This window comes from Limanda limanda, chromosome 5, assembly GCF_963576545.1.
Source record: "Limanda limanda chromosome 5, fLimLim1.1, whole genome shotgun sequence".
In the NCBI taxonomy this organism is placed as follows: Eukaryota; Metazoa; Chordata; class Actinopteri; order Pleuronectiformes; family Pleuronectidae; genus Limanda; species Limanda limanda.
In genome coordinates, this window is record NC_083640.1 from 2957739 (window position 1) to 3077647 (window position 119909).

The 119909-nt window shown below is 42.3% G+C and overlaps 4 protein-coding genes and 1 pseudogene across 4 annotated transcripts; 4 read left to right on the plus strand and 1 right to left on the minus strand.

Moving 5' to 3' along the window:
* Positions 1 to 1057: 1057 nt before the first annotated feature.
* LOC133001440 (tripartite motif-containing protein 16-like) lies at positions 1058 to 2743 on the plus strand (annotated as a pseudogene).
* A 5851-nt stretch (positions 2744 to 8594) lies between these two features.
* On the plus strand, positions 8595 to 9257 carry LOC133001292 (E3 ubiquitin/ISG15 ligase TRIM25-like; the record flags this gene model as incomplete). Its single annotated transcript, XM_061070834.1, has 1 exon — positions 8595 to 9257. A coding segment is annotated over exon 1 (663 nt), but the record flags the coding sequence as incomplete, so codon positions are not given.
* Positions 9258 to 12630: 3373 nt separating this feature from the next.
* LOC133002452 (tripartite motif-containing protein 16-like) lies at positions 12631 to 14595 on the plus strand. The gene has a single exon (XM_061072276.1). The coding sequence runs from the start codon at positions 12631 to 12633 to the stop codon at positions 14311 to 14313; it is 1683 nt and encodes a 560-aa protein (XP_060928259.1). The 3' UTR covers positions 14314 to 14595.
* Positions 14596 to 17224: 2629 nt separating this feature from the next.
* Positions 17225 to 37429, plus strand: cds1 (CDP-diacylglycerol synthase (phosphatidate cytidylyltransferase) 1). The gene is made up of 13 exons (XM_061071815.1): positions 17225 to 17486; positions 26372 to 26529; positions 28161 to 28257; positions 28354 to 28451; positions 29681 to 29820; positions 31400 to 31458; positions 33247 to 33329; positions 33675 to 33762; positions 33889 to 33957; positions 34980 to 35132; positions 35583 to 35702; positions 36415 to 36518; positions 37100 to 37429. Exons 1-13 carry the CDS (start codon positions 17418 to 17420, stop codon positions 37233 to 37235), a joined length of 1374 nt encoding a protein of 457 aa, XP_060927798.1. The 5' UTR covers positions 17225 to 17417; the 3' UTR covers positions 37236 to 37429.
* Positions 37430 to 40650: 3221 nt separating this feature from the next.
* On the minus strand, positions 40651 to 48464 carry tmem175 (transmembrane protein 175). The gene is made up of 10 exons (XM_061071323.1): positions 48405 to 48464; positions 47528 to 47566; positions 47329 to 47426; positions 47168 to 47219; positions 44097 to 44132; positions 43928 to 44011; positions 43678 to 43842; positions 43461 to 43539; positions 43138 to 43273; positions 40651 to 42887 (listed from the first exon to the last, which is right to left on the minus strand). The coding sequence occupies exons 1-10, from the start codon at positions 48405 to 48407 to the stop codon at positions 42215 to 42217; spliced, it is 1365 nt and encodes a 454-aa protein (XP_060927306.1). The 5' UTR covers positions 48408 to 48464; the 3' UTR covers positions 40651 to 42214.
* Positions 48465 to 119909: the final 71445 nt, after the last annotated feature.

Sequence of the window (119909 nt, forward strand, 5' to 3'; positions counted from 1 at the left end):
TCACACTTCCCGCCAAAAACAGCCATGGAAGGCTCAGCTCTGGAAGAAGGAAATACATGATTTCAACCATGATTCAGTTTTGTCCTTGTATATAATAAAAAAATAACACTTGTATACTCGTCTTCATGTTATAATTAAAGATGATTAATTTTTTTTCATATTGTTGATAGTCATTTTGCCCTGATATAATGGTGATTGTTCCTTAAGAGAGAGAGAGACAGAGACAGAGGGAGAGAGAGAGAAAAAAAACAAATACTACAAAGTATCAAATTCCAAAAAACATCAAATCAAACCATATTCAATCAAAAATATGACGAAAAAACAGCTGATCTTTCTTCACAGAACATAAAACTTGTTTGAGGCACCACATCTTGTGTCTCCGTCTCCTGAAAGACACAAGATGTTTAAGGTTTGGAGATCTACAATATATGGGGATCATCTTTATCGGGGACATTAACTGTCCATGTCTTGTCAGCTCTTTCTCTAAGAGCTCATTTTTCAGAAACGGGGGAACATTAGAGATCAGGACCTTTTTGACAGGATCAGCCGGGGACAACACAGGTGTGAAGGATCCTTGAATCACAATTTATTTGACATAGGACTTTTAATGCTTTATTTGTGTATGTATGTATTGTTATGATGAGTATGGGTTGTGTGTGACAACTGTTTACAAACCAACTGGACCCTCTGTGACAGTAAAGACAACCTTAACCTTAACTTAACCTTTATTCTACTTTGTTAGTTTTTCATTCTTCATAGAACACACTCTGCCTCTCATTGAATCTCCTCTGAACACCAGGTGAGAACAGGCCGCTGTGAAATGCAGTAAATCCTGAAACACCAACAACTTCTTCCTCAAACACAACCAGCTCCTCCCAGTCAGGACATGTCTGTGTCTCCTCCCTTCACAGGTGTGTCAGTGTAAGAACCAGTGAACAACAAGCTGTGAACTGTGGGAGATGAGTCACTGCAGGGAGTGAACGAGAGGGTGAGGAGCAGAGATCTGTTTCTGTTCAGAGGAAGTGAAACTGTTCTACAGTCTCTGGCAGCAGCTGAAATGGCGCAGCAAGAAATTCAACTGAACAGAGAAAGATTCTGCTGTCCGATCTGTGTGGATCTACTGAAGGATCCGGTGACTAATGTCTGTGGACACAGCTACTGCAAGAGCTGTATTAACACCCACTGGGACAAAGGGGAGGAGAGAGGAAGCTACAGCTGTCCTCAGTGTAGACAGACCTTCACACCGAGACCTGTCCTGGTGAAAAACACCATGTTAGCTGATTTAGTGGAGGAGCTGAAGAAGACTGGACTCCAAGCTGCTCCTGCTGATCACTGCTATGCTGGACCTGAAGATGTGGCCTGTGATGTCTGCACTGGGAGAAAACTGAAAGCTCTCAAGTCCTGTTTGAATTGTTTGGCCTCTTATTGTGAAAAACACCTCCAGCCTCATCTTCAGTCAGCTGCATTTAAGAAGCACAAGCTGGTGGAGCCCTCGGAGAAGCTCCAGGAGAACATCTGCTCTCGTCACGACGAGGTGATGAAGATGTTCTGCCGCACTGATCAGCAGTGTATCTGTTATCTCTGCTCTGTGGATGAACATAAAGGCCACGACACAGTGTCAGCTGCAGCAGAAAGAACTGAGAGGCAGAGAGAGCTCGGGCTGAGGAGACAAACAATCCAGCAGAGAGTCCAGGACACAGAGAAAGAAGTGAAGCTGCTTCAACAGGAGGAGGAGGCCGTCAATGGCTCTGCTGATAAAGCAGTGGAGGACAGTCAGGAGATCTTCACCGAGATGATCCGTCTGCTGGAGAAAAGAAGCTCTGATGTGAAGCAGCAGATCAGATCCCAGCAGGAAACTGAAGTGAGTCGAGTCAGAGAGCTTCAGGAGAGACTGGAGCAGGAGATCACTGAGCTGAAGAGGAAAGACCATGAACTGAAGCAGCTCTCAGACACAGAGGATCACAACCAGTTTCTACACAACTACCCCTCACTGTCACCACTCAGTGACTCTACACACTCATCCAGCATCAGAATCCGTCCTCTGAGGAACTTTGAGGACGTGACAGCAGCTGTGTCCCAGGTCAGAGGTCGACTACAGGACATTCTGAGTGAGACAGAAACAGAGATTTTACAGATTGTGTCTCAAGTGGATGTTTTACTACCACAACCAGAGCCAGAGACCAGAGCTGACTTCTTAAAATATTCACAGGAAATCACACTGGATCTAAACACAGCATACAGACAGCTGTTATTATCTGAGGGAAACAGAAAAGTAACACGTATGTGAAAAGAACAGTCTTATTCTAATCACCCAGACAGATTCACTGTTTGGCCTCAGGTCCTGAGTAGAGAGAGTCTGACTGGACATTGTTACTGGGAGGTGGAGGTGAAGGTGGAGGTGAAGGTAGGAGGAGCAGTTCGTGTAGCAGTCGCAAACAAGAATATCAGCAGAGCAGGACACTCAACTGAATCTGTATTTGGATACAATGATAAATCTTGGTCATTATATTGTAATAGAAACAGTTATATCTTTCATTACAACAGCATCACGACTCCAGTGTCAGGTCCTGTGTCCTCCAGAGTAGGAGTGTACCTGGATCACAGTGCAGGTGTTCTGTCCTTCTACAGCGTCTCTGACACCATGACTCTCCTCCACAGAGTCCAGACCACATTCACTCAGCCTCTCTATGCTGGAGTTGGGGTTTGGTCTGGATCCACAGCAGAGTTCTGTATACTCAAATAGACTCGAGTCATTAAAAGCAGTGATTTAGATTCTGTGTTTAAATCTTTAACTTCTTTTGTCTCCATGTTTGTTGATCAAAGTTCTTCGTGGTGACGTTTCTGCTCCGCAAAGAGATCAGCTGTCAATCAAACACAGACCTTCCTTTATCACACATATTCAGTTCTCACTTTGTAAAGACAGAAATCTATAATTACACTGACATGAATGTGTTTGAAATAACTAATGTTGCTGTTGTTTTATAAATCAATGTAGAAATCCGGTTTATGATGTTTTAGAACCTGTTTCCTGATTAGTGTTACAAAGGGACGGAACATTTCTGGAAACTTTCCATGGGAAGTTAAATTCAGGAATTTTGGAAATGTTGACTCTTTTTTTGCAGAAGTTAGCCTATAACAGGGAACTTAAAGGAAGTTGAAAACAAGACAAGGCGAGCCGAGTTCAGTTGGAGCCTGGATGCAGCTGGTAGGGAACATTGTCTGCCAGAAAAGTAAACCTATGACTTTGTGTTGTTGTTGAACCTCTTTGTCAATACCTAGCATGTTGAAGCCATGTTCATGTTAATGCCAAGTTCATTTGTATACAGTAGGCTAACTTTTTACAGCCCTGAGAATATGATGTATGTACAGTTGCAATCAGAAATATTCAACCCCCCCAAAGATTTTAAGGATTTATCAAATAAAGTTTTTTCAAAGAGCAAGATTCTGCTTCGGATGACTTCTTTATGAGTTGACTGACACAGAAAATCAACACAGAAAATGCACGATGTATGATGTAGTATTTGTGTGTAACAGTATATTTTGTTAAGATAGCCATGTCACAATTATTCAACCCCAATATAATATTGTTGATTTTAAAGCTGTCTGACAGTTTTTATGGTCTAAAGTGGAGTTGAAACATAATTAAGCCTTTGGGAACTCTATAATGATCCTTCACTGGCTTCAGCTGTGGTGAGTATATAAACCCCCCCCATGAAGGTATTCATGGTGAGTTGAATCCTGGGAAAGACAAAGGAGCTTCCACCAGAGCTGAGAGAGGAGATTATTTCATCACACAGTTTTGAATTTTGAAAATATCTTTATTTGGCACTATTTTTTGACAACACACATTGAAACACCTAATAAATTATATTAAATTACACATTTAGCTATAGATAAATAAATAAGAGAATCCCACAAGATAATCAGCACAAACGAGTTCTCGATTTGTCACAGAACATAAATCATTTTGGAAACACCACAGATCATTAAAAGAGTCCAGGTCACCTGTTGCTTTATAAAAACTATAATCAACCAACAGTCTGGATCTAATCATGTTGACACAGACAGGAACCGACTCAATGTGGACGTCCTGCTCTACCTTCCTCTTCCTGGTTATGTACACGGCCATTCTAGCCTGCCCTAAAACAAAGTTTAAAAGATGGCTTAAGTGTTTTTGTTGGCGAGTGTATTTAAAACCATAAATAAAAACTTGCTTGTTAAAAACCTCTTCAAAACTGGTAAAAACAACTTGTAAAAACAGAAACAAAGACGGGGACACTCATAAAAACAGTGTAAGAGAGTTTCCTTTACACCACAAAATGGGCATTTGTCTTCCACTGTGTTCTTGATTATGGAGACAAAGGTGATCACTGCCATGATGCTGTGGAGCAACCTCCACTGGAGGTCTCCGTGTCTCTTACTCAGTGAAGGTTTATACAACGACCTCCACTGAGGTCCGGTTTCTTGGGCTCCACCAAAATAGCTCCTCCAAGGATTGTCACTACGTTCGTTCAGATTTTGTTGTTAAGGGTTTTTACTAGGGCTGAACGATTTGGGGAAATAATCTAATTGCGATTTTTTTCCCCAATATTCCGATTGCGATTTAATATGCGATTTTTTTATTTGATCAAATTTTTTTCCCCAACAAAACGTAATGAATGATTTAAATATGACCAACACAATATTAGATACATTTAGTGTTAAATAATATTTAAAATTATAGGTGTCTTACTGCTCCCAAGTCAGAAACATTTCACACAACTGAAACATAGAATTTGCCTCTACTATACTTTGAAAATATTTTGTAAAATCAAAGTAAATAAAGTTATAAATAAAAAACAGAGAAATGCACAGGCCACAAAGTCAAACAGTACAACTGCATGTATGAACAGTTTCCTGAAGCTAATGAAATGGTCCCACTCCTCAGACTTTGGTTTTTAACCCTTTCGAACACAAGTCACGTAACAGACAGAGTGTGTGTGGAGCCGCAACACAACAGACATGAGGCGCTGTAAAGACCTGGCGCATCCCGTTCATGTCCGGGTGGTCTTGCAGCAGTACGGAGGCGCCGGGACCTCAGCAGGAAGACCCCCATGCTGAACACCTCCGTCTCGCCGATGTGCGTGTATGTGACCGGGGGGCTCTGGAGCCCCGCCTCCCCGGAGCTCGGCTCGCCGCCCCGGAGCTCGGCTTGCTTTTCCGGGGAGGGATTTTCAGGTCCGCCGCCCGCACCGCGGTCACCAGCGAGATGAGCTCGTTCTATGCTAGCGCCACATAGGTGATGCAGGCCTGCTTCGTTATCTTCTGGATCAGCGGCGTTGTGTTGTCCCGCGGCATTCTGGCTGCGGGTGCGGACGGCAGCCCGGTGCGCTACTCTCGTTCGCACGTGATAATCGCGCACGTTGCGATTAGGAAATCGCGTTTTATCATATCGCGATTAAGTCGCAAATGCAATTAATCGTTCAGCCCTAGTTTTTACCATTAGTCCATAGAGAGTTTTTCCGGAAGCTCTCTCCAGGGAGACCGGTCGAGCCGGCTGCACCAGAGGTCCAGAGCAGCCTTTTTACATTCAGTGCCCGGAAGGTGGCGGGGAAAGGGTCCTCCGCATTGGGGGAAATGGACCCATCTTTAAAAGAGTTTAAAAGCAAGATGTCCTGATCTGCCAGTCTCCTCCTCCAGTGGTCAAGTACCCTCACCATTGTTCTTTCGGATTTTAACCCCAGTTTGTTGGCCAGCCCTGTGACGTCTTCTGGTCGAGGACCGGCTAGCTCCACCACCTGGCCCAGCATGGAGACTCCCGCAGCCTGCAGCACTCTGGACAGGGTGCCTTGTGCCCAGCGGGGGGGATCTAAAACGTTCTTAAGGCCGATTTATACTCGGCTTTTTACGGACGCACGCACGCACGCGAGCGACGCAACACGCCCCTCGCGTACTTGCGGGGGGCGTGTTGCGGCTTGCGTGCATCAGCCAATTTTTCTGACTATACGACAAAGCGACGCGAGCCTCACGCATCACCTTGTGATTGGTCTGCTTACTACATCCCGTCCGGAGTCGCATTTCCGGTTTCAATCCCGGAAACTGCGGAAGCCACGGAAGATTTAGAAGAACGAATATGGACCAAATAGAAGAGCACTTGGCAGAAAAGATCCGAAACTATGACCACTAGTATAACCCGTCACTAACCGGCGGATTTGTCCGCCAGAAAAAGGCTCTGAGGAGCCGCTGTGGCGATGTCAATAAACGTGTGCCACACACGAAGAAGAGCCGACTTCAACAAAAACATTACTCCGGCTAGTGGTCTGGCGGTGAATTGCGTTGCAACACGCGCCACTGTAGGGGAACTATAAACCAAAACGAGTCCGTAGAAGCTGCGTGCGTGCGTGCGTGCGTGCGTGCGTAAAAAACGACTATAAATCGGCCTTTATACAGGACAGGCTCCTACAGCAGCCAGTGCAGGGAGTCCCCCTGTAGCCTTTGCTCTTTTCTTGAAAGGTTCCAGGCTTAAAAAACACTCTTGTAAAACCCAGGAAGAGATGGTGAGACTATCTTGGTATCTTTCATTAAAAACAGAATAAATGTTGCAGGATGCACCGGGATTGAGGTCTCCACAGACTGTCCCTTGCCCGGTCAGCAATCTCTGGTTGAACTTGAGGCGGAAGGCAGCTCCCCTGCTGGCCAGATGGAACAGGCCCTGCCCCCCTTCTCCTTAGAAAGAAATCTATTAAAACCCGTTGTACCTCTGCCGGGAGAGAAGGTGGAGGATCGACACAGGCCAGCCGGTGCCACAGGGTAGATGAGACCAGGTTGTTTGCTATTAGTGTCCGGCCTCTGTACGAAATCTTGGGCAACAGCCACTTCCATTTTATCAATCGACCTTTAACCTTCTGTAGGACATGTCCCAAATTTTTCAGATGTGGGTCTCATCTCCCAGGAAGACTCCAAGGTATTTGAGTCCTCCTTTCTTCCACACCAGACCTCCAGGCAGCCTGAACCGATCCCCCAGCTTCTCTCCAACCATCAGAGCCTCGCTCTTCCCCCAGTTCACCTTTGCAGAAGAGATAAAGTCCGGATTCTGTTGAAGGAGTAAAGATTCTCTTCATCCACCTGCAGGTTCTCCTGTGTGTTCATCAAACTGTCCTTGGATTGAGAGGAAGAACATGGTGGGTTTATCTTTGATCCTTTTTTTGCTTGTTCACTATTTGCTTTGTTTTCTGGGCTTTTTCTTTTAGTTGACAGTTTAAGAAAATCTTCCTCGATCAAAAAATCGTCCTCACTGTTCTTCTCCTGTGAACCTTGTGTGTCGCTGTGTGGCTCCATTGGAACAGAGGCCTTAGCTCGGCTGAGGTGGCCCTCTTTCCCACAGCCAAACACTTCATTTTACCTGATGTAACATGCATCGTGTAATTAAATTCATCAATTTTAAACCTGAAGACCAAGTTTAATTCTTCCTCACTCTTTTTTAGCACCATGAACACGTGTCTCCTAAAAGAGACAACATGTTTAAGGTTTTGAGATTTACATGGGGATCATCTTTATCGGGGACATTAACTGTCCATGTCTTGTCAGCTCTTTCTCTAAGAACTAATTTTTCAGAAACGGGGGCACATTAGAGATCAGGACCTTTTTGACAGCATCAGCCGGGGACAACACAGGTGTGAAGGATCCTTGAATCACAACTCCACTCTCCAGTAGCTGGTTAGCTTTGTCTGTGCTGTCTAGACAAACCACCACAGTGCTGTTCAGTCCTGAGGCAGACTTCACTGTCATACCCAACAACCTCACCTACAGCCAGACTGACCTCCTCCACCGAGCAGTCCACAGCCGGACACAGTTTGATGCCGTGTCAGCGTGTTAAACTGCTGCTCCTGACACTATTACTCACACAGGAACAAAATACCTCTACTATAAGTAAAGATGGAAAGAGCAAAGAAAAGGTAGAGAGAGAGAGAGAGAGAGAGGGAGAGAGAGAGAGAGAGAGAGAGAGAGAGAGAGAGAGAAGAGAGAAACACAGACATACAGACAGTCAGACAGACAGATTATTCTCCCCTCAGCGGTCAGACTTTTAAACCATCTGTAGCTCTGTTTTTTGGCACAAGCACATTTTAATATATTTTATGATTTGACATAGGACTAATGGATTCTTAATGCTTTTTTTGTGTATGTATGTATTGTTATGATGAGTATGGGTTGTGTGTGACAGCTGTTTACAAACCAACTGGCCCCTCTGGGACAGTAAAGACGACCTTAACCTTAACTTAACCTTTATTCTACTTTTTTAGTTTTCCATTCTAAGTAAAACACACTCTGCCTCTCACTGAATCTCCTCTGAACACCAGGTGAGAACAGGCCGCTGGGAAATGCAGTAAATCCTGAAACACCAACAACTTCTTCCTCAAACACAACCAGCTCCTCCCAGTCAGGACATGTCTGTGTCTCCTCCCTTCACAGGCGTGTCAGTGTAAGAACCAGTGAACAACAAGCTGTGAACTGTGGGAGATGAGTCACTGCAGGGAGTGAACGAGAGGGGGAGGAGCAGAGATCTGTTTCTGTTCAGAGGAAGTGAAACTGTTCTTCAGTCACTGGCAGCAGCTGAAATGGCGCAGCAAGAAGTTCAACTCAACAGAGAAAGATTCTGCTGTCCGATCTGTCTGGATCTACTGAAGGATCCGGTGTCTACTGTCTGTGGACACAGCTACTGTAAGAGCTGTATTAACACCCACTGGGACAAAGAGGAGGAGAGAGGAAGCTACAGCTGTCCTCAGTGTAGACAGACCTTCTCACCGAGGCCTGTCCTGGGGAAAAACACCATTTTAGCTGATTTAGTGGAGGAGCTGAAGAAGACTGGACTCCAAGCTGCTCCTGCTGATCTCTGCTATGCTGGACCTGAAGATGTGGCCTGTGATGTCTGCACTGGGAGAAAACTGAAAGCTCTCAAGTCCTGTTTGAATTGTTTGGTCTCTTATTGTGAAAAACACCTCCAGCATCATCTTCAGTCAACTGCATTTAAGAAGCACAAGCTGGTGGAGCCCTCGGAGAAGCTCCAGGAGAATATCTGCTCTCGTCACGACGAGGTGATGAAGATGTTCTGCCGTACTGATCAGCAGTGTATCTGTTATCTCTGCTCTGTGGATGAACATAAAGACCACAACACAGTGTCAGCTGTAGCAGAAAGGACTGAGAGGCAGAGAGAGCTTGGGCTGAGGAGACAAACAATCCAGCAGAGAGTCCAGGACACAGAGAAAGAGGTGAAGCTGCTTCAACAGGAGGAGGAGGCCGTCAATGGTTCTGCTGATAAAGCAGTGGAGGGCAGTGAGGAGATCTTCACTGAGCTGATCCGTCTGCTGGAGAAGAGAAGCTGTGATGTGAAGCAGCAGATCAGATCCCAGCAGGACACTGAAGTGAGTCGAGTCAGAGAGCTTCAGGAGAGACTGGAGCGGGAGATCACTGAGATGAAGAGGAAAGACAATGAACTGAAGCAGCTCTCAGACACAGAGGATCCCAACCAATTTCTACACAACTACCCCTCACTGTCACCACTCAGTGAATCTACACACTCGTCCAGCATCAGGATCCGTCCTCTGAGGTACTTTGAGGACGTGACAGCAGCTGTGTCCCAGTTCAGAGGTCGACTACAGGACATTCTGAGTGAGACAGAGACAGATATTTTACAGATTGTGTCTCAAGTGGATGTTTTACTGCCACAACCAGAGCCAGAGACCAGAGCTGACTTCTTAAAATATTCACAGGAAATCACACTGGATCTAAACACAGCATACAGACATCTGTTATTATCTGAGGGAAACAGAAAAGTAACAAATATGAGTATAGATCAATCTTATTCTAATCACCCAGACAGATTCACTTATTGGCCTCAGGTCCTGAGGAGAGAGAGTCTGACTGGACGTTGTTACTGGGAGGTGGAGATGAAGGTGAAGGTAGGAGGAGAAGTTCGTGTAGCAGTCACATACAAGAATATCAGCAGAGCAGGAAACTCACATGAATGTTTATTTGGATACAATGATAAATCTTGGTCATTATCTCGTAATGGAAACAGTTATAACTTTTATTACAACAGCATCAGGACTCGAGTGTCAGGTCCTGTGTCCTCCAGAGTAGGAGTGTACCTGGATCACAGTGCAGGTGTTCTGTCCTTCTACAGAGTCTCTGACAACATGACTCTCCTCCACAGAGTCCAGACCACATTCACTCAGCCTCTCTATGCTGGAGTGGGGTTTTATGGTTCTGTATCCACAGCTGAGTTCTGTAAACTCAAATAGACTTGAGTCATTAAAAGCAGTGATTTAGATTCTGTGTTTAAATCTTTAACTTCTTTTGATTACATGTTTGTTGATCAAAGTTCGTCGTGGTGACGTTCCTGCTCCGCGCAGAGATCAGCTGTCAATCAAACACTGACCTTCCTTTATCACACATATTTAGTTCTCACTTTGTAAAGACAGAAATCTATAATTACACTGACATGAATGTGTTTGAAATAACCAATGTTGCTGTTTTTTTCTAAATCAATGTAGAAATCATGTTGTGTGATGTTTTTGAACCTGTATTGATCCTGATTAGTGTTGCAAAGGGGCGGAACATTTCTGGAAACTTTCCATGGGAAGTTAAATTCAGGAATTTTGGAAATGTTGACTATTTTTTTGGAAAAGTTAGCCTATAACAGGGAACTTAAAGGAAGTTGGAAACCAGACAGGGCGAGCCGAGCTCAGCTGGAGCCTGGATGCAGCTCGTTGGGAACATTGTCTGCTAGAAAAGTAAACCTATGACTTTGTGTTGTTGTTGAACGTCTTTGTCGTTACCTAGCATGTTGATTACATGTTACACTGAAGCCATGTTCATGTTAATTACAAGTTCATTTGTGTACAGTAGGTTAACCTTTTACAGCAGTGAGAGAACGATGTATGTACAGTTGCAATCAGAAATATTCAACCCCCCCAATGATTTTAAGGATTTTTCAATAAAAGTTTTGTCAAAGATCAAGATTCTGCTTCGGATGACTTCTTTATGAGTTGAGTGATACAGAAAATCAACACAGAAAATGCATGATGTAGTATTTGTGTGTAAGAGTATATTTTGTTAAGATAGCCATGTCACAATTATTCAACCCCGATATAATATTGTTGTTTTTAAAGGTGTCTGACAGTTTTTTTGTCCTAAAGTGGAGTTGAAACATAATTAAGCCTTTGGGAACTCTATAATGATCCTTCACTGGCTTCAGGTGTGATGCGTATATAAACTCCAAACATGAAGGTATTCAAGGTGAGTTGCATCATGGGAAAGACAAAGGAGCTTCCACCAAAGCTGAATGAGGAGATTATTTCATCACACCTGAAGGGCCTTGGGTAGGAGAAGATTTCCAGAAAGAGACATCATTGGGAGCATTATACGGAAGTTAGAAACTTATGGAACAGCTACAAACCTGTTTTTCCCACAGCCAAAACACTTCATTTTACCTGATGTAACATGTAGCGTGTAATTAAATTCCTCAATTTCAAACCTGAAGACCAAGTTTAATTCTTCCGCACTCTGTTTAAGCACCATGAACACGTGTCCCCTAAAAGACAATATATGGGGATCATCTTTATCGGGGACATTAACTGTCCATGTCTTGTCAGCTCTTTCTCTAAGAACTAATTTTTCAGAAACGGGGGCACATTAGAGATCAGGACCTTTTGGACAGCATCAGCCAGGGACAACACAGGTGTGAAGGAGCCCTGAATCACAACTCCACTCTCCAGTAGCTGGTTAGTTTTGTCTGTGCTGTCTAGACAAACCACCACAGTGCTGTTCAGTCCTGAGGCAGACTTCACACTGTCATACCCAACAACCTCACCTACAGCCAGACTGACCTCCTCCACCGAGTAGTCCACAGCCGGACACAGTTTGATGCCGTGTCAGCGTGTTAAACTGCTGCTCCTGACACTATTACTCACACAGGAACAAAATACCTCTACTATAAGTAAAGATGGAAAGAGCAAAGAAAAGGTAGAGAGAGAGAGAGAGAGAGAGAGAGACACAGACATACAGACAGACAGTCAGACAGACAGACAGACAGATTATTCTCCCCTCAGCGGTCAGACTTTTAAACCAGCTGTAGCTCTGGTGTTTGTCACACACACATTTTAATATAATTTAGTATTTTGACAAAGGACTAATGGATTCTTAATGCTCTTTTTGTGTATGTATGTATTGTTATGATGTGTATGGGTTGTGTGTGACAACTGTTTACAAACCAACTGGCCCCTCTGGGACATTAAAGACGACCTTAACCTTAACTTAACCTTTATTCTACTTTGTTAGTTTTCCATTCTTTGTAAAACACACTCTGCCTCTCAGTGAATATCCTCTGAACACCAGGTGAGAACAGGCCGCTGTGCAATGCAGTAAATCCTGAAACACCAACAACTTCTTCCTCAGACACAACCACCTCCTCCCAGTCAGGACATGTCTGTGTCTCCTCCCTTCACAGGTGTGTCAGTGTAAGAACCAGTGAACAACAAGCTGGGATCTGTGGGAGATGAGTCACTGCAGGGAGTGAACGAGAGGGTGAGGAGCAGAGATCTGTTTCTGTTCAGAGGAAGTGATTCTGTTCTTCAGTCACTGGCAGCAGCTGAAATGGCGCAGCAAGAAATTCAACTGGACAGAGAAAGATTCTCCTGTTCGATCTGTCTGGATCTACTGAAGGATCCGGTGACTACTGTCTGTGGACACAGCTACTGTAAGAGCTGTATTAACACCCACTGGGACAATGGGGAGGAGAGAGGAAGCTACAGCTGCCCTCAGTGTAGACAGACCTTCACACCGAGGCCTGTCCTGGAGAAAAACACCATGTTAGCTGATTTAGTGGAGGAGCTGAAGAAGACTGGACTCCAAGCTGCTCCTGCTGATTACTGCTCTGCTGGATCTGAAGATGTGGCCTGTGATGTCTGCACTGGGAGAAAACGGAAAGCTCTCAAGTCCTGTTTGGTTTGTTTGGCCTCTTATTGTGAAAACCACCTCCAGCATCATCTTCAGTCAGCTCCATTGAAGAAGCACAAGCTGGTGGAGCCCTCGGAGAAGCTCCAGGAGAACATCTGCTCTCGTCACGACGAGGTGATGAAGATGTTCTGCCGCACTGATCAGCAGTGTATCTGTTATCTCTGCTCTGTGGATGAACATAAAGACCATGACACAGTTACAGCTGCAGCAGAAAGGACTGAGAGGCAGAGAGAGATCAGGCGGAGGAGACAAACAATCAAGCAGAGAGTCCAGGACACAGAGAAAGACGTGAAGCTGCTTCAACAGGAGGAGGAGGCCGTCAATGGCTCTGCTGATAAAGCAGTGGAGGACAGTGAGGAGATCTTCACTGAGCTGATCCATCTGCTGGAGAAAAGAAGCTCTGATGTGAAGCAGCAGATCAGATCCCAGCAGGAAACTGAAGTGAGTCGAGTCAGAGAGCTTCAGGAGAGACTGGAGCAGGAGATCACTGAGCTGAAGAGGAAAGACCATGAACTGAAGCAGCTCTCAGACACAGAGGACCACAACCAGTTTCTACACAACTACCCCTCCCTGTCACCACTCAGTGAATCTACACACTCATCCAGCATCAGAATCCGTCCTCTGAGGAACTTTGAGGACGTGACAGCAGCTGTGTCCCAGGTCAGAGGTCGACTACAGGACATTCTGAGTGAGACAGAGACAGAGATTTTACAGATTGTGTCTCAAGTGGATGTTTTACTGCCACAACCAGAGCCCAAGACCAGAGCTGACTTATTAAGATATTCACAGGAAATCACACTGGATCCAAACACAGCACACAGACGTATGTTATTATCTGAGGGAAACAGAAAAGTAAGACTTATGAGTGAAGAACAGTCTTATTCTGATCACCCAGACAGATTCACTTATTGGTGTCAGGGCCTGAGTAGTGAGAGTGTGACTGGACGTTGTTACTGGGAGGTGGAGGTGGAGGTGAAGGTGGGAGGAGCAGTTCGTGTAGCAGTCGCATACAAGAATATCAGCAGAGCAGGAAACTCACATGAACGTTTATTTGGATACAATGATAAATCTTGGTCATTATCTTGTTATGGAAACAGTTTTTTCTTTCATTACAACAGCATCAGGACTCCAGTGTCAGGTCCTGAGTCCTCCAGAGTAGGAGTGTACCTGGACCACAGTGCAGGTGTTCTGTCCTTCTACAGCGTCTCTGACACCATGACTCTCCTCCACAAAGTCCAGACCACATTCACTCAGCCTCTCTATGCTGGAGTTGGGATTTATTATCCTGGAGCCACAGCTGAGTTTTGTAAACTCAAATAGACTCGAGTCATTAACAGCAGTGATTCAGATTCTGTGTGTAAATCTTTAACTTCTTTTGTCTCCATTTTTGTTGATCAAAGTTCATCGTGGTGACGTTTCTGCTCCGCACAGAGATCAGCTGTCAATCAAACACGACCTTCCTTTATCACACATATTCAGTTCTCACTTTGTAAAGACAGAAATCTATAATTACACTGACATGAATGTGTTTGAAAGAACTAATGTTGCTGTTGTTTTATAAATCAATGTACAAATCCGGTTTGTGATGTTTTAGAACCTGTATCGATAATTGTTGCAAAGGGGCGGAACATTTCTGCAAACTTTCTGGAAACTTTCCATGGGAAGTTAAATTCAGGAATTTTGGAAATGTTGACTCTTTTTTTGCAGAAGTTAGCCTGTAACAGGGAACCGAGCTCAGCTGGAGCCTGGATGCAACGCGTTGGGAACATTGTCTGCCAGAAAAGTAAACCTATGACTTTGTGTTGTTGTTGAACGTCTTTGTCGTTACCTAGCATGTTGATTACTTGTTACAGTTTAAGCCATGTTCATGTTAATGCCATGTCCATTTGTATACAGTAGGCTAACTTTTTACAGCCGTGACAGTAGGATGTATGAACAGTTGCAATCAGAAATATTCAACGACAAAGATTTTAAGAATTTTTCAAATAAAGTTTTTTCAAAGAGCAAGTTTCTGCTTCGGATGACTTCTTTATGATTCGAGTGAAACAGAAAATCAACACAGAAAATGCATGATGTAGTATTTGTGTGTAAGAGTATATTTTGTTAAGATAGCCATGTCACAATTATTCAACCCCGATATAATATTGTTGTTTTTAAAGGTGTCTGACAGTTTTTTTGTCCTAAAGTGGAGTTGAAACATAATTAAGCCTTTAGGAACTCTATAATGATCCTTCATTTGCTTCAGTTGTGATGCATATATAACCCCCCCCCCCCATGAAGGTATTTAAGGTGAGTTGCATCATGGGAAAGACAAAGGAGCTTCCACCAAAGCTGAGAGAGGAGATTATTTCATCACACCTGAAGGGCCTTGGGTAGAAGAAGATTTCCAAAAAGAGACATCATTTGGAGCATTGTACGGAAGTTTAAAACTTATGGAAGATCTGCAAACCTGCCAGGCCATGGAAGGAAGCCCAACCTTTCATCAAGGGCCCTCAGCAACTTAGTCAGAGCAACTGAGAGAGAGAGGAACTAAAGATCTTAAAGAATGATGTTGATCTGTCTCCTATAATGTTGGTTGGAGACCTTCCCTTCAGAATAAAGCTCTCCTCATCTCTGAATAACAGATTGAATGAAAATATGAGACAAAAGTTTAATTATTCAACTTATGGCAATTTTCCCTTTAAAAGGAACAAGGTAAAAAAGTGTTTACTTCTTCTCACTCCTTTTCGAATATGTAGATGAAATCATTAAGTTTAGATTTTTCCCCACACTGCTGGGTTCTGGCAGCGACTTTTACTACTTTCTAAGATACATAATTAGCAGATGAATTCATAATAAAATACTTTGATAGTGTTGATCATTAACATGTTTGTATTTATTGGAGAAGTTTATTGGGAATTTCCAAAAAGAGACATCATGGGGAGCAATATACAGTAGTTTAAAACTTATGGAACATCTGCAAACCTGCAGAGAGAGAGAGAGACTTTTAAGTTAACTTTTATTTAAATCATTTCATGAAATAAATGTAATAAATAACACTTCGATCATATCATATTTTACACAAAAAAAACATGTCACACACCCACACAGAATTTAAAAAGAGAAAGAAAGAGAGAGAGAGAGAGAGAGAGAGAGAGAGAGAGAGAGAGAGAGAGAGAGAGAGAGAGAGAGAGAGAGAGAGAGAGAGGAGACTTTCCCTTCACAATAAAGCTCTCCTCACCTCATAATAACAGATCGAATGAAAGAATGAGACAAAATGAGACAAAACTTTGTCAATTTTCCCTTTACAAAGCAAAAAAGTTGTTACCTCTTCTCACTCCATAAAGAATATGTAGCTTAATTCATTAAGTTTTGAAATTTTGTCCCCACACTGCTGGGTTGTGGCAGCGACGTTTACTACTTTCTAAGTTACATAATTAGCAGAGGAATTCATAATAAAATACTTAAATAGTGTTGATCATTAACATTTTAATTTATCGGAGAAGGAACGATGAGGGGAAATGAAGCGGATGAAGCGTTTAACTGTGAAAGAGTCGAGCGGAAGTGGTTAGTGTCAGACTGTTTAATAACTCTTGTTTACATTTATAGACGAGTATCAGAATCAGGTTTATTGGCCAAGTAAGTTTGCACAAACAGGGAATTTGACTCGGTAAAGTGGCTCTCAATGTGCAAAACAAAACAATACAATACAAACAGTCACAAAAACAATACAAAATACAAACAGTGCGACGGTCTAAGAAAAGAAGTGCAGGGATAAATATTAAACGCATGTGTATTACGGTTATACAGTGAGGGTGAAATAAATAAACAAAATTAAGGAGACTTTCCCTTCAGAATAAAGCTCTCCTCACCTCATAATAACAGATCGAATGAAAGAATGAGACAAAACGAGACAAAACTTTGTCAATTATCCACTTTTTAATTTTACCTCTTCTCACTCCTTTTCGAATATTTAGCTTAAATCATTAAGTTTTGACATTTTGTTCCCACACTGCTGGGTTGTGGCAGCGACGTTTACTACTTTCTAAGTTACATAATTAGCAGATGAATTTACAATAAAATACTTTGATAGTGTTGATCATTAACATGTTTGTATTTATCGGAGAAGGAACGATGAGGGGAAATGAAGCGAATGAAGCCTTTTACTGTGAAAGAGTCCAGCGGAAGTGGTTAGTGTCTGTTGGCGGAAGCTGTCGCTGGAGGGAGGACCGGAGACTGCGGAGATAAACAAACACACGCAGCGGGCTCTTCACTCACCTGCTGCCGACTCACCAGTCACCTGCCGCCGCTGCCGCAGCTCCACGTCCCACCCGGGTCCACACAGCCAGGAGCAGAGACCCCAGCCCGGGACACCCTCCTCCTCCTCTTCCTCCCTCCCTCCTCTTCGACCCCCGGAGGCGTCCCGGCGGAGAGCCGAGTGAGACATGACGGAGCTGAGGAAGCGAGGCGGCGGCGGAGCGGACACCGACAGCACCGACAACATCAGCGACAAGGTAACCGACGAGAAGCCGGAGACCAGAGGCCGGTTCCCCGCCGGTCGGTCGAGGCCCCGGCCCCGGCCTGGGGAGCGAGCTGGGCCGGGTTGTGGCTGCGGTCGGACCGGCGGGGGCTAGCTGCGGTTACCGGTTAGCTAGCAACGGATGCTAACATGAGCTAATGAGTTAGCCTCCGGTAATCCCGCAGCGAGCTCCCGCAACGAGCCACCGCAACAACACGGTGACGAAATAACGACTTTTATTTTGTGGGACAGTCACATGATCATGGGCTGAATATGTCACCTCATGTTTGTAACCCTGTCATCAATGACACAGTCAACAACAACAGAATAATAATAATAATGTATTACGATAATAGCTCCTTCATTAAACGTAGCACATTTCATAACAAAACATCAGACACCTGACGTCACACTAAGCCGCAGTGCAAGTTACGTAAAATGACCAGACACGTGGATTCAATCCTGACAGTTTTTTAATATTTACTTGAGTTTTCAGTGAGATTCCTCAAATAGAAAATATGAAGTGTAGCAACAACTCTGCTTTAAAATAATGATTTCAGTGCTGAAGCCTTTAAGAATCGATAGCATTGACCGATCTTGACCTGTCAGTCTTGACTTCTTTATCAGCTGTTGACCAAACAATGTCCAGTCAAACAAGGGCGTCCCCTTGTCCCTGCTTCAACTCAAACCAGTAGAGAGGTTTCTGGTTAGAATCCTGATCTGAACAGGTTCTCCCAGTGTCTGTGTGAGTTTGGCTTCCTCCCCCAGTCCCAAGACCGGGGGTTGGTTCATTGGAGACTCTGAATTGTCCTTATGTCTTTTCCTGCCTTGGGTCCTCGTCTGTGGGTTTCTAACACTGTCTCCTGTACTTTAGACCAGGGGTTTTCAACTGGTTTTGTCCCAGGGACCACCATTCTGACTAGAAGGTAATCCGCGGCCTCCGTGTGTGTGTGTGTGCGTGCATGTGGATAGAAGGAAGTTTTAACATTTGGTTTTCCATGTTGGTTTTTAAAAATCTCAAACAAATCTAGAAAAATCTGTGTAAAAAACAACAAAAACGGTTGATTTTCAGTGCTTAAGAATTGAAAACAAAATTAAAATGCAGTTTGTAGTTGTACTGCATCTCAGAACCATATGAACATCAATATATAACGTTCATGACTTAAATGTACAGACATGTAGCTGACATGTTGAGAGAACGTTAAAGTAACGATGATCAATAACAATCAACATAAACTGGGGCTACAACTGAAGAGGGAAGATGACAAAGTAATGCAGAATATGTCACAAATGATAATCATACAATATCACACAAACAATTGAGGCCTACTTAAGTTTAATCTCATGATCACCAGCAAAGTCCCCTCATCACCTTTATATTATTTAAGACATATTTTTCTTATATTAGATATTTTTCACGATATTCAAGAGTAATCTGGAAATGCGTTGAAATATCAGAGCGAATTTCGCGGACCCCCTGCAATGCCGTCGCGGACAACCAGGGGGCCGCGGACCCCCGGTTGAAAACCCCTGCTTTAGACGATCATATAGTTGAAGAGGTTCCTCACTAAATAGTTCTTGCTGTGGGTTCGACCCTCCTGCTCTGAAGGCTCTTACCTCCACTCAGGATGTTTTCACTGCTCTCCATTGGTTTGTTTGTTAATTGTTACTGCAGGAAACTTGGTGGAAGGATGGAACACTTCATGGTTCATCTTGAGCGAATCCCTCATCGTGGCCTTCATGCAGCTTCTGACTCTCGCTGTGTGTGGATTCAAATTCTCTCTGGAGCCTCTGGTGCTAAAAACAGATTCACCACATCAGTAACATGTGCTGTGCATCTAAATGTATTCGTCCCCGGGGGGTTACTGTTGCCTGGCCGTGTGTTTACATTCGGGCACTGTTCATTTTCGGCCCAGGGAACCCCCCCCCCTCTGAACACCAGAGATATGTGAGGGGTATGACTCAGTAGAGTTCAAGCAGGGATACAGACTGTTTGTTAACCCTTGTTTACATTTATAGACGAATAAAACACTCTTTTTTTAAAGGGTGATTTAACTTTCCTAAGAAGTTGTGAAATATTCTCCATCAGGATTTGATCATTTTCATTTCTGTAGCATCGAGTCACCAAACCTCAGCCTGATTTATTAGCTTCCTGTGGGTCCATGTGACTCTGGTGTACACGCCCTGACTGGCTTGTCCTGAAATGCTGTGAAAACACAACACAACACAACAAAGCAGCAAAATGACTTAATCCACTATGATTCAGATCAGAAACTGAAGAGAGTGATCCAACCCTAAGAGTTGAAGAGAGCAGGGTTGGGCAACACGTTTTTCTAGGATGTGGCCCTGTGGTTGTAACTGACAATCCTGTCAGAGTCTTATGAAACAGATCTGGAGAGAGAGGGAAGAGGAAAAACCTGTTGGGCGTTGAAGTCGGCTGCATAATAGACCAAAGCCCCGCCTCCTCCATATTAGCCAATGGGACACAGGCCAAATGAAACAGTCAAATACATCAGACATATTTTTTTCAAGGAAGATTGAGTTCTTATCACGCTGATGTATGTTCAAGTGTTATTTATTTTGGGCCTTTGATAAGTTGCTATAAAAATAGGGGCAACATCATGATTGACAGCTGAGCGTGACTCCCTAATGGTCGAGAGCGTGAAACCGTGGCGTCGTCCCACGATCTCCACGGCGCCGACTCCAAATGACGTCTTCAGTGCAAAATGGCAGCGTTCCTTTCTGCGATACTTTGGATTAATTTCTGGATCGTGAAGAGATTCTTCTTCTGTGATGCGTCCCCTGAATTGCGATGCTGCTTCTGCTCACTTCCATTTATTCGACAGCCGTGTGCAGCGTGTGCTCGACTTACACATATCGAGCTCGCGTCCTTCACGCTGCTTCTCTCCAGTCACGGCTCTAACAGCGTTGTCGGGACAATTAGCGGCTGTTCGAGACCCCAACACGACAGTTGACCTTGGTGGGCAGTCTGCTGGTTGGCTGGGCGTAACGGACGCCTCCAGCAGCAGTGATGGTGGCAGCAGGCGCTTAAACGCTCTGATGGTCACAGCTTCATTCCACACAGACCTAGTTAGAAATGGGACAGCACAGGACTGGTATTCATGTTGTGGCTCTGTGTATAGAGTAAAGTTCAAACACAAATACTGTAGATATAGTTTTTTGTCCAGTTTGTATGGTTCTTGGAATATTAACATGAGTTTTCTAAATCCCTTAGAATAGATAGATTGTTCTTTATGTTGCTTTTTAAACTTCTTGGCTCTTACCCACGCGTGTCACCATTGTTTCTCTGACACTGGAGGATAACGTGCGTCTTCATGTTCTCACTGACAAAGCTCGGATTAGCTCGGATGAGGAACCCCCCCCCCCCCAGCACCAGACTTCTCTAAACAGCTGTTAAAATCAGAGATGTGTCTGAATCTTCAGAGGAAGAAGAGAAGAAACTCAATGTAGTGCAATTTGAGAAAATACATCAAGTCTAAATAAACACACGCACATACAGATGTAAAGATATATTGTATTAACAAATACAAGCGCATTATATTATACAGCATTCATCAAATACACCACTCAGGAACCGATTAGTGATACAACATAATGCTAACATAACATGCTAACATTCGGATGTATTCTATGTTGGCTATCATGGTAGCATTTGTGGAGGGCGTTATTAGCTAACACGCTAAATGTTACACGTGAAACTATACACTTTATAGAAAGATAAATGTTAAACTAGTGTTTTAACAATGAAGTGCTATAATCATGTTGTGCTGAGCTGTTGACTCTGGTAAAGTCATGAATGAAGACATTGCTTTCCCATTACTTATGCATCCAGGTGTATTGATTTCCGGTTGGAGCGCCACCTCGGAGGCGTCCCTCTGCTTGTGTCTCTGGAACATGTCCCTGTTTTCTTCGGGCTGCACCTCAGAGAGTTGGAAGTTGCAGCAGTGCTACTTCAGGGCAATGTGCACTGCTGATTAGCCTAAATCCTTCCTTGCAGCAGGAGTGAACCAATGCAGGCTGTAGCTTACTCATTGATCCTCAGTGAGCCGGGCGCTGCTGCAGGCCTGCACCTCACAGGTGGAAAGACGTGTTTGGTGTGCCGGGTGGGGGGGGGGGGGGGAGCCGCTGCCATGGAAGCAGCTTCTCACTGCGATTCAACCTTCCAGGTTAATCCAGAGTTGTCTGGATGAAAACTGTAGATCACGGCCCCGTGTTCAGTTCTTCTGATTAAAACTAAATGGTCGTAGATTCTTTGCTGCTCAACTCATGACACTACGTTTTTAGGTTGAGTTTGTGATGACTCAGGGTTTCTTCATGAATGTTGGCAGGTTCTGTTGTGTCTGGTGATAGTCAGTCGGTTTAGAGGCTCTGCTGTTTCCTAAAAGGTTATATTGTACTGGAGTTATGATAAGTTTGAGTATTTGGATGCATCCCACATGTAGTCGGGTGAAACAAAGAAGTCAAACAGACTTTGTGACTCACATCCACTTGTCCTGATTGTCCGCTCAGGACAAGTTTGTCAGTGTATGCTTGAAATACAAACTACCATCCGTGTGTACATGTGAGACTCAATGAGCCTGATTCACTGGACCTTTTTAAGTAATAAAAAACATTCACCTCCCCTGTCACTGGAGGAGAACTCGTCACCATAAAAGGTTTGGTTAATCCTGTCAGTGCTGCAGACGGTGGTGTTAACTGTGCCCATTTATATTGTCAGTCATGCTTTGGACATTCTGGGATAACCTTGCACATCCACAGACTCGCAAACACACTTGGACACGCACCCGAGCAGGAGACATCTTTTTATCTGCAGGGCACAGCGGCAAAACCAGTTTAGTCCAAGTTCTCTCAAGGAGCGAACATCATCAGTTGTGCTCTTATGTATCAGACTGTCCCAAAGTCATGGGTTCAGAGAATCGATCTCAGATTTCTTAGAAGTCTGAAATCCATCTCACGGGTGTGAAAGTAAAGAAGCAGAGATTCTCCACTGGTTTGATGATCTGGTTTCAAACCCTCTATTTGCACAATGGCACGTTTGTCCCTGAATTCTTGCAGAAACACATTCTTAGAAAAGATTGTCACAAAAGTAACAATGTGAGCATCAGTCGGTAAAGTTTGTGAATTATAGCTGAGCTTGGAAGGCTAAGGAGACATAATTAATTCAGTAGTTTATATCTTAGTAAAGAATTTAAGGTACGATTGCACTGAGCTAAGTTTTCCTCAATCTATGTCATCAGTATTTCAGAATCTCTTTCCTTTGAGGGTCTGAAATGCAGACACATTATAAAAGTGTAGTGGTTTCTATATGTTGTTGGTCAAAATTAATAATCTCTCAAATTTACCAAAAAATTTAACCGTGATTCTTTTGTTTGCATTAAACTGCGACAACTCTCACGTGGATTTAATTGTTTTCCCTCGTGCGAATTCTACAAAGTCATCATTGTTTCATCTGAAATTAAATGAGCTGCAGAGATTTGATTTCATGGTAAAGTGGAGGCAAAGGATCAGGTGTCAATCAGCAAAACTGTGTATTAGGTATTAGGTCATTTCATACACATCCCAAAGGCTAAAAGAAGATATTTTATCATGATGTCTTCTGTGTCGTCGGGATGTCGTGTCACAACAAACCTAAACTTGTGTAGTTATGACACGATAATAATAATGACGGGGCCGGTATCTGGAGGCAAAACGACTGGAGGCCGTTGGTAACACCGGGGTTGTCACGACTTTATTAGCGACTCATCGCCCTCCTCTCTCTTCTATGACCCAGACTCTCTCCTCCTCCTCCTCCTCCTCCTCCTCCTCCTCCTCCTCCTCCTCCTCCTCCTCCTCCTCCTCCTCCTCCTCCTCCTCCTCCTCCTCCTCCTCCTCCTCCTCCTCCTCCTCCTCCCTCTGGCTCTGCAGAGAAAGCATTAATAGCCAAGAGAGGAGGACAAAGACGACAGGGGAGGTGAGAAGAGCTGCAAGGACAGTCGCAATGCTGCTGCTGCTGCTGCTGCCTCTCAGTCTCTGCAGCTCACAGATTGTAGGAAAACATGGGCGTCTGGTAGAAGGTGAATTCTGTCTGTATCAGCCGGTGTTGATGAGGTGCTCAGGGCGTCACTACTCGTGTCGATATCACACAGATTTGCAGCTTTGTTTGACTGTGGTTACACAGCAGGTACCAAACTTCACTCAATAAACAAAAGATTAACAGTGTGTTGGACAGTTTGATTAAAATGATTACGAACATTCAGGCAGATTAAGCTTTAATAACGTAGCTCTGCATGTAACATATTTGTGTGGTTGAGGTAATGAACTGACCAGAGGCTCGTTTCAGGTCCCAGAATCTTTTATTAAGCTGCTGACTAACGGTATCCACAACACGTGAGTGAGAAAACACCATCACTTGTCATATCCAGGAACATTATCTTCATCATAGATTTCCATCCATCTCTTCATCCATTATCTATAATGTTAACGTTGGTCAGGGGGAGGGGGCTGGAAAATCATGAGAGGTGCCTGTTATAAAGCCTGCTGTGATGTGATCAGATTTCTTACTTTATTTAACAGACACTTGATATTCAAATATTGCAAAGAACTTCAGCCAATCATCACATTTTAATTATTGCTCGATGAAAAAAGTGATTCTCTTGTCAGATATATAGAAGTTGAATAAAGAAAATAAACAATGTAAACATTAAAAAGTAAAATATAAACTGTACACAACTTTTCTAATTATTCTGCTTAGCTGGTTAAATGGCTGCTCTGTTTAAAAAGCTACAGATAAACTTGTTTCTAGTGGTGACCATGACTACAAATGACACTTGCAGCATAGTGCTCTGTCTTTCTTTGACTTCAGTGTGAGTCTTGTGAATTATTATTTTCCTATTTCAGTCAGGACAGTGTGTGTAAGCCTCTCCGCCTGAAAGGCCCCTGTAGCTTTCCACCGTTTCAGTCTGCAGGCCTGAAAATACGTTTCCTCATTAAAACCTGAGTAGAAATCCACACTTCATCTTCTCTCCTGAGCGCTAATGCCACCTGAAGTGACCCCAGGCTAATCACAAAATCTGGACAAGATCACAGACCTTCTATCTAAATGAAAATCTGTCCGAGTTAACCCCGGCGCCCCCCGCTCACCGTATTTAGCCACGTTTGAGTAAAAGCAGCCATGAAAGGGAAGAAATGTCCAGGAGCATCAGCGAGGACGTCAAGTGCAGAGAGAAACTTAATCTCCTACTGTGTGTGTCTGTGTCTGTGTCTGTGTGTGTGTGTTTGGTTTAAAAAGACTCCCTTAGGAAGAAGAAGTGTTTCCTCTCACCACTTTGTTACCTCACAGACCATTTCTGGTTAATTTCAGAACAAATTGCTGGGTTTATGTCACTTTACTTACTTTTCATAGTAGTTACAGTGTCCAAAGGACTTATTGTAACTGCTTCGGTTAAACGGTTAAATATCAAGTTTCAAATAATCCATCTCTCTGTTGTAAAGGGTTTGATAATCACATTTTAGGGATCATTGCCAATTTAAAAAACAAAATACCCACTCACACACACACATGCACACACACTGTGTCTGTTGACTGGGTTTAAATCCAGATTAAAGATTCATTAACACCAATAAAGAGGTTTGCCTCCCGGGCAGCAGCCTGTTAACCTGGCGACACGAGGTTTAGACTTTCAGCTCCGTCATCCTCACGTTTCGTCACCGGCCTCCAATCGAACATTTTCTCCTTGTGTGCAATTTTCATGTTGGAATTATTGTGTTCAGATTAGTTTCAAATATAGAAATTAAATTCACTTCAGGTCAGCACAATATATTAAACATACATTTTTAAAGATCAAGTGTTTATCATTAAATAAACAGCATTGTTCGTGGAATATTAAATTTATTATGATTGAAGAAATAAGTCTTTGCTAAGTTCAGAATTAAAGTAAAGCATAAGTGCGTGAGTGTGTGTAATTGTTTGTGTTTCACGTACAATAAGGACTTAACGATGGTTCTGAGCTCTAATAATCTGCCTCCTGGTTTTAAATACAACAAACACACTCACACCCACTTGAGTCACAGCCAAGTTTAGAAAACACATGAACCACAACTCTAGGAAACGGGAATGTGTGTTGACTTCATACCCCTCCCAATCAGACAATACTAACTTTACTATATTGTACAAATTCCATTTAGAGCCTGTTCTTACTAACTAACAGATGTACACCGGTGAAAACCTAACCTTGTCGTCATCTTTACCATTTAACTGGTTAATCTGACTAAGATGTAGATTGTGTCTCTAATATAAATGGTTGTGAAAGTTGAGGAGTTACTCCACTCTATGATGTCAAGTTCCTTCCATATGATCATAATGATTATTTCAATCTATATAAGCTTCAAGTTGTGTCTGTAGGATGCATTAATACCTCGAAAAATGCATTTTTTAAATCATTTACTGAACAATATTTATTAACTTTTTCTCCGCAGCTCTGTTATTAGCAGCATTAACCTTTAATCGATCATCTGGAGATGAACTCACAAAAAGTAATAAGTGAATTCGGTGAAAACCTGTCCGTGCTTTATTGAGTTGATTTGTACAGACACACACACAGACAGACAGACAGGCACACACACACAAAGACACACACACACGGGTAAAACCAATACCCAATTAAAGCACCATCTGCTGAGTCGTGTGTTTCTCTCCTCGGCTCAGACTCATGACGACCTCAACATTTACTTGTCGTTTGCATCTCAGTGTCTGACCTCCGACGACTTTCATGTTTTCCATCTCTGTTGTCACCGCTCTGCAGTCTGAGCTTTCTACACTAACCTGTGTGTCAGGTGATCTTAGAACACTATTTGAATATCTGTGTGTGTGTGTTCTGACAGGAGGGCGACTGTGATGACCGGCTGGGTCTGCACGGTGACGCAGACGGAGAATGTGACGCTGACTCCAAAGCAGACGCTCCAGATGTTCCTCTCTCCACAGCAGACACAGACAACACTCCACAATGCCTGAACAAAGCTCTGGAGGGCCTGCCGCCCAGGTACACACACACACACATACACACACACACACACACACACACACACACACGCACACGCACACACACACACTCTCAGGAGACAGATGCTAGCAGCTGCTGTTTGTTCCTCACTGCTCGACCCTGCCACAGGCCTATGGGACAAATACCGGCCCATATTCAGAAACTGAAATAATCTGTAGTAAAGTTAGACGAGGAGCAAATGTCTCTGCCACCAGGGATCACTTTCCCATAACTTCTCTGCTGTGATTTCAGCCATAATAAATCTGCTGTAAGAAGCAGATTCTTCTCCATCTTTTCTGGAAAGACCCTGACAGAATGATTGATCACCTCCCCTGCAACATGTAGGTTAATTGGACCAGAAATAGAAAGAAGTCTGCAGAGGTGCATGAAAACGCCCCTTATTAATGTAGTGGAGGAAATACAGTAACTCTGTGTTAATACACTGCAAACATCTCATCGACCCGGAGGTTTACTGCAGGTCTGTGACACATGGGGTCATATATATATATATTGCGGAGGGCGTGACCAATGAGCGACGGCCAGGTTACAGGGCTTAAAGGCTCACGAGGAGGGAAGCACTAATCCCTGCTGGCTTGATCGGCATTGGAGGTGGTGTGCTGCAGAGAGAGAGAGAGAGCTGTGGATGAACAGACTGCAGAGAGAGGGAGAGAGAGAGAGGGAGGGAGGGGGAGAGAAACATATGGAGAAGCTGTAGTAAAAATAAAGAGGGAGAGGCGGAGGGAGGAAGGGTGGTGCTTTGCGTGCAAGTGAGTGAATGATGATGGTGGGAGGGAGTCGGAGAGAGAGAGTCAGCTTTTTTTGATGACGCAGCGGTTTTCCTCCTCCATTCATGCGTCCAGGCAGCTCCTGTGCAGCTTTTAGCTCGTCCCTCTCTTTTGTTTTTGCTCGCAGGCGGCAGGGCATCAGGAGTTTGTCTCACAGCAACACACAAACGGGCTGATGTGTTGTGAAAAACACATTCCACACGTTTGGCACATGTGTCACGGCACAGGTTGTACTGGTGAAAGGTGCCGATGGTGATAATGAGCCCAGTGGCTGCACCAGCTTAAAACAGGCCGCAGCATTTCTTTATATTACACTTATCTAGCACTTCTCTAGTCTTGATGACCCCTCAAAGCCCTTTTACAGTATTAATACAGTTTTTGACATTCCCCTATTCATACTTTCTCTATAATACATCATTAATACAGTGCTGGCACAGCCGCCAGGGGCCATTTGGGGTTCAGTGTCTTGCTCAAGGACACCTCAGCACATGGTCACACTTCTGGTTAGTGGACTAGCAGCTCTACCTCCTGAGTTTAGTCCCAGGAACTTCTTCAAGGAACTGAAAGGGTTCCCTCTTTGACACGGAGGGGACCGAGTTCGAGACCTATACTGCAGCCAGCCACCAGGGGGAAGGGGTGGGTGGATGTATCTGAATGACTTTGCTGACCCCAAAGACGTCACAGTTAAAAAAAGTCATTGATGAATGCGACGGAATTCTAACTGGAGCTTTGGACAGTAAATAATACACTGTATACTTTCCTCTCTCGCCATATGGAGTATACATTATTGAAATTCATTTTCAGGAGGGAAATAAATCTCTAATTCAAAGTTTCCATTCTCCACAGATGGAAGAACTACTGGATACGAGGGGTTCTGTCGCTAGCCATGATTTCCGGCTTCTTCCTCATCATCTACATGGGACCTATCGCTCTTTTATTAATTGTAAGTGGCAGAGATCGATACCATCGCTGGTGTTTGAGTCGTCAGTGCATCTGTTCACGTGTCACGATTCCTCTCTGCTTCTTTCTTCTGATCTAGGTCATGACCGTCCAGATCAAGTGTTTTCAAGAAATCATCGACATCGGATACAGAGTTTACCGTTCCTACGAGCTGCCTTGGTTCAGGACTCTGAGCTGGTGAGTAACAGGATGTTATAATAGCAGCAGATTTGCTCTAGAAACATTATTAACAGAGATTAGTGCAGTTATCTGACCAATCTCTCATTCCGCAGCACAGGATGTGTGTTAACGGACAAACAGGAAGTGGTTTGAGAATCAGTCCAGCATCTGTGTGGTCGGAGATTATTCAGAGAATGGAATATTTGTACTTCAGACTCTAAACATGTCGATTTAAAGTCCACAAGAATGTTCCAGGGAATGTTACAGACTGCAAAGCAGGACTGATTTATTGGTTCACAGATAAAATGTCCGATATGAGCCTTTCACAGACATAGAACACAGATATTTTACAGAATAAGCAATGTGCATTTACTGTTTCTATTTATCTAAATAAGTTAATTTTCTCAATTCAAGTTCTATACCTTTTGTGTTTTCTATTTATTTAGAGTTATTTAAAATAAAGTTTATGGTTGAACTGTAAAATATCAAACCTCCTTCAAACATCTTTGTCCTGAGATCAATCTTATCAAGAAACGTCTTTTTCTTACATATATCAGCTGATCTATTGATTTCAGAATCTTTTTAACTTGCTAATATCAGTAGTTTCAAGAGTTTATTGTCAAATGCACAACAATAACATTAAGCAGTCGCTGGCAATGAAATGCTGAGGTCACAGGTTCTCTTATAGCAATGCTCAGAATATTACAAGTCAAAAAAGTATTAGTAGTGTATTGGTATGTAAGCAGGGGGAAGAAGAAGTCCGTTAACTCAGCGTTTCCTTCAGTGAAACATTGACTCGGCTTCGTCTGCAGCAACATCCTCCTTTGTTTGTTCCCGTTCCTGTTGCAGTGTCACCTTTGCATACACAGACACCCCCCCCCCCCACCCCCCACTGCATGTGGCAGCAGCGCTCAGCCCGGAGCAAAGATCACTGCCGTGTTGGAAACAAGTGCAGGCTAATTGAAACTTGCCCTTTTCCCCAAGGCCAACCATCATACACACGCACACACACGCACACACACACACACACACACACACACAGCAGGTCAATGTACAGCCAGTGTCACACAGACGTCTAAACCCAGTGACACACACAAGAGGGTTTATCATGCAGCAGCTTATTTCTTCATAACGACAGAGACTGTTGTTCTACATGTAGGATAAAACCGAGAAGCACTCAAACATACTTGAGGCCAACTCAAACAACATGTAAAGTAAAACCAGTCCCGTCTGTTTCTCTGCCTCAGGTACTTCCTGATCTGCGTCAACTACTTCTTCTACGGTGAGACGGTGGCGGACTACTTCGGGGCTCTGGTGCAGAGGGAGGAGCCTCTGCAGTTCCTGGCTCGCTATCACCGCTTCATCTCCTTTGCTCTGTACCTCGCAGGTGACTCCCTCCTTCCAGACTCCTTATCTCAACAAAGAAAAAAAGAAAAACATGCTCTTTGGCCCCTTTTCTTTATGGAATAGATTTCACCATAAACAGTCTGTAGCAGAGCCGAGTTACAAGTCACATTACTGAGGAGGAAATAAAACAAAAACAAAAGCCGCAGGAAGACGTTCAATATCCACATTTATGAGTTTTTAAAGTGATTTACATTGTGACATATTGAATCTTTTCATGTTCCTGCAGCAGAAAGGGTTTAATTGCTCTGCTAATAAGCAGCCGGATGCGTCATAAAACACCGAGCTGAGCGTTTATTGTCACATCGCAGTTAACCAGTGATTCATGTAAATATCTGATAGCTTATATCCTGGGTTTTACTGAATGCATCGTACTGTTCTGTTTGTTTCTCCTTCTCTGGATCACATGAAACTCATTTACAAACGCATGCTTCTTCTTCTGGTTCTAAATTTATACAACGTGGAGAAAAGGGAAAAACACACATTACACACCGAAGAGGAAACAAAAGTCAAAAGAGTTGTAAAGTTATATCATCACATACCGAACTGTTATGTTTGTTGATGACAGTAAAAACTCAGATCTTCACTCAGGCCTTTCATAGAGCAGATGGCAGAACTCTGGTTATTACTGCTTTTACTTTACTGTGAGCAGGATTACGCTAAAACTACCTAATGAATTTCCACGAGACTCGGTGGCAGGACGGGTCAGAGAAGAACCCATTAAATCTTGGTGCACATCCAGGAATTTGTTTTTCCTTCTCTGAGGTTTTCTGAAGGAATAATTCATGGATCTAGAGGATAAGGCACATTTAGAGGAACTGAAATCTAGCAGTGTGTGTAACATGGTGCAGCTTGATTTGAAGTGGACTGTTGAAAGCTCCAGTATATCAGACATTCTAGTTAGACGACAAACAGAGTCTTATTATTAAGTGTTTGACTTTGCAAATCAGTCTGTCGCTGCTTTAGTTTTAACATTTGACAAAACTAAAGAAGGCTTTGACAAGTAAAAAGATTTAAGACCCACTTGTTGAAAACTCCAAATTAGATGGAATAAAAAATAAAACAGCGAATGTAAATCAAGCATTTCCAGAGGATTTGGGTAAATTTATCCAGCAGAAGCAGTTAGATTAACAAAGATTCCCTGTGGGATGAATACCGGATCTGTCTGCTGATCGCTCAGTGGTTAAGTTTCAGAGTCGGCCCGAGTCTCGCTGACTAGCTGCCTTTCAGTCGACCCTGCGCCGGCGTCAGCTGCAGTTTCAAACCCCAGTGACGCCCTGAAGCAGAGAGCGAGTTCTCAATCTGCTGAGGGGCGTCCGATACTCGAGTGGATTCAGATCTGTGCAAAATCCAAACAGTCACAAGATGAAACTCCTCAATGCTTCATGTAAAGAATAATCTGAGTTGTGTAGTCACGGCCCTGCTACACACACTCACACACACAGACACACACCTCCCTGTACATTATATAGTATGTGTAACTGTTGTTGTGATCCACAGATTTTTTAAACCTCTGTAAAGTTGCAGTAATAACTGACAGCATGTTGTCTACTCTTTCACAGGTTTCTGCATGTTTGTGCTGAGTTTAGTGAAGAAACATTACCGCCTGCAGTTTTATATGGTGTGTATCAGCCCAGTAACCCTCTTCCTCCTCCTCCTCCTCCTCCTCCTCCTCCTCTTCCTCCTCTACTACACCACTCACCTTCCTGTCCTCCTCCCTCCACCGCTTCCTGCTGACACGAGTCTCCAGTATTCTGGAGTCTCATCTTCTGCTTTGCTGTTTGCCATTAGAAGAAGTCTCTTTTTAAATGCTGTGACCCTTCTGTTATTGGGCATCACACACGTGAGCTGCTCTCAGACACGCACTGAACTCTGGGTAATCCCCTGGCGTTCTCTGGGGGGGGCTGTAGGTGAAGACGTCTGCAGCAACTGACTCACACGCAGCCCCTCTGGAGAAGCTCAGTCACACAGCTGATGCTAACAGTGCATGTGTGAAAGCAGCTCCAGATACTTCTGCAATGGCTTCAGCTTCATTTCACTTCTCATGCGTCTGTCGAGCTTCCTCTGACATCTGAAGGCCGCTCTAGTGCAAAACAGTTTATTGGCCTGGACTGACTTTATTGCCCATTTGGCTTTTATTGAGTCGATGTGTTTTCATTGTGCAGGCAAATCTATGCAAATGCTTTCATCGCAGACATTCATAGAGTGTTTTCATAACCACCTAGTGAATCATGATCCTTTCAAGTTAAACCTTTCTAGAACAAATTGGCCTTTTTCTCATAATTGATCTTGTATATGATATAGGATATAGGATATTCAAAAAGCTGCTGCCTTGTTATTTGCATGCATCTCCGCAGAATCTTTGTTTGTGACATTTGCTCCACCTGCTGCCTGCTCTTCTTCATATATATATATATATTGATTAGTTTTGATTAGGGTTGCAAAATTCCGGGAATATTCAAAGTTGGAAACTTTCCATGGGAATATACGGGAATAAACGGGAATAAACGGGAATTAACGGGAATAAACTGGAAATGTTGTGGGTAATTTATACTAACTGTATTTACCTTGTCATATACAGACATGAATATAAACATTTTGGCTGATTTGAGCCCTGAGGAAACTTTGGTCACTTGACTTTATGCTTCTGCATCGTTGTGTCATTCTTAACATAGGTCTATGCACAGTATTTGCAAATGTACACAGCCTTTCCTTCTACATTGGATGAGGTGAAATGTCTCAACACATGAGATAGTGCACGTGGCATTGTTCTGTAGAATAAGATGAGAAAAAAGTTTGTAAAAAAGCCTTAATGCAATGCCAGAGATATAAATAGTTAGCCAAACAATTGGAATCATCTGTACAAATATTTTACAATTGATGGATAAATGAATGGAAATATGCTAGATGAACAGATGAACAATCCTCAATCAGCATGCTAATATATTTTCCCAGTAATATCATGGAAACTTACCTGACTAGTCCTTCACTCTACAGCAGGCCTCAATCAGCTCTGCTGTAGAGTGAAGGATGCTGGGAGTTATCTGTGCATGTGATGGAAGAATGCACAGTGGAGGGTTGAAACTCAACGTTCCATACATCTTTAAAATAGAGTTTTGAATGATGTTTTTATTGCTCAGCGTCTAATTTGCATAGTTGTTTTTTTTTCAAAATTCCCGAGCTTAATATTCCCGTGGAAACTTTCCGCCCCTTTGCAACCCTAGTTTTGATGCATATGACTTTTGCTGTTTATCATCTCACTCTGCGGCTCCGTCAGTGTCCTTTCACCTCATTCACCTGTTTGTTTGTACGATTTCACTATTTCTGACACGAGCCGACTTCTGAGCAGGCGCGGCGACATTCCAGTGTAGTGACACTGTCGTGTTTGTGTTTGTGTTTGCCATTCCAGTTTGCTTGGACCCATGTGACCCTGTTGATTGTGGTAACTCAGTCCCACCTTGTCATTCAGAACCTGTTTGAAGGAATGATCTGGTAAGCAGGACACAGACAGACCTTGTTATCTCTGATTATCACCACATACGTGTCCTTGCACCCGTGTTCACTGTCGTGTAGCTCGTCATTCTGTTAGAGTTCGAACACAATCATATTCTGTTTTAATTAACTTCTGTGAAGATTACAAATCATTGAATTTCACAATAAAAGCACACATTGCCACAGTAGAAAACCATAAGTATATATTTTCGCTCTCTGACATTTATCTGTTTATAGAGTAGATGATATATTTTCCAGCCACAGAGACGAGATCAGAGTTTCTCTCGTGGTTGGATTAATTTCTCCCTCCACATCTAAACGTCTCCATTAAATCCTGTTTCCCAGGTTCATCGTTCCGATCTCCATCGTGATCTGTAACGACATCGGGGCCTATCTGTTTGGATTCTTCTTCGGGAGGACGCCTCTCATCAAGGTAAATCAAAACGCCATCTCAGTCTCGATCAATTCATTCACATCACATGAAGGCGAGTAAGAACCACGTCATGCTGATATGAAAGACCGACGCTGTTTTCTGTCTCTCGCCCCCCCCCCCCTGCAGCTCTCGCCCAAGAAGACCTGGGAGGGCTTCATCGGCGGTTACTTCTCCACTGTGGTGTTCGGCTTCATCGTGAGTACATCACATTCGCTGCTGCCTCACATGCTCTTGTGTTTGAGGCCTGAAGTCGACCAGAGAAAATCCTACAGGGCTGAACGCTGTCGGCAGAGGTTACACTCGACTTTGTGATCACATCAAATCGCAGCGAACTGACGCTGCCTTTGACGATTCGTTTAGATAAGAGTCTGAATGAGCCCTCAGTGAATATATCAAACACGTTCCCTGTTCCTCCCACCGCCGGAGAGAATGGATTCATCCTGGATGAAGCTGTTTCCTCTCTCTCTGGAACACCAGATATCAATAGTGTTGGAGGAAGTACTTTGTTTATTTTTTATATTATTTTTATTCTCAAAAGCACAAGAAACGCAATAATACAATGTACATGTGTCGGAGGAAGTTTGAAGTAAAAGTACAAATAGATAAACGAAAATGGAATTATGTAAGTAAAAGTACCATGTTTACTTTTCTACTCAAGTCAATGTGAGTAAATATTTGCTTTTATATATACTTGAAAACATAATGTTTTGTAGTGGAGTAGAAAATGCAACTATTTGCTGATATATGTTGTGGAGTAAAAGTGAAAATAAATCTACTCAAGTAAAATGGACGAAAGTAAAAGTAGATGTACTTCCCAGACTTTTGGTGGAGAGCGTATTAAAGGAGGGTCAAACTGTTTTTCCTTAGTAAAGATAAACATTCCAACTATAAAGAATAAGAAGACTAAACTGTAGCTGGTTATCACAGCCGGCTGCCGGGGATCAGAACAGCCGTTACCAAAGCTGCTGGCAGTTTCCCATCATGCTTTCAACTGCAAGTCACTGTTTTCATAGCTTAAAGTCACTTGATCTCCAGCTTCCGTTCTCACACTCTGTTTGGAAATTCGATTTCTGTGATTTTAATCAGGAGAAGAAACTTTCACTGCATCTTTGAGTGAAAGTGTTTCCAGGAGTGTGATGATCCCGATGACACATCGATGTACCTGGAGTCAGACGTTGATCTTTACTTACAGCTGTTGTTTCTGGCTCTTCCCTCAGCTGGCGTACCTCCTGGCTCGGTTCCAGTACTTCGTGTGTCCTGTGGGATTCAACAGTGAGACCAACGGCTTCACAGTGGAGTGCGAGCCCTCGGATATCTTCGTGATGCAGGAGTACACACTTCCTGCCGTCATACAAAACCTTGGGACATGGGTAAGCCTCTTTCCCCTTGGCGTCAACTTAGACCTTTGGAAATAGGATTTTTCTATATCGTTAATATCTTTACTATATTTGTTTAGTGTCATATTATTGTGAAACTATTTTCTGGTCGTTCCCAGAGTGGGATTATTGACTAAAGGCCATTCGGCACATTTCTGAAAAGACTTTTACCGGCTGAGATCAGAAATGTTGTGTCTGTTACTGCTTCTTTTAAATCACTTATTTAAACGTTTGTTTAAAATAAAGAAAAGCTTTAATTTCTGTGTGAACTTGAAATTATTTTATTTACCTTAATTTACCTTTCATTAAAAGAAAAACATTTTAAAATATTTTATGCGGCAAAGGTTCACCTGGATATATTTGCTGTTTTAGCATAATCTTGCTTTTTGTCCTTTGTAAACATTCGATTAAATCTTATTTGATTTCTCTCTCTCTCTCTTTCAGAAAACAGTGAACCTCTATCCGTTCCAGATCCACAGCATCTTCCTCTCGTCCTTCGCGTCGCTCATCGGGCCGTTCGGCGGATTCTTCGCCAGCGGCTTCAAGCGAGCATTCAAAATCAAAGTAAACATCTCAGTCTTTGTCTTTGTCTCGGCCCTTCACCAACAAGCCAACATCATCTGAGATTTGATTTCCTGCGTCTGACATATTGTCTTAGTGGTGTTTTCCTTTCTCATTTTTAAAACTAGACATAGTTTTCCTTTTAAAGCTGTTTTTAAAAAGGAGTATTAGAACCAGACGTTAGAATATACACTGATCACCACACTGTGTTTGACACAAGTCATTTTGTACAGGCAGTTATATGCGTTTACATTTGTTTCATATATTCTTAAAGTTTTGACTTTAATCTCAACATTTTGACTTTTCTTCATTAGTGTCGAAATGCAATATCTTCCTCTCCTCATTTTTATTGTCGTACTCGTCCTTTGTTTTCTTCTCCCGTAGATTCAGTTGTCGTCGGATAAATATTTTCAGTTTCATTGCCAAGACTCATTGTTTGTTATCAGTTCAACCCGTGGTCTTTGTGATCATAACTTTAAATATCAATCACACGTCGTCATAGCGACTCCACCTCAAGCCTCGAGCTCACAGACACAGAGATTTGTTTAAGGGCGACATTCAAATATTCTAGAAACTGGTCGGACCACTTGTCTCTTGAAGTGACTCAGCAGCACTCACGGAGGTTGTGGAGGTGAACTGCAGCTTCCTGCCCTCCGACTCTGTGGTTCCTGAAATGTCCTCATGCTGTGTGTCCCTGGTCTCTGTCCTCCTGCAGGACTTTGCCAGCACCATCCCCGGACACGGCGGCATCATGGATCGCTTCGACTGCCAGTACCTGATGGCCACCTTCACCCACGTCTACATCGCCAGCTTCATCAGGTGAGAAGCTCGAGCTCGGCTGCTAAGACGCTGATCACACACGTCCCAGTTTGTTAAACATAGCTACAGATCCAGATAGGTTGTGACCAGGGTTCCCGCGGGGTCTTAAAAAGTCTTAAATGGTCTTAAATTTAATAATCGAAATTTTAGGCCTTAAAAAGTCTTAAAAAGGTCTTAAATTTGATTCGGCCAGAGCTGAGAAGTTAGAGGTTTTGTAGTGTTCGATGGGATGTTTAATTTCCTTCTCTGGACATGTTTTATGGAACATCCTTTTATTTCAATTTATTTCAGCATGTTTAAAGCATTTTTAAAGCTTGTTTGACTTGTGTATTGTTATTGTTCTTATGTTGAATGGGTATAAATTTACTTTGTAAGTAATTCTGTGACTTATTTCTTCTTTCATAGTAATTTTCCTTCATACTTTTTGCCAGTATGGTCGTAAAATAGGTCTTAAATTCTATTCAAAGTGGTCTTAAAAAGGTCTTAAAAAGTCTTAAATGTATCTTGTTAAAACCCGTAGGAACCCTGTGTGACGCTCTTGTCGCTTGTTGTCTTATTTATTTGTGCCTGTTGTGTTGCAGGGGTCCGAACCCGAGCAAGGTGCTGCAGCAGCTGCTGATGCTTCAGCCCGAGCAGCAGCTCAGCATCTTCCACACACTGCACTCCCAGCTGAGAGAGAGGGGCATGCTCCCCCCCGCCGTGGCCCAGGCCGAGTGAACGACTCCACGGGGGGATGACGGGGGGAGTGTGTGTGTGTGTGATGGTGTGGATAGTTTGTGTAGGCATGTACACACACACACACAGACAGACACACACACACTCGCACGTATCCCAGGCCCCTCCTCCTTGCTCCCGTGGTCATCCCGCCGCCTCGTCACTCGACTACAAACCAGCGCCACATCCCACCTGAAGCGTTAAAAAAACAACACAACACAAGTGGCTTTGTTGCTTTTCCACTTGGAGCGGCACATAAACTACAACAGCAAACAGGAAGTCCACATCCTGAAGACTCACACAACACAGACATCAAAGCACACAGCTTTCCCGGCGCAGGTGGACGGCGGACGTGCGGTTTCCCCTTCGCGGACGGAAAAATATTGCACTGACCTGAGCAGAACAAATGGATTTGAAGAAGCTTTTACCAGCATGAACTGGGCCCAGAGCGTCGGACACCGGGACCCGAGCCGCTCGTCTCTCTGGGGTTCGGGGGTGAAGTCATGATGCAGCAGGGTCGTTAAACTGTAAACACCGTTTTTCATGGTGTTTGCTCTATTTAAGGATCTTAACCTCATGTAGCATGTTCCTGAGTCCCGTGTCAGGCTTCTGCTTGAACGAGCCAAGTTCCTTGTTGTTCCTCCACAGCGTGAACTTGTCCGCTTTTAGGTTTCTGTCCGAATCTAAATAAGTCGCACAAAAAGTCAACGGTGTTTGACTGTAGGCATGTTAACGCAGAAACTAGAGCATCAGCCTCACACTCATGTATTGTACATAAATACATTTTGAAGATATTTAGCTAAACAAATACTTAATATATAACTACGTATGTGACCTGCTGGGGTAAAAAGATCACTTTTAAACTAAGAGAAATAATTATAATAGCATGAACAAATTAGATTTTTAAAAGTAGGGATATAGAGTTGATCTGAGGTTGCTGCTTATTTAGAGGGTGTGAACTTTAACTAGAGAATGTGAAAAAGACTTTAAAGGAATAGTTCTAACATTTGTAACGCATCTGTTTTTCTTTCGGAGAATTAGATGAGATGATTGATTTCAGAGCTCCTCCTCCTCCTCTTCTAACTCCTCCTCCTCCTCCTCCTCCTCTTTATGTTCATCTCAAACTCTCTGAAGGAAACTAAGATGTGTGTTATTGGAAATGTGGAACTATTCCTTTATATTAGACTCGTGCTTCCTGCTTTATTGATTTAACCGATGACTTCAGTTGCACTGTAGCAGTGGAGGTGGTGGTGATTGGGGGGGGGGGGGGGGGATAGACTCTGAACGGTCCCACGCCCTCACTCTTTATTCTTCTTCTCTCCTTATGCTTTAAATCCCTGTCGTACGGATTCAGTTCTGAATGTAGTTTGAAATATGAATAACAACCTGCTGTATGACATGTGCGTGTATACAGTATGTGCAGTACTGTATTTACACATATCTGAAGTATATTAAGGTCGGTGGTTTTATTGGAAATATTTTCATCTTATGCAAGTCTGAGAATTTAGATTGGAGGATTTCATTCTACAGGGGATCTGCATCTTCAGAGATGAACGTGTGATTAACACAGATTTCCCTCGGTGACTGGAACCGCTCCAGGTTCAACGTCCAGGTTCAACGTGCAATGCGTTTCCTTTTATTCTGTCCACTTCCTCCACGTGTGGGACGGACAGGATGTCTTCATTTGTTTGTCCAGTTTGTCCTTTTTCCTCATTTGAAGTGTCGGGGGGGATTTTTTTTGGGACCAGCTGTGTCGCACTGTAACGAAACCTCATCCTCGGTTAAACACACACTACTGCTCTTCACTGTCCGATGTAACACACTGAACAAGATGAAGCCGAACACGTGTGTTGCAACTCTATCTCTGAATTCTGACCAAAAACAGGAAGCTAAACAAATCTACACAAACTGAAATTATTTGAAAGTTTTGAAACTGTTATCTGGAATGTGCCGGCGCACAAATTATAATTGTTAAATTCCGTGTTTATTTCTTTGGTTCCAATTTAATGTTTGATTAGTTCATTTATTGCTTTGTTTGACAATTGTCAGAAATGTTGAAAAATGTTCCGCTAAAGTTCCAGGTTGATGGAATTCTCCAAACCCAAAGATATTTAAATAAATTTTTTTGTTTCACAGGAAGAAAACAAAGTTTTTTAACTGATTGACTAATTCCTCCTGCGACTATTTAGTAATCAACTTATTAATTTAGAAACAATGACATTGGCTATTGTCAACTTTACCAAAACAAATACAAGTGAAATTAACTTTCAACTAGAAGCATCAATGAAGTATTATAAGAATATTACATTGACACGCTCGAGACTCCAGTTTCACAGCTGTGGTTGAAATTAGAATTTAAGTGTCGACTATTTTATATTTTATTTAAGGTGAATGAAACACAACGGTAAAGGAAGAGAAACGAAGTTTTAGAAGCTGAAACGTCAGGTAATGATGCACTGCTGATGTTCGGTCGCTCGTCTTTTTAATTGATTCTTTCTCTGTATATTTTGTTTGATTTGCTTTGAGGAGAAATGTTTTCTAATGAAAATCTATAGCTTTTTGGAGTGGATAATATTTAAAGGTTATACTGAGAAAGCTGTTAATATAGGGGCAGTAGAAAGTTCTGTATAAACCACGTGTTGATATCTTGTTAGGGATATTGCAGCTGTTTACTGTATGGAGGTGAATAAAGTTGTTTTTCTTTAAAATGTTTTGAAACCTGTTCATTCATCGTGTTTCATGTGTTTGCTAAAAATGACAAGTGATTGAATTTCGAGTTAAAATTAACAATTTCAGATTTATTCACAAAACAAGGACGTGTGAAAAGGCAGATTCAGAGTTTGAACTGGTGAAGCAATAACACAATAAATAGACATCGCGTTGACAATAGAAATCTGTCTCAATCAACACTGAACAATGCTGGAGGAGTGACAAGAGAAAATTAGAATTGGTTGTTTATTTGTGTATATATTTCTACAAACTTCTTCATATAAAGGTCACTGTAACCTTTGACAACTGAAACATAACATGATGTCATTTTGGACGGACGACCTGAAGCAAGCTGCCCACGGCCGATGAATGACAAAAGAAATATTCTTGCATCAATTCCTGGATTGAATTGTTAATTAATTAAAGCTACATATCTACACTAAAAACAAGAGATACACAAACAACAAAAATATCAATAAGCTTTTCATTCAACAACAAAGCAAAGAGAAAGATCATTACAAAAAATAAAAGATTATAGAGCTATGGTTAGGACTCAAAAGATTCTTTATGTCTTTAAACTCTAAAAATATGACTTTAAATATATGTATACGTTCAAATGTCAAACTGACGACATTTTGGGTCATTATTTTGGATCCAAAGACTTTCACATTAAATAAATATCAGTCAAGTTCTGTCTTTTGTTCCTCCAGAAAGTCCTGAAAACAAAAAGTACTTCATCTAAATGAATCCATTCTAGACACATAAAAACAAACCAGAGCTGCTGCTGATCTGCAGCTGAGTTAAAAAAACAAAAACACATCAGTTTTCAATCTATTCACATTCGAGCATTTGACAAAAAAAAATGATAATTCAAAGTTTTCTTGTCGTCATTCATCCAAACTCTGAAGAAAACAAACTCTCCTCCATCACGTGACAGATTTCCATTAAAGTGCATTTCAGATTTGAGCCGATATATAAAACTCATCAGTACATCAGAGCGCCTGACATCATCACAAGAGAAACAAAGGACACACAACAGTGACACCTGCTGGTGAAACCTCAGCACACAAGCAGAAACTGAAAATGCTCCGAGGATTTAAATAATCTTACGCTGAAAAGACATTTAAAGTTTTTTAAATAACTAAAAGCAACAACAGCCCTGCATTATAATCTCACAGTTTTCTCATTTCAATACATTTCTAATAAAAGATAACAATGGAGGGAATACGATTGCAGGACATATTTGAAAAGGTGAGATTAACAATCCTGTTGCTATGACACACAAACATTGTTATATTTTGAGAATAGTGCAATTTGAGATGGCGCTCCCCGGTTCAGTGTAACGTTTAAAGTGCCGAACACTCCAGACCTAAACCAAATCCTAACTCAGTCTAGTGTTTGAGCCAAAGTCAGGGAAAACCAACGTGCCCTTGGGCAAAGCATTTAGAAATTCTTCTGCCCTCAGGGCTAAGGTGTGAATGTGTCTGAACATGAACTGATTTCAAACCGCAGCAGTTTGATTGACACAGAAACTGAACCATAATTATAAAAACCTGTTTTTTTTCTTGCTCTGTTGAATTTTCGCGTTGCGTTATGTGTTGAATAATTAACAAATGTGTGTGCTAGCTACATGATTTGAAGCCATTCCTAGAATCAGCCTAGAATTCTGTAAATAAAGATGGACGACATGACAGCCAAAACATTTAGATCTCCTCCTGGTGGCCAGTTCAAGTATACGTAGATTCCTTCAAGTTTGTTTTAAATAAGTTATTTTAAGTTAAATTGAAAAGGGTAGAACGTAATGACTGACTCCACAATCACTACTGTGCTCGGGTCTGAGATATTCTGGCTTCATTTTTGCACAGGAGGAGGAAATGGATTCGCGTCGTCCATCTTTGTAAACTGCCTGATTTGGACGAGTGATAAAACCCAAGCTGGAAACGTTAGTGAGGGTTATTTGATAAAGGCTTTAGGTGCTTTGAGATGATAGCATTGGCGAATCTTCAGTTAGAAGGACTAAGGTCTTTTAGGATCCTTCACTACTCTGGTCCACCACGAGTTTCCTTCACCTCTACAGGTCCATCACTCACCTTCAACACCTGATCTGATCGATGGCCTCTCAATATTTGAACCTCTTTAAATGCTAAACAGAGAAAGATTCATTTTCCATTTTGCTCCTGATTCAAACCCCAACAGGCTCCTGATGAGAGGTCGTTTCTAACACTTTCAGAAACAAACTGTTTCAGCAGCTCGGCCACTTCCCTTCAAGCTCGTTAGGCCACTACCGTGTTGAACGGCACTCTGGCCTCGTCAACTTCCTCCTCCACAACGATCCTCAGATCGGGCCTATCGGGAAAGAAGACCTGGCGAATAAGCGCTAGCCCGACACGCACCAACAGCCTCAACACCAGAAAGGCAAAAGGCACCGTGATCTCCATCAAGTGGAAAATTGAAGCGCTAAATTTACTTAGAATACACGTCAGGAAAAATGTCCCTAAGGCTACGCAGGGGTACAGAGCTAGCTTAGCTAGCATGAACGCATGCTCCCGTCCACCATAGCGCACGTACGGGTGCAGAGTTTCCCGCTCGTTGTAGAGAGCGACCACCCAAATGGTTAGCTGGAAAATACCTGCGAAGAAAATAATCACACAGCTAATCTGAATGGCTTCCAGTTCATTTCGGGAGTTGGGAGGGAATTCTTGCGTTAGCTGGTAGGCTAAAGGTAACCCTCCGACAAACGCCAGCGAGAAGGTGTTCAGCAGGCCCATGAAGCGCGTGGTCTTGGTGACGTGGAGGAAGAGCGAGTGGTGGACGAACCACAGGAGGCCGACGGTGGCGAAGGAGCCGAAGTAGGCGAGGTACTCGGGACCGTAGGACTGCAGAGCCGCGACCAGGCTCCCGCCAAACTGGTCCCGTACAACCGCCGGGTCGGGAACGTTGTCCTCACTGAAAGGAAGGAACCAGAAGGTACAACGTTTTTTAACCTTTCTGTTTATCGCACCTATAGGTGATTAGTTCAGGTTTCGTACAACCAGCGTTTGTTTTGTCCATCTGGGGCTACTGTAGAAAGATACCGCTGTAGCATCTTAAACTCAATAAAGATATGAAGGGTTCATTCTAATGAAAACACAACGATTCATTTAGCTGTATAATAGTTATCTGTCTTTCCCATTCAAGGTAATGAAGAGAATCAAACCATATGTCCAGGATGAGAAGCGTTGCTACGATGGCGTAAACTCCGTCACTGAAAGCCTCCACCCGTTCTTTAGTGAGCGGCTCATCAGGCAGGAAAGTGTAGAACAACAAGGTGTCCGGAGACTCGTCCACGGGACCTGGAACCGACACAAACCTGGTTAGAATTTCAACTTCAAATTTGCCAGTAGAGGAGTCATTTTCCCCCAGTGCCTCATATTCAATGTCACAAAGGACCTGAATACTTTGGTGCTCTCACCTCGCTGTTTTGCCAAATTTGACAGGTGGAAAAGGGACTTTGGTGTCAGGTAAAACTCTCGTACTTACCAATTGCTTTGCTGCGACACCACTTCAGACCCCGGGAGATGTAAGGCAGGAAGATAACGATGGCTAGCAGCACGTAGGACTACAAAAACACACAGAGAGTATAACCGTTAATCAAACATCACAACACAACAACAAAGTACAAGATGAATGAAATCCTGAGGAAGACGATTGTCCTCTGAAGAAAAATACGACTGGAAAAAAACAAAACGTCACTAACCAGCTGGAAGAAGATGACGGAGAAGATGCTGGCGAAGAGGCACATGAGGGGAACTCTCATGATGACCTTGAGGATGTGGTGTTTAAAGAACGTCCGGTTCTCTGAGATCTGGATCTGTTCGTTCAGGAGGAACGGGCGACTGAAGGCGTACAACACGATCACCGACTGCAGAGACAAGAGACACAGGAAGTCGTGACGTGATCACACCGAGGGAGAATAAGATTAATTAATACTTTGTTTCTAGCCTCACCTGAAGGACGCCGGTCACCATCACACAAGCACAGAACAGGAGAAGCCCCAGGATCTTCTCTGGGAACGTCGCCATTAAAGAAAACTGCAAAAGAAAAGATCACGAGCAGAGAATGAGGAGATTGAACGGATGAAATGTTCTAATTTATCTTCCACTGACTCGTACTCACTGTGTACGGTAGAAAGGTGATCACCATCATGCAGGCCTGGAAGAAGAGAGGAGGAGGAAGAGAGAAGGAAGAACGGAGAAGGAAGAAGAGAGAAGGAAGAAGAGAGAAGGAGGAAGAGAGAAGGACGAAGAGAGAAGGAAGAAGAGAGGAGGAGGAAGAGAGAAGGAGGAAGAGATGAGGAAGAAGAGAGAAGGAGGAAGAGAGGAGGAAGAGAGAAGGAAGAAGAGAGAAGGAAGAAGAGAGAAGGAAGAAGAGAGAATTAAGAAGATAGAAGGAAGGAGAGAGAAGGAAGACGAGAGAAGGTAGAAGAGAGAAGGAAGAAGAGAAGGAAGAAGAGAGAAGGAAGAAGAGAGAAGAGAGAGGGAAGAAGAGAGAAGGAAGAAGAGAGAAGAGAGAAGGAAGAAGAGAGAAGGAGGAAGAGAGAAGGCAGAAGAGAGAAAGAAGAAGAGAGAAGGAAGAAGAGAGAAGGAAGAAAAGAGAAGGAAGAAGAGAGAAGGCAGAAGAGAGAAGGAAGAAGAGACAAGGAAGAAGAGACAAGGTTGAAGAGAGAAGGAAGAAGAGGGAAGGAAGAAGAGCGAAGGAAGAAGAGAGAAGGAGGAAGAGAGGAGGAGGAAGAGAGAAGGAGGAAGAGAGGATGAAGAAGAGAGAAGGAAGAAGAGGGAAGGAGGAAGAGAGAAGGAAGAAGAGAGAAGGAGGAAGAGAAGGAAGAAGAGAGAAGGAAGAAGAGAGAAGGAAGAAGAGAGATGGAAGAAGAGAGAAGGCAGAAGAGAGAAGGAAGAAGAGAGAAGGAAGAAGAGAGAAGGAGGAAGAGAGAAGGAGGAAGAGAGAAGGAGGAAGAGAGAAGGAGGAAGAGAAGGAAGAAGAGAGAAGGAAGAAGAGAGAAGGAAGAAGAGAGAAGGAGGAAGAGAGAAGGAGGAAGAGAGAAGGAAGCAGAGAAAGAAGAAGAGAGAAGGAAGAAGAGAGAATTAAGAAGATAGAAGGAAGGAGAGAGAAGGAAGACGAGAGAAGTAAGAAGAGAGGAGGAAGAGATAAGGAAGAAGAGATAAGGAAGAAGAGAGAAGGAGGAAGAGAGAAGGTAGAAGAGAGAAGGAGGAAGAGAGAAGGAAGAAGAGAGAAGGAAGAAGCGAGAAGGAAGAAGAGAGAAGTAAGAAGAGAGAAGTAAGAAGAGAGAAGGAAGAAGAGAGAAGAATGAAGAGAGAAGGAATAAGAGGGAAGGAAGAAGAGAGAAGAATGAAGAGAGAAGGAAGAAGAGAGCAGGAAGAAGAGAGAAGGAAGAAGAGAGAAGGAATAAAAAAAAGGAAGAAGAGAGAAGGAAGAAAAGAGATGGAAGAAGCGAGAACGAAGAAGAGAGAAGGAAGAACAGAGAGAGAAGGATGAAGAGAGAAGGAAGAAGAGAGAAGGAGGAAGAGAGAAGGAAGAAGAGAGAAGGAATAAAAGAGAAGGAAGGAGGAAGAGAGAAGGAGAAAGAGAGAAGGAAGAAGAGAGAAGAATGAAGACAGAAGGAAGAAGAGGGAAGGAAGAAGAGGGAAGGAAGAAGAGAGAAGAATGAAGAGAGAAGGAAGAAGAGAGAAGAGAGAAGGAAGAAGAGAGAAGGAAGAAGAGAGAAGGAAGAAGAGAGAAGGAGGAAGAGAGAAGGAAGAAGCGAGAAGGAAGAAGAGAGAAGGAGGAAGAGAGAAGGAAGAAGAGAGAAGGAAGAAGAGAGAAGGAGGAAGAGAGAAGGAAGAAGAGAGAAGGAAGAAGAGAGACGGCGGAAGAGAGAAGGAAGAAGAGAGAAGGAGGAAGAGAGAAGGAGGAAGAGAGAAGGAAGAAGAGAAAAGGAAGAAGAGAGAAGGACGAAGAGAGAAGGAAGAGGAGAGAAGAGAGAAGGAAGAAGAGAGAAGGAAGAGGAGAGAAGAGAGAAGGAAGAGGAGAGAAGCGAGAAGGAAGAAGAGAGAAGGAGGAGGAGAGAAGGAAGAAGAGAGAAGGGGGAGGAGAGAAGGAAGAAGAGAGAAGGAAGAAGAGAGATGGAAGAAGAGAGAAGGAAGAAGAGAGAAGGAAGAAGAGAGAAGGAGGAAGAGAGATGGAAGAAGAGAGAAGGAAGAAGAGAGAAGGAGGAAGAGAGAAGGAAGAGAGAAGGAAGAAGAGAGATGGAGGAAGGAAGAAGAAAGAAGGAAGAAGAGAGAAGAAAGAAGAGAGAAGGAGGAAGAGAGAAGGAGGACGAGAGAAGGAAGAGGAGAGAAGAGAGAAGGAAGAAGAGAGAAGTAGGAGGAGAGAAGAGAGAAGGAAAAGGAGAGAAGAGAGAAGGAAGAAGAGAGAAGGAAGAAGAGAGAAGGAGGAAGAGAGAAGGAAGAAGAGAGAAGGAAGAAGAGAGAAGGAAGAAGAGAGAAGGAGGAAGAGAGAAGGAAGAAGAGAGAAGGAAGAAGAGAGAAGGAAGAAGAGAAAAGGAAGAAGAGAGAAGGAGGAAGAGAGAAGGAAGAAGAGAGAAGGAAGAAGAGAGAAGGAAGAAGAGAGAAGGAGGAAGAGAGAAGGAAGAAGAGAGGAGGAAACATGGTCAATAGAGAGAAGTTTCAATCATCAAACATAGTCCTGAAAACATGATCCTGATGATTTCATCCCACAACATAAACAAATCATCTATTAATTATAAGATAAATACTTTAATTCAAATGACAAAGTTGTTTTTCTGAATATTTGAAATGAAAAATACAATTTACCAGTTTTTATTCAGTGTCCACGCTTGAAATAGTTTGTATTAAATCATGTTATTTATATGTCAAAATACGATAGAATTTTTACATCTAAATCTCTGTCCTGTAAAACTTTATGATTCATAATTCCCTCACGATCATAGATATACATTTAATAATTGATTAATTTAATTATGTGTAAATATGACAAATCAATGAATCTGTTTTGCAGAGTTTTAAAAACTTGTTTCCTTTATGTCACACTTAAAAACTTGACAGAATTATCGCTCACACTAACATCTTGTCAATTTATATTTCGGATAAATATTAATGTTGAATATTTAAATAAATATCTAAGATTGGTCATAATAAACGTGTATTAACAGGATGTTCCTGAACACTTACGAGGTTCAACAAGGCGAGACAGTCGTCAATACGCACGATCACCTGGAACAACCTGTGGAATGGAAAAACAAACAAGGGATTAATAATGAACAAGTGATGAATTATGAATGAGTGATGAATTATTATTATCAGCTGCTGTGATGATAACATCAGCGACTCACCGGATGTGAGCCGCCCACGCCACCGTCACGATCAGGAAGGTCATCAGGTAAACAGCGATCTTTGTGCTGAGCAGCAGCTGAACGCTTTGTCTCAACTCCTGCAACAGACACGCATTTACAGCATGGTCATATTGAAGATGTTTTAATATCAACATGAATATTATTTAACATAATATCTGAGGTTACTTCCAGACCGTACCTCGTCATCTTCAACCTTCGTGTGGGCGACCGGTAGAATCTGGAAAACAGGAAATGAAAAGTTTCAGAGACAAAATCAAATGTTTGTGAGCTTTTTTACATCTGATGATAAAATCAGATTTTCTTTTGAATCCTAATAACTGATGATGAGGAGGAGTCTCTGTACTGAGGCCCCGCCCACAGATCGACCAACTGAAAGCTGTCAATCATTCGCCTCGTTTCATAGCAGCAAATATGGAATCTCAAATCTATTCTGAAACATTAATTTGAGTTTAACCTTGTTGTTTGATTTGGTTCACGTCCCAATCGCTAACATAGAGGAGGTTGTAACTTGTGATGAAGAAGGTGCTCACCAACTTATCTTAAGTTTATCTACTCTATCTTATATCTTATCTTAAGTTTATTTACTCTATCTTATATCATATATCTTCTATCTTTTATCTTACATCTTATCTTATGATGGATTCTTGTCATAACAGTAGCGATGATGGAGATGAGAGCACCTGTGGGAGAACTGGGTTTCCTATCTTATGTTTATCGTATCTTAAGTTTATCTTATCTTATCTTTACCTTATCTTATATATTATCCTATGATGAAGTGAGGTGGATGATGCTCTGCTCCACCTGCACCTCCTCACCAACTTATCTTAAGTCTATCTTATCTTATATCTTATCTTAAGTTTATCCTATCTTATATCTTATGTTATGATGCAGTCTATTCATAACAGTAGCGATGATGGAGATTAGAGCATCTGTGGGAGGACTGGGTTTCTTATCTTAAGTTTATCTTATCTTATCTTTCATCTTATCTTAAGTTTGTCTTATCTTATCTTACATCTTATCTTAAGTTTATCTTCTATCACATGATGGAGTCTCACCATGACAGTGGCGATGATGGAGATGAGAGCATCGCTGTAGGCCAGCAGTCTGTGGGAGGACTGGGTTTCTTATCTTAAGTTTATCTTATCTTATATCTTTTCTTAAGTTTATCTTATCTTATATCTTATCTTAAGTTTATCTTATCTTTTCTTTTATCTTATATCTTATCTTAAGTTTATCTTCTATCTTATATCTTCTGATGGGGTCTCACCATGACAGTGGCGATGATGGAGATGAGAGCATCGCTGTAGGCCAGCAGTCTGTGGGAGGACTGGGTGCTGCTCGGCTCCTCCCCCTCGGACGGGCTGACGCTGCCCGGGAAGGAGGAGCAGGAGGCGGCGTGGCTCCTCATCTCCTTCCCCTCCAGCGGCTCCTCGACCTGCTGCTCGATGATGTCTTCATGTCCCTCCATGGTGGAGGAGCCTCAGGAGGGGGGGCACAAGGAGCCCAGAGGAGGCACACGGAGCTCAGATGATCCACACGGAGGTCGCAGGAGCTCGGAGGAGCAAGGAGGAGCTCAGATGATCCACACGGAGCTTGCAGGAGTTCAGAGGAGCAAGGAGGAGCTCAGATGATCCACAAGGAGCTGGCAGGAGTTCAGAGGAGCCAGGAGGAGGCACAAGGAGGTCGCAGGAGGTCGCAGGAGGTCGCAGGAGGTCGGAGGAGCCACAGACAGAATCCACGGGGCCCCGGTTTGTTTGCAAACAGACGGGAATCAGCTGACGGAGGGCGGGGAAACCGGAAGCAGTTCCACTTCCTGTTCCGTGCAAAGATCGTCTACTGAGAGAGAGAGTAACCGCTCTGTTTCTTTTAGTAGAGAGGACATAAATAAAGAGACAAAAAATAATGAATAGATAACAAGAGAAACAAATGATCATTTAAAATGATACATATTTTGTGTTTTATTATTCATTTATTATTTATTTGTTATTATATTTTATTTTGTTTTAATTTAGTATATATTTATTTGATTGGGACTGTGCTCATTCATCAGAAGGCTATACTGTAAATAATAAAGTAAGTATAAATAAGTTGTGCCGACACAATGTTAACTTTTATTTAACCTTTGTTTCTATAACAACTTGTAATTCACAGGGGTTCCACGGAAAATAATAATAATACATCTGTGTACAGTGAGCTGTAAAAATGTAAAAAAGAATAAACGCAGTTAATAAAAAAGAAATTTAAAAACATAGAAACATGCAGTCAATAAAAATCATGAACCATGAGCATTTATGAGTTGTTTTAGAATAATGATATAAAAAGTCACGTGTCTCATTTCAATTTTTATTTCTGCAGTTTATTAAAAGATCCAGAAGCAGCAACGTGTAAAGTCACTATGAAGAAAGAAAGAAAGAAAGAAAGAAAGAACGAATGAGAGGCAATAAAAAAAAGAAAGAATATTGCAAACTGAAGTGTTACCTTCATATTTCCACCAGGAGGCAGTAGTGCTCTGAACAGGAGGCTCTACATGAACTCATGATAAAAATCTATATTAAATGTGACACTGCATTTAAATCCAAAACCCAGAACATCTCTATATTTCTACAGGTGACAGATATAGTTAAACACATTTATATCTTTTACAAGTGTTTTTATATGATTTTTTATATTGTGAATTTTGTGGCAGATTTGAAAGGATTCTTAAGAAAACACCTTCATGAAGTAAAACAGGGGTTTGTGAGGTCACAGTGACCTTTGACCTTCAACCACCAAACTCTAATCTGTTCACTTTGAGTGCAATTTAACATTTTTACCAGAATACAAGAAGTTCCTGACGCTATTGTTGAGATATCGTATTATGTGATGAGTGGTTATTCTTATTAAAGAGCAGCGTAACACAGACCTCCATCACAGAGCAGACGATTACATCACACGCTGCAGACTGTGGATTTCATGGCTTAACTCCTACTACCAGACAGCAGATTAATTCAATCTCATTTCCCCAACATGTGGTGGCGCCACACATCTGGAGCAGTTGAAAAAAACACAACAACATCTGTAATATTACAATATTTTGTTTCTATGCTCATATGAGAAAGCAAAATATTTAAATTAAACCTCACAAAGGAGCACTCCTCTCTCCTCCTGTCCGTCACCACGCCGTGTTGCATGATGGGATTATTCTGCCGGGCGCCAGCTGCAGTGTAACACCGGAGGCGAACATGCAGCCTCTCATCTCAGACTAAGCTGCTTTCACATGTTCAGGACAAACTGCTGCAGAATCACAGCATCGTTTATTCTGAAGCATGAAACTGGGCGGATGTTCTACCTTTAAAATAAAATCTGATGTTTCATGCTTTGATCATTTTCACTCTTAAACATGTTTGTTTGTAATGTTGTGGTGATGGTTCTGAATTATTCCTTTTCATTGGTGAATCATCCTCAAACTCTTCTAATATAAACTGTCACTTTTTATTGTTTGTGTGACGTTTCCCTCTGTTTTGACAGCATCAAATTTTTTATTCAAAACATAACAGAAAACTTAACACTTTATTTGATGCATGTATTGACTTTTAGTTCTCTTCATGTCCCATCTGCTAACATGGAGGAGGCGGGGGTTTAAGACCTTTGCTGCAGCCAGCCACCAGAGGGCGATCAAGAGGATTTGGCTTCACTTTTGAGAGCGACAATGTGGAAAAGGGAAAAACACTATTTTACCTTTATTTTACTGATCCAGATCCACACAAAATAGCAAAGGTTTTTCTCCTGACCAATATCACCTTTCTCTCTTAATCCCTAAATTAGATTGTTGTGTAAAGCTGCAAACACACAAACACACAAACAAACAAACACTTCTGCCTCAGGAACATTAGCAGGAGGGGTCTCCAGCCCACTGCACCTTCACCGGGTTCTGACACCACATCAAAATCTATTTCCCCGGGGAGCCGTCCAGGTGGAGGCGCATCTGTCGAGGACTCGTCTCCGTGACAACACATCAGTCTTTTCTGCTCGTTTCCCGTCCTCCTGACCCCTCTCCCTCCTTTCTCCTCCTTTCTCCTCCTTTCTCCTCTCCTCCTCGTGCCATCTCTGGATCTCCAGTTGTTCACATCCCATAATAGAGACATTACTTAGTCTGGGATATTGTTGTTGTCAGACTGTGAACCAGCCCCACCCCCCCTTTCCCCAGGTGTGAGCCCTGATAACTTAATCAGTGTTGGCAGGAGAAGTGGCTGCCATCACATCCCTGCTGTCTGGATCTACAGCTCATCATCCTGACATAATGAACTCCGATGGAACGGAGGAGCTGACGACGGCGTCTTCCCTCAAAGACCCGGCTGCGACCACAGTTCATCACATGACACACTGAAGGACGGGGTTAGAGGACATATGGTTTCTAGGGTCAACTGTCAACAGAGACGTTTGATTATTCCTTCATAAAATAAATATCTATTTAAGAGACTCAACTTCTTGTACATTTATTTAAACATTTGTTTTGAAAGATCTACATACCTGCCCATGATGGTTTAAATGACAGAGTGAGGATGCATCGTTGTTCTTTATTTACAATCAGAGTGGAGTTTACAAACAGATTCAATCTGGTTTTAGCTCATTCAGCAGATTTCTTCTCACTGCTCTTGAGTAAATAAGGGTTGAGCTTTTTTTTATTCCTCACTGAGCAAAGCCGTCCAACTGTAAAACCATGAGATTCAAATGATCACTTTCATTTACGTCTCTAATTTAATGTCTCAAATCTGAAATAACGACATCATATCCTATATTTATATATATACAAATCACACACTTAAACAACATTTATCTTTATATTGCATATTTCTAATACAGCCCAATATTATATGTAGTATTTCTATTTTAATCTTATTTATTCTAGATTCTGTTTCAGTTCTTGTTTTGTATATCTTGCCCTCGTGCTCCTGTGTCACTTATGAATTGATGCAGAATCACTAAATGTAAACTGTGAAGCTGCAACATGAGCACTGTCAAATAAAAGACCTTCTACCCTCAGTGAATCTCTCATGGGCAACGAGCATATGAAAATATAATATGAATTTATCGCCTCCTTCCTAACGACACCTTTGACTCACGTCTGTCTCAATTGCTGCTCGGGTCGTTAATCTCCTCGTCTGCGTTGTGGTGTTGTGTCGGCGCCCGGCGGTGACGTGGCTTCTCGAACCTCTCACTCCTCATCAAGTCGCTAAAACCAAAACATCACAGCTGCAGGTGTCATTAAGGATCCAACACATTAGTCACACAGACTGAAAGACTCTTATCACAGAGAGAATAATGAGCAGTTATGACACGATCGCAGGAGTCAAGATGAGTTTTATTACAACAGCACAGAACAGACGGACTATTGTTTATTTAAATAAATAAGCAAATCACCATATTTTGTTAATGGTCAGCATCTTTTTAAAGTGACCCAACTAATAAGGGAATATATTTGTATAATTATGCGACACTTTGTCACATTTATCGATCAACAGCGCCCCCTGCAGCCACATGTGGTTATTAAAGTCTATCAATGGGTTGAGTGGACACAACTAATCGCTGGTTATTACCCATGATCCTCGACTTCCTTCTTCATATTTTAAAAGTTTCCTGCTCAATATTGGAGATAAACTCTGGTTTTTAATGACGTCTAAGTCTTTTTAGCTGATCTACAGTTGAATAGAACATAAAGCACTGTAAGCAATGACCTGGTGATTGACAGCTAGTAACGTCCAATGGGTGGAGGTGGGCGTGCAGTGTCCTCAAGCTCTCAGTCAGGCTCCACCCCCTGCTCCTCCAAATATGGATACTTGTGGTTTAAAGAAAACAAGATGGTGCCGGACAATATACCAAAATCAAGAGTTCAAACATCATCTCACAAACCAAACGGGTGATGTCCCGGTGGTTTGATACCCGAGGGTGTTTTTCCTTCCTCTGCGACTCGACCTTGGATAAGTGGTGAAAAGTGCGTGGATGAGAATTAAAATGACGTTTAGAGAAATGACCACCGAGCCTTTAAATCCCGGAGCCGCTCAACGACAGCTACTGAACGTAAACACAACTTTAACTGTAGTGAATGTGGAAGGTCGCTCGCCCTGCAGACGTCTGGAGAGAGAGAGAGAGAGAGAGAGAGAGAGAGAGAGAGAGAGAGAGAGAGAGAAAGAGAGAGAGAGAGAGAGCGCCTCGTCCCCGCTGCTGCAGCCGTCCAACCTTTATTTACAATCTGCTGAGTGTGCAGTTCGTGCTGCGCCCGGCCCGGCGCTGCACATCTTATTGATGGGTCTATTTGCCGAGTGGCGGAGGATTGGCGGCGGAGGTCAATTCCATTACACCTGGCTCGTGTAGTGTCAACACGCCTCAGCCGGGGGGGCGCTCAGGGACATTGTGTGGAGTGGAGGAGAGAAAGTCTCATTCCTTTGATCAGAACTTGAGAGGTTGGATCTGAGTTTGTGAAGCTTCTTCTTCTTCTTCAACACGATTATTTACATTCACACAGATGAAGAGTCACGGCCGGGACCAGTTGTCCGATGTTCTGTCAGGTTTTCAACACACGACTTAAAGCTCAGATCGGAATTTATACCTTTCTTCTGCTGGTTTATATTTTCTTTAAAAAATAATCTCAATCACCAATTTATAAATAAACAAACAAACACGCAAATAAACAACACAAACAAGCAAAATATGTATTTTCTTGAGCTACTTGAGCTTCACACAGAGTAGATTTAATTTGCCAGAGACCATATTTGTAATTAAAGATGGACGACATGACAGGCCCCCAAAAGTGAAGCCAAAACCTATTGATCGCCACCTGGTGGTTGGCTGCAGCATAGGTGATTCATATTGCCTCCTCCATGTTATTGGATGGTACATGGACCAAAAATAAAGACTAAGAACACTTTAAATAATTTTTCTCAAAGATGGTTTCTGTCATCTTAGGTTGTTCTTGCTACACTGATGTGTGTTCATGTTTTTGATAACTTGGGACATCATGATTATTGACTATTGATTATTGATTATTTATTATCGATTATTGAACACATTGTTTATAAGCAGAGTACAGTCAAGACAAGACTGTTGTTGGTTTGAGCAAAATCTAATCCTCAGACCAGAGAAACCAAAATGTCAGATTGAATAATGATTTAATAATCAAATCTGAAAAACAGGTTTCAGAAGAAGTACATTCAATTAATTGACTGGAAATGTATTTTTCTTTGAAGGTAAATCTGATCAAACTGTTCATATCTGATCATATCTGCAGCAGGATGTACCTCAGACGATAACTTTAATGTTTTCATTTGATCAAATCTCATATTTTTCTGCTTCCTGCAGAACAAACGCAGAAAACGTGGACGTCTGCTCCCACATCTGGACCCACTCTGTTCCTCAGAGTTACCCAGAAGGCCTGTGGTGTGTTTGAGCCGGTCAGGAGGAAATAAAGGAGGTAATGAGCCTTCACTTCAAACCCGATTACCCAGGAGCCTTTGCTGTGACCCGGCCCGGCCAGGCGTGGCTACTGTTTGGTGAAATGGAGAATGACGGATGAGATATTCTCCCTCGTTCGCCGGTTAAAACAACTCCACCGAAAAAACGATTAATTTGTGATAATGAGATAAAACATTCGGTTTCCTGAGGAGACGGTTCCATGATCTGTGGAGGGCAGAATTAATGATGTTGTTCTGTGATGTGTGAGCGAAAGAGAAGAGGAGACAGAGAAAAGAACAAAGATATGATATTTGATAACTGGTGTTTACGCCTTTCAAGAAAGATAGAATAACACGTTTTAATGATTTATTTGTGTTTTCCAGCCTGAAAAAATTAAAATGTAAATATTTCCCTCACGTCTGCATCATTTCCAGATTGGGACATACTCTGGATGTTGGCTCTGATGCTCTAGCGCTCGGGCTTACTGGCAGTTTATGTGATTGGAGCTAAAGCTTTGTGTGGCCTAGATAGTCGGAGCTAATACGAAGGTGCTGACCACTCTGCTAACAATTCTGAATTTAATGTTATGGAGTCAAACCGTCTGACGGATAAATAAGAACGTTCAACATCATCAAACCTTTTGGATATTTTTGTGCAGTTCGTCTTTATTGATGGGAAAGTAAGCGTGAAATGGGAGAGAGAATAGAGATACTTCTACAAACATTAATAAACAATGCACAGTGACATTTATTAAGTTATTTATATTGAATGAAGCACAGATACCACATACGTCTGCACAAAACTTGAACGTGAACAACAGTATAGTCAATCGTCCTTGTCACTGGGATGTTGAAGTCAGGCTCACGTTAGTTTGTTACGCCTCCGTACCAGCAGGGGGCGTTGTGTTTTCATGTGGTCCGTCTGTCTTGTTCTTGTGAACACGATATCTCAAGAGCGTCTTGGTGGAATTTCTTCAAATTAGGTGCAAATGTTCTGTTGGACTCAAGAATGACCTGATTAGATTTTGGTGGTCAGATGTTAAAGGTCAAGGTCACGGCGGTCTCACAAATCATGTTTGTGAACTCAAAGATAAACCTATTAGATCTCAATCATTACTGGTACTGGTGGTTATCGTCATGTCATTGCAACATTTGCTCTCCTGCATGGAGGAGAACTGAAAACCTACAGTGGCCCCAGAGCTCTCTGCTTGTGCCCACAGGTTCTACACTGTGATCCATCACTCAGAGACACAACAGGACACACACTTCTCCTCAGCACCACTCACATCATCTCTCTATAGCAGGAGTTCACCCAGATGTGACATCAGAGGCAGAAGTAGGACTCGCTCCTGACGTCTTGTTGATGGACGACTCCGCTGAGTGTTCTCATCCCTGCTCATGGGCTGAAGGCAGATCGACCTGAACAAGCCAAGCACAAGGTCACAGCTTTTCTATCTGTAGCAATTAACACAACCGTAAATCCATTAACTCTGCTTTAATGATGCTCACTTCTATCCCCAGCATGGAGCTTTACTGCTCTTCAAGGGGATGAAACGACTGTAGCTTATCTGTGTGTGTGTGTGTGTGTGTGTGTGTGTGTGTGTGTGTGTGTGTGTGTGTGTGTGTGTGTGTGTGTGTGTGTGTGTGTGTGTGTGTGTGTTCAGCTCACCTCCATCAAATCACGACTCGTTGACTAAATACAGTTGTGGCGTTCAGAGATTAAATCAGATTTGTGACACTGTGTGACATTAAGTGAAGTGCTGATAATCCCAGTGATGAACATACAGAAATCATCAACTCACGTTCAACACCTGAAAGTGTTTCACTCAGTTTAGCAGGTTTAACAAACAGGTTTGACAAGATCACGTGGACCCAAGCAGTCGAGAGTTCTGAGTTTACAATGTCCAGATGGATAAGAACCCAATCGTGGAAAGAGAGGGAATTGGAGGCTTCGATCGCAGGACCCAGCTTGTTTCTCAGTCAAAGTGAGACCCGAATTTGACAAGTCATTTAGAATGAGTACGAGGCTGCTTGACCTTGTAGAGGATAGAGGTGACACTGGTGCACCCTCTGAAATACAGAGAGTAAAGGTCAGATCAGCAATTATGTTAATTTCAAAGCCTCCCAGGGATTAGATTAAAACTGTAATGTGTTGGTTTATGGTTGTTTTTTCTGGACACTAAACTGTGTCCCAATCAAACTCTGGATTTGAGGTGGTTACGCTGATTTTAAGTTGAAGTGTTACACGCTCTATCTTGTTGGTTCGGACCAAACTGAAAATTCAGAAGGTCCTGACCAAACGAGGTAGAGCTTTTAGCATCTGTATGGTTTTGCAGATAATCTTAAACGTTACATTTTCAGTCAAATTCCCGCCTCCTCCTCTTTCCACACAATCTCTGCGGCCTTCACCCTGAATCTGAACCCAGACATCAGACGTCGCTCTATCCTCTTAGCTCCATGGTCCTCTTGCACTTATAGAGCGCCACAGACAGTCACTCTGCGCGACGCTAAAACCCTTCCCCTGATGCTCTTTAATGATAACATCCTGCGTGGGCTGATCCTGTCTTACCCTGCAGCCGCTGCTCTTTCCACATCCTGTTCCCCGGCTGGTCCTCGCCCTCCAGATGATCTTATCCGTCAGAGGAGAGTGAAAGGCCGGAGATATTAGGGGCAGGGTCAGGGGTTTACCTTCCATTGATGGTGCCTCTGCTAAATCGCTTAGCCTTTACCACACACACACACACACACACACACACACACACACATACACACACACACACACACACACACACACACACACACGAACACACACACCAGTGCACAGCTGCTTTTCGACCAGTTACTCGAGCGTTGTCGAGATTAAACAGCAATTACAAGCTACTTCACCAGTGATGGATTGGAAGAGGAGTCGATGTGATGCTGACCCACTTCTGAGAGAGAGGAGGAGAGGAAACGATTTTAGGAGGAGAGCAGGACAGAGAAGATGGAGAAGAAAGGAGACAAGAAGAGGAAACACAGTAAATTAGCTGTGGGACAAATAAAGGATCGTCATATTGTATCATATCGTATAATGATCATATTGTATCGTCAAGATCCATGAAATTTTCTCGAGGAAAATGATGAAAATGTCAAAAAATGTCAAAATTCTAAAGAAGTGATAGGATGACAAGGAACTCTCTTAATTAATTCATCTCCTGCATTCGAATTCAGAATTTATATTTTGAGGACATGTAGGATAGTTGCTATTTATTTAATTTTGGAAGATATTGCCTCTGTCTCTTTGTCCAGATCAACAAATATTGATGGATTCATTTTTGGCCCATTTCTCATCCTTCCACCAAGTGCCATGGATAATCTATCAGGCAGTTTTTGCTTAATCCTGCAGACCGACAAACAAACAAACAAACAAACAAACAAACAAACAAACTAAAGGGGGTGACAACTGAAATTCAATCTCTGAGACGTGAGCGTATTTTTTTAAAACAGTCATAAAAGTGAAAGATGATGTTCCTGCATGTTCGGTGCAGCAGTAATTTGTTGGGACAAATCCAGTGATAGTAAACAAACATCTCTTTTATGAGACGATCTTAAATTGTCTTGAGACTCAGGAGATTGAACAATTTGCTCGGATCAATTCCAGGTGACAGGTCTGAACGTACAGTCGTGTGAAACTGCCTCGCAGGAAGTAAGAAATCACCGCCTCAGCAGATCCTGCCCCCACGTTGTCTATAAAACAGACTCCAGGATCCGTCTGGGTCTTCTCCTCCGTCACCTCCTCCGTCAGGGACTTATTAAACTGCCCCTGCTGCTTTTAGGTAGATTGTAAGAACTGCTGAACAAATGACTCCCGGGTCTTAAACTCATCCGAGTCCTTGACGTTAAAACCTGCTTCACAGCGAGAGGCCCGGTAGGAAATAAACTCTCTGCTGGTTCCTGAGGGGAAACTGGAGGATGATTTATTATCTACAGGAACACGGAGATAACGGCGGGAAGGAGGCGGAGTTAATTGGTCGACTGTTTTCAAAGCAGAAGTGTTGAGAGGTTCAAGAGTCAACTCCGTCCAACTGAAGAGAATTATTCAATTTATAGACGGTTGATAAATGATGGACGACACAGCAGCTCCCAAAAGTGAGGCCAACTCCATGTTAGTGGATGGGTCATGGACCTAACTTAACAATTTAAATAAAGATGGTTGTTTAAGGTCGAAGGTTCGAGGCAGATGATGGATGATGGATGATGGATGATGGATGATGGATGATGGATGATGGATGATGGATGATGGATGATGGATGATGGATGATGGATGATGGATGATGGATGATGGATGATGGATGAAGGATGATGGATGATGGATGATGGATGATGGATGATGGATGATGGATGATAGATGATAGATGATAGATGATAGATGATAGATGATGGATGATGGATGATGGATGATGGATGATGGATGATGGATGGATGATAGATGATAGATGATGGATGATGGATGATGGATGAAGGATGATGGATGATGGATGAAGGATGATGGATGATGGATGATAGATGATAGATGATAGATGATAGATGATAGATGATAGATGATGGATGATGGATGATGGATGATGGATGATGGATGATGGATGATGGATGATGGATGATGGATGATGGATGATGGATGGATGGATGGATGGATGGATGGATGTTGGTTGGATGATGGATGGATGTTGTTTTTGTGTATTTCAGCAGAAATCTCGATTGGTTTCTCTCTCTCTCACTTTGCAGTCAACAAACTTTGTGATCTGACGTTTCATCTCGTTCTCATCACTTATTAAATCGTGAAGAATTGATGCTCATTGGTCATTTCTCTCATTCGTCTCTTATTGATTTCATCCTGCATGTTTCCCTGCGTCTCACTGAGTGATGCACTGCGGCCGAGGGGATTTGAAGTTTGTGTTACAGTTCACTCATTCGTCATCGGACTGTGAAGAGATGAAGGGAAACAAAGAGGTGATGAATTCAGCTCCTTCACATCTGGATCTGACATTTTCATCAAACCCCTCTGAGATTTTCTTTTTTTGACATATCAGATGTGTGTGTGTGTATCAGAGAGCTTTCTAATAATACTCCTCTCTCATCCATCAGATCCTGACAACACTTGGTTTGACATATTCTGTGTGTGTGTGTGTGTGTGTGTGTGTGTGTGTGTGTGTGTGTGTCACCCAGCCAGTGGGGAATACGATGAGGTGGAGGATGCATCTGGTTTCAGTCGATGCATGAATGAATGTAAAATTCACATCATCACCCGACAAATTGCCTGTTTCTCATTTTTCGGGACGAGACTCGAGCTCGACTCGATTTCACGGAAATGGAAATTGTGTTTCTGTGTGTGTGTGTGTGTGTGTGTGTGTGTGTGTGTATGTGTGTGTGTCGGCTCAGCTGTCTGATGTTGGGAATGATTTCACCTCCCACAACACAACATCTGAGGTCTCGATCACCCCCCCAGACCCCCTCCTTTCAGTAGTAACACACAAACATCAGACGAGTTCACGTCAAACACGACAAACGACAACAATCAAATTACACGACATCACAGACTTTGACATTTTTAAGCTTTCCAACACGTTTAAACACATTTTACTTTGAAAGCCTGTTTCCTTTCACCTCCTTCATTGATTTAAACCTGAGCGTTCACGTTTTTCAGACGGTGACTCTAGGAGTTTGAGGAAGTTGTAGCTCTGCAGCTAATGTGTTTAATTAAAATATCAAGTCCGGAGTCGTCTGCTGCAACAGACTAGAGAAATATTCAGTTAATGCATTTTCTAAATCAGCAGAGGAGGTTATGTTTTCATCAGCGTTTGTTTGCCTCTGTCTCTGTTTGTCTCTCATTGGGACATTTTTGCAATTAGCCTTGATAATATGAGCTTTTACTTGAAAAGCTCTTTGAGGAACGATTACATTCAGAAAACAACACACGTCTCCTGAAAGAGCTTTGCTTACGTTTTGTTTTAATTATAAAACAGTTAAAAGAAGATGCACGAGTCAGTTCTGTGCCAATTCAAGTGGGAACTGAAGTATTATTAATATTTCTGAAAGACATTTTAGGGAAATAAGAGACTGAAAAGTGCAGAAACTGTCATAAAATCAATTTACACCGACTGAGATTGTTAAACATCTTTCCTGTGTGATGTGAATCGAGCGTCTCTGAGGACGGATTGTGAAGAAACTCTTTTTACTCCTCGTACCTGCCTTCTGTTCCCAAGTACATTATTAATAGTGAGAAGCTTTCAGCCACACATCCGTCCTCATCAATCATTTACCAGAGAGAAGCTGCAGAGGAAAGAAACATCATCGGTTTAGTGCTTATGTTAAATATCTGGAGCTCTGGATGAGGTTTGTGAAATCTGGGCTTCTAGAGAACTTCTATAGTTTAACTGTTATGCATTCGACTCAGGGATCTTCTCTCAGTTCTTCTTCGTCAAACTGTGGTTGTCAGGAAAACTTCTCTGGGATTCTGACGCCCCTGCACATTCATTTCTCTTATCAACACACGCAAACAGCATTTTAAGTTACCTACATTTTTGGTAAGAGTGTCATCAGTGAACCAGACAAGAACTCAAATACATCAAATCAGCATTTCCTGCTTCAGACTGAGGGAACCACCACAAATAGAAGGTGAACGTGCTGTTCTGGTCAACTGGCTGATTGTGTTGTTATGCACGGGAGGACGGACTCGGGGGATCGGAGACCACGGCAGTGAACTCAGCTTCCTCTCGGCCTCGGGCTGAGAACTGAAAGACGAGAGGAAGTGTGTTCTCTGCCATCGGGCTGAATTAGGGCTCATTTGCTAAATGGTGAAACGTGATGTTCCTGCAGCCGAGCGGAGGATAAATCACACTCTCTGTTGTGCTGCAGTGCAGAGAATCTCTCTCTCTTCTCTCTCTCTCTTCTGTCCTCTCTCTCGTTCCCTCTCTCTTATCTCGTGGAGTCGATGGCGTTGAAGATGGAGCGACGTCGTGGCTCCAACGCTGTGAATATCCATCAGAGACACGGAGAGGGGGATGAGAAGGAAGAAGAAACTCTCCATCACTGAGTTTCCTGAGCGTCTGGGTCTTTGATGCAACATTAGGCAGCTGCTGGGGGGGGGTAGTGTCACTGTGTCAGGGTGTGAGCACGTGTGAGATTCTCTGTTTATTGGTCCTGTCTTAGATATTTTATTAAAGAAAAATAAAGTGTTTTTGCAAATCTGTCTCTGGCTTTCGTCGCTGCAGCTTCAGGAGAAATGAGAAATCTCTGAGTAAAGACACAAACCTTCAGGCAGTTTGGAAATATGTTCGAGTGAATCTCCATTATCTAAACCCGGGTTAACCTGATCAAACTTGAGTAAATGGTTTGGGATGGAAAGACAAAGGTCACCAGGTCACGATTTCAGATCTGAACATCTGAATTTTCCCTGTTATCGCCAGTCGCTGCTGGATGGCAGATAAACGTCTTACACGTTAATGAAAAAGAAAAAGGGATTTTTACGCTGCAGTAACCAGAGTGTGGCAAGTGATCAATGTACGATCCAGTCGCCTCAGGCACAGCTGGTTTAAACTGGGTGCGTGACGGCTGCAGAGCTGCTACATGAGGTTCCTAACGACTGTATCTCCTCAAATCAAAGCAGGTCTGTGCTCTCAACTAAATGCCAGGACTCTACAATATGAAGCATCTTCCAGTCCTGCAATAAAACGAATGAATTGATTCAGCCAACAGAAATGCAAGAGTGCTTTTATTTTGAATGTTTGGGACATATCTGACGGAGATATCGAAACATTGGAGAAATGTGCTGCTCACAGACCAAAACCCTTGTTCGCATAAAACCACAGGCGCTGCAATATCAACACATTTAACACATGTAATTAACACATTACAACACAACTCATACATGTTCGGATCTGCAGGTTTCAGGATTGAACGAAGCTGGATTCAAATCCACGTTTTATCTCAACGTTTCGACTTTATTCTTGAAACACAAAATGTACAAAAGGAATCTTCCACTTCTCATCTTTTTTCATGTGCTTGGACCTGAAATCTCTTCCAGACGTCACCACAGATAAGTGAAAGGGAAAAAGACCCTCAGAACCAGAGATGATGTGCGGAGGAGAATCACGATCTCTGAAGTGAACCGAACACGTCTGGAGCGTTTACTTCATTTCTACAACAACATGTAAACATCCATGATGGAGTAAAAAGAGGGAAACAGAATCCTCTCGGGGGGGATAAATCAAATGTCCTGGCAGCCGACGGGTTCGCACACACACAAACATGTGAAGCTTCACGTCCCAGCAGGGGGTCTGGCTCTCTGAAGCTGTAGGACCATGTAGACGCTGCTCCCCACAGCTGGAGCAACATATGGAGCCGCGCTCGCCAGCCTACACCGAGCTCGTCATTAAACAGCATTATTAAAATCACATACAGCAGCGGGGGGGCGATGAGCGGCTCGGCTGGAGCTCGCTGATTGCTTCATTAATTATGTTTTCCTTTTTTTGTGTTTGGACAATTTGTTGCACGCTGTCAGTTTGTGTTTTATGTGTTGGAAGATAGAAGATAAATGTGGTTTATTCATCTAATTATGATTGGGTGCGTGTGTGTGTGTGTGTTTGTGTGTGTTTGTGTGTGTGTGTGTGTGCGTACTGTGGTGTTTAGTCAAGGCAGCAGGTGGAACAGCAGGAGGTAACATCAAAGTCATTTGTGTCACATGAATGTAAACATGCCGAAACCCACAGGAAGCTCTAATGGAACGAAGGAGTTGAACTGGAAAAGCTTCAGGTTTGATTTCAATTAAGTTCAATTACGTTGTTCTCAGACGTGGACTGAACTCATATTCGTATTCATTCTGCAGAAATCCTCTGGAGTTCCTCTGCAAGTCGAGTCTGAAAATTACATTAAAACTTCTCCACTTCCTCGTGAAGCCAAAATATCCCGAACAAGAAGAATATCTTCATCAAAAACACAACAACAGTTAACATGGAGGAGATTAAAATCGTGCAGATGTTGATTGCAGCACAAACCATTTTTAAAATATCCTAAATGTTTGACTTAAAGTAAGAAAACGTTTAAAAGCTGATTTAAATGCTGTAATACTCGACCAATCAGGTATCTTCAGTGCTGCAAGCCCCACCCACAAAGGTACACCCCTGACCTGGGACTACTTCCTGGTTTCTGGTGAAATTTCCTTTGGTGGAAAACTGCTCATCAAAGTGTTCGAGCTCCAACCCTCAGAAAGTGAAGTCAAACTTTAATATTGAAACTCCCTCTAACTTTTTCATGAGTTCTGAATATTTTTGCTTCATCTTAATTTCAACTTTTCCAACTTCACTCCTTTTCTTCTTTGAGCTGGAAACTTCTTCCGAACTTTTTTCCTTCTCAGAGTTTTTTACTCAGAGTTTTTTACTCAGAGTTTTTTACTCTGAGAGGGCTGATGAAAGAGGTGACATCACACAGACTTCTTACACTCTACATACATTCATACATCAAAGTGCCGCAGACGATGGAAATATGAAGATGAATCCTGCGTGTGATGGTCGTCACGTCCCGATCTGTGAGCGTCACAGGCGGGGGGGGGGCGAAGGAGGAGAAACATGGACGTTACTTTCAGAGCAGAAGATCCAGACTCGTCTCCTGAGCCGCTTCCCTTCATCTTCTCCTACTCTTCTTCCTCAGGTCATTACGAGGTTGTGATGAAGACACAATAAAGATAAAAGTTCTGTAGTAAAACACACAAAAAGGATCAGAACAACATGCAATAAAAATACCACACTGAATATTTCTGTGTTGTATTTTAAATTTTTCCAGATGGTCGTGACCTGATAATCTCTTTCTGACCCATCTCACCAGGTTTTAAGAACAACCAGCATCAAAATAAATTTCCTTTCAGATTCATCTCTTGTTTCTTTCCCTCAGATGATGAAGAGAAAAGATCCTTTAATGTTGAATCCATGAGTGGAAACCTTTTTCTTTCTCCAGCAGATTAATATGATGCACAGGATTAAATTAGGATTCTGACCCGGGTCTCATGTTTGTGTGAAGAGGTTTGATAATCATCTGTGTTGAATTGTCTGTTGGACTCAGAGTCCGGGATGCTTCACTGGGCGGAGGAGACTCCCTCTGGACACGTGTGATGGATGAAGAAACAAGAAGTGAGAACACAAAGTCGATTTAATTTGAAAGAATGATGCCGGGAACAAGACCTCATGACACATATGAAGTAATAGATTACAATATGATGCCTTTAGGACAAGAGCAGACACAGCAACACAATTACAAATCAATATTTAATGAGTGAAATATGTTTATCCCTTTTGTGTCTTATTATCCTAAATGCTGCATGTCTTATTTTGAAATTACAACTATAATATGCTATAGCTATATCTTTCCTATGGGGAATCTTTAACATTTGCATTTTTCCTTTGCAGCCACCATGATTTACAACTGATTTACAAGCTTTAAGATTAATTGAGTCCTTTTGTTTTTGTTTGAATCTAATTTGGAAAACTGGAATCTTGTCTCACCTTCTGATGCGTCTAAACCACCGGGACACACACGGAAGCTGCAGATGAATTATGAGATTCTGATATAATAAATCATACATTTAAAAACATGAGAAGAAACCCATGCATCACTGTCAGATGTGGTCACATAATAAAAGTGATAATTCAACAATAAGTCACAACACATGCAAAATACAAATCATTGAATGTTCATTTATGGATTTGTTGGTTTTCCGGAGTCCTTCAGATTTGTGCAGCACATTTCTTTATTTGCACGTGTTGTGACTTTTTGTGTGTCAACAAATTGATGAAGTTGTTTTTTTTGATTTGCACGTGTGTTGAACCATACAAAGAAACTATTAAAATACATTTATTTGTGGTTTTATTTGTGGTCAAAGCATAAAATACCGAGTGTGACACAGAATGAATGTGAGGATTAATCACATTTATTCTCTCTATGAATCAGGAGGATGAGGGAACCACCTGACATCATAGGTCCCGCCCACACCCCCTCTGCTCGGCCCCTCCCATTGGCCCCACCTGCTTCCTCTCTCTCCACACACCACCCCCCCACCACCACCACCTCCTCCTCGCTGCTCAGAGGATTTCATCACTGTGCTGGACTCACACCTTCATCCTGCATCCAGCTGCACATCTCCTCCTCCTCCTCTTCCTCCTCCTCCTCCTCTCTGCAGGGTTTACTGGAGCAGCTGCAGGACAAGTGGAATAAAAGAAGAAGAAGAAGAAGAAGAAGAAGAAGAAGAAGAAGAAGAAGAAGAAGAAGAAGAAGAAGAAGAAGGGGAATTTGCGTAGGATCCTTGAACGCATCAGAGAAGTTCACCTGTTGATTCTGCTCACTCCGAAGATTTCAGGAAATACTTCAGGAACACTTCCTCTCGTCTCGATGGCAAAGTTCCTGTCTGAGTTACTGGGCTGCACGCTGCCAGACAAGTTAGAGGTAAGATGCTGAAGTTCTCTCTTCATCCATCACCAATATATCTATCACACCATCACTTCTCCATGGCAACGGGAGGCTGAGGCAGCTCCCTGTGATTGACAGTTGCCAGGAGCTCAGATCTGTGCACACACAAGATGTTTCTCCTGCATGTTGCTGCAGATTCATGTAATAATCCTGTAACACGAGCGTGTGCTACATCTCTGCTGAGTTTGTGACCGGCTTGTTTCGATTTGTGGGTTTGTTCCTTTTTCCTCCTGCGACATGGAGCAGATTTGATTCTGTGATATTCGCAGTTATCTGCCAAGAATGATTTTAGGATGATTATGTTTGAGATTTCCTTTGTAACTTGGTGCCAAGAAGCAGAGTTTCAGGGGATAAATGGCGGAAACACTCAAGTATGTGGGTCAGTGTGCCACACTTACTCTGCTTCACACACACACACACTCACACACACACACACACACACACACACACACACACACACACACACACACACACACACACACACACACACACACACACACACACACACACACACACACACACACACACACATACACTCTGCACCTGCTTGTTCTTCTGCCTCAGGACTGTTCACTTTTATTCAACTCTTCACGGCTTGATGGATAAATCTGCTGTGAAATGTGTTTTTTGTTGAAAAGTATAGAAACTGAAGAATTTTTGTTGGCTTCTTGTCTGATGTGTCGCCTGAAGGTTTGTCTTTGTGTTTCAAATGTGTGTCGTTCAACGGCTGAAAATTAATGAAATAAGTGATTAGTGAAATGACTGTTTGGTTGTTGATCAGACAAGTGATGGGTGGATTGTCTTTATTTTACACACATAGCAGAAAATAAACAAGACAAATTGCAATGAAATATAAAACCTGATCTCCACTGGGAGCTGCTCACGATCCCCCAGGAGATGGAAAGTGTGGTTGAGGAAAGAGAAGTGTGTGACACCCTTATTATCTGGCTTCCTGAGCTCTGAGAGTCAGTAGAAAATATATGGATATCTGTTTAATTGACGAAAGGCAAAAGAGAACATGGGTTGAGAAGGTAAAACAGGGAAGACGTCTCTTAAACAACAGGATCTTTGATTATAACCAGTTTTTACAGCATCTCAGCAACGCCACTTCTTCAAGTCGCTACAGATATATATATATATATATATACATATTTTATTAACTCTATATTCACCAATTACAGTCCCAGATAGCCAAAGTCCCAGAGATGGAAGAACAATAGGAAAAGGAAACTCGATTCATTTTAGCGTTTCTCTCTGTTGGACAAACGGGACCTGTTGTGTAACACAGGCTCAAAATGAAAAAAATTCAGTTTTTTATATTCATCCCCATCACATACAAACACACAGGAGCCGTAATCCACTGCAGCCGCGGGACTGTTAATCCACCGAGCATCATCTCAATCTGCTGAACACACACTGGGCGAGAGCCGCGTATTAAAATCATCTCAGAAATGTGTCGAAGAGGATCATCATCGAGGGAACTTCTGGGGAAATTAAACGATGACCTGGTCGCTGCAGATCGACCGGGGGACAGAGATTAGATTCACACGCGTTATATTAATCCACGGTTTTCAATTCTGCCTCCAACCATGAAATCTGGTGAAGATTTTTTGGCACACTAACATTTCACTGTAGATAAATAAAAACTAGGTCTGTTCTGATGTCTTCACATGGACATCAGGACTGGTTTTCCTCTGCGTGTGACTCTGGTTAATTGGGACACTAACGAGTCTGAGGCTTGCAGCTGCAGGAGGAGAGCCACTGGATGGAAGAGCCCATCAGAGCGAGCTGTCAGTCAAAGAGAACAGCTCGTCACAGAGGGTTTCTCCTGCCGGGCGGACGATCGACTGTTGATGAAGCTTCTTCTTCTTCCTTCATGACAAACAGCTGCGCTTCCTCCAGAATGAGCCAAACACAAGAGCGAGCAGATTTCCTATTATCCACAGCCATTTGTCATCAAGTGTCCCCCCCCATGTGACTGAAGGAGGAATCATGGACGAGTCCTCTAATGGCTGCCGGATACCGGCGCCAAGAAAACCGAACTTGACTTCTTCAACAACTTTCAAAAGCTACTTTGACTATTTTTAGAAGAACGATTCTTTTTGGCAGTTTTGATCATTATTGATTTCCTTTCCATTGATATCAAAGGCTTGAATAGAATCATATTTTGGGAGAAGTCTCTCTGGCTAAACACCAAAATCAGATTCTGAGTTTCTGGCTGAAGAAATTGACAAAAGATGGCGGCAAACAAAATCCAGGTGGAGAATAAACTTGTCACCAGAAACCTGCAGGTTTATAGATTCACATTTCTACCACTTGTAAAGTAAATCAACAAATGTGACTTATCTATAAATAGTTTTTATTATTGTTTTGCTTGCAAATAATAATTATTATTAAGTAAACTCTTATATACAATTAATTAATTTAAACATGTGTTTGTATTTTTTGTTCTCTTTTACATTAAGCACCTTGAGCTGCATTCTGTGCTCGGCTATATAAAGATTATTATTATTAATGTTAATCTGAGCAGTTTTCCATGATATCTGTCAGTTATCCAGTTCATATATTATCTATGTGATATAACCACAAGGGGGCAGCATGCAACACACATCTACGTGCAGCTCATTGGTCGACTGGAGTCCAGAGAGAGAGAAAAGGATTTAATCTTCTAACTCTCGGAGGAAACAGACGTTTAAAATTTGACATTTATTCCTTTATTCTCGATCTTGTGAATAAGAAGAACAGAAAAAACAGCTGCTCATTGAAATACCTTCTGATTTTTATTGGTTCAGCCTCAGCAGCAGGTTGAGGACTCTTCTCCAGTGCTGATATTATATTTAAATACACAAACATCTATACAAGCATGATTATTACTGCATTTAAAAACCTTTAACCTCTCACTCTAATGGTCGTGTGTTGTTTATGTTGCATGGTTTGTTATTTTGCACAAAATGTGGGTGAACTCAGGACGTCACAGCAGCCGAGCGCTGAGGAGACGAAGAGGACGCTCTGTGTTCTCAAGCAGATATTGTTCTGTATAATCTGTTCTGGATGTGGTTTCTCTTTGAGTCGCTCTCGGGCTCAGAGCCGTTGAGTTTCACTGGAAAACAAATCCTCTTCTGAGAAAAGAAGGTGTGAACACAGACATCCAGTCCTTCAGTGAACTCACATCACAACTGTCCTCTCGTGATCCCGGAGTGAACGTGACGAGAGAGGAGGAGGAGGAGGAGAAGGAGGAGGAGGAGGAGGAGGAGGAGAGGGAGAAGGAGGAGGAGGAGGAGGAGGAGGAGGAGGAGGAGGAGGAGGAGGAGGAGGAGGAGGAGGAGGAGGAGGAGGAGAGGGAGGAGGAAGAGGAGAGGGAGGAAAGGGCTGAGGGAGGGAGACGAGTGATGAGGAGCTTCACGTTTGATATTGTCATTATATAAGGAGCCCTTCACTGAGTCTATATTAGAAACACTTCTACAATACACATGTTGTGTAAGAGTGAAGGTAGACAACTTTGTGTTCATCTGCACTGAGGATTTTACAGTCTGACACAATTTTCAGACCCGAGTTCACAATCTAACAATCAATCAAACACAAAAGCTCTAATTCTGTTTGAATGAAGCATCGCAGCAGGGAAACAATCTGCTGCAGATCGCTGGTCGATGGTTTATCAGATTCTTTATTCATCTTGAACGCATCACGTGTCCGAATCCCACCAAACTGGGCGCTGTACTTCCCGTGACCACTAGGAGTGAAGTCGAGTAGATGAACGCTTCGTGATGATGTGCGTTCCACATACAGACGAACACAGATTGTGGAATTAGTCGACGTTTGCTAAAGGTTTGACTCTCAGATGAGAAGATAAATCAACTGTAAAAACCACGGCTTTTGATGTTTTTAATCAATTCAGCAGCTTAAGGTCAAGAGGTCAGAGCAGAAAAGTACAAGGCCGACAGGCGGCGGTGGGGGGGGGGGGGGTCGTCTCCGTGCAGCTGCAGCGTGAACATCAGGCGAGTTGATGGAGTGAAGACGATTTCATCTGAGAGGAAACTCGGCTGGATTTCTCTTCCAGCTTTTTAACTCTGTGCAAATATGCTTTTGACTGAGGTTTGATTCCAGGAGACTCGTCCACATGAATAACAACGAGACACTCTGCATCCGGGAAGAGGAGACCCCCCCCCGCCATTCATATGCACACAGCAGTGTCTCATACACACCGGCTCATTGGCAGACACACACACACACACACACACACACACACACACACACACACACACACACACACACACACACACACACAGAGTTATTTGCAGCACCAACCACTGGATATGCACACGTACAATTCTACATAAGCACAAACTGGAGGGAGGGGGTCTCTGGTCAATATGTGCATGTTGATAGCAGCTCGTGTCTCTGCAGAAAATCAGTACAGTTGCATACAAACACACACAAACGCACACACACACAAACACACTTAATGTTGTGCAGAGTAAAGATCTGCACAGAAACCTTGCACACAGAGTCAACACAGCAATAATACTGTTATAATAAGTCTCATGCATGTTCCTCCTTAAGATGAATTTAATCCTTTTTTCTATAGCGCCACCATCAGGTCAAGAAAAATATGCCTCAGCTGTCCTTTGTGTGTTATTCTGATCAGTAATTGTGTTATTGTGCAGTAAACATCGTCAGCTCGGCTGTTGTGAGCGTTCAGCTTTTTGCGACTTCCTGTTAGTGTCAGTGAAACCATGTGACCGCTGAGTTGACCTTGACCCTTGAGGGCGACTCCCCCAACAGAACGACCACGGCCCCACTGACACCTCATACATCATCACTGCAGGTCGACTGATGCACCCAGGTCCCGTGTGACCTTTAAACACTCTCACACACACACACACACACACACACACTAACACACACACGCACACACACGTCTGACCTTCCACAGAGGGCGAGCGGCTCCAGCAGCGACGGGTCACCCAGGTCTCCGCCCACTGGGACAGATTCAGCAGATTACAGTGGTGAACTCAGGATGACGGACATTAAACTGCCTCTTGTTCTCTGCAGCGTCCAAACACAATCTGCTGAAGTGGAGCAAATGTGCAGTTACATGTAACAAATATGAATTAACAGTAAACTCAGAACTGAGATCAATCAATCAATCCAATTTTATTTGTATAGCCCATATTCCAAAATCACAATTTGTCTCATAGGGCTTTAACATTGTGTGACATCCTCTGTCCTTAACCCTCAGCAAGAGTCAGGACAAACTACTAAAAACCCTTTTAACAGGTGAAGATACATAGAAACCTCAGAGAGACACATGTGAGGATCCGTCTCCCAGGACGGACACAAGTGCAATAGATGTGTAGAGGAAAAAATCATCAAGATTAAAGTTATTAGCAGCATTGATGTGGGTTATCATTTTGAAGGATAACTTCAATACTATATATCAAGCAGTCCTGCTGCAATCGTAATCTACGGATCTATAGATCCTCTCTTTATCTTTCACGTGTTTGTGATTAGAGACGTTTTGATTCCATCTTTCTCTTCATCTTCTCGCCTCCATCACGTCTCTATAGAATGTTCAGCCTGTAGAACAGAATCAGCAGATTCACACATTTTCTTCTACTTCTTGATACCACGAAAACTTATGAAGATATTGAGTTAAATGCAACGACTGCACCATCCTAACATGTACACGATTTCCTCCTGAATGTTTGTCTTTGTTTCTCAGTGATTTGACATTGAATAATTTTTCCTTCTTGATTGATGTGAATCTCAGAAAAGAGATATCAGAATTCAGAAACCTCCAACAGAGGGATGAGACGTCTGAAATATCAGGAACCAAAATGTTCTGAGCTTGTGATCAGATGTGCAAAGACACCAGGTCACCCCCCCCATCAAAGACGTGTTCAATCACAGACACCGTGACGCTCTCCCTTCTCTCTCTCTATACACGACTCCTCTAAAGCTCCTCTAAAGGTCACGGCGATTGTCTGCAGCAGTAAAGACACAAAAAGGACAAAAATGATGAAACCCGTCTCGTCTGTTCCGTCCACAGAACAATCAGATTCTCTCCGTCCGACTCGGGGAACACGATTTGCTTGTTGACTCAAAGCGACGCCTGTGAAGTCGAAGCCGTGGAACCAAGATCCCGTCTGATTGGCCGGAAGGCGGCATCATAAGATATGGATGATATATTTGCTCTTTGGTTTTCTATGGAATTAACGAGATAATGACACAGTGGAGGTGAAGAGAGGTCGGGAGGGAAAAGTTTGACATTTAAACTTTTCTGGGCGGAATGAAGGTTGAAATGAGACAAGTCGTCATTTGTTCTCTGATATTTGCCCAATTCATTAAAAACCAGGTCATAAAGTGAATCCTGTGTTTGCTCTGTGCTGAAATCACAAGTGATTTATAATCTGTGTTCAGCTGTTTCATCACCTCAGGAGAAATGACTTCTCTGTGATGAAAGCAGAACTTCTCAGATTATACTCTGAACAAACTCGGTGCAGTTTGAGCCTCAATTTGTTTCCAGTATTTGATTTTCTTTTTTTATTCAGACACATTTCCTTTCATGTAAAGATAAAGAAGCTGCTCTAAAGTTTAGAGAGAATTTTAAATGCTCATTCGAAGTAATAATTTACTGAATCAAAATGTGATAAATTGTCTTCATGTCAGGTACAAATGTCTCTTTAGGTTTGAAACTCTGGATGGAGGAAGCCAATGTGAGAATACAGTAGCAAAATTTACGTTGATTTTCATGGATATTAAAGAAAATAACTCATACATTATATTAGGAACCTGATTTCTATTAGTTTGTTCAGTGTGGTGGAGCTTGGATGAATTTCCAGAGACTGTTGTGGGTCTTTCCTGCAGGTTTGTGTCCTTGTTGGAGAAAAGTGAGAACCTTAAAGTGCAGTAATCCTGTTTGACGGATATCTGATTTCCACAGAGACGTTTCTTCTGCCTGTGGAAACCAGACTTTCTTTACAAACACTTCTGCATCGGCTCTGGTGAAAATGTAAAAATGCTCACGTGAATTGTATTAAAACAAACACACAAATGAGCCTGTAAGAACTGTATCTAATAGATTACTCACGGGTGTTAAGCACAAAATCCTTAATTAAAAGAAGAATGAGCAGCAGCTTCTTCATTTAGCCTCCAACGGATTTATAAACCCATGAATTATTTGTACATGAAGACGTTAGAACATTAAAGCTCTGAGGCTCGTGGGAGCTGAAGCTGTTGAATTATTATAAATAATCATGTAACGATCTTTGTGAAACTGTGTTGAGTCTGTTTATTAAACAAATAAAAAACCCTGCGTGTTCCTGGAGGTTTGTTTTTCGGTTTTTCATGAAGGAAAACACGAGCTACAGCAGAGAAAACGTCAGATTCCAGACTCGTTGGGTCAAAGGTCAAACGATCCTGTCTCAGCAGCCCCCCCCCCTCTCCTCTACCACCAAACACCCCCCAAAAAATCTCCAGATGCTGCCGCTCGTAAAATTAAATCCACCGTTTCCGTCTGGAGGTTTAATGCTGCTTCCTCTGTGGATCAAATAATATATGTGTTAGGGTGGAGGTGTGTGTGTGTGTGTGTGTGTGTGTGTGTGTGTGTGTGTGTGTGTGTGTGTGTGTGTGTGTGTGTACATCAAAGTGTAACTCTACACTGGGCGACTAACTATGTGCATGAACGTGTGCATGAATGTGATTGATCTGTGGATGTGAACATGGAGAGCTGTGTGTGTGTGTGTGTATATTTGAGTGTGTATCTTTGTGTATTTGTGTGTGTTTCTCTTGCCCCCTTTTAAGATTCATTAGGATTTGTTGTCGTCGTCTCTGTGTAGAAACTCAACATGTTCATCTCTGAGAATCACTAATGGCTCCATTCATCTTAACGGCTACGGTTCAGCTGTTTTGCATTTTTGCATTTTTGCATTTGCAGCGTTTAGGACGAGACATTAATGCAACAGAAAATGGGCGACGAGGGGAAAAACAATTATTGTTCAGAATAAATCTTCCTCCTTCGTGGATCCACATCCAGTGGTGGACTGCACATCTTGTGTTTATTTCATGAAAAGCTGAAAAACAAACCTCCAGGAGTATGGAGGGTTTTTATTTGTTTATTAAATGCAACTCAAACTCAACACATTATCCATTTTACAAAGATCATAACATGATTATTTATAAGCATGCAATAGCATATTAAAAACAGTCCTTGAGAGGTGACACAGATATTCTACATTACTCTAGAAAGATGTCAAATTCCCGTTCTAAATAATGGTCCCAGTCGGCCCCGTCTATACGTATGTTCATATGTTCCCATCAAACAAGTGGACAAATATGTAACTTTATATTTAATATGAGAATAACCATTCTAATAATCATGATGTTGTCTCCTCCCTCTCTGCAGTGTCGGAGTCAACCTCATCTGGGCCTGAGGCCTCCGTCCAAACAGAAGGTACGTGAACATCTGAGACCTGAAGTGACTCTTTGCCTCCGTCAGACATGATGCTCTCACCAGCGTCTGTTGGTCTCTTTGTTTGTTTGTTTGTTTGTTTGTCAGTCGAACGCACAAAGAGCTGATTTACATCTGATTGAGTTTGAGTTTTTCAGGGAATAATGTTTGGATCTTTCAGGTTAAACCTATTTGTGATGCTTTTAGAGCACACGTGTGGGACGTGTGGGATGTTGGTCTTTGTGGAACAGTGTGTTCCTCTGAGAGACATTCTGCACACACACACACACACACACTCACACACTCACACAGCAGACTGTACAGAATGTACCATTGAGTTGGTTCAGCGTACACAAAACATCACATGACCACAGTGGCGGACTGAAACACTGATTTGACTCCATCCCAGGTCGTCCTGTGATGGAGAACCAGGTTTGAGCTTTAGTGGTTAATGGGCTGAGGGCAACTGCTGAACGTCTTTGAAGATGGTATAACACACACACACACACACACACACACACACACACACACACACACACACACACACACACACACACACACACACACACACACACATTTAGGGTTGAACGCTGGAGGCCATCCCTTTGATCTTCTCCCTCTGTTTGACTCCTGTCTCCCTCTCTCCTCTTACTTTCTTCTTGTTTAATGTCGTCCTCTCTCTCTCTCTCTCTCTCTCTCTCTCTCTCTCTCTCTCTCTCTCTCTCTCTCTCTCTCTCTCTCTCTCCATCGTATCGTATAACTTCATCCATGAAACCTTTGTTGGAACAAGAGAACAGAACTCTGATGATTTCTGTAAAACACGTCCTGGCTCTTGAACTCGAGCTGATTCTCTGTCTGAGAAGCCGAACTCGTCTTTCATCTCGCTCTCGCTCTTAATTCCCTCTGTCAGTCTAGAAGTATTAAACAAACCCGGACGACTGTGTGTAATCTGGCAGTTTGTGTTTCGGCGAGCGGCCCCTGGAGCACGCCGAGTGTTCGGGGGTCCGGAGGCGTGCGTCCGGCTGTGACCTCATCAGGATCCGAGGATTCTGGCGCCGATCATCTGAGAAGCTTGAGCTCGGCGCCGGGCTTTTGTTCCCTGGTCGGAGCTTCTGAAGCCTCAGGAGAGACACTGACACCGAGAGGCAGGAGAGGAATCTGCTGCGTCACCTGGAGAACGAGTGGTGAGAGAGAGAGAGAGCAGCTCGGCCTCAAGCTGCTCCTGGTGTCAGAAACAACTTTAAAGGACAAGTTCTAATGTATCTTATAGTATTAGTATTAAAACAGCATTTTAATACAACAAAAAATTTCATTTCAAGCTTTTCCAAACTTTGCCACACACATATTGATTTTTTTATTGTGTCTTGCACATTATCAGAAGAATCAGAAGGTATTTATTGCCAAGTAGGTTTACACCTACCTGGAATTTGCTCTGGTTATTGGTGCATACAATGAACATAGAAACATAAAAACACAATAAATACACAACACATAAGAAAAACAATAATAATAATTCAAAAAACCAATATATATATTTACTCACTATTTACTTCTTATTTACTCACTTTTTCTAATATTTATACAAGGTAGCATTTATTAGACGTAAACATATCTATATAAAAATATATAAAAGACAAAAGATATAAAAAGTGAAGTAAAAAGTGAAACGCAAAATGCAAAAAGCAAAACAGTGAACAGTGTCAAATTGCAATATGCAATGTAATACAGTATAATATAATATAATATAATAAAATAAATATAAAAATATTTCTGTTTTAGAACCTGGCCTAAAACAGAAGACCTCTTTATTTAGAAAAAAGAAAAAGCACCAATAAGAAAGACAAAATGAAGAATCCAGAGAAACATTGCATTCATTGCCAGGAAGGATCCACCCGGTGGTAGGGGGTGGGATGACGCTTTTGTGTGTCAGTGGGTCACAGTTTTAAGGTTAAATAGAGAAACGAGTATTAAATCCACCTCCGGTTGTTACATATCATTTCACCGAACCTCCATGACGGACGGGGGGGAACACCGGAGGGCCGGGGGGGGAACAGAACCGACTCTGTTCAGCTCTGACGACCGGTGGTTTCACGGGTGTTAAAAAATTCTTAAGGCGACTAAACACAAACGGGAGGAGACGACGACAAACCGCCACAAACCCACAAACCTCAAGTCAGCAGAAGCAGCAGATACTTCATCTTTCACACTAATGTCCTGAGTCAATATCACAAGATCCTCAGGTTCAGACTGTGACTCGTCTGTTTGTCTGCAGGAAAAACGCTGTGTCATGTTATCACATGAAGTATTACAATTATAAGAAGATGATTATCCTGCATGACGGCAGCAGGGTAATGTGTGTGTGTCTGTGTCTGTGTGTGTGTGTCTGTGTGTGTGTGTGTGTGTGCAGAATAACTCAGAAACAGATGGACAGATTATGATGGAGTTTATCTCCAGGTGATGTACTTGTAAAGCCGATGGGGTTAAAGGTCAAGGTCAACAGGAAAGTTATCCCTGCAAACAGAGACATTCTATTTCTAATATCGTTCAGAAATCATGTGATAAAAGAAAAGTCAGAATATGATTCACCATCATAAGATGTCATGTGACAGAAGAAATCAGGAAATTAGGTCAGTCATGGGTCAAACATCGATATTTCCAGGTATCGCTGCCTCCTACAGGACAATAAACACACTGCAGCTCATGTAGCTTCACTTCTCGCTCTGGAAAACAACGCACAGAAAATGTAGCATCATGACAAGGATGCTACCCCCCCCCCCCTTCTCTACGTCAGCTGACAAATCTGCTTCCTCCAGAGGAATAATCCAATTTTAATTTCCACAGACCTACAGCATTCCATCCCCGCGATGACGCCCACGGGATTATTATCCAATTTAAACACGGTGTAGTCGGCTCTGTTTTCCTTTTATAGGACAACACTCTGTGTGATGATTGTCTGTGTTTTTAGTTTAAAGAAGAATCTTCACCGAGGGACCAGTTTTATTAATGAAGATGAGGTTGGATGCAGACACGATGGTTTTAGACTGAGGATGTTTTCATTTTAGCGATGTTTGCATTTTGTTTTTCTTTGTTTATGGTTTGAGCTGTTTTTAGCTGCACGGATCTGATCCGTCAGACGTTAGACAAACATTAGTTAGACAGTAAAACGGATTGTTTTAGAGACAACTGTAATTTCACATTAAAGTTCAAGGCCCAACAGCCCCTCAGATTCAATGAGGTTGCATCAAATCTCACACACTCGTAGATATCAGTCCTTTAAATATGCTTCATAATGATCCAGGAGTTATTCTCTGGGAAATCAGAGTCTCACAATGTGAAAGGAGGTGAAGAAACAAAAACTCTTAAACTCAATGAAATATACAGTTTCCTGGGCACAAATCTGATTTCCACAGAACTTGGTTGAAGAATGTAACAGTGACAAAGAAAGACATTTTTCTTTCAGAGAATAATTCATGGATCTTGATGGAAAAACTAAAACAGGCAATGATACAGAGTTAAATTAATTTAAATGTGGTTTAAAGAAGGAGACTGAGATCTTTGGACTTTATGCTGAGTGACATTCTAGATGTTTAACATTTCACTCTTGTCTGTTTGTTTATTGGTTTGTTTGTCAGCAGGAAGAAACAAAAACTAAAAAAGGAAAAAGGATGTGTCTCTGGAAAGAAACAGAACATTTTCATTTGTGTGTTTTTTGACATTTTAGCTAAGGAGAATAATTCCTGCATCTTGATGAAATAAATCAGACTGTGTGTAATTTGATGTTGAATTCAAAGGTCATTCACTCGTTCAGATTCGCTGCAGTTTTGACATTCTCGTGTCTCATTTTCCTTCTGAGCCGTCCCTGTAATCGCGGTGTAGAGGCCAAATGAAACATGCAGTCAATCCCGGACAAATATAAAAACTACACGCCCGGCTCTGAGTACACGGTGGCTCCGCGGCGCATGATTCTGAAGTCTTTTCAATCTAGGGCAGGGCAGCGGCTGTCCAGAAACCACACAGACTGTGATCCGGGCTTTGTAACAGAGTCACGTGACGTCCGGGGAAAGCTCGAGGTCAGAGAATCGAAAAAAGGACAAAACGAGATTTACTGGACGTCTCAGGAGGGAAAATATCAGTCAGACGCTGGGATCAAATAAAGACGAGGATCGATTCTAATAAATGCATAAAAGAAAAACATTGATTACTTATTAGACGTAGTGTTAAGCAACAGAATACAACTGCAGGAGTAATCATGTAGGAGGAGGAGTGGTTATGGAGGTCACAGGCCCGGTGTCTCCGTTCAGCTGTAAAAAATAGTAAATTCCAGCAGGTCAGCTGTAGTTCAGATCCTTCATCAAGATAACAATCCTGATTCCCTCAGATGTCGCCGAGCGGAGGCTTCCTGGTGGTCAGCCTCCATCGGCAGCTTTGTAGTTGTCACGAGTCACAGGTCAAAGGTCACAGGGAGAAGCGCCCGCTTTGAGGTTCGAGTCCCCGAAGCGACTTATCTCACGACTGGAGATGAAAAGGCTGAGAGGCCGAGTGGACGTTAGAGATGCTGGACGTGTGTTCACTGCTTCCTGACTCTGTCACCCACTAGTTCTGTTGATTTGCTCCTGTCACTTGCTCTGAACAGATCTGAAATCACTTGGTCTCACGTCTGAACCTCAGAGCCGTTTGAAAAGAGACTCGTTTTCAGTCGTGATGTGAAGCTGCTTCCAGACGTGACCTGAACTCTGGAGATCCTCCTCAGAATGAGATCCTCTGTAGGTTCTGCAGATTCTCTGGAGGTTCTGCAGATTCTCTCCACCTGGTCCTCTGGTGTTAAGTCTGTAGAAAGTGGAAAACTGAAGATAAAGTCCAGGAAAACATTTGTTGAAGTGAACATGAGTAACTTTTACTCGAGTACGTACATGAGTATTGTTGCTTTTCCAAAAACCCTTATAAAAGTCTTACAAAGCTTAATAAATAATTCTTTCAGTACCTGAACTTTATGTTAAATATGTTGAGGTCAACGTTCAGTTAGACGGCAGAAATCTGCAAAGTTTACAGTGAAAGTTAATTTATTTCTCATCACAGGTAAAAAAGTTATTCATGATGAAAAGTTATGTGTTAATAACCATTTTAAACAAAGATGGACGACATGACACCTCCACAAAAGTGAAGCCAAACCATCTTGATCGCCCCCTGGTGGCTGAATGCAGTGTAGGTCACAAGTTAGCTCCTCCATGTTAGCAGATGGGACATGGACCAAAGTAAAAAAATGGTTTCTGTCATTTCAGGTCTTTCTTATGACACTGATGTATGTTCACATGTTTTCAATCAGTTATTTGATGATATTAACAGGTTAAAATGTTGTGATTGACAGCTGAGACTGGCTCGTGATTGGTCGAGTGCAGTAGCTGCAGTTTGACTTCTCTTTGCTTCTCCTTCATGATTCCTAAAAATCTGAAGACCTTCTACTGTTCTTTCTTCTCCATTAGTCTTCATGCTGCCCAGTTAACGACTCACATAACTCGGCCTGAGCCTGAATAATAACCAGACGGACTAAGTGACAGGAGGGAACAGCCAATCTGTTGGAACAGCCGAGGGTCAGAAAGCTCGGAGATTACCCCGGTCACGCTCCCGCTGCAGGAGGTCATCTGATAAAGAGCAGAAATGAACCGTTATCCAAACAGCTCGTAAATTATATCAGTCATTACGTGTCTTTGGGGTTTAGGGATGATCTGAGCCATGATTGTGTTGCTGCTTTGTCCGGTAGACGAACGCTATATTAGGAATTTGTGAAATATGAGTTGATCTCTTGATCCTCGGGCTCGATAATGCAAACCTCCATGATTTAATCAGCATAATCCCTCTTTCTGTTAATATGCTTTAAGAGGATTTATCTCTATATGTCATTATGGCATCAATTCCTCAGAAGAGATTATTAATTTTCTCTCTGAATCATATGTTCGATTGTATTATTTTCAAAAAACACATATTTTATAATGCAGGAGCGTGACACACATGAAAGGAAACACACACCTGCACGCCATCGAACACATGTTAACCTGTTACCTCGACCAGAAGCAGAATGAACACAACATCCAGTGTGGCAGCATCAAAGTGGCCTTTCCCATTGATTTCCTGTTTGTGTGTCACAGAGAAACATGTCGGCTAATAGGCTGAGTTATGCAACGGCATGCAGCTGTGGGCTTTGGCTCATAAATCCCTGCCAGTGCTCAACTCGAGGAGATTAAAGTTGAGTGAATGCCCACCCTGACGGCAGCGCGTGGCTGCAGAGCCGCTGCCGCTCGAGTTTATACTCGGCTGGAATAAAGAGAAGCAGACTGGGAAACCTTTGTTTGGAGGAAAGATTTGATTTCGTGCTCTTGAAGAAGCAGAAATGGTTTTTAAGCTGCACGGAATTTCACAAATGGAACGAGAATGTGAAGCTGTTCTGATTGATTTTAGCTTTTCTGATTGATTTCGTGAGATTTTGTGCAGATTAATAATCATAGCTGCATCTTCAAGAGCAAGAAATCAAATCTCATATCAAAACAAAAGTATCTCACAGCCATAAAGAAACTAATACAAATATGGATCCGAACCATAATTGAAACGTTTCTGAAACCATACTTCCATCTTGTTTCGCTGATGAAAACATCTTCGGTAAAAACGTATCATCTATTAAAACTCGTGCAGCAGCAGTTTTCTGCAGAGTTATGAATCTCACCTCCAGTGACTCAGCAAACTTCCCACTCATCTGTGTCTGCACCTCATAATTCCCCTCAGCTCAAACATAAGGGAGACATTTGTTCATCGCCTCTGATTCGTGGGACAAACTGATAATCACTCGGTTTCTTTCTCTTCTTTCTCACGATCCCCAGTTTTTCTCAGTACTCGTCTGGTGATCATCAGGTCGTCATGTGACCTGCGGAGAGAAGCACTTTCATTCTGCTCCGTCGGCTCTTTCTCTCCGTCTAACGCTTGGACTTTAATTAGCCCGTACGTGCTGCCCGCATTAAACGCAGATGACGGCCGTTACTCTGGGCGCAGGCACCTGTCCCGCCGTAATAAATTACACGTTTTTATTAGCGCCATAATTTCCCCCCCGTCGGGCCGTCAGTGGCGTCCACCTCCGCCGGCCCCACAGCTCATCAGGTTTCTGTTCGGTCGCTGCTTTGCTCTGCCAAGAGATTTATTTGCTTTAGTTTGCTGGATTAGTTTTGACCGATACACTCGACTGAGGATCCTGATGAACTGAGCAGCGAGAGGAGGCTGCAGCAGCGATTCTGGAAATATTTAACTCTAGTTTAAAAAATGTCTTAGTTGTTCCATGTTCCTTTGTTTATTTATTGATCATTTAGATTATAATTATTATACTCTCTACTCTCTACTCTCTACTCTCTACTCTCTACTCTCTACTCTCTACTCTCTACTCTCTACTCTTCTCCTCTCATCTCATTATTATATACCAACCCACTGTCCATCCCTTTATTGGCTTTACCCCCATGCACGGACTTTACCACTACTTATTCTTATATATATATTTATATATTTATATATGTATATATTTTTGTTGTTTTTTATATATATATATATATTTTTTTTTATTGTACTTTCCACTCCAGCAGCACAAGAACTCTTCCCTACTGGACACTGACTGTCACAATCACATCATTGCATCCCATTCCTGTATCTGTATATATGTTCTCCGTATGTGATTTATGTATGTATGTCAGTGAGGTGTTTAAGTGTATAAGCTACTGGATGTTCTAAATTTCCCTCGGTATTAATAAAGTATCCATCTATCTATCTATCTATCTAATAAAAGAAGCAAACACAGACTTCATGCTGCTTCACCTCATGTCTGTGTGAAAGCGGATAATTCCAATAATGTGTTTTCCTCTCATCCATGAAGCTTCATCACTTCCACAGATATTGAAAGAATCCTCCTGAAGTCTCTCAGAATCCTGTTGTTGTGTAACAGGCCACATGTGCAGTGTTTATTATTCTTAATCCTTTTCAAGGCCTTGAAATTCAATGACCTCACAGTCAGATTTCTTTGCTCCATTGTACGAAACAACCCCGATGTACTGAATCTACATGTTTCTGATTTAATCTTATAGCTTCTGACCGTGTTTTGCATGAAAGTGACTGAATCTTTCTCGTCTTTCTTTCCCTGCAGACGACCATTTTTGGGACGTTAAACAACGAGCGAGCGCGATGTGACAACAGGCTGGTGAGTCACCTCCATTTTAACTTTCTGTAACCGGAACGTGACGAAGGCAAAGTCAGGACGTTTGGGTTCTGAGGGCTCACGACGGCTTTAATGGAAAAACAGCAAGTTGTGGGAATTTTAATTAACCTAAAATTCCTGAGGATATATATTCCCAAAAGCAGCAACAGATGTCCACCATGCTGTGTGTTCGGTGTGTGTGTTATGATTGAATGTACCTTTTTGTGAATATTGCCACACTATGAACAGAACCTGGTGTCTCAGCTGCGTTTCCAGCTTCCTCCTCTCGACAGATGGCAGAGCTCTTGTGTCTTTGTGGATGACACCAGGTTTCTGTGGATTTCCTCTTGTCTCTCTGTGGCTGTGAACTACAAACGAGGATGGCAGACGCCACCGAAAGCCAATTAACCAGCTAGAAAGGAAATTATTAAGCTGGCTTCTTGTTTACGTGGCTACAACTGTGGGAGCAGGCGACTCCCCGGTGGGCTCGTGCCAACTGGCAGCACTTGTTCAATCACTTAGCCTCAGCGGCACAGATTTATGGTTTCCTCCATTTCACCATTGATCAGAAAACAATGAACGTGTCTCTTTATGCTCCGTCCACAAAGCAGTGAAGGGCCCGGGAGCATTCAGCAGCTTCTCTGAGCTCTGACCCCCGGCCCCTGGCTTCATCCAGTCAGGTGCCAGTAAAGCACGGCAGCAGGTGGGGGGGGGCGCACCACCGGTGATCCACAGACACAACATCTGATGGAGCAGATCATGAAAGAGGTTTAAACTCCTTTGAGGATGTGAAGATGTTCTGGTGGAATGTGTCCAGGTTCTTCAGCTGCTCCGAGTCGAGGGAGTCTCTCTCTATTCAGGTTGGAATTAATGTTAATGTGAAGTGAGCATGAAAACCGTAATTCAACCAAACCAGGTTTAATTCATAATGAGATAAATGATTTTCATTAGAAAATTGATATTTGAGTTATCCCCTCATTTGAATCTCTCCTGCACACTCCGAGGATTTTCAACTTCAAAAACGTGGGAGAAACATATTGACAGATTTAATAATCTTATAATTGTCAGATCACACACACTGTATATTTGCCTTAATATACGACGAACATCCGAACCCCTGATTTTTAAGAACAGTATCTATTTCACCTTTTTTTCAAATGGATTCCATCATAGCAGTTGCTTCTTCTTCTTTCTGATGAAAATTCGAATCATTTCAGTTTAGTATTTCATGCATTTGAGCCTTTAACCCAAAGCTTATTGGAGCGTGATCGATGATTATGGAGGAGAACTAGATTACTTAGATACACAATATAATCTACTCATATATTCTATCACTGCTGACAGCTCCTCTATCGTTTCTGCTCCTTCTTCTCTGTACAGATACTTCAAACATGACCCTACTTGTTCCTGCATCATACACATAAAGGAGGTTTTAGATTTGAGAAAAGAAAACTGATTTTGTTTGCAGCCTTTGTCCTGAAGTGGCGCAGACAACATGGATCTTAAATTCATCCCTGTCACTCGTCACCTCACTCTGTGTCTGTGCATCGTCGGGGGTCAGAGGTCAGGGTTTTTAGGGTTCAGGGGCTAAAGCTATAAAAAAAAACACCACATCACATAAAACCCGGCTTCATTTCTCTCCGGCTGGTTTCAGTCTTTCAGTCGATCCACTCATCGTTCACTTCCCTCTCTCTCTCCCGAGCAGAGGGCGATCAGGTGAGGGTTTCTCCTCCTCTCTGACTTCACGCCTCCTCTGGATGTTTTTTGCCTTCGGGCTCACGAGGACCAGGTGGAGGCGGAGGGGTCGGGCGCTGTACGGAGATTATGATAATGTTATGGATCGTGAACAAAAGAACGCCTTAAAGCCACACGGCTCCTTGTGGGATTAATCTAATAATGAAGCCAGAGTTGTGCTGAAATCCTGATTTATTTTTTTCACCCATGTGGACGTTGAACTCGCAGCTCACAACCAGGCCGAGGACTCGTGTCTTTACATTCTGTGACATAGAAGAAAGAATCATTTACTGATCTTGGATTCCAGTGATCAGTCATTAGAGCTGTTCCCATTAGGATGAGGATAATTAACTTCAGCCTTTTGTTGACGATTACGAAAACATTCTGATGAACAAACGAATAAAACTCAGATTGAATCAGAGTTGTGTGACCGTTGTTAGAGATTCGCTTCACATGAGGACGACAGGAGGACGCTGGCTGACTGTCACAGGGGGACAAGTGGGCCGTCCCATCTCCAGGGCTCCTCTCAGTGTCCTGCTGAATATTGGAGATTCTTTTGGAGAGTCTTTTTAACTGATCTCAGTTCAGCTTCACTCTTCAACTGGAGCTGACTGTTGAAGTTGAAGCTGAGACTCTCAGTCAGTTCTTCTCACAGGAGATGGAACCCACTCACCAGAGTTACAGAGAACAGAAGCTCAGGGAAACTTTCTCTCGTTCACACTCACACATCAGACTCTAACTTTGTTGTAGCTTGAGTGTCTCGTAACAAACCAGGTGGGAATATGATCTGTTTTTTCCAATGTCTGGGTACATATTGTTCTTAAGTGCACTTCATCAAATGCCTGTTGATGGACACGTCCTTGTCCTTTGCAGGGAATCGAACTTCAGAGCGGTCGGTCCTTGAGGCTTCTGCCAGAGTACATTTACAGGCTCGTGCTCATAGTTCGTTTTTAACATTTGCTCTCCTCACCCTTTGCTCACAGAGCCAGAACGTCCCTGACACAAATATAAACCAGGCCCACAGAGGAATGATGAGCATGTGGCACACGAACGTTTTTCACAATCCAGGCTGGTTGCATAACACTGATATAAGGACACCGCTTATGTAAACGTGTTTCTTCAGAGACCAGATTTTTCTGCAATATCAGCAATTGCCGGGAACGTGGACGTCGGCCAAAACCAAAGTGCAGCAGTTTCTCCCTCCTTCGTATATTTGTGATTCAGCAGCAGGAAGAAGCTGAAGGTTCATTAACGATCAGTGAGAGTAATGAACCCGAGGCTCAGACGTCCTGGTTCCACCACACAGACACTAACTGGGTTTACACGCAGACAAATAAAGCAGAGGTGGGATTAGACCTCAGAGAAACACCTCGTTGTTCAATGAGTTCGACCCAATCAGATGGAGAAATGTTGGTTTTCTGGAACAACTAAAATACTAATATGTAGTTTTTGTTCACCAGGAACAAAACAACAAGTTCTAAACACATTTAAACTTAATGTCTTTTGTTCACCGAGGACGATTTTCACCTTTTTCCTATAGCTCTTGTTTTTAAAGCACTTTCACACAAAGGTTGAATGCTCTGTTTCGATGAGATCCCATGATCCTCTGCTCTATCATCACCAAGATTCAAGATTCAAGATTTTTATTGTCAAATGCACAGAGATAACATGAAGCAGTCGCTGGCAATGAAATGCTTGAGTCACAGACTCTCTTTTGTCAATGCTTAAGTTATTACAACCAAAAAAATTAAATAAAAATAGAAATAGTATAATATAGAATAAAATAGAATATCAGCAGGACGTCCAACTGTCCCACTGACGTCCTAAGATATGTCCTGAGCCGAGGCCTTGGTCCTAACATAGAGACAGTGGACTCGTTGGACTCAGTGGACTCAGGGGACAGTGGACTCAGTGGACTCGTCCCTCAGTGGACTCAGTGGACTCAGTGGACTCAGGGGACTCAGTGGACTCGTCCCTCAGTGGACTCGGTGGACTCAGTGGACTCGTCCCTCAGTGGACTCAGTGGACTCAGTGGACTCAGTGGACTCAGTGGTCTCAGTGGTCTCAGTGGACTCGTCCCTCAGTGGACTCAGTGGACTCAGTGGACTCGCCCCTCAGTGGACTCGTCCCTTCGGTGGACTCAGTGGACTCAGGGGACTCAGTGGACTCGGTGGACTCGGTGGACTCGTCCCTCAGTGGACTCAGTGGACTCGTCCCTCAGTGTGGCGAGCTCTTAACTCTCATATAGACAGTCTGTTATGAGGCCTGTTTGTTATTGTCCACTTCTGTCCTCACTCTGTCCTCGTGAGACTCACAGACGGAGACATTCGTCCGTCCCACTCCGGAGCATCAACACTTTTCTGACTCTGACATCTTTGTCTAATTGAACATGTAATCCCGTTAGAGGTCACGTGAGACCAGCACCAGTTGGAGATGGGATTAGTCCACAGCCCAGTACAGTAACACCACTGCTGACCTTTTGACCTGCGTGGCCCCGGTGGGAGTTAAACCCCTGACCCAGGCCCCCCCCCCCACATGGCCCCTAAGTGACCACCAGTGAATCAATTATATTAATGGAAGATGTTGGTCAAGACGTGTGATGTCATCGGGTTCGCTCCGATTCCCCCGAGCCGCCATTATCGTCCTGAGTCTCCATTTCAGGCATAGACCCTAAAGAGTGAGGTCATTGGAAGGTCAAGACTTAGGTTAAGGTTAGGGTTGGCGGGGGGGTTAGGGACTGCATTGTGTCAATGAGTGTCCTCACAATGATAGAGAGACGTGCATGTATGTGTGTGTGTGTGTGTGTGGTCTAAAGTAACCTTCTGTTGGCATCAGACTGGACACACACACACGTCTTATGTAACCCTGGCATACCAGGCTGCTGCTGACACACACACACACTCACACACACACACACACACACACACACACACACACACACGCACACACACACACACACACACACACGCACACACAGAAATATAAACACTGAGCCACAGTGATGAAATTAGCCGTCTGAGGAGCGGAGGGAATATCGGGTGGATCTGTTCTGAGGAGTTTATTTTGAAATGGTCTCAGGACCGGCTGCTGGTCTTGTGATTCTGAGTCAGAGCCGGGACGTCGGCCTCCAGCTTCTCTGACTGTCGGCTCTTCAGGGAAAGTTCACTTTGTCCCGTAACGTCTCAGTCACAGGTTTCATTTCATCTGGTGATGTCGGTTTTAGTTCAGGGATGAGAAGATGTCAGAGGTCAATACGTCAGTTTAAAGTTTGTATTTAGCAAATGCAAACATCGTCAAACATTATCCATTAGAATAAAGACATAGAAATAGTAACTGGGTACTGTTTAAATACAACTTTCTACTCGTGCCACAGAAAACTCTCATTTATGAGTCAGAGGTTTAGAAGAAGAAGATCAGAGAAGATTGTTTTCCTCTGTAATTATTTGTCCTGAGTCCTGAGAAGTCGGAGTCTTTGTTGAGAAGCTGACGTTTTGACCTTGACGTCTCTGAACCAGGTCCCTCCACTTAACCTCCGGACCTGAACACAAAGGCAGGGTCGCTCTCTGACCTTTGACCTTCAGAGTCTTATCATTGATGTGCAGATGGTAAAGAGAAACTCGGTGATGGACTGGCGACCTGTCCAGGGTGGAGCTCCGCCCCCCTCGGCCAACGTCAGCTGGGATTGGCCCCCGGCCCCCACATGACCCTCAAGGTCACAGAATGTACGGCCATCATGTTTAATCTGTGTCTGTTTGTCTGTTTCGTTTGCATCATTACACAAAATCTGCTGGACAGATATCAACACAACTCAGTGGAAAGATGGAAGAAGGTTCAGAGAAGAGCTCATTACAATCTGATGCAGATCCACGGATGTTAAATACTCGATTTAACTGTTGGGCCTTGATGGGAGTCTGAGGTTTTTTCACAATAACTAACAAGCTTCAAGATGTTTCCTAACCTGGCGTCTGATGAATCTGATGATTAAAGGGCCAGAAGTGATAAGAAAGACTTAAAATACTAAAAACCTTTATCTAAACTTTAACTCAGCGCTCACACTGGACCAATCGTAGCTCACCTCCGCTCCGGTTGCCGTGACCGAGCATTTAATTCACTCCACTGTTGCTCGTAGTGTGATCCCCCCCCCCCCCTTGAATGCAGTAATCCAGGAGGAGATGAAATTGGCTTAGTGACTGTGCGACCTGTCTGTGGAGCGAGCGTCACAAAGGACGGCAGTGAACAGTTTAAGCCGATTAACCCCAATAAGTCGGTTTATCTCATTAAAGCTCGACTTCAGAGGCTCTGCGGCTCTTATGAATATGAATATGAGTGAATTCAGTCACTCTAATTAACATAGTTTGACTCTGGAAAGCTTATTTTTTTCAGTGACTTGTGTTTTCAGCTCACGCCACCTCCTCCGGATATCAGATTATTGGATCTGACGGTTTCTGCACTTTCAGCAAACATCTGTCATCATTCATACGTTCGACACAGACGCACGTTCTCACACTTATAGATACCGATCGTAGACTTTAATCTAAAGTTTGACAACAAGACAGACCCGGAATATGAAGTCAGAATGTTTTGATCGCCCCCTGGAGGCTGGCTGTAGTACAGGTCTCAAGCCCCGCCTCCTCCATGGTAGCAAATGGGACACATGCCAATTATAAAGTTTGTGTGAAATGATTTATTTGTTCTTGATTTTGACACTGTTGCTTTTCATTTGCGATTTCTTACAATAAATCAAATTTGACTGTTTTACAGGATGAATGTGGCTGTAATTCAAACACTGAGCTAAAATTAAATCCTGTGTCGTTAAATATAAGAAATATATTAGTTGTTCTGAGTCAACGGAGTCAAACTGATGGTGCGTTGTTCAGCTAATTGGATAAATAAAGCAGACGCTGATTTGTGGCATTTGTGGGATTGTTGAGTTGATACAGATCAGGGTTTGATTTATTTTTATTAATTTATTCTTATCTTTAGAGAATATCAATTACTTTTCCTCCTGTTTTCCCAAAGATAAGAACCGTCGCCATGTTTGTCGTTGTCGGAAAAACCAACGTAAAGGAAGTAAACAGTAAAAAGTCACCATGATTAACATAATAAGTAATAAATACAGGTTATTATGCACATTTTATTCAATATAAATAGTGTGTCATCCCTGTGCCAATGTGTTTTAATAATTATAAGTAAATAGATATTAGTACCTGGACGTAGGACACACTGTACCAGACTCCCTCTGATAATCGATGAAACCGATGCCCCCCCTCTCGTTATGAGCAGTCAGCGTGCAGCGGTGGAAACAGTGCGGGTAATGAGTTTATCCGGTGATCCGTGCTCGCTCATATTACTCAGCTGACATCACGAGAGGAAGAGTCAAGCTTCACCTCCTGCTTCTTTTAACTGCGATAGAAAATCAGACAATCAGAGCCGTTCCATTAAATATGTTTGTTTTTTGTTTTTGCATGTGATGTCATGCACCGGAGGGATTCAGAAAGACAAACAGGGATTAGAGTGATTGTTCCTGTTTGTGTGATAACAGCACCGAGCGAGTGATGATTGAATGAAGGAATTATAGATATACATGAAAAGAAAAAAGGGGCAGAAACAAAGAAATTAGAGAGTTTTTTGCACCAGATGAATAATTGAAGATGCAAACTAGAAGGACACCTCCCAGCAGTCCTCTTATCAAACCACCTTTCAATCTGCTAGATCCATATTTTTACTTGGACGTGCACCAGCTCATAAATATCAGTCTTCTAATTATCCCTGTTTTCTTTCATCGAGATCCACAAATGATTCTCTGAAAAACGCCCGAAAGGAAAAGGGGGTGAAACTCGTCTGATCCGCCCCTTTGCCCTTCGTCCGGATCCGAGCCAAATTCTGTTCTTGGTCCACGTCCAACGAGTTTGATGGAAATCGCTTCAGTGGTTTCTGTGAAATTATGATGAAAAACAAAGGAATAAATCATCTTTAACATAAGAGATAAAGGAGAAGAAACAAGAAAACAAACCAAGAAGAAGGTTTCTGCTGCAGAGCTATTCAAATAAAAAATACTAAATATTTATCAAAGGTTTTCTTGACTCTACAAGTATCATAAAAACTGCTGCATTGCTTTTAATTAGAAACTCATAAAATAATAATAATATGAGTAGAACATACATACGTCTCTGTTTTATCTATTTTCACTGTAGATTGTGTGGTGTCTGCGTCCTGCTGTCCAAACGTCTCTATGTCTCTCCTCTCAAATTGTCCTTCAGTCTCAGAAGCAGTGGGACGGACGCCCGGGGGGGGGGGGGTTAACAGGGGAACAGCAGCTCCTCTTATCGTGTCCGAGCACAAAGCGTTTAATAAACCGTGTGTTTTAAATTCATGCATTGAAGATGCTCCGGGCCCGACGTGCTCACATCAGCTGTTAAACTAACGAGACATTTTTCAGATCAGATAATAAACAGTCTTTGTTTGTGTCTGTGAGGAGACACACGTCAGAGCAGAGGATTCTTTATTCTCTCTTAATGTTAAGGTTTCATGTTTTATTCACGGCACATTGAGGCCCGTGGCTTATTCAGTTAAGTGAGATTACATTTGTTAAGTCAGTGGTTAAATTGTGCGACATGCAGGATAAGGTTGTGTACATTTCAACGCACCGTGTAACACAAGCAGGTTGTGTTGTCACGTCTTGTCACACAGATCAGGAAATGACAGGAAACATTAGAGCTGCAAATACCAAACTCAGCTGATAGAGAGACACACAAATGTCAGGAGATATTAATAACTGCTTGTTATAATCTGTCAGAGCCCGAAGTGACAGAGTCAGAATATAAATAAGATGTTGAGTTTATTCTGACCTTGGTCACGTTATGTGGACATGAATACGTCTTGATCTAATTATGATTCTCACGATGTTTCCAGCTGCTTGACAACACATGACCTGAGTGTAAACAGGAAGTGGGACATGATGCTGATCTGAGTCATAATCACACTCGGCTCTGTAGCATGTAAACAGGCATGACTGGGATATTCTATTAGCAAATCAAATAAACATTATAATATCAATCATATCGTATAATAAGGTGAAGAGTCAGATTATTAGTGTCCATGTAAATGTTGTTACTACAGGTACTGAACCCTGGAGATTCTACAGAAACATTAAGACATTCTATAATAATCATAATAATGACCTGAATTTATGAAGCTCTTTTCAAAGGACGCAAGGCTGCTTCACAGAGTCATTAAAAATCAAATAAATTAAATCAGACAATACTTTCCCTGTTGTAAACACAGTGTGAACGATGAGTCACTGAAATGCTTGGAAATCCATGACGTGATGATGTCACACCACCGAGATCAGCATCATGTCATGATGTCACCAGCTCCTCGTTTTAATGTTTGATTGTTAATAAATGATAATGAAACAGAAGAACTGTTGTGTGACGCTCATCATAAGATAAATAAAAAGTCCTTGAGGCTCCTGCTCCAACACAAAAACTGCAACTTTCACAACCACACAAATGTACAAATCAAATATTTCAGACAAATCCGCTGCCTACATCAGATATATTCTTTATTCCAGCTAATGTTTTTAATCCTTTATACAAAAAACCATATATAACCCTCATATCTCCCAGAGGTGTGAGGGTGTGGCTCTGTTTTTTCAGCACATCTGCATAATGCCCCCCCCCCCCCCCCATTGATTTTTAAAGGTCAGCGTGCCGATCGGTTGCTGAGGTGTAATAACAACGATTGTTTTCATTTCACGTCGCAAAAACTGCCACATAATTAATGACTGATTAATAAGCAGGTTCATTTTTTCCAGTTTTTCGTCCTTCGTGGAGCTGAAGGTTCACTGCTCCTGCTTCCTGTGGAATGATTGACAGGGTTTTTACAGTGTGTGTGTGTGTGTGTGTGGGTGTGTGTGTGTGTGTGTGTCTGCTTGTGTGTGTGTCCTAATTTGCAAACCAAATCTTGAATCCTGTGAATCTTAACGAGACGGTTGTGCTGCAGAGCTGCTTCCACCTCAGTGATGGTGTAAAACCTAAACTTGTAGCCATTATTCTTTATGTTTATCACGAGTCACACGTAAATAAGTCGGTGCTTAATCGAGTTAAAACAATGAACTGCTAATTATTAATTAATAATACACACCAGTGTTGGATCCATGCTGGATAAGGTGCGAAGAGGCTGAAGTGTTTTTCAAATCCCAAAATAATCTGCAATCGATGAATTCCCTTTACATTCTCTCATGAAGAACTTGACTCCACTTCACTGAGGGCTTGTGAGGGCAGAGCTGCTGTGTGAAGGATGCTCATGTTATCCGGAGGTCAGGGTCCATGTATGTTTGGTATGTAAGACTCCTCTGGAATGTGAAGTGGAGCCTCCTCCATGTTAACAGATGGGACATGGGCCAAAGTAGAACCATGAGATGTTTTCAAAGATGGTTTCTGTCCTCGACCTCGACTCCTCTCCTGTAATCCAAGATATTTTGGCTTCATGTTTGTACAGTGGGAGGAAGTGGAGACGCTTCTTTATTTACAGTCTGATGTTAAACACAGTCACAGAACAGAAACAGACAAACAGGAGCATCATGTCTTTATTAATCCTCCGTTTAACAATCCTCTTTATTAATCCTCAGAGGGAGATGAGTGGCTGTCTATCTCCGTGGAATTGAGAATATCTGTCGGACCTTGTAGTTATCTACAAAAATAAAATATGCTCATTGTCATTTTGAAGAATTTCTGCCCCTAGCTGAAAGAAAACGTTCTGAGCATTTCTCCCATCAGAAGGTCACAGCTTCTTCAACAGGCTGGTTCCACGGTCATTTGATTTTATTCTGATGAGGAAATATATTTGTTTTATTTTATCAATAAAAACCTGTTTCCACGTTTTACTGCCAAGGTTTTCCTCTTTAAATACCAGATTTCAGATACAGTCACTTGTTCCCATTCTTTGCTTCAGATGGATTTGACTCTGAATGTGAACTGTGCACGTGTGTGTGTGTGTGTGTGTGTGTGTGTGTGTGTGTGTGTGTGTGTGTGTGTGTGTGTGTGTGTGTGTGTGTGTGTGTGTGTGTGTGTGTGTGTGTGTGAGAGACATGGAGGTCGGGTTCAAACACACAGAGAGGAATCAGGAATCGACTAATTTCCCATTTCTCTACCAACTCCCTCAGGCGGGCTGTGGTGAGAGTCTGCCTCCACAGCAGAATGAATAATGGAAAGGTTTGTGTGTCTGTGTGTGTGTGTGTGTGTGTGTGTGTGGGTGTGTGTCTGCAGCCCACCACACAATCATGATAATTGACCAATTAGACAGCGGCGGGCAGCATAAACACCTGGGGCTCGACCAGAGAGTTGGAAAGAGACGAGACGAGGATCCAGTCAATGGTGATTTCCTTGTTGTCCTCTGAGAAGAGACTGAACCCAACGCTCAGTGTTTCCTCAACTGTTCAACCTCTCTGATATTACAAGATTCTAAAATATTGATTGTTAAAGCACCTCGTGTCAAAGCGTAAATATATTTAAATACCTCGTCAGGGTTATTGTTTTTTGATGCAGTGCAGATACAACACAATATCCAGTGTGTTGATATATGAGGAATATAACATGATTTTCAAACTTCACTTAACTCCATTTTTCATTTATCAAAGGAGGCCAGAGTTCTCCGAGCTGTGGCTGACGCTGACCGACTGTGATGTTTGCACAGTCGGTCGTGATAGAACTTTCACTTAATAATTTATTGGAGATATTTTTTTCTATTTAAATCGGGATCAAACTGATCAAACGGGCCTGAAAATCGGACCAAATCCTCGACAGAGCTCCGAGTGCACTTTGATCAGAACTAATAGAAACAGAGCTGAGGATTTGAACAGGACAGAGTGGCTGTGCTGTGGTTTCTCCAGGTAACCACATGTTTATGGATCGCAGGTTTATCCAGGTCATCGAGAAAGGGGCGTGTACGTGTGAACCGTATTTTATAGCAACTCATCGCACGGTAGTTGAGATATTTGTCGCAGAATTTTGACCAAAACGAATCCCAGACCTGCAGTTTTTCCTGGAGACCAGACTCCAGATCTGCTCAGTGCTGCTCTGTTGAACCTGTGACCCTGTGACCTTCTCTCTGCGGTGGAACCAAACAACGAGACTGATATCAGCCCAGACGACTTTCCATCATCTGAAATGCAAACATGTCACCGAGCTGTGAAGTCTGGCCTCAGAGCTCAGGCCCTGGAACCAGAGTTACATAAACACGGGTTATCTAAAGGAGCCTTGAGGAAGGCCTCCTGGCGAGGATGAGAGAGAGCTGGAAGCTCCTCCTCCTCGGACTCTCAGATGCTCGACCCCTCACATCTACAGATTAGAGTTTGATACAGGATGTGACGTCGAGAGATCTTTTCTGATATGGAGCATCGTGATGCAATGAGAAGACGCTCAGCAACATCATGGACTGAGAATAAAGATGGACGTATATATCGTACAGTAGGAGCCCGGATGTAGTTGTGAGGATCCAGGGAGCAAGTTTGATAAATCTGCTGTTTAACTTGTGTTTTAAAGGTGCTTTATGTACGTTTCTGCTATTGCTTCTTAGCTAATGTTAGCATTAACAGCTGTTTATTAATTTAGCACATTTCAATCAGTCAATTAATAAATGTAATTATATTCGTATAGCCCATATTCACATACCACATATAGATCTTAACAAGGGGAAACATCCTCTGTTCTTCACCCTTCAACAAGAGTAAAACTACCAAAAAACCTATTAACAGAGTTCTATTTTAATACACTCTATATAACATCCATAGAGTCTATATAACTACCATAAAATTTATATAAAGTCCATAGACTGTATATAACAATGGATGACGCGTCTCCACTTCCTCTGACAATCAGAAAATGAAACCAAAATATCATACTCATGCTGCCATCTTGATGGAAAAAATAACATACATCAGTGTGATAATGAAGTAGACTGATTGAAAAATGTATATATTTGAGTTTTTAGTTTGGTCCATGTCCTGTGTCCTGACACGGAGGAGGCAGGGTTAATGAAGGTCAGTATTAAAACTACAATCAGAACTTGTGAAGTGATGCTTTTGCTCTTTCCTGCATCATCCTCCATATTAGATGTTCCTGCTGCTCTGGAAACTGCTGAGCACCAGTGGTGTATAAAGTACTTGAAAGCCATACTTGAGTAAAAGTACAGATATCTTACCTGAAAGTGACTTCGGTAAAAGTAGAAGTCACCCGTCAGAAAATGACTTGAGTAAAAGTCTTAAAGTAGCTCATATTAAAAGTACTTAAGTATCAAAAGTATCTGGTGTTGAAATGTACAACAACATTAATAATAATGTATATAATCTATAATTTTACAAATTTTGAACCCTAGATGAGAGAGAGAGAGAGAGAGAGAGAGAGACAACCTCCGCTGATCAAGTAACGAGCCAGTTTGAGAATGTAAGAAGTAGAAAGTGCAGATATTTGTGCACTTTCTACTTCTACTTCCCACCACTGCTGAGCACAATAACTGAGGCTGCAGCCGGCCATTGAGAATCTCGTTCCCTGCTTGAGGGCAGCGTGACAGCAGCTCTGAGGAGAGAACCAGCATGACTCTGTATCCCAGTGAGTGTCCTCTGTCAGGTCCAGGACTCGGGGGGGCAGCGGTGTGTCTCTCTGACTTCAGGCTACCTCTGTCCCTTCTGCAACCTCCCCAGTCCTGGTTTGTCTTATACCCACACAGGAAGTCCAGGACTCTTTGTTGTCGTTCTTTAAGAATCTCACAGCTACATATTCATATCTCACTGTGCGATGCTCCGAACGCCACGGTTCAGCGAGCCCGGCCCCGCCCCCCGCCCCCCCGAGGCGACAGGAGCCGTTTGATCTGCTGAGGCCACGTTTCAACCTCCTGCTGTCGGCTCGGAGCAGAGTCATTCCACGATGCTGCTTCTGAAGAGCTGACCACCGCTGCCGCTCTGCCAGAGGAGCGCTCTGCTCCGTGTGCTCAGGGAGGAGAAGACTCTGAGACCCGGGTCAGGGGGCAGGAGGGAAACGTGGATCATAGACAGTCGTTATTTGTTTAATTGAGATAATTAACGTCTTAAAGATCCTGACGAGAGAATAATTCTAAAATCTACATTTCCTTAAATTTTTAATATGCAAACCAGATACAGTGACTTGTTGTTTCAAGCTGTTTGAAAAGGAAAATAAACATTTCAATATGGGTTCCACCAATATTTCATGGTTTGAATATATTTACATATTTGCATGAGTGCATTTTGTGTATTTCCATGATTTGAGGAAACTAGGAGCACATATTGCAAAGATAGCAGCTTTCAGATATCAACCTTCAGCCATAGTTTCCATCGAGATGAGGAGGATGATGATGATGATGGTGAAGAGGGTGAAGATGGTGAAGATGATGGTGAAGATGAGGATGGTGAAGATGGGGATGACGATGATGATGATGATGATGATGATGATGGTGAAGATGGTGAAGATGGTGAAGATGAGGATGATGATGATGATGATGATGATGATGATGATGATGATGATGATGATGATGATGATGATGGTGAAGTTGATGATGATGTTGATGATGATGATGATGATGATGGTGAAGATGAGGATGATGATAATGATGATGATGATGATGATGAAGATGGTAAAGATGGTGAAGATGATGATGATGATGATGATGATGATGATGATGATGATGATGATGATGATGATGATGATGATGATGATGATGATGATGATGATGATGATGATGATGATGATGATGATGATGATGATGATGATGATGATGATGATGATGATGATGATGATGATGATGATGAAGATGATGAAGATGGTGAAGTTGATGATGATGTTGATGATGATGATGATGATGATGATGATGATGATGATGATGATGATGATGATGATGATGATGATGATGATGATGATGATGATGATGATGATGATGATGATGATGATAATGATGATGATGATGATGATGAAGATGGTAAAGATGGTGAAGATGATGATGATGATGATGATGATGATGATGATGATGATGATGATGATGATGATGATGATGATGATGATGATGATGATGATGATGATGATGATGATGATGATGATGATGATGATGATGATGATGATGATGATGATGATGATGATGATGATGATGATGAAGATGATGAAGATGGTGAAGTTGATGATGATGTTGATGATGATGATGATGGTGAAGATGGTGAAGATGGTGAAGATGATGATGATGATGATGGTAAAGATGGTGAAGATGGTGAAGATGATGATGATGATGATGAAGATGATGGTGAAGATGAGGATGTTGAACCTTCATCATACACCTCACATGAGATCACAGCTGCAGCTTTGTGCTCAAACACATTTTCATCTTGAACTGACACCAAATGTCACATTTACATATAACAGATTGTTGTTATTATTAAAATCTATTTATTTGGCTGCTCTGGAAATATTTAAATGTGATCACATGTCCTCATCAAAAATCCCTAGTTACACTGCAGCTGGATTTTACATCATTATCATTTTCAAGCTGCATCTTCCCGACCTGATCCTCGTCTCCTCTCGTCTGATCACTTCTGAGAGATGTTGGTTTTTCTTTCCAAACGACATTGAGACGTTTGGAAAACTTCGTCTCTCTCCGACAGAACAGAAGCTGAACTCTTTGTTAAGCAGCCGAAGCGTGCACGAGCTTTTCCTAGCAGCGAGGCAGGAGCTCATTTACACACATCGCCACAGGCATGAAGGAGGAAGAGGAGGCTAATTATTCTCCCTGCGGAGAAGAGCAAACTTCCCCTGGCTTTGTATGGGTCGGGGGGGTGGGGGGGGCTTGTCAGGATGGGATTCCCTGGTGAGCGAAGAAGAAACGCTGAGGAGATGAGGAGAGAGGAGAAAAGTGACATGAAGCACAAAGTGGAATACGGATTCTCAATTAGCATCTCGTCACGGAGCGTCTGAGGAGACGAGTGACGTCTGCCAGCGTGTTGGAGAAATGGAAAACATAAAAATATATATATCAAGACACTTTGCTTCCTATGGAACGATCTGATCTTCACGTGGCGTCTCAAACCGCACATTTCACTTCAGTCGCTTCTCTGCTTCCACACACTGAAGTCCAGACATTTCCTGAAATTCTCCAGACGGGCTGGATGTGAAAACCCAAATGAGTCAGTTTCATTTTCTGGAGCTTTTCCAGATTTGAGACTTCAGTGGTCAAAGGTCAAAGGTCGCAGTGCCCTCATATGATTCTGTAAAAGTGGGCTGAACCTGTCCTGATTGGCAGAGGAATAAACTGAACATTTCATTTTCCTCCTGGTCCAAGACGTAAGAAAACCAGGACTATGCTCCAGATACTGATTATTTTATAATGTTATTATATAACGTTAGATCATTGTGATCTTTCCTTAAATAAATATATGTTAAAACGTCTTTTTAATTATGAGGGATACCATCTCTAAACCTCAGCAGAGACAGAACCTCGTCACGGACGCTGAACTGTAACAGAAGACATGACTCATACATGACAGGAAAAGATCGTGGGGAGATTATTCTCTAAATAAAGACGCATCATACGGACGCTTGATATCGTGAAGCCTCGAGGTTCTGGGACCGAGATGCATCATCACGTCTGAGCAGACTCCAGCAGCTTCTGAATGGACGAGCACGTTGCTCCGAGAGCAGAGAAGCTTCTTTCATGAGGAAGTTTGTTTCTCTCTGAAGAAACTTCACACAAACTTTCCCCTCAAGGACACGAGTATCGACTCCTCAGTCTGAGATGTGATAATCCTGTCTGGAAGTTCACGCAGGCAAACAGGGTGAATGTCTCAGTTTGAGGTGATGGGATCGTTTGTGTTACTCCCGCTTTGTGTTTCCTTTCTTTACATTAAAACTCATCCAGCACACACACACACACAGCTCTTTATGTGCACCGACAGATTGTGGTGTGTGAGTCTCCAGTAATCCATAAGGATCATCCTCTCTGCTCTTTCTTTACAGTGCTCCGGCTGACGGTTATATAAGTTACTGGGGATTAACCTCCTGCAGAGAACATCTCGTATCCTCAGGGACCTTGTTCACGTTGTGTCTCACATCACAGTCAGACTTCATGTATCGTACAGGGTCTTCCACTGAGGCATTTGTCTGTTTCTGAGGTGAGAGAAGATGAGTCAGATCTTCTCCAGACATTTTTCTACGAGGTGTGAGTTTCTGCTTCGAGTGGGAAAAACGCTAAACTGGCAAAAATCTGCGTGAAACTAAATCTTCACGACGAACTGAGAACAAATTCAAAAGCACAATTAAAGTTTTATTTTGCACAAAGCACAATTACAGGAGGTGGTTTGAATTCACCTTCTCCTCCGATTTCATCCTGTTGCATCCAAACATCTTTCTTTGCAGCAGGATATAAAGATGAAAAGAGATAAAGAACCTCACAAACTGGTACAGTTGTAATAAGCTTTTATTGTTTTTATTATAAAGTACTGAAGAAGATGTCGGTGGCAGGGAATCAGAGTTGGGTTTGAGGTTACTTTTTAAATATAAAAAATTTGGCTACGAGCACAGTTCTTATAATATTTCATCATCACACTGAGGGAGCAGTTTAAAAATACTTTTATAGCTCTGGAAATGTGGACACAGTTGCAGCAAGAATCATTTTACTCTTCCTCTATATTCATCTCCGTCCAAACACTGTGGAGCATAATCTTTAATTTAGTGCTCATCTCAGTAATTTCCTTTATTTGAGATGTTTGATTATTTGTTTTGGCATCGTAAAAACACATTCCTCATATATACATTATGAATGTAGATGTAATTCATGTGAGTGTGGCACCTCTTCTCTCCACCGGGCCGATCACCATGTCAGCGACCCACATCGCTGGAACACCTCGAGTACAAACACACTTAACTCCAGCAGGGTTGACACAGGCTGCGGAGGAAGAGGAGGAAGAGGAGCAAGAGGAGGAAGAGGAGGCAGCGTGTCACAGTGCAGACGGGTACATTGTGCCACGGTACAGTTTGTCCCGACGACACATTCCATCTCCGTGCAGCTCCCAGAAGCCCCGAGTCGCGGAGCTGCAATGTGCCCTAGTTATGCCTCATCTGTGATATACTACTGCAGCTTAATAATTCATGGCTCATTCCGTGTGGTCGACTTTCTGAACAATATCACGCCGCTCCGCAGTCCTGCAGCAGAGACGTCAAGCTGCAGCTGTGTGTTCGTACTGGGTCATTGTGACTTTGTACCTGGAGCAGCTGCTGGTCTCACACCTGGCGACCGGGGAAGCAACACAAACACATGATTCAACCAATTAATGAGAAACAATAACTATTGGGAGCTGGTATTCAGTAGGTTGCTGGTTAGGAGGAGGCAGATGATCCCGGTGGTCTCAACCATAGATATATATAAAGACTAGATATCTCGCTCGACGGAGCCGGACGTCACCACATGGCGGCCATCTTGTTGCGGGAGGCTCTCTCACCCATAACATTGTGTTGGTAGTGGTAAATAACCATAACTTGCTCAATTTTCAACCGATTTTGAAACGGTCTGGTTTGTTATAAACGTCAGAGATGTAGTTATGACACTGCATAAATTATTATTTTTTTTTAGAAAATAACATAATTATTCATAAGTACACAGTGTCATATCTACATCTCTGACGTTTATAACAAACCAGACCGTTTCAAAATCGGTTGAAAATTGAGCAAGTTATGGTTATTTACCACTACCAACACAATGTTATGGGTGAGAGAGCCTCCCGCAACAAGATGGCCGCCATGTGGTGACGTTCGTCTCCGTTGGCCGGCAACGCGGCCGAGATATCTAGTGTTCATATCTGTGGTCTCAACTACACAGACAGATTAACCTGGGAGGCTCCCGGTTACAAATTACATGTAAAAAAAAGGTTTAACGAGGGTATCATCACTATATTATAAATATATGAATTGGCCGGCGTCCTCAGTAAGTTTACAAACCGAATCGCTTATTACCAGCAGAAAGAACGAACTGAGAAATCTACACAACATAAAAAGTTCTAAAAAAGGAAGTGATTATGCTGGGCCCGATAATACCATCCAGTGTGTTGTGTGCAATTTGAAACACACAGAACTGTGTTTATGTGCTAAATTGAAAACTATTCTGTGAGAAGCGTCTTCTAATCCAGCAGGTTTTGGTATAATGCAGAACAGTAAATCAATTAAAAAGACTGAGACGTCATTAAAAACCAGAATTTATCTCAAATATTCATCAACGCAACTTTTAAAATGTTTGTTAAAGCTGGTTCCAACAAGCCTGGTGCTACGAGGAATATAAAAGTTAAGCGATTGATGGGCTTTGATAGGATTTTGATTTCTGCATATAAAAGAAACGTTTAACCGCTCAGAACTGGACAGAACGAAGTATCACTTGTGGCTGCAGAGGGCGCTGTTGCTCGTTAACCTTTACTTCATGTTGCTTTAAGGCCCTTATCGTTAAATGTGCTACGGTTTGTTTGTTAGGTAGCAGAATCACACAAAAACTATCCGATGGATTACTATGAAATTCAGTGGAAGAGTGCGGAATGGGTGGAGGAAGAACCCGTTAAATTTTGGTGCAGATCCAGGATAGCTTCACCAAACAATCATCTTCCATAGACACTGACTATTTTTATCCTTATCATTAATTAAGGAAATTAAATATCCAGTAAAAGTCCTTTCAAGCTCCGGCTGCTCTGTGACTGTTCACGACCGTTATTCTGTGTCTATTTCTGGACTCATGTCGGGGGGGGCGGAGGGTTTCCCGCTTCCTTCAGCGAACCCAGTGTCGCCCGTTGCTGCCCTCAGAATAGAAATCCATTTTGTAATCATGCTGCAGAGATTATTATTAAACAGAATCTGCACCGATTGACGCTAATTGTGAGGAGAAAAAAAATCTGATCTAAGAATAGAATGAGCTGCTCCGTGATGTGTGGATGTTCATTAGTGAGCAGCGGGTTCCCCTCCTCCCCCCCGATGAATGAAACCATGGAGCTATTTCACAAAGGTTGTGCCACGTTGAATGTCAACACTGGGCAGACGTCTCTTTCTATCCTCAGATTTCACGTTAACCTGGATATCGCAGCTCAAAGGTCGTCCCAGGTTAAGTTCAGTGCATTGGAGAACTTCCTGTGGGTTGTGTGTTTTATACGGAAACCGGTAGAAAATGTAATATCCTGCAGGAGAAAGTAATTTGTTAGCACACGAGTCCGAAGCTGCCTCGAAGGCTGATCTGTGGAACAACACTCCACCGCTTGCAGCCTTCAGACACTTAGAATCCACACAAAGATGGAGAAGGAATTCCTTTCATTTCTCAGATTAATACTTTTCCTTTCGCCCACTCGCTCGTGCTGTTCATGTTCTCAGGTCGGAACCCGTGGGAAGCAATCAAACGTCTCATCTGGGCCGATCGGAAACAAGCAGAAATGTGAAAGAACCACCTGTGGCTATTTCTGGAAATGTACTTTCCTTTCTCACCTTCATTTGTTCAGGGACAAATCGTACAGTAGTTTCTATAATAACTATATCCAAGCGGACACTATTTCACTTGTGTGATTCAGTTCTGATGTTGGGAAGTTGGTGAAAGATGCAGCTGGTGAATCTAGTGAAGAATAAAGTGGACAGATGGAAGAGAGCCTGATCGATCTGCTCGTTTCATTTTCACGTTCCCACTTCTCCACCCGATCCTTTATTCCGTGTGTCTATTTTCTCCCTGTCCTCACGTTGTTCCTCTTCTCCCGCCTCTCCTCTTCTTTCTCTCCTATTCCTTCACTCCCGTGTCTGTCTCTCTGTTTGTCCTCCATCTACTCAGAGGCAAAAAAAAAACAACAACCCGAGAGCCCGAGTCCATCTGGACCTGTTGTGGCCATTTGGTCCCCTGAACGCCAGCCAGCCCTGGGCCGCCATCTGTGCCACTCTTTGTCACAGAGGTACTGGTCTGGGGCAACGCCAGCGGCACACAAACCATCCACCCATCCAGTCACCCAGCCCGAGAGAGAGAGAGAGAGAGAGAGAGAGAGAGAGAGAGAGAGAGAGAGAGAGAGAGAGAGAGAGAGAGAGAGGAGCCCTAAAAAGGAACTGTTCCAACTGACCGACTCGCCCTTGCTCTTACATAAAGCCGACAGATTATGTAATCCTGGACATTCTTCCATCTTCTTTGTGTGGGTGGTTCCATCTCTCCGGGCCGGACCGGTGGATGAGAGGAGCCGTGGAGATTGTGTATCTGCAGATGAGTGGTGGGCTTGTGTGTTTCTGGGGGTCTGTAGTGGTCCTGTACAGCTGCAGATGAAGAGCCATCGGCCAAGAGCTTCTCATTCCTACTGTATGTGTGTGAGTGAGTGAGTGAGTGGGAGAATCCATGCATGCGAGTTGTGTGTTTGTCGGGAGGTAGTGGAATTGTAACCTGCTGGGCCTGAGACTCATTAGTCACAATGCTGATGAACACACACACACACAGAGGTCGCTACACACTTGCATACACACACTGGGGACGTGACCATGCAGAAGAATCCCTGCATGCGACTGTTTATCCGTCTTCTCCGTGTGTGCGTCACCAGATGAGTGATTCACCGACGAGTTCGGCTCCACCGGAGGAAACCTCAGATAACGTGACATGTTTTTCAGTTTGTGACATTTATCAGTGATCAGTGAAAGTAGAGCAACTTGTTCTGAAGCCTTTTTCTTCCACCGTTCCCATTATTTCTTCCCTTAAAGTAAACTGTCTGTTGAAAAAGAATGTAAAACCCACATCTGGTCAATAATGAATATTCTCTAAATGAGGTGTAGCTCCGCATGTAGTGTTTTTTCGATGGCGGCTTTGCCAAGAAATATAAACTGATAAACATCTGCAGATTCCAGAAGTGTTTGAGCTACATTTGACTGTGATTGCTTCATTCTGCAAGAGGAACAATGATTTAGCATCACACTGGTGGACAGGCTGGGAAGGAGAGTTTAAAACATAGCTTGAAATATGTAATGTTTTTCAGTTATAAGTCGGTAAAATCCATATTTCCTGTCTCTTTTTTAAAACACAACCACCTTTCTTTACCTAACGCTATATGAGCTGTGAGCGCCTGAACATGAAGAGCAGGTCAGACTCACGATGGAGGCTTTGTTCATCTCAGAGAGAAAATATGTGTTTCTCAAAAATTGTCTTCCTGATAAAGTGGAGGATGAAAATTGAAAAATAAATTCCTCTGATACCCGGAGTGAAGGTTCGGGAAATGGAACAGAAACACTTCCATCATCTGTCAATTGCCAAAAAACTCATTTTTCAATAAGGAACTCTCTGTCACTGACGTCCAACTGGATTCTCTGAGTCTCGGGGTAATTTCACATCGACAGGGTTTGGTCCAGAGCTTCAACACTTTTCAGTTTTCGTCAAAGAGAAAATAACGATGGATTGGTTCTGAAATCCAGAAGCAATCAGGAAACTAAACATCTCCACATGTGCTTAGTTAACATTAGACCTGACTCTGGTGGCAACCTGCTCTCTACATGGCTCTGGGAGCACGTAACATTAGCTACAGTTTGTAGAACATATAAATACCTGAAGTTAAATGGTGGAACCTCGGCTGTATTTCACTCCAGATACTTTTAAATCTCCAAAAACAGCCTTTTTTCTCTTGAAATCAAACCTTTTCTTATCTAGCAGTATGTCACCTCAGTAATCTGATTACTTATATTTGCATTTGAACATTGACATTTCACATCAGTTCATGTAAACACAGTTTCTGCTTCTCCTTATTCTTTTGTGCACATAAACACACGCCGACTGTTTCTATTGATCCAGGGTGGGGCCGCCTCCCCCCCCCCACCCCCCCGCTGTCGTCATCATGATGACGGGATGAGGGGAGAGAGAAAGGGAAGCGGAGGAGGAGGAGGAGGAGGAGGAGGAGGAGGAGGAGGATGGGTGGAGTTGGGTGGGGCGGTTTGTTTTGGTGGCGTCTCATTGTTTCCCTGGTTTCCTCGAGTCACTTCCCCCCCCCCAACGCAAACACATGAAATAAATAGAGATTCAGGGAAAATGTGACTCGCTCTGTTTGGACGTGGGAGGAGTTAAATACCATTGTTTCATATATTTGATTAAACTCTGATATTTTAGGATGGAAGTCGATGATAAGCTTTGTTTGATTTGTTGTGTGCACTGAATGTGAATTGTGTTTTTATTCTATTCTCGGACATCAAACTCAAAGTCCATGAGGTCATTAATTCAATAAACTATCAATGCTATTAGTAGTTTATTTTTAATTTACATTTCATTTATTCAGTGTAAAACCCTTTAGATCTATAAGAACTACAAACAAATCTAATGTGCAAAAAGGATATGATTATTCTTATTCTTTTGTTGTCGGTGGCTGGGAAGTAAAAACATTAAATATTTACATCTGAAAAGGCGTCAAAGGCAAAAATCTATACTCATATAAAAGGAGGTGGATGATTTTGTTTTTTATGATTTTTGTGAATGAGTCATTTATCACTCTCTGCTCTGACAATGTATTAGATCATTGTGTCAAACCTATAAAACACACACACACACAGACACACACACACAAACAGACACACACACACACACACACACACACACACACACACACACACACACACACACACACACACACACACACACACACACACACACACACACACACACACACACACACACACACACACACACACACACACACACAGTCTACCAGCTGCTCAGGCTAATTAACCAGTCACCTCTGCTCCCCCAGCCGTGCTCCTCTGTGTTTTATGGAGTTAATGATATTAGTGTTTGGCGACGCTGCTGTGTCTTCATCGCTCGTCTTCATCGCTCGTCTTCATCACTCGTCTTCATCGCTCGTCTTCATCACTCATCTTCATCGCTCGTCTTCATGCCACAGCACCTTTGTTCTCCAGCTTTTTCTTTTTTAATCGAGACCTGATGAGGAGAAGCAGGTGTTTCACGACATGAACGTACAAATGTTTCTTCTCTTGTCCTGTCGCACATAAAATAAGCATAATTGATTTTTTTTACACGATACATCATATTGATTTTAGGGTGTTATTAAAACCAAGATGCATGTGAGGCCCAGAAGTCTGAACCAGTTTCTAAATGACATCAGTGTTTCTTTGAGAAGCTTTTTGGTTCTTTTCTACATTTGGAGAAGCTGCTGATCCCATTTTAGTTTGAAAACCCTGGAGTTTTGTCTCAGTCTGGACGAAGAGAAACTCAAGACTGTTGGAAACTAAGCATTCACCCACGTTCGCTTCCTGATTGGGTAATCATCAGTCCCCATCATCTACCAGATAAACAGAAATTAGTTGCTGGGTTACATTATGGACGTTCTGCAGATGAGTTTCATGTCGAAAATATGTTTAGTTTCTACTTTTCTTGAGATTTGTAGGAGATACCTAGAATATAAGCACCTGTATATATTATATTACAAATATATGGTATAATACTTGTTTTATAAGTACATATATACCTCTTAAATAAGCTCTTTGTGGTCATATACACCAAAGGAATGGAAACTCATTGAGACTCTTTTGTTTTCTGTTGTCTTTCCTTAATCTGGATTACGTTGTATCTCTGTTGCAGGATTTATCTTCCCTGACTAACAACCCTCTCACACAGAGAATTCCCATCAAGCAGGTTTGGAGCAGAACTTAATGTTGGTTCACTTTAGTCCAAGTGTTTGTTCTGTCTGGTGAGAACAATGCACCAAAGCCCCTGAAACACCAGAGTCTGACCTGGTCTGTGATGTCTGAGGCTGATCTGTAGGAAGGAGCGAGTCTGGTCCTTAATGACGCTGTAAAGGACAGTCTGTGAACAGGGGGGGGGGACGAGACACTGAGGACAGCTGTAGAAACACAGAGACACAATCCTGGAAACAGATCAGATCCAACGACTCGTCTCTTTTGTTTTTTCTAAATGTTGTTGAGTTTCTCTGCCGGCGATTACAGTGAAAATGTGTTTTACTCCCAAAGGGTTAAATAAACTTGAAACAAATTGAACTGTTGCATGAGGAGATAACACACAATGTTTAGAGACTATTTTAAATGTAAACACAAGAGAACGGATCTCGTTTTGAGGTCGTATGTAAAGATGTAAATTAGATCAATTTAAAACCACAGACTAAATATAAACATGAACAACGAAAGATTTGCATCAGTGGGATAAGAACCAGCTAAAGTGACAGAAACCATCTTTACGAGATGTTAATTTGATGATGTATTTAGCTTTTCTTTTACACTGATCAGGCAGATTTATGACCTATACCACAGCCAGCCACAAGGGGGCAAACAAGCTGTTTTGGCTTCACTTTTGGGGAACTGTAATGTTGTCCATCTTTGTATTCGGTCTAAACTGTATTTGTTGCTCAAACCATCCTCCTCTTCTTCCTCCACCTGCAGAACACAATCATTCTCTTCTCATGTCAACAACGACCCTGAAAACATCTTAAATAACGAAAATCCCCAGTTTTACATTAGCAGAAGACCAATAGACAGATTGTTTGCATGAGAAAAGGAAAGTGAAAGTGTGCTCAGGCCACAGTTCCCCCCCCCCAACGCAAACACATGAAATAAATAGAGATTCAGGGAAAATGTGACTCGCTCTGTTTGGACTTGGGAGGAGTTAAATACCATTGTTCCATATATTTGATAAACTCTGATATTTTGGGATGGAAGTCGATGATGAGCTTTGTTTGCTTTGTTGTGTGCACTGGATGAGAAATGTATTTTTATTCTATTCTCGGACAGCAATTTCAAAGGCCATGAGGTCATTTATTCAATAAACCATCAATGCTATTGGTAGTTTATTTTTAATTTACATTTTATTTATTTAGTGAATCATTCACAATCATTCTCTCCTCTTGTCAACAACAACCCTGAAAACATCTTAAATAATGAAAATCCCCAGTTTTACATTAGCAGAAGACCAATAGACAGATTGTTTGCATGAGAAAAGGAAAGTGAGAGTGTTGGTGTGAGATTGTGAGACGTTGATGTGACGAGAGTTGACAGATCCTCTTTCAACACTTTAGCACAAAGCAGCAGAAATGAAACATGGAATGTGACCTCGTGAAACGGCCTCAGAGCAGAAGATGATATCGCTGGTTAACGGTGCCGGAGATTTTGCAAACGGCTTCACGCTGCAGAAGCTAACAGCGATGATCTGGTTCCACTTAACAAGTCGTGTTATTTCATGCTCTCCGTTACCTCTCGCCCTCTTTTCCCCGTCCTTTGATCTGCTTCCTGTACACTCAGATCCACAGGAGGCCCACAGCCATGGAAGTGGTCCACTTCTTCTTCTCCTTCTCCTTGTTCTTACAGTTATATGAGAACATTCTTGGTGGAATTGGAAGCTGCGGTTCCTCCACGTGGCTTCGATCAGCTGTGGCCTGAGTATTAGGTGTTGATTGACGGTGGTTCGGGGGGGAGGAGGGTGGGTGGGGGGGAGGTACTCCTCCTGTGTGGTCGGGATCCGTTTACCAGAGGGAGCTTGGACACTTGTCTGCGCTGTGAAAACAGTCTGAGCAGCCAAACGCCGGGAATTCCTCGGACGCCAGGAGAGGGGGGGGGGGGTCGCCCTGGTGACTTATGGGGGGGACGCATTCCACTCAGTGCCTGGAATCCAGAGGGGGGGGGCCCGAGCTGGAGTCTGGATCACTGAATGAAACAAACTTTATGGGTTTCATTGTCTGTCTCATGAATATTTTCACATTTGGACAAAAGCTCATGCTTGAGATACACAAGCAGCTCAGAGACAAACTGTTTGTGTGTCCGCTCAAACATAAGCAGTCATAATGCAGAATAATATCATTATATCATATGTTACATGAAGGATTTATCACTGTTTTAATGACGAAGCAGCATTTTTAATCTTGTAGCTGGTAGATACAGAGCTATAGTGGTTTTGAGTGTAAGAAGTGAATCTGTAACGTTAACCATCAGATAAATGTTTAATTAAAAATAATGATATTCTCCTCTCAAGATAAGATAATCCTGTATTAGTCCCACTATGTGGAAATTTTTCAATATTACATCAGAAGGAGTCAAAAAATCTACTTCAGTAAGTAATAATAAGTCACATGCAATACTTAAGTGGAAGGAAATGTAAAAAATCTATAAAAAAATATGATTTTTCAAGCTAAATTATATGTCGAAAGAAAAATATGTTGTGTTTTGTATTAAAATCCAAACCCTAGTGTTTTAATGGACAAGGCTCTGTCCACCAGTTATTGTTTGCTCTAGTCCCATGGGAGGTGTGTGAGTGTGTGTGTGTCAGCAGAGTGTGTGGGTGTGTGTGAGTATATCTCACAGTGTAGCAGTCTGTGAGTGTGTCAGCAGAGTGGCGCAGCGGAAGCGTGCTGGGCCCATAACCCAGAGGTCGATGGATCGAAACCATCCTCTGCTAATGGGAAAATTTTTCAAAAGTGGAACTGATAAAAGAATATCTCATCTAATATCTTTGGAAGGAAATCAACGAAACCAGTGGAGAAGAAACTGTCATAAAATTAAATCCAAGCTTTCGTCAGCAATTGCTTTTTGCTCTATTAGTCTTTAACTGGACTATAATTTACTTTAAGAAGACTTGAAACTAGAGACTGAGACATAAACTCCTTTTATATTCACTGGCGTTATAATCAAATGAGAAGAAGAGTGATTCTCTCATTTGATGTTAAAAGGCTTCACGTTCCAGAACCAGAATCTAAACGTCTTGACCTGCAAATCAACCACATTCTTATTCCACCAAGGTCCCGGTGAATATCTGAAGATATCAACATTAACATCAGTTTGTAAAAACGGTGTCATTGAGCCGCAGACCACAGCAGGTCGGGGGGGTGGAGGCACGACAAGTGAATCATTCATTCAGTTATTTACTGGTTCAGTCCTTCAGTCAGCTCTGGCATCTGCTTCTTACGTTACTATTTCCTCTTTACTTTGGTAAAAATACAACCAGGAGTAATGCTGCTATTTTTCCACGAGCGTAAATATGTGCAACAACCGAGCGCGACTATATTTAGGAGCCTTTAAAGTCTTTGTTCCACTTTCAGCTGCTCGGTTCCTGTTTGAAGTTTCAGCTCGTGCAAACAGGAAGAAGGAACTCGAGGTGGAAATGCCTGGAGAGCTCCACACGTCGGCAGATGACTGTGACTGAAATAAGACGAACAGTCCAGGACGTGTGACGCGTGGCCGGAGTTAATATTAGCTCCGGGTTCTGATAAACAGAAAGATGCTCTGTCGCCTGTGACCTCTGGATATTTACACACAAGTTGTGGAGTAATCTGCGTTCACATGGTGTTTCCAGCCAAACCTTCACCACACACTTCCCCAGATGCTCCCCCCGGCACTCCAGCTCTAATCGATCTGTGCTGGTGAATACATTACAGGGATGGTTTTCACATGCAGGCATCTGGTGTCCATCGCAAATGTTTTGAAGCGCAGATGCTCGGCCATAAGTTCGCTGTCGGTCAAAGTGGCCTCTGCAAATTGGTGGCTACTATAAAAAATGCGAGCAAATTAGAGGGCGTCCGGGCGCGGGACCAAGAGTTCTGTAATTCACTTGAGAGAGTGAAGCTCGAAGCTCCACATCACAACAGAGCCCACGTCCACGGCTGGTAAGTGACCTGCCGCGGTTCATGCATGTGCGTTTTTGAAATCCTGCGGCTCGGAGTCCCGCCCTGCTGCATGAGGCCGCTGCTGCACAGCTGCAAATCAAAGCATCAAATCCACAAACCATAATAAGCTCCTGATCACCACCCACAGACATGGGAGCTTTGTTTTTCTTCTGCTAACGAGCGCTGTCGAGTTTTTTAGCAGGGTTGGAAATGGGCCGTTTCCGTGGCCACCAGCTGTGATGGTGAGGCAGGGAATTAATAAAGTAAGAGATAAGATGTTTTTTAATATTGTGAGAAGTGAAAATGCAAAAGTCCGAGTCAGTTGCTCTGGATATTATCCCTGGTAAAATGTCAGACTGAGTCCAGTTAAGAATACAGAAGTAACATTCTCAGAAAACTCACAATGATGATTATGATTCTGACGAGCAAAACTGAAAGGGTTAGGGTTAGAACTACACAAAAAATCCCATTTTTTGGAAAAAACTACAGAATGGATCTCCATGAAACTTGGTCAAAGGATGGGACATGAGCCATAATCCAATAATTACTTTCATCATTTTTTAATTTTCAATGAAGAGATAAGATGTTTTTTTAATCATATCGAGAAGCAACAAAAGTCAAAGTAGTTTTCAGACCTTGACTGAATTCTGGACATTGTGAAAAGTGAGAATGCAAAAGTCCGAGTCAGTTGCTCTGGGTATTTTCTGTAACTTTCCCTGCTACAATGTCAGAGTGAGTCCAGTTAAGAATACAGAAGTAACATTTCCAGAAAACTCACAATGATGATTATGATTCTGACGAGCAAAACTGAAAGAACAACAAAGAAAATCCCCTTTTTTAGCAAAAACTACAGAATGGATTTCCACGAAACTTGATGGGACATGAGCCACAATCCAAGAATTACTTTCATAATATTTCTCACACTGCAGGAGATATGATGTGTTGTTGACATTTTCATAGATTTCCCAGAGAATAATTCATGGATCTTGATGGAAAAACATTCTGGCACATTTAGGGAACTGATTTCTATGAGTGTGTGTAATTTCCGTTTCCGTGATTTTTAATTTGCCGTTTCCGTGGCCACCAGCTGTGATGGTGAGGCAGTGAATTAATAAATTAAGAGATAAAGATGTTTTTTAATAATATCGAGCAGCAACAAAAGTCAAAGTAGTTTTCAGACCTTGACTGAATTCTGGACATTGTGAGAAGTGAAAATGCAAAAGTCAGAGTCAGTTGCTCTGGATTTTTTCCTGATAAAATATCAGAGTGAGTCCAGTTAAGAATACAGAAGTAACATTTCCAGAAAACTCAGAATGATGACTATGTTTCTGACGAGCAAAACTGAAAGAACCACAGAAAAAAATACCCTTTTTTAGCTAAAACTACAGAATGGATTTCCATGAAACTTGATGGGACATGAGCCACAATCCAGGAATTACTTTTCTCACTTTTCTCACATTACAGGAGATATGATGTGTTGTTGACATTTTCATAAATTTCCCAGAGAATAATTCATGGATCTCCATAAAAGGAAATCTGGCACATTTAGGGAACTGATTTCTATGAGTGTGTGTAATTTCCGTTTCCGTGATTTTTAATTTGACGTTTCCGTGGACACCAGCTGTGATGGTGAGGCAGTGAATAAATTAATTAAGAGATAAGATGTTTTTTAATAATATCGAGCAGCAGCAAAAGTCAAAGTAGTTTTCAGACCTTGACTTAAGTCTGGACATTGTGAGAAGTGAGAATTCAAAAGTTCGAGTCAGTTGCTCTGGATATGATCCCTGGTAAAATGTCAGAGAAAGTCCAGTTAAGAATACAGAAGTAACATTCTCAGAAGACTCACAATGATGATTATGATTCTGACGAGCAAAACTGAAAGGGTTAGGGTTAGAACTACACAAAAAATCCCCTTTTTAGCAAAAACTACAGAATGGATTTCCATGAAACTTGGTCAAAGGATGGGACATGAGCCATAATCCAATAATTACTTTCATCATTTTTTAATTTTCAATGAAGAGATAAGATGTTTTTTAAATCATATCGAGAAGCAACAAAAGTCAAAGTAGTTTTCAGACCTCGACTTAAGTCTGGACATTTTGAGAAGTGAGAATGCAAAAGTCCGAGTCAGTTGCTCTGGGTATTTTCTGTAACTTTCCCTGCTACAATGTCAGACTGAGTCCAGTTAAGAATACAGAAGTAACATTTCCAGAAAACTCAAATTGATGATTATGTTTCTGACGAGCAAAACTGAAAGAACAACAAAGAAAATCCCCTTTTTTAGCAAAAACTACAGAATGGATTTCCACGAAACTTGATGGGACATGAGCCACAATCCAAGAATTACTTTCATCACTTTTCTCACATTGCAGGAGATATGATGTGTTGTTGACATTTTCATAGATTTCCCAGAGAATAATTCATGGTTCTTGATGGAAAAACATTCTGGCACATTTAGGGAACTGATTTCTATGAGTGTGTGTAATTTCCGTTTCAGTGATTTTTAATTTGACGTTTCCGTGGCCACCAGCTGTGATGGTGAGGCAGTGAATTAATAAATTAAGAGATAAGATGTTTTTTAATCATATCGAGCAGCAACAAAAGTCAAAGTAGTTTTCAGACCTCGACTGAATTCTGGACATTGTGAGAAGTGAGAATTCAAAAGTTCGAGTCAGTTGCTCTGGATATTATCCCTGGTAAAATGTCAGAGTGAGTCCAGTTAAGAATACAGAAGTAACATTCTCAGAAAACTCACAATGATGATTATGATTCTGACGAGCAAAACTGAAAGAACAACAAAGAAAAACACCTTTTTTAGCAAAAACTACAGAATGGATTTCCATGAAAAGAATGGGACATGAGCCACAATCCAAGAACTACTTTCATCACTTTTCTCACACTGCAGGAGATATGATGTGTTGCTGACATTTTCATAAATTTCCCAGAGAATAATTCATGGATCTTGATGGAAAAACATTCTGGCACATTTAGGGAACTGATTTCTATGAGTGTGTGTAATTTCCGTTTCCGTGATTTTTAATTTGACGTTTCCGTGGCGACCAGCTGTGATGGTGAGGAAGTGAATTAATAAATTAAGAGATAAGATGTTTTTTATTAATATCGAGCAGCAACAAAAGTCAAAGTAGTTTTCAGACCTTGACTGAATTCTGGACATTGTGAGAAGTGAAAATTCAAAAGTCCGAGTCAGTTGCTCCGGATATTTTCTGTAACTTTCCCTGCTACAATGTCAGACTGAGTCCAGTTAAGAATACAGAAGTAACATTTCCATAAAACTCACAATGATGATTATGATTCTGACGAGCAAAACTGAAAGAACAACAAAGAAAATCCCCTTTTTTAGCAAAAACTACAGAATGGATTTCCACGAAACTTGATGGGACATGAGCCACAATCCAAGAATTACTTTCATCACTTTTCTCACATTGCAGGAGATATGATGTGTTGTTGACATTTTCATAAATTTCCCAGAGAATAATTCATGGATCTTGATGGAAAAACATTCTGGCACATTTAGGGAACTGATTTCTATGAGTATGTGTAGTTTCCGTTTCCGTGATTTTTAATTTGACGTTTCCGTGGCCACCAGCTGTGATGGTGAGGAAGTGAATTAATAAATTAAGAGATAAGATGTTTTTTATTAATATCGAGCAGCAACAAAAGTCAAAGTAGTTTTCAGACCTTGACTGAATTCTGGACATTGTGAGAAGTGAGAATTCAAAAGTCAGAGTCATTTGCTCCGGATATTTTCTGGAACTTTCCCTGGAGCCCTCTGGTAAAATGTCAGATTGAGTCCAGTTAAGAATACAGAAGTAACATTTCCATAAAACTCACAATGATGATTATGTTTCTGACGAGCAAAACTGATAAAAAATCCCCTTTTTAGCAAAAACTACAGAATGGATTTCCATGAAAAGGATGGGACATGAGCCACAATCCAAGAATTACTTTCATCCCTTTTCTCACATTGCAAGAGATATGATGTGTTGTTGACATTTTCATAAATTTCCCAGAGAATAATTCATGGATCTTTACATTCAGGGAAACTGATTTCTATGAGTGTGTGTAATTTAGTGCAGCTCAGTTGAATGTAAAGAGACAGGAAGTCTTGGAGGTTTGCGCTATTGAGAGATATTATCGTGGTGGAAATGTTTCAGGCTTGGTCTTTTCTCTGAAGTGTAGAACTGAGAATTCTTATCAATAAAATATTTCTCCACAGCCTGTCGCTCTGCAGGAACAGCACTTTGCTCCAGTTGACATCACTTTGATTCTTGGGGAGGCTAAAAGCTGGAGAAAGAGAAAACACAGATTCCAGGAATCGCTGCACAGCTCCCACGTGGAGTCTTTGTTTTGCATGTGGTGTGAAAGTTTGCGAGCGACTGATCTAAACAAGGCGGCTGCTGCTGGTTGTCAGGAGACATGAAAGGGCTGAAGATGGATCCGAGCCAGAGAGCAGCGTGCAGGCAGCGAGCCCGAGCCTCCGCAGCAGCAGGACACTTTGCTACTGCTCCGGCCTCGGCTGACGTAAACCTCTCATCCCCTCATCTCACCTCGCCGTGCTCGCTGACCTGGTTTCCTGCTCCACAAATCACACGAGACGTAGACGCTGTCGCTTCCCTCTGAGGAGACAGAGCCGGCTCTGTGCTGTGTCATTTACTGGGGTCATATATTATTTGTTTTGGTTGGCTCTTCATCCTTTAGAATCCAAGAGAACGTAGACAACGAATTCAAGCTCCTCCTGTGATTCTCAGGTGGAGGTGTGTGAGCTAACACTCTCTGATGTTAATATCAGGATTTGATTTCTGCTAAAGATGCACATGAATTCAAACTGTGAACCAACAAACCTGCAGAACAGCTCTGGAGTCTGAGTTTGCAGAACTGTCATCATTAGACAGTAAAGTAATGTTATGCTCTTTTATTTTATCTGAATGTGAAACTTTTCTCATATTAAGTGTCAGTGTGAATAAAAAACCTGCAGGTTTCAGTTAATGTGTCGTCACCTGAGCAGAAGTCACAGATTATTTCTCCCGAGGAAATTGAAGAATATGAAAACCTGCAGATTTCTTCTTGATGATGACACGTGGTTGTAATGTGGTTATTCTCAGGCCTGTGGACCCGAACCTGCATTGACCTGGTTTGATATTAAATAAGCAGATGCCTGTTTCTGTTAAATCCTCACAGCTCCAGCTGTGAGCTAAATTCACATGTTTATCAAGTACACCTGGCTTAAGTTAATACAATCTAATAGATAGATACTTTATGGACCCTGAGGGAAATGAAGGCATTTTCCTCTCCACAAATCACACGAGACGTAGACGCTGTCGCTTCCCTTTGAGGAGACAGGGCCGACTCTGTGCCTTGTCATTTACTTGGGTCATATATTATTTGTTTTGGTTGGCTCTTCATCCTTTAGAATCCAAGAGAACGTAGACAACGAATTCAAGCTCCTCCTGTGATAGAAACATCTCAGAATCAGAATCAGAATCAGAATCAGAACGTAGTTATTGCCAAGTAGGTTTACACCTACCTGGAATTTGCTCTGGTTATTGGTGCATACAATGAACATAGAAACATAAAAACACAATAAATACACCACACGTAAGAAAAACAATAAAAAACAATATATATTTACTACTATTTACTTCTTATTTACTCACTTCTACTAATATTTATACAAAGTAACATTTATTTAGACATAAACATATCTACATAAAAATATATAAAAGATAAAAGATATAAAAAGTGAAGTAAAAAGTGATATGCAAAGTGCAGACTGCAAAACAGTGAACAGTGTCAAATTGCAATATACAATGTAATGAAGTGTAATATAATATGTGTTAATTTAACACATCCTTGAGGTGTGGAGGCGGAATAAAAGTCCAAGTCAGGGGGGGGTCCCGGGCCTTGTTGATAAGACCCACTGCAGTCGGGAAGAAGCTGGTCTTGTGGCAGGAGGTTTTAGTCCTGATGGCCCGCAGCCGCATGCATTGCAAGATTGTCCAGGTCTGAACCAGGTTCTTCTGCAAAATTCATGTTCAGGAATCCTCCCTCCGTTCTTTTCCTGCAGGAGGTCGACTCGAATGAGATTCCCATTGACGCTGGGATGTGCTCACTGCTTCTTTATGAATTATAACACACAACTCACTGTTTGTAGTGATTGAATTAGAAAAGCTGCATCGAGCTCTTGATCCTGACTGTCCAGGTGTGTGTTGTGTGTTTGTCGGAGACCTTGCCAGCGTGTGTGTGTGTGCCTCAAATTGTGCACGTGTAATAGGAGTGTTGGATGTGCCAGTGAGGAACAGCCCAGAGGTGCATGTGTGTGAAGAGACGAATGTCCAGTCGACTGTCTCCTCTCCCGTCTTCCTCTGTAATTACCTGATGTTGTTATGGGCTGAGTGTTGTGTCGTGAACCTGCTGCTTCAGGTCCTGTTACTGGTCCCAGGATAGAAACTACACAATCAAACCTTCTCAGGCCTGTTGTGCAAAATGTCTCCAAGTATCGACCGGTGTGAGACGTGTTGTTGTCGAGAGATAAAGAGATTTTGGTGATAAGACGCTGCTGTGAACAGAAATGTGAATCTATATGTTTTTTTCATGTGCGAAAATGGCTCATTAGACACAGGAGATCTTGACTCTTTGCAGCTAAATCTTTGAGAAATGACAAGAGAGAGAATAAGTAATTTTTGTATATATGTATATGTGTATGACGTGATGATTCAGTGCAACACAATACGGAGACAGAGGGAAAATGAGCTCAGAGAAAAGACGACAAAGACATTTACTGTTAAAGTCACTGTGTCACGGAACAAAGGCTGAAAGCTCGACATGCAAATGTGATGCACGGGAGCAGCCTGAGTCATTAACAGCACTTTAACCTCACCCACCCCCCCACTGCCGACCCCTCCCCACCAGTAATCGCTGTGATTGTGGATGAAAGACGTGAAATAGAAGAAGAGACTCCAGAGATCTCAATGCTCTCAGCAGAGACACAAACTATTATCACCTCATCCAGGAGCAGCTTCCTCCGGACGGCTCCTCTTGTTATTCAGAGTACAGATGAGTTTCTCACTGTTCTTACTGGGGTGGGGGGCGGGAAATGCACCTTAGCCTACATCCACACAAATACATTTTAAATTTGAATACTGTAGTGATCCACATCTCGTCCAAAGTCAACTGGAGATGCATCTACGTCCACTTTACTAAGATTTAGTTTGAAAGAAGCGTTTTTAAATTGAAATCTGTCCACGTTAGCATTTTGACTCAGTGTTCCCAGTGGAATCCCAGTCCATCACCCCCCCCCCCACACACACACACACTGGGATTTCCCTGTGGTGAAGGTTGAGCCCAGTTCATGCCCCAGGTCCCTGTGGTGGGATCCCACTGAGCCAACTGCTGCTCCATTGAAATGAATGAGGCGGCCGCATTTTTTCCCATGCAGTGCTTTTGTCTCTGTGATTACAACTCATTAGGATTTGACTTATTAAACCCCCCCCCCCCAACCCACTCTCTTAACCCGCTCCACACTGGGAGGTTTGAAACTGACACTCTGTTTCTCTGTGGGTCATTTTATTTTGAAAAACACCATGGACTGTATTCATATCGAGCTTCTTTTCCAGTCATAACTGCATTCAGCCGATCATGCTCACATTCATACAGCGCTGTCTAGTTGGAATGCAGACTGAAGGAGCCGGGAATCAAACCCATGACCTTCTGGCACTTCACTTGATCCCACCTTGGCAATAAATTACTATACATTTCCAAAAATCTCTTTATGGAGCTACTCCCACATACATAAAGGACGTATTAGTCAAATATAACCCTGTGATATTATATATATTGTTATATATAACCCTCACCGCAGAGTTGTCTGTTAATGGCGTCCACTGTCCAGGGAAAAATCTAAATCATGGAGAAGCAGCTTTTAGGTCTAAGATCAGTACTGGAAACGATTATGATCCAATGATGCTCCATCCACTGGTCGCGCATATACTTAAATGTTTTTAATTTTTAATTTTCTTATTGTTTCCTTCCTATGTCTTCTTATTATCATATTGTAAATCATGAATGAAGCACTCAGCACTCACCTTAAAACATACAAAGAACAAAACAACAGTAAATAATAAATAGACTTTTAATGAGAAACACAAATTAACGTATGATGGGAGGAACAATGCTTGTCCAGCATTTACCCCTAATGTCAATAAATCAATAACTCAATTCATCATGGACTGACCAGGTTGAAATCTTTTTGTTTTCACAGGTAAAAATGATTTTAGGAGGTCATAGAATTAAGTTTATTCTATATTTCTTTCATTATTTTATACAGATTTTCATCTTCTCTCTTTACAATCTCCTTTATTCCACTTTTTTAAAAGTTAACTCTTCTTCTTGAAATTTGATTTAAGCTGTGCCATCAGACATTTTTTATATTATTATTATCTACATTTAGAATTTTCCTTCATTTGATGAATTTTGGGCTGGTCGCGCCGGACCGGAGTTACGTCACGCGTCGCCCTGCGTCCCCCGGAAGTGAAGAGCGTTTGTTTACATGGCTGCAGCTCGTCGAGATGAATCCTCCGATGA

Excerpts from the sequence above, each read along its gene's own strand:
- LOC133002452 (XM_061072276.1), top strand. The coding sequence starts at position 12,631 with ATGGCGCAGCAAGAAATTCAACTGGACAGAGAAAGATTCTCCTGTTCG.
- cds1 (XM_061071815.1), top strand. The coding sequence starts at position 17,418 with ATGACGGAGCTGAGGAAGCGAGGCGGCGGCGGAGCGGACACCGACAGC. Across the intron at positions 33,958-34,979 it reads CTGTGGTGTTCGGCTTCATC|CTGGCGTACCTCCTGGCTCG; the intron begins GTGAGTACATCA and ends CTCTTCCCTCAG. Across the intron at positions 35,133-35,582 it reads TACAAAACCTTGGGACATGG|AAAACAGTGAACCTCTATCC; the intron begins GTAAGCCTCTTT and ends TCTCTCTTTCAG.
- tmem175 (XM_061071323.1), bottom strand. Across the intron at positions 47,220-47,328 it reads GCGTGGGCGGCTCACATCCG|GTTGTTCCAGGTGATCGTGC; the intron begins GTGAGTCGCTGA and ends TCCATTCCACAG. Across the intron at positions 43,274-43,460 it reads GTGTCGCAGCAAAGCAATTG|GTCCCGTGGACGAGTCTCCG; the intron begins GTAAGTACGAGA and ends TGTCGGTTCCAG.